This window comes from Zootoca vivipara, chromosome 16 (assembly GCF_963506605.1).
Source record: "Zootoca vivipara chromosome 16, rZooViv1.1, whole genome shotgun sequence".
Classification (NCBI taxonomy): Eukaryota; Metazoa; Chordata; class Lepidosauria; order Squamata; family Lacertidae; genus Zootoca; species Zootoca vivipara.
This window is the reverse complement of record NC_083291.1, coordinates 17,447,996-17,569,891: the sequence shown is the minus strand read 5'-3', so window position 1 is coordinate 17,569,891 and position 121,896 is coordinate 17,447,996. Positions and strand designations below refer to the sequence as shown.

At 44.7% G+C, this 121,896-nt stretch overlaps 2 protein-coding genes across 6 annotated transcripts; one reads left to right on the top strand and one right to left on the bottom strand.

The window, feature by feature from the left end:
• The first annotated feature begins 354 nt into the window (after positions 1–354).
• On the top strand, positions 355–8,965 carry LOC118097764 (protein NipSnap homolog 3B). Of its 2 annotated transcripts, none has more exons than XM_035140977.2 (6): positions 355–519; positions 3,529–3,736; positions 4,368–4,526; positions 5,727–5,876; positions 6,669–6,755; positions 6,875–8,965. In XM_035140977.2, exons 1-6 carry the CDS (start codon positions 457–459, stop codon positions 6,949–6,951), a joined length of 744 nt encoding a protein of 247 aa, XP_034996868.1. In that variant the 5' UTR covers positions 355–456; the 3' UTR covers positions 6,952–8,965. The 2 variants fall into 2 exon arrangements, with proteins under 2 accessions (XP_034996868.1, XP_034996867.1); XM_035140976.2 differs by lacking the exon at positions 355–519 and adding an exon at positions 588–1,060.
• On the bottom strand, positions 8,260–116,232 carry ABCA1 (ATP binding cassette subfamily A member 1). 4 transcript variants are annotated; one of them, XM_035097202.2, is made up of 51 exons: positions 115,913–116,232; positions 114,982–115,216; positions 95,811–95,952; positions 89,655–89,748; positions 88,356–88,497; positions 87,137–87,255; positions 68,607–68,728; positions 68,236–68,427; positions 60,693–60,779; positions 56,062–56,302; positions 55,714–55,853; positions 53,983–54,099; positions 50,287–50,475; positions 49,594–49,799; positions 49,322–49,498; positions 48,310–48,532; positions 46,713–46,934; positions 44,710–44,914; positions 43,116–43,226; positions 42,681–42,852; positions 42,455–42,586; positions 41,633–41,772; positions 40,504–40,641; positions 39,625–39,845; positions 38,611–38,683; positions 37,613–37,815; positions 36,575–36,623; positions 35,559–35,669; positions 34,415–34,563; positions 33,846–33,970; positions 33,540–33,638; positions 32,624–32,813; positions 31,583–31,677; positions 31,210–31,242; positions 29,143–29,248; positions 28,801–28,875; positions 28,341–28,510; positions 27,947–28,124; positions 27,379–27,494; positions 27,145–27,289; positions 25,384–25,507; positions 24,341–24,470; positions 23,713–23,833; positions 22,579–22,641; positions 22,205–22,311; positions 21,046–21,187; positions 19,905–20,039; positions 19,117–19,220; positions 18,137–18,229; positions 14,445–14,688; positions 8,260–12,964 (listed from the first exon to the last, which is right to left on the bottom strand). In XM_035097202.2, exons 3-51 carry the CDS (start codon positions 95,880–95,882, stop codon positions 12,824–12,826), a joined length of 6,783 nt encoding a protein of 2,260 aa, XP_034953093.1. In that variant the 5' UTR covers positions 95,883–95,952; positions 114,982–115,216; positions 115,913–116,232; the 3' UTR covers positions 8,260–12,823. The 4 variants fall into 4 exon arrangements, with proteins under 4 accessions (XP_034953093.1, XP_060124655.1, XP_034953091.1 ...); XM_060268672.1 differs by having other exon boundaries at positions 114,982–115,213; XM_035097200.2 differs by lacking the exon at positions 114,982–115,216.
• Between the last annotated feature and the right edge of the window lie 5,664 nt (positions 116,233–121,896).

The following is a 121,896-nucleotide window of genomic DNA, read 5'->3' as shown; positions in this document are numbered from 1 at the left end:
GGAGTCCTGCCTAATTCCCTCCTCCTTGTTCACAGGACACGTTGCCAAAAACGAAAACCCCTGTGCGTAAAAGGACTCCCCACTCCCCCTGTGCAATACGACGTCCACGTCGCCCTGGCCACCCTCCTCCCTTGCTCACCAGCGGCACCTTTTGTATTGTAATCGTGTGGCGACCCCTCCCACACGCCAGCCGCCCAGCACGCGCCCCCGACATCCCGTGCTTGAGGAAAGAGAGACATGGCGAGGGGCGCGCGCGCAAAGGTCGCCGCTGTAGCCACGCGTCTTTTTGTCGGCGGCCACGAGGGGCGCACCGTCCAATGCTTTCTGCGGGCGGGCCGGGCGAGGGCAGCGGCCGCCGTGCGACCAGGAAGCGCCTCTGGGCGGATTTAAGGACGGCTGGGCTGCATTGTAGTTGCTGCCGCCGCCGCCGCTTCGTCCATCTCCCACGGGGAGACCATGCTGGCTTCCCGCGCGCTCTTCGGGAGAGTCGCCGTAGCGGCGCGAAGGGCCACCGCTGAGGTAAAAGGAGAGCCCAAAAGGGGGTGAAAAGGAGCCCGAAGGAGGGAGGGGCAAAGGGCGCAGGATACCAGGCGAGGAGAGGCACCTTAGGGCGCCCTGGCGTTTAGATGAGCTTGCCCTGCAGGCAGAAACCTAGCTGGCGCCGCCTTCTCCAGGGTAGGGGGTGGGGAGAAGCTGCTCCCCCTTGGTTTCCAGCCTGCTAGAAATTCTAGCAGAACTTAAGCAGCCTTAAGGTAGGAGGGGAAACGAGTGGAAGCAGGAAGAGAAGGAGCAAATGTCAATCCATAGAATAATCCCAGCATTGTAGAGTTGGAAAGGATCATCTCGTCCAAGCCCCTGCAATGCAGGAATCTCGACTAAAGCATCCATGGCAGATGGACATTCAACCTCTGCTTAAAAGCCTCCGAGGAAGGAGAGGCCAGAACCCCAAGGAAGGCGGAGGGATGTGATCCGATCACAAGCCTGGGACTGGGCTATGAAGACCTACGGGCCTGGCAAGAACTTGGGAGGCGCTTCCTCTTGTGCCAGACACGTTTCAGAGGTCAGGGTAGCTGCCAGCCTTTGTTGCACTGCGTCTCATGATCTGGGGTTTTGATAGGTATCAAGGGGGGAGCAGCAATGGCAATCCACCACTGTGTTGCTTTTAGCCCATCTGTGTATATGGTGATGTGCATAGCTGCCAAGTTTTCCCTTTTCTCGCGAGGAAGCCTATTCAGCATAAGGGAAAATCCCTTTAAAAAAGGGATAACTTGGCAGCTATGGTGATGTGCATTCAAAAGAAGTATACTTTGCTTCTGGAAAGTGATGGTCTGCCTATTCTAGGACAGGCTTCAGGCTTGTTGGATTTGCTTGTTTTTTTCTTTTTCTTTTTACTACAACCCAACAAGAGCTGGGTGCGAAAGGCAGCTTGGGGGAGAATTTATGGTTTAAGTATGATAAGGAAAACTGAGTTGCAATTAAAGGAAGAGAAACTAAGAAGACGCAGAATCTTGGTGCAAGTCACAATGTAACAAAGGTCTAATTTGAATGAGGAGTAAAAATAAATAAATTCAGGGCTGCCTGGCTTAAATCCAGTCCTTTAACTATCTGTAGTTCAGCACTGTGACTACTGCACTGCAGGAACTCTCTGAAAAGTTGTGTGAAAAAACTGTGGTTTCTTCACAAAACGATGGCTTGCAAAACTGCAGAAAACAAAACTCTGCTTCAACCAAGGCAGGACCCTGCCACGTTTGCAAAAGTGAAATTTTGAATCTTGCAATGTGTCGGTGATAATATCCTGGAAAGAATAATTCCAGGGCAGCTGGGAGGTTCAGCTGTTCTACTCCAGTGATTTCTCCAACTCTTTCTATATTTAAAGTACAGTGGTCCCTCCAGTTGCGCACGGGATCCGTTCCGGAGCTCCAGTCGGATCCCGAGGTGTCTGTTCTGTGCATGTGTGTGGCGGTGCGGTAGAGCGCTTCTGTGCATGCACGTGCGGTGAAACCCAGAAAATTACTTCCGGGTTTGCCATGTTCGCATCCTGAAGGATACGCAACCAGAGGTGTGCTTATCCAAAGGTACCCCTGTACAGCTAACTGATTTATAGCGCTGTGAACCAAGGGAAATCTATAGAGCCCTCTAGACAGAGAGATGCTGTTTCCAGCAGCTTCTCTGGGGTGGGGTGGGGTGGGGGAAGCTGAGCAACAAAGCAAATTGTTCCCTGGAAACCTTACAGAAGAGTACAGCTGAAATATAACATGTTCGTTTATTTCCCTGGAGGTATTGCTGACACTTGGGGGTAGTCTAAAAACAGCAGAGAAGCAGCAATTAATTTCCCACCTTGGTTCTTGCTGGTAGTTGTGAGCACTTTGCAATAAATGACTGCTAGTGCTGGGTTCAGAGCTTGAACTGAGAAGAAAGGGAAACTGACCTTGTGTGTTTTATTTCATTGGGAAACAAGCCCAGTTTGGTCACGTCTGTGTACAGTAGTGTCCTCTCTGGTGTTTTGTGTAGCACTGACTTCTGTGAGCTTAGGAAGGACCAAAGTACAGTTCTTGAAATGCAGCCTGGGCTGCCGTCTCTCTTGAATGCACTCTGGGAAGTAAGACCTGTAGAACTCAAAAGTGATTGAAGTTGCCTTACAGCAAATCAGACCATTGGTTCGTCTAGCTCAGTATTGACTGACTGGCAGTGACACTCCAGGGCTTCAGAGAGGTTTCTCTTCCAGCTCTACCTGAAGATGCTAGGGATAAAATCTCACACCTTCACCGGCATGTGAAGTAGATGCTCTTCCCCTGAGATATGGCTCAGCTAGAGTGGGCAGCTTGGAACTCCTTCCTCTAGACTCTACACAGTTGTCCCTCTGTACACTTAACAGTAAAGTAGATTCAACTGAAGTCATTGCTTTGCATTTAAACTCTGACTCTGAGAGTATAAAGGCTGCAGTCCTAATCATGTCCACTCAGAAGTAAAGGTGTGGGGGGGCGGGGGCGGGGTTCGGACTGCAGATTTTTCTCGTAGTGCTGCTTTTTTCAGTCGTGGAAAGATCAAATGTTGTTTGAGTGACTTCCAGTACAATCGTACCCTGGAAGTCGAACGGAATCCATTCCAGAAGTCCATTTGACTTCCAAACTGTTTGGAAACCAAAGCACAGCTTCTGATTGGCTGCAAGAAGCTCCTGTAGCCAATCGGAAGCTGTGGAAGCCTGTCAGACGTTCAGTTTCCAAAAATAGTTCGTAAACCGGAACAGTCAGCTCCAGGTTTGCGGTGTTCAGGAGCCAAAGTGTTCAAGAACTAAGCTGTTCAAAAACCAAGGTACGACTACTTTTTTATTCATTGACAGCTAATTAAAATTTTAGCTGAGTGAAGCTCAACTAGAATTAGTTTGTGGTCTTGTCTGCTATTGCCATAAGTAATAACAACCGTTCTCTTTCTCTTTGACCCTGTAAATTCACATTGCATGTGCAAACAAAGGATCCTGCAGGCTGCTTTCTTACGTTTCCCCCCCCCCCTAAATTATTTTCTTTTCAGGTCTCATCGCCTTTTTCCACAGGGCCCAGGCAAGATGATGGCACATTCTACGAATTTCGTACCTATACTGTTAAGCCAGACAAGATGAAAGACTTCTTGGAACTGACCAGCAAAAACATTCACCTTCGTACAGCTCATTCCCAGATGGTTGGATACTGGACCTCAGAATTTGGGGGACTGAATAAAGCTTTCCATATTTGGAAATATGGTATGCAAAGGTTCTCTACATAGTGCCTTGGGGTTGTAACCGAGCAGCTAAGACTGTTGCTCTGGACCTCCCATGGGGTGTGAATCTACTCAGGTTACTTGAGCAACATAGGAAGAAGCTAAAGAGAGCTCCTATGTCATCAGTGTTGTTTAACAACCATGCCGAAGTTCGCAGCTGGGAAGTGGGCCAAGGAGCATCACTTGGAGGGTAGATTTTGTTGAAGTGTCACCAATTGCTGACTCCCTAGTTCAGGCATCCCCAAACTTCGGCCCTCCAGATGTTTTGGACTACAATTCCCATCTTCCCCAACCACTGGACCTGTTAGCTAGGGATCATGGGAGTTGTAGGCCAAAACATCTGGAGGACCGCAATTTGGGGTTGCCTGTCCTAGTTCATTCCAATTGAGTGCATTTTATTTTGGACCAACTTAATTATTCCAAAGTCACAAGCAGTGCTGGCGAGGCTGGGATCGAGGAGCACATGGCTGTTGCGCCCTCTTTGAGCCACCCTCCCCAGATCCAAACTTTGTAAGACCGTACAGGGAGAGTGGTGTGGGGACGTGGCGACTGTGCGCCCTTTGAGCCCAGCCTTGTGCATCCCTCTCTTTGACATCCCTCTCTTTGGATTGTAGAGAGCTTTGCTCAGAGATCTGCTGTCCGGACAGCATTAGCCAAGGACCAAGAATGGCAAGAAAAATACATGTCTCGAATGCTGCCCTTGTTAAACAAACAAGACAACGAAATTGCGTACCTGGTGCCCTGGTGTGAACTTGGCAGCCCTCCCAAGGATGGTAAACTTTGTGTGTGTGTGTGTGTGTGTGTGTGTGTGTGTGTGTGTGTGTCACAGCTTAAAGCTGTTGACTCACTGCTATTAAACGGTTTTCTTTAATGGGGACTTGTAGATATGTTGGCATCTTTGATTATGTAGACTCCCCCCCCCCCCCGAAGTAATGCAATGGGTTGTCAATCTGTGTTCTGTCTCTGCAGCCATAAGGACTAGAAATAGACTCTTAAAAGGCTGGGGTTTCTTAGAAGCTTGTTAATGGTAGATGAGCTAAACTATATTTGTGCACCTCAGAAATGTGCTGCGGGTACAGATTTTGCCAATTACAGAGCAGTCCAGTGGGGAAGGGGGGGGGAATGGCCTTTTCTCATGCCCCGCCAGGGTCACACTGTTTCACTGCTCCAGAGATAGCATGTCTTCTGTTCTGGGAGTATGTTGAAGGAATGGGAGAGCTGTGAATTCAGTGTCTCTCCTGACGCACCCTTGCCGCATCTCTTTGCCCAGCATCACAGAGAAGCTGGCTGAAAACTTTCCCGTGGCCTTGAGGAACATCTCTTTCTCTCTGCCCTTGGAAAGAAAGATCCAACAGACACCTTCGGGACACTCTCGCAGAAGCTATGGGATTGCAGCTTTAGCCTGTATACAGTGGTACCTCTACTTACGAATGTTTCTACTTACGAATGGAGCTCCGTCTGCCATCTTGGATGCGGTTCAGATAGGATTTTTTCTACTTAACGAATTTTTAGATAGGGTTGCTTCAACTTAGGAATTTTTTCTCCCAATGCATTCCTATGGGATTCGACTTGCCAATTTTTTCGACTTACGAATGTGCGTTCGGAACGCATTAAATTCGTAAGTAGAGATACCACTGTATTTTTATTTTGCACGTTTCATTCTATTTTGCTAGCTAAGGGGCACGGCAAGATGTTATGCAGGGCATTGAATCCCCAACCCGTCAATGCTGAAATCCTGCTAAGCGTTTTTTTCCCTTTTGAAGATCTTGTCAGAATTCGCGCCAGTCACGAAATTGTACCTGCTCAGCCACAAAGGACTAGAATTATTATTATTTTTAGAGTTGAAGACTGAGGTACTCCGGAATCTGTGCTTTCTGGTTTTGTTCAGTTGCATAGCCCTGGTTAGGTTCTTTTGGAGGCCTAATACTAATGAATCCATTTGTTCACGATGCTTTGCTTTCTATCCTGTCTAGGAGTCTATGAGTTGGTGACCTTTCAGATGAAACCGGGAGGACCAGCCGTGTGGGGCCAATCCTTTAAAGCAGCAGTTGGTACTCACATAAAGACAGGACACACCGAACTGATTGGTGTCTTCCACACAGAATATGGACTACTTAACAGAGGTACAATACTTGTCCATTTCAAGTACAAACTTGGGCTCTGTCACCTGGTGGTCTTCTGGCAAAGTACTGTATAATAATAATCAAGCAGTTTTCCTTTTGGATTGGAACTGTCGGTAGCTCTTCCCCGTCCTTGAATCCCATAGGGACTAGAAACCTGGACAGGGGCTGCAAAATTATCTCCCTTATTTGAACGGCGACAGATTTTAGCTCTTCATTCCATTCTTTGGAAGTACGTCTCTGTAACTAATAGTGAAGTCCAGAACATTCACTAATGTTTGTTTGTTTGTTTATTGCATTTCTATCCCCCTTTCTTCTCCAAGCAGCTCAAGGTGGTGCATGTAGTTCTCCTCCTCCTCAATTAATCCCCTACAACAACCCTGTGAGGTAGGTTAGGCTGAGAGGCAGTGAGACTTTTAATCTCAGGGTCGTGGGTTCGAATCCCACGTTGGGCGAAAAATTCCTGCATTGCTGGGGGTTGGGCTAGATGACCCCTGTGGTCCTTTCCAGCTCTACAATTCTATGATAATAAATCCATGGCTGGCCCAGGGTCAACCAGTGGCCAAGTGGCCATTTGAACCCTGTTCTCCCAGGTCCTAGTCCCAACGCTCTAATCAGTGCACCACACTAACTGTACTGCATAAGCACGGCTTTCTAAAATAATCCCTTTCAGCAAAACACTTTTGTGAACGCTTTCCTTATCCGGAGCACAGGATTTCTCAAAACAGCAAAACAGAAAGAGATAGGCAGGTATTTAATTCACAACATAATATAGCTGTAGCTTTTTCTTCCTAGTTCATGTGCTTTGGTGGAATGAAAACTCAGACAGTCGCGCGGCTGGAAGACACTCTGCGCATGAGGATCCCAGAGTAGTAGCATCAGGTAAATGAAAGGTTTCTCTTTCTTTTTTTCTTTTACCATCCTTTAAATCAAAACCCCAGTATTGCTTAAGTCCTCCCTCCCTCCTTCTCTTTTTAACTGTCGGTTTAATTTATTTTCAGTTCGGGAAAGTGTTCAGTTCCTGGAATCGCAGCAGAACTGTCTCCTGGTACCTACAGCATTTTCACCCCTGAAATAGTGTTCTATACCTACGAATGGTGGTTTTCTTTTTTCTTTTTCTTTTTTTAAAAAGTACTTTTAAGTGCTGTCCTAATCCAGCCTTATTGCTGCCCGTTTACAAGGCTGGGTGCAAACCCAATCTCCCATCTTTTATTTCTGCTTCTAGCAACACCCCTCTCCCTTTGTTGGAAGTGCAATGAATGATGGTAGAGGCCACGACCCACCCACTAAACGGGAATTCAGAGCTTACTAAACTATATATAAAAATGGGCTCTCATAAATTCTTTGCATGAGGGCTGTGCTGCTAGCGTAGCTATGAGTTGTGAAGACGGGACAAGACGGGACAATGATGTAAAAGCACTCTGGTGTTGGGAATGCAGGTGAAACTCGGAAAATTAGAATATCGTCGAAAAGTGCATTTATTTCAGTAATGCAACTTAAAAGGTGAAACCAATACAGTATGTGAGATAGATGCATGACATGCAAAGCAAGATATGTCAAGCCTTTATTTGTTGTAATTGTAATTATTTGTCATTAGGTGGGTCAGTTATAAATGGAATGTAATTAATGAAATGTAATAGCGATGTTTATTTTTCTATTATTGTAACTACCGGTATTTGTTTTATTACTGTGGAATTTCCAAAAGAAAGCATTTGTAAAAATAAAAAAATAAGTTGCATTACTGAAATAAATGCACTTTTCGATGATATACTAATTTTCCGAGTTTCACCTGTAAATGGGCAGGGAAGTCAGGGAAGAGAGACCGATTTGTAAACCTCGTCAGCCTTGTGCTGGTCAAAGCAGAAGGTGAGGCTGCTATATAATTCCCCCCTGCCTTTTTTCCCCATACATTGGTGCCTCGCAAGACGAATTTAATTCGTTCCGTAAGTCAATTCACTTTGCGAAAAATTCGTCTTGCGAATTGCGGTTTCCCATAGGAATGCATTGAAATTTCTTTTTTTGCCCATAGGAAGGCATTAATTAAATTTCAATGCATTCCTATGGGAAACCGTGATTCGCAAGACGAATTTTTCGCAAAACGAATTCGTCTTGCGAGTCACCATCAGATGAAAAATTCGTCTTGCAGGGCATTCGTCTTGCGAGGTACCACTGTACTCCCAAACTTGTTTCAGTGGGAAGACAAGTTATGCCAACTCTACAGCTAGCAGAGCTTCCTTCCTTCCTATTCTGGGAGTCATGTCTAGGGAACATGGCAGCTTTGCAACCAAAGCTTCCCCCTGCCCATCCCATCATGACTTCGCTTTAACCTGCAGAGATTTCCATTCCAAAGGAGGGATTCCAAAGCGGAGCTCCTTTTCCGTGGGGGGACCCACCTCTCCACCTGCAGTGGGAAGGGGCCCTTGCTATTGTGCCCTAGGAGAGCTAAAAGTGATTTAAGAGATACAACCTTCCCCCCCCCCCCAGTCTACTGTACATGCTTCTTTTAGTCAAACCCCATTTGCAGGCTTTCAAACTATGCACACGGAGCAAAACGGGAAGAATAGCAAACATCATGTGTAGTGATTTCTTTTTTTCCCAGTTCCACAAGCCCTACAGTTTCCACGTCAGCTGTTCTAAAGCTCAACAGCTGCATCAGCCCAGCGGTGAGATCTATTTGCCTATGATGATATAATTTTCCAATGCTGGCCTAAACAATGTAATTTTTAGGTTTCTCATTAACTGCCTGGCTGCAGTTGGGATAAATCTGGGTCAAAGCAACCCTTGCAGTGCAGTTTACATAGTGGTTGAGTGAATAAGAAACCATGAAGATAACTTTCTCCCCTGCACACACACACACACACACACATTTTTAAATGCAACATGGGAACTCATCTGTCAGTTTCTGTTTCGGGTCCAGCCTGGCTTTTATTACCTTTACAGTACATGGAAAAGTTTACCTCATTCATTTCATGAGCATGGAGCTCTCGCTGGCTGGCTAAAATGCTGAAACTCTGAATTAACTTGCTATTTCTGGAAGCGCCTCTGTTCATTCATCTCTCTTGCACATGCTTGCACACCTGGAACAATCATCTCAAATACCTGGGATGTGAATGTGGAAATGTGAACATTAAAAATGACTTTTTGGAGGGATGTTTATACATACTACTGTGGTCTTGATTTTGTTTTCTGGTGCTTCAGATTTTAGACATAGCATCCTTACTGGAGTGGCTATCTTCAGTTAGGTCAGGGTGGTAAAGTTACTTTAAAAACCCAAGGGTGGGTGGGGTGGTTGTTTTTTTTTTTTGCAGATGCAGGAAGAGTTCATTTACAGATTTCACAAGGGAGAATGATGTAGGGGCGTCCATGTGGCTGAGATCCACCGTCTTTAGGAGCTGAGCTACAGTGGTGCCTCGCTTAACGAATGCCCTGCTTAACGAAATTTCCGCTTAACGAAAGGATTTTTTCGAGCGGAGGTTGCCTCGCTAGACGAATTCGTTTTATGAAAAATTCGTCTAGCGAATCGCGGTTTCCCATAGGAATGCATTGAAATTCAATTAATGCGTTCCTATGGGGGGAAAAATTCAATGCATTCCTATGGGATTCGCTAGACGAATTTTTCGTTATAAGAAAAGACCTGTGGAACGAATTAAATTCGTCTAGCGAGGCACCAGGGACCCAGGTGGTGCTGTGGTTAAAACCATTGAGCCTAGGGCTTGCTGATCGGAAGTTCGGCGGTTCGAATCCCTGTGACGGGGTGGGCTCCCGTTGCTTGGTCCCAGCTCCTGCCAACCTAGCAGTTCGAAAGCACATCAAAATGCAAGTAGATAAATAGGAACCGCTCCAGCGGGAAGGTAAACGGTGTTTCCATGTGCTGCTCTGGTTTGCCAGAAGCGGCTTTGTCATGCTGGCCACATGACCTGGAAGCCAATAATGCGAGATGAGCGCGCAACCCCAGAGTCGGTCACGACTAGACATAATGGTCAGGGGTCCCTTTACCTTTACCTAGCGAGGCACCACTGTACTTAATGATGCAGAGATGAATTTTTGGACTGTGCCACTTCAAATGGCAATGGGGTGGCAGATTTTTTTGAATGTTGCTTTTTACCAGTAAACTTGGAAAAGATTTCTAACTTGTCAACAGATTCGTGCAGTAGTCTTAATAATAAATGCACAATTGTAGACCAGCAACACTTTATTTTTATGCTCGATACAAGGCAATTAACAAATGCCTATTAATACTTCACAAATAGTTATTAGCAATACAAATATATATTCGTTTTTCATGAAAATGTCCATTGAAAAGATTAACTTAATTTGTGTGTGAGGAAAAAATGCTCTAGATTTTTTGCAAAGTTGACAAGGGTATTCCAGTGCAAAAACAGATCCCATTACAGCTAGCATAAAGTGCTTGGAATGAAGGACCAATCGTATTAAAGGGAGAGGAGTTGGAAACTGGGTTGGGAAGAAAGGCATGGTAATAGACGCTTACCATTACTTCTATAAGGAAAAAAGTGTTGATAAGAAAAAGCCTCTACAGCAGTACGGATACTGCAGAGGGATGCAACAACTTTGCCGCACACATACTGAAGTGGTAGGTGTTCTTAACACAGTTCCATGATCAGTGGTTTTGTATCACAATGTGTTTCGCACGGAGGATAACCCCACAAAAAGCTTGCGTAACAGGACTGATTTTGAAGCAACTGTACCATATTATACACAGCGCTAAGTGTTCAATATGAGGTCAAAGCTAGTCTGGATCCCCACTCCTGCCAGGAAGCACTGCTAAGAACTCGTTTCTCATGAAAAGAGTTAAGCACGTGTTCTTGCAAACAGTTAAGATTTACAGTGCAGTCCTCTCTACATGTCTCTCGTTTCAAACTCTTGCTGCAACCCTATACCATTTGCATGGGAGCAATTGTCACTGAACTCAAATGAGACAGACTTCAGAGTAGACATGTAGAAGAGCTTGACCTCTGTTTGGACTGGTCCTTGGGCAAAATTGCAAGTATTATCCTAAATAGTACATTAAAAGAGCACTTTGTTTATATTATGCCCGGAGAGGCTGACCATTGTGTACAATCAGTTAAGCACTCTTGTGCGTCAGCATTGCCAAACAGCAGAGTATTAACTATTCATAGTATCCTCTGCGGAAAAAAAAGAGAAGCACCTGGCATTGAGTTGTGTGAGCTGTAGGCATTTTGTGACTAGTGGCTGGGATGGAAAGGGATGTTAAAGGATGATGAGAGGCGTTTGGGCATACTCTAGCAAAAGCTAGTTGTATGGGCACTCAGGACATGGTTTCTAAATAAAGGTGTAGGATCCAGACACCAGTCCTGTTTGCTTTCAAGACCTTTGCTGTAACTAGCCTTTTCTGCTTTGTGCTGTCGTGTTGGAATATGGTCATGGTCATGTTGCATGCATGACGATGTTTGGCAAACTCCAGTTTTTGTTTAAAAAGTCCAGTTACACAAAGAATTGCCCACAGCCATTTCCCCACTCCCCACTCCGCCCAACCTTGCATAAAAGTACCTACTTGATTGACCTTTTTTTCTAAAACAAAACATTCTGATTGCTTCCCAAGTGAGCAACTGTTTTGCAAATCACCTTTAAAAGACCCCTTCATCATATTTTTCAGTTGATTCAGTCTAGTTAACTTTTTGCCTGGGATTGCCACACCTAAACTGGGGTGTTTTCTTTCAATCTCCAGCTCGCAGCAGGAGATTTGTCGACAGGTGTGCCACCCAGCAGGTGAGGGGGATGGGATAGAGGAAGGACTGCAAAGGGAACAAGTGGCAGCAATGTCCACCATGCATCAGAGAAACATGGCTTAACTTCTAATGTGGGAAAACCTATCACAGTACATTGTATGATTACCGAAACTGGGTAAAGAATTGCTAGGCTAGAAAAAGAAATGTGACTGTTTGTACACATGATGGCGACTTAATCTAGGTTCTAGACACTTGGCGTGATATAGACCCAAGACTGAAATTGATTTGATACTTTGGGACAAGGGAGGCACGACAGCATCTCCATACATCCCCAGAAGGTGCCAGGTCACATTTAAATAATACTGTTGCAATGAAAACAGACGTATCGAACGTGATTCTTAATAAAAGCTGAAAACAGCAACGGCTTTATGAAAGCAGAGTGGAAGAACGAGCAATTGGTCACCATACCATTGGGATAGAAATCCTCTCAAATGTTTCCATGGTTGATTGTTAATTCTGCCGCACCCTAATAAGAAACTAAGTGTATTGTTGTCGTTTTATGCATGTTTTGAGGTGGTGTGCTTCACGGCCCGCTGATAAGGCAACGGTGATCCTCCTTCTCGTCCCCATAAACTTGTGTAGCTAACGGGGCCCAACTGCTAATACTTAATTAAGGCCACAGCAATGCATTACGTGGTGACGAATTGGCACTGGTTTCACTGGTACACTCATTGCCAGCAATGGATGTTGCACCACAGCAATTCCACCCGCCCTCTGGAAGGGCAATGCATGCCTTAAAATGGCAAATAAATAATTACTGGCCAAGAATCCTCTGAGCAGTTGTTGCGCTACCCCTGGCCGGGAAACGTACTAAGTAGAAACAAGCAGGAGCATGGCAGAAGACCACATAGCAGGAAGTGGCACTATACCAGAATTTCACAGAGTTATTATAACGAAAGAACAACTAGATTCAAGTCTTTCACTAGAGAACAGTACAACAAGGCAACATCTCCAAGAGGCACTGCCTCCATAATGGAATATTGATTTCTTTGCATTGGGTTGCATTGCATCAAATGGTTACTAGTAAAAAAACAAACACGTTCAGTTTTATTTCCTTCCTCTCTGTTTCTTCTCTTGTCTCTTTGCTCGTGGGACGATCTCCCCACTATGGCACAGAAAGGATGTCTGCCTTCGCCTTTCTGCTCAGAACGGCTGCTGCACCCTTCGCAACAGGGCTGCTGCTCATACATAGCTTTCTTTCACCTTTTCATCTTTCAAAAAGGAAGTCAGAAGTGAGACATCTACAACAGTCTGGTTTTTGTGCAACGACAAGTCCTTTGTGTGGTCATCATCACTTTGGTCCTTGGCGAAGTTTACAAATACCTGAGAGGGAGAAAAGGTAGGAAGACTAGGATGAGTTGTTGACATTTTTATTATTATTGGGATATATCCCTCTAAGCTTTGCCCACTAAAGTTAGTCATGCCCATTAAATTCAATGGGTCCTGTTCTACTTTCGAATCCAGATCAGGTTGCAGCACACATAAAACACAGCACACCATCATAATACACTGTCAGGATGCTGCCAAAGGCTCCCAGCTGGTTGCCCAGGAAAGTATAAAGACAAGGAAAGGTTTCTTATCATCCTTTTTTATTTCAGTATTTACAGAGAGAGGCTATAGAACCCATCCTCTTGGATAATGGCATTGTCCCAAGTGAATCTCCACTCCCCATCCCTCCCACTTCCCCATTCATCATCATCTCTACAGGTGCTGCTACGTGCCCTCTGTCTTTGAGCTCTTTACTCTCCTACTTTTAAGGCTCGCCAGGTTCTGGGTCTGGAATGCTTTCTAATGACAACGTGTCAGCTGGGTGTTGTTGTTCTGGCTCTCCTTTGATTTCCCAACCTTCCCCCTCTGAGCTGTGATCTCCTGCAAACCCCTGTTGTAAATCTATACTGTCTTCCTCTTCCTCCTCCCTGGAAGGGTCAGGATGGGAAGTCAGTCTCCACCATTCCTCCTCCTCTGCCCAGTCCCCAACATACACACACACAAAATTATTGGAACAGTTGCTAAACATTAAAACAAGGAGAAATTTAAACAGAAAAGTACACATTGAAATGAGTACAGAAAAAAGGCCAGTCTTCAGGTTCTGGCGAAAGATACTCTAAGGCAGAGCTTTCCGAACTTCTCACATTGGTGACACACTTTTCAGACATGCATCATTTTGTGGCACAGTAATTCAGTTTTACTCGCAAACCGGAGGTTCAACTAACCCCTTATAAGAGATATGGACACATATTGTTCCCCCACACCTACACACTGCAGCCGACACACTAATGTGTCGTTACACACAGTTTGGAGAGCTCTGCTCTAAGGGGATGTGAACTGGTTCACACATGCAAGTAGGTCATCAAGTGAGCCATACACACGTGGAACTTCACCACATGCTTCTCATGGAACAGTAATTCCCCAGAGTTCCTCCACAGCTAGGCCCTGTGAAAGGGGCTACACGTATCTTCCTTCTGCCAGCTGTGGTTTGGGTGGGCTGTGCCAAACATCATGGAGGAGGGACGTGGTGCTTTGCAACATTTCTGCGATGACGAATGGGCTAGATAACTTTGCATGACCAGGGCTGAAATTGTCCAAGAAGGAGAGGAGCTTTTTTGGGGGGGAGGGGGTGGCATCTCCATGATGATACACCACCGCAGATGCCTGAGGGCCAAATGTGACTCTCCGGACCTATCTGTCTGGCCCTCTGAACTCTCCTGGACTCACAAATCCTACAAAAAGCAACTTAAGCGCCTCTGGGTTTCCACTCAATATGAGCTCTGCTCTTAAGATATGAGAGGCACTGTAAACTTACTTGGTCAAGTGTGGTCTGTGAAACGGAGTAGTCTTCTATGTGGAGTCTCTTTTTGTTCTGGGAGAGGATGCTAAATATCCGAGCCAGAGAAGACTGAGAGGAGGGCAGCTGGTACTGCAGCATGTTGCAATGCTTCTCCTTCAGCACACTGCCCGGGAAGGCGAGCTCAAAGAAGTCTTGAACAGGCTTCAGGTCAGGGTTTGCCCCTGCTATTCGCACTATGATTGTGTAGCCATCTCCAAACCTGGAAAAAAACAAGTGCGGGACTTTCAACAGAGTAGCCTTCAAAAAAAAAGGAGCGTTTCTATTCCTGTAGCTTAAAAACACAGTAGATGTGGACTTCCGGTCTGCCGCCAGCTCCGATCGGCAGGATTTGTCTCGGCTCTGAGACAGCCCGACTCCGCGAGGGGGGGGGAGCCGCGGGGGCGACGCGGCTCCCATAGAACCCCAAATTGGGCTTTTTGGGGGCGAAAGCTCAGCAGTGCTCCGATCGCAGGCCCCTTCACTGCCCGGTAAGCTCGGAAATAGCCCCGGAGAAAGTGGAGATAGGCGCCGCGGGAGCCATTTTGAGTGTCATCTTACCCTCGCGGGGGGAAGCCCTGATACCGACGGAGGAGAGCGGCGGATTCTTCTAAAGTAAGAACCCAATCATTGGATTTATACAAACCTTTGGCATTTAATTGGATCTGAATTGGCAAGACGGGTTAATTTAAAAAGGAAGTCGATTACCCCTCCTCTGAGAGACAGTGAGACAGTAAATCAGCCCTTGGCTGTCATAAAAGTTTAGTTTTAATTTACCAGGAAGTGGACTTAGAAACTCCCCAGCTGCAGGCGCAGGGGAGAGAATTGACGCTAACAGGATTGCCTGCAATTGGGATTAATTTCAAAGAAAGTCCCTCTGAAAGTTGGACCCGGGTCCCTGGACAGGTCAGTGAACGGACCTTGAGAATAATAAAGCAATTAAGAAAATTGGATTATAAATATTTGATCTGGAATTGAGTAACTGATGATATTTAAAAAGTGTCGTTGAAACGTGGATAATGATTTTAAGAAACATTTGATGACAATGGAGTTTTATAAAGAAGATGGAATATACTCAATCCAATAAAAAATGGCGAGGAGAAAGTTGGAATTTGATCCCTGCCTTTACCCGGATGCACAAATAATTAGAGCCACATGAAACTCGAGATGCCTGAGAACGACCCAGCCATAACAACATCACAAGACTTTGTTTGGCAAAAGATTCTCGCTGTGCTTTCGGACATTAAACAGGTGTTAAAGCAAGACAATGAACAACTGCAGGAGCTTAACAAATCATGGAGAGACAGAGACAGCGCAAAAGACTTACAACCACAAATTTTAGAAGAAGAGGAACATGAACAACATAGTGCTCCACAAGTGGGAGATGTGGGGCAAGATATAGATTCTTCACAAGGAGTCCTCAAAAATGAAACAGTGGACACCGCTGAACTCCTAGTGAGAGAAGGAGTTCAGGGCAAAAGCTGGGAACTGGAAGGAAAAAGGAGGGGGGGGGAAGATAGATGTGGAGACTGACAATGTAAATATTTGGCTCCAAGATGTAGAGGGGGAAAAGAACGCAAAGGAAGAGGAGAGGGATTGGGCAACAGGTCTTGATGGGAAGGGGTGGCAGAAGATGGGGAGAGAATACTGGGGGTGGGTCTGGGAAAATGTGGGAATAGGATGAATAAGTGATAAATATTCTTAATGGACTGATATGTATGGCATGATCTGGGTATGATCAATGGAATTCATTGAAATGTCTAAGGGATTTGGTTACAGCAGTAGGGGGGATGTGATAAATTGATTAGTGAGAAGGAAAGAGGCTAGATTTTTATAATCCGAAAAAAAATATTCTTGGTAAAAAATAATAAGTTAAGGGAAGAGTTAAAAGTTTGTAGAATTGAAATAGAGTTGAAATAAGTTTGGATATTGGAAATATAAAATTGAAAGTATAGATTTATAAATATGAGTATTACGTGTAAAGTAAGAAAGTTAATTTTGATTATTATGAAGGGATGAATTATTATTGTTAAAACTGTCCAATTGATAATTAATAAGGGAATCAGAGTGGGGGTAGTCGGGGAAGTCTAGATGGTTATGAAATGATTTAAATTAAGAAGTTTAATTTCTATTTTTGTGTTTTGTTTTGTTTTTCCTCTCTTTTTCGCCTTTTTTTATTTTTTCTTATCTTTTTTGGCCTTGTTTTTTTAGGCTTTTTTTGTTTTTTGTTTTGTCTTTTGGTTCTATGAAGGAAATTGGAATTAGGATGTATTTACAGTGATGTTGTTAATGGAAAATAATAAAAATTATTTGGGGAAAAAAAACACAGTAGATGTTTGGTAAAGATCTTAACAGAAGTAGAATAAACACAAGATTATGCAGGAGAGCTTCAACTGATTTAACTTTTAGGCTAACCAACTAACAGCACGATTGTATACATCAAAGGTCAGCAAACTTTTTCAGGAGGGGGCCGGTCCACTGTCACTCAGACCTTGTGGGGGGCCGGACCCCCCCTTCCCGAAAGCACCCTCACTCCTGAAAGGCCCCCCCCCGCCGATGCCACTCACGCCACAGCTGCCGCCACCTCCTCTTCGGCAGCGTCGGCGTCCTCTGTCTCGGCGGAGTGCAGAGCCCATGCTGCTGGCCTGGGCGGCATAGGCAGCCTCCGTGCCGGTGCCACTTCCTTCCCGCTCAGCCACGTCCACTCGGCCGCCTCAGCGGGAAGGAGGGGGCAGCACCCAGATGTGTCCGTGGCTTTTGATTGGCTGCAGGAGCTTCCTGCAGCCAATCAGAAGCCACGCTGCGTTGTGGAAGTCATCCTCCATGCCGCGCCTTTGTGCGGGGACTGACTGAGTGGGCGGCAGGGTCCACAAGGTTCGCGGGGCGGATTAACGAGCCTGGTGGGCCGTATCCGGCCCGCGGGCCTCAGTTTGCCGACTCTGGTATACATATTTACACTGGTACCTCGGTTTACGAACTTATCTGTTCCGGAAGTCCGTTCTTAAAATGAAGCCGTTCTTAAACCAAGGTGCGCTTTCCTGAATGAAGCCTCCCACCGCCAGTGCCCTTCCACCGTTCAGCTTCTGTTCGTAGACCGAGGTAAAGTTTGCAAACCGGGACACTACTTCCGGTTTTGCAGAGTTCATAAACTGAATAGATCATAAGCAGGGCTGACTAGTTCATAAACAGTGGTAAACCAAGGTACCACTGTACTGAGAAGCAAACCGCTTGAGTTCAAGGGAAGTTCAAAGTGGGCATAGCATGCCTCCCCAAGTTTAAATTGATTATTAATCAACGGGGGCTAATTTTAAATTGGCAGGACAGTGAGGTAAGGGCAACCAGGTTAATTTTTGAGGCTATTTGGTTCTGGTGTGAGATGGGGGGGGACACATTAATGATGACTTTTTCTCTTAACTAAAAACAGTTAAGTACCTAAAGCATCATTGTTTTCAAAAAGGTGCTGATAATGTTTTGATTTTGATTATGCAAATGCAAACAAATGTAATCAATTAATTTATCAGATGGTCCAGAACAGACTTGAAAATAAGTACAGTTACACCTATTTGTTGGCTGCATGCAATCTATTCTGAAGCAGATTCTGGGAATGCTCTCATGAGCTATCTTGGTGCGTCCGACTGTGCAAAGGCAGCAAGCATAAAGCCGTGGCTTACCTGTTCTTCAGGTGCTGTACGCTGCCAAGGCACCTGAACCGCCCATTGACCATGATCGCCATTCGAGTGCACAGGGCCTCACATTCTTCCATGCTGTGGGTAAGAGAACAAGTGAGTTAAATTGCGCAAATAAAGGTTCCGGCAAGTTTGCGAAATCACTTTTGCATGGCAGAGTTTTACAACCTCAAACAAACGGAAGACCTGGATATGCAGGCTTTAGAATCTTTCACGCTAGAAGCTGTGTTCTTTCAAAAAGAGAGAGCAATTGTCCTTCCAACTAGCTCAATATTGCCAAGTCTGGCTGGCAGCAGCTCCGCAAGGTCTAGTTTCAGGTCTTTGGCACCTTCCTAGCTGAGACAGAAATATCTCAGGACAGGAATGTGCTCTACCACTAAGTGACAAGACCTTGATACTTAAGAACAGGCACCCCCAACCTGCGGCCCTCCAGATGTTTTGGCCTACAACTCCCATGATCCCTAGCTAACAGGACTAGTGGTCAGGGATGATGGGGACTGTAGTCCAAAACATCTGGAGGGCCGAAGTTTGGGGATGCCTGCTTAAGAATAATAATTATTATTATAACGTCTGAAACAGCTACCATCAGCTGCTATTTTTCTTCATTTCCTGTACAACTACTAAGCTCTCTTTTTCCCTTGTATGGATATGTTTTGTTACTTGAATTTAAAAAATCAATTTAAAACAGAGTATGAAAAGAAAAAGAATATTCAGTACTGTGTGTGTCCGCCTGGAGTTTTTGTACAATTTACACTAAACCAAGCCAAAACTAAACATGTCTCATTTATTTCGATGAAAGGGATTTTAGCATCCATGCTATGTTCCCAGTGGACTCAAATGGCGTTTTAAACAGCTTATATAGCTAGATGATGACAGCTCCTTTTTTTTTTTGGTCACAATCCACTTGCAACCGAAAACAAAACAGTGACTGAAATGGCAGCTAAGAGCTCCCCCACCCTGCTTACCTGTGAGATGTAAGGACCACAGACCTTCCCTCCTTGATGACGCTCAAGGCGCAGTTCCAAAGGAATCGGCGGGCCTTGGGGTCCATTCCTGTGGTCGGCTCATCCTGCAGTTGAGAAATAATAAATTAGCACTGATCTCGCCAGAGCACCATTTCATGATGATAAGCTCCATCACGCCTTCTTCTCTCCCTCCGCAACCCATCACGGAGCAGGGCTCATTCCATCAGCTTTGCCAAAAGACCAGCTGCATTGGTGCCTCCTTGACCCTGAGCTGTTTCCCGTGGCAGCTGGACATTATAATAACCACTATGTATTTATTAAGTATGGAAGTGAGAGCTGGACCATAAAGAAGGCTGATCGCCGAAGAATTGATGCTTTTGAATTATGGTGCTGGAGGAGACTCTTGAGAGTCCCATGGACTGCAAGAAGATCAAACCTATCCATTCTGAAGGATATCAGCCCTGAGTGCTCACTGGAAGGACAGATCGTGAAGCTGAGGCTCCAATACTTTGGCCACCTCATGAGAAGAGAAGACTCCCTGGAAAAGACCCTGATGTTGGGAAAGATGGAGGGCACAAGGAGAAGGGGACGACAGAGGACGAGATGGTTGGACAGTGTTCTCGGAGCTACCCACATGAGTTTGACCAAACTGCAGGAGGCAGTGGAAGACAGAAGTGCCTGGTGTGCTCTGGTCCATGGGGTCATGAAGAGTCGGACACGACTAAACGACAACTAGAATTGCCTTTTAGCAGAATACACATTGCTGATGTGAGCGCCACCCTACTCACCAGGAACACCACAGGCGGCCCTCCGATTAGGGCCATGGCAGTTGACAGCTTGCGCTTGTTCCCACCACTGTAGGTGCCGGCACATCTTTCTGCATACTTCACAAGGCCCAGTTTGCGAACAGCCCATTCACCGACCTGCCAGATAGGAGGGCAACATGAAGAGAGAAGAACAACCTCCAGGCTCGGTGCAGCTTTAAAAAGCTGCCGTTTGCGACTCCAGAGTCCTACTTAGTTTTATCAGTCTGTTATATATTCCAGGCCACTCAGCACAGCAAACAAGACTGAAGCACCTCCAGGTTCTTTAAGGTTGGAGACTTGACAACAGCTTTGTTTCTAAAGAAAGTTGTAAGTGGCTCAGTTCACTTCCCACGGTGTATTTGCATCTTCCTTTTCACCCACTTCTGCCTCTGTTCAATTGGAAACCATTAAAAGAACACCCTGTGTTGTGTAAGTGGCTTGATGTACATCAGAATAAGTGGGGGTCTCTTTTTCAAGCTGCCTTTGATCCTCTGAAAAACATGACTGTCTATATACAGTCAAAGGGAGCTGATGACACAGCCAGAATGTTATTCACATCAGGCTATTCCACAGCATTGCTGTTCTGCAAACATTCCTATTGTGTGTGCACGGCACCGAAAATTGCGTCTGTGCATGTCCGTGGTGCCGGAAATCGCTTCTGCCCATGCCCAGATGCTGAAAACCACACCTGCGCAGAAGCAATTTTCGGCGTCTGGGCATGCACAGAAGCAATTTTCGGTGCCGCAGACATGCACAGATGCGATTTCCAACATCTGGGCATGCGCAGAAGCGATTTCCAGAGCCACAGAAGAGAGTCCTGGTGCTGCGCTGTGCCGGTTTAGCGCAGCGCGTGGGGACTCCCTGAGTGGGCGGCTCAGTTCGGGGGTGGCTCATGGGCCGGTTAAGTGACCCTCATGGGCCGCTTCTGGCCCATGGGCCTTAGGTTGCTAACCTCTGCTTTAGATCATTGTTGCAAACTGCAACATGCTTCTGGTGAAGCAAGATAGAAATGTTTTAAAGTAAACAGACATAAATGCCCTCCCCCATCACCAACCCTATGGAGTTTGTTGCTGTAAGTAATTAGCATTGGTGGTACCCGTCCTGCCGCCTTGATTTTTTTTACCTTGCAGACTTCTTTCTCAGGGACCCCTCTTAAGAGTGCAAATAATTCCAGGTGTTCTCTCCCCGTCAGCAGCTCATTTATGGCATCAAACTGAGGGCAGTATCCCATATTCTGGTGGACGTCTTGGATGTTAGACAAAATACTGCAACAAGAGAAGATGAAGATCTTGAGTGGTTTGCTAGTGGTTTAGCACAGGGTGGATTGTGGCGCACAGACCAATTGGAAATTATCAGACGTTGGCAGCTAATGCAAATAAAATAAAATACCACTACACGGAATTAAGTTAGAATTTTAAAAGGATGTATTGGAAGTGCTAAACAGACTGTTCAACAAAACTGTGCCGCTGGCAACAACCTTACTAATGTCAATCAAGACTTTTGGAAATGGTGCATTTCGATACGGATTTTATGATCATGGTGTTAAATTCTCTGCCTTTCCTTCTGGCTCATGTTAATGAACAGAGCTGCCAAACATTATGAATTGGGAAATGAAAGCACATTTGCATAACTCTAGTTTTTCTAGCCCCAGGGAGGGGCAAGAGTTGTGCAGAGTACCAAAGCCACAACTGAAAATCTTATTCAGCCACCCTCCAGGCTCCTAAACTTTTAGCACCTACAGTTGCAAGTTATGGACTTGCAAACTTGAAGACCTTGAGGACTAGCCTCATTTTATTCGATGAAATGTAATTTCATTTCATGCAGTGCAAGTCTCTGCTGAAACGAGCCCCACTTTGAATTTTGTGGGATTTGTTCCCAGGGACTACGTCTAGGACAGAAACCATTAAAAAAAGTTAGGCAGCCAATATTATATTCTACACTTTTCCTGCACTCCTTCAGAATCTTGGCATGCACACAGCTGTGGCCTAAGCCGTGTTCTGATCACTGGAGATCCTACTGATCCCTTCTTTTGGCTTCCCAGATTTCACTGGCTGTGACAAGCTGAACTTCTCAGCCTAGAAAATCATGATAAATAGTGTGACCAATACCAAGTTTTTCCCTTGCATGGAATACATATAGTAACCATGAGAATGTCACTGCCCCAACAGTGCAACACAATCTAGCCTTACAGACCAAGCGAGTGGAAATGAAATCACATTTGCTCTGAAAGTGCAACAGACAGAAAGGCTTTCTGCAGAAGGAGCCGCCATTTCTTTCCATACCTGTTGCCCTTAAGGAAAGCATCTCCTCCTGTAACATCGGTGTCTCCTGTCAACATCTTGAAAGTGGAGGATTTGCCAGCACCATTCACACCCAGGAGTCCAAAGCACTGCAAACATTAAAAAAGACCTGATCAGCACATGCATGCCCCATTCATCTCTCACACACCCCTTGCGCTGTTGCAGTTGGTGATGGTGGGAGATTCCGTGGCAGGGAAACGGCCATTTTATTTTTAGCCGAGGGAGCTTGTGCTGGCCAGAGTAGAAGATGTTTGTGTGGCATTTCCAGTCTCCCCAAGAAGAGCCACAGCTCATCTGCCTCCCATCTTGCGCAATGTTCCACTAAATACAAGCAAACGACGACTTGGAAATCTTACCTCTCCGGGTGGAATTCCGATGCAGATCCTATCCACAGCAGGCTTTCGTTTCATTCTGTATACCTGGAATGAAGAACAGAAATTTGCTCATAGCTGGCAACAACTAAGCTTTGCATCCTCTACCAGTGCATTTCTCTTCTTCGGCCAAATCATTAGTAGGGCCTCTGCCTTTAGTTCAGCTTCTCAAAGGACCTCCAGATTTTGTCCTATTTGTTTGCAAATTCAGCAAATCCCAGCAAGTGCATATGGGAAAAAAGCACTTATGTGATCGATGAATGCATGAATGGGGCCATACCAACTAATCCAGGCACCCCCAAACTCAGCCCTCCAGATGTTTTGGGACTACAGCTCCCATCATCCCTAGCTAACAGGATCAGTGGTCAGGGGTGATGGGAATTGTAGTCCCAAAACATCTGGAGGGCCGAGTTTGTCTATGACTGAACTAATCCCTACTAGTGGCAGACTTTGGACTCTCAAATTTCAGCAGCACTCTGTGAGATGATAAAATTTGGTGCACACACCCACCCCACACTCTGTTCTGCATTGTTGTTGTGGCACCTAGTGCAGTTGAACCGGTCACGCTACCCTAAAACCGCCTCTGTCCCTAGCAACACTGATGTCAGGAAGTAGGGCAATCATCTGATGTGCATAGTGTTGGAAGGCAGAGCTAGTTAGCATAGCCCTGCTCATACGTTGAGTCAATGAGTGAGAGGTTCTTTCTGTTTGAAATGCAGACCATTATCAACAGCGGCAATCCCTTTTGATTCTAGGGAATGCATTAAATACAGAGTGAACCCAATGAATTTGGGGTGTTGTGGAATGGTCGCTATCAACACTTGCTCCATAATTTCAGGCATCCGAATTTTAATATATATATATATATATATATATATATATATATATATATATATATATATTTAAAATATTGTCGTGTAGATATTTCTGTAAAGGCTTGGTCCTCATGATAATTGGATATGACTATGAATTTCAGGCATCCATCAGCCTTTTAGCAGAATACTAATTGTACAGAAGCACCATTGGGTGGGTTGCTAGGCCCCATGCATCGGTGGCAATGAAAATGCAGGCTTCCCCCATGCACAGCATGCCCAAAGAACTTCTCGCTCCTCCTCTCACCTTGGTTAGTTCTTTGATTTCTAAGATATCGCTCTGCCCACCGCCACCAATGATCCTCTGCCGTTCTCTGTTCACGTCCTCATCCTCTTCATGCACAGGCGGAAGCTTAGCATTGCCAGTTCTGGGGGGGGGGGGGAATGCATCACTTGGAAGTTAAGTTTGTGCACCGATAATTCAAGATGCATTCATTAACAGGCAGACCAGTCCTCGACTGCTGGATCCCATTCCAAAGGAGGAGTACACAAACTCACTCTTTAGCTAATGGCCAGCTCCCAGCACATCCTGGAAATTAACACACAATTTCGCGAGCCACTTCACGCCTTACATTTTAAGGTGTGGACCTTAACATTTGTAGGCAGCTCGGGGAGCTTATTTTTGACTGAAGAGTGGGATAAAATGCTATGAATGAATGAATGAATGAATGAATGAATGAATGAAGCATGGGTTTCTGATGCTATCCTTGCTCCCTTGTGTTTCCTCTTTTCTGACTTCACTTATTGGGGGAGAGCTGGTAGAGACACTTGTCTTGGACGATCTCCTCCCCCCCAAACCCCAATTATTTGGATCCTCAAAATCTGCATATGCCTTTCCCCAGGATGGGTGTTCATTGTCACAAAGGCCATTTTACCTGGATTTGATAAAGAACCTGTACTGGATAAGCACAGTGATGAGGAAGAAGACGACTCCTTCCACAGCCATGGCGAAAAGATTCCGTCCCACCAGGTCCCAGGAGAGTGGAGAGACAAAGCGGTTCTCGCCTAATGGGGAAGAGCAGAGGCGGTCATTCAACTCTCCTGTCACACCTCTAGGAAGACCCCCTGTTACAACACTGTATGCAACAAGCTCATATGTAAGAGCAACACACACCGGACTGATCTTTATCGTTCATCGCATTACAGAGACACAAACCTAATGGCTCACATCCGAGATGTTCTAATGCTGATCTCAGTAATTTGCAAATTACCAAGGATTTTTTCCACACACTGCACAGGAAACCCCTGAGTTTACCTCTGATCTAAGAGTTGATCCTGGCCCCCCAGTTTGTAAACATGATATATCTGGCTGAAATTGTGAATTTGTTGCCGCTTGTTACCCATACATTAAAACATCTTGAAATGAACACCTAAAAGATTGGTTGCGTGCAAATTGGTTCTCATATTCTGATCTTCCTGATGACAGGAATTCCTATCCCAAATGGTTGCAAAGTTATGCTTGGAACTACGTTGAGTAAAGGCTGCTGAAATATCTGAAGCCCAACAGGTGGCCAATTAAGTTTTCCAATGGATGTGGTGAAGAGCATAATTCTTTTGGCTCTCCTCTACATTATGTAAAATGGTAAGAATTGCAGAATAAATAAGAGTACACAAATGCACTTAATTTGCATACTTCATACAGGTTATAAAATCCAGTTTTCTCAGTGCAAAATGTGGGTTGTTTGATTTCAGAGTACGCTATCCTCCCAACAGTGCCTTACAGCCCAAGTCTCCACAATCTAGGACAGGCATCCCCAAACTTCGGCCCTCCAGATGTTTTGGACTACAATTCCCATCTTCCCTGACTACTGGTCCTGTTAGCTAGGGATCATGGGAGTTGTAGGCTAAAACATCTGGAGGGCCGCAGTTTGGGGATGCCTGATTTAGGACAATGCCACTAGGTCAACAACTCACTTACCAAATCTTTCTAGGGCATCTGCCATAGCTTGATTTTTCACCATGTCAATCAGGCCCCGGCCCAGGCAGAAATGGGGGAAGATGAGGAATACGGACTTCAGGATGTCATTGATGTCGGTCAGCTTCTAAAGACACAAAACCAGTGGCAGTCAGTTGCTTGGAAATTTACAACAACAAACAAGGGACAGATATCAATAGGCAGAGAACTTATCTAGAAAAAGTTAAGCATGCACTCACTGAAATTAAGACTCAAATGATTTCGGAATGAAGGACTTATTTCTTTGGCATAAAAGAATTCAGGTTGGTTTGGGGTTAAACATGTAGCAGATTTAAGGGCAACGTTGCATTATTGTAGCCAAAATTACATGAGCGAACAGGGTGCTAGTGCATGCAGCCGTGAAGCTCTACTTTTCCACTGATACAAGCAACAAGCCATCAAGCCTTGGCTTGCTGTTACATCCAAACCACGGTTGTGCTTTGTTTTTCCTGAACATGCCAGGTCCAAACTTTGGCTTCCTCAACTTCTTATCCAGAAGAAACAAATCACAATCGCAGTTTGGACATAACAACAGGACAAGCTCCATGGCTTATTGCTCTTGTTTGTGCAAGGACAGGGGCAAGGCAGGAACAACTGGGCAGTGTTCACTAGCGTGCTGCTGGGCTCACTGTGACATGGAAATTGGTCCACGGTGCTCAATCCAAACGGACTGGTACCTTATAATGTTGAACTCTGAAACAGAACCTAATCTGGTTCAGATGTCACACAAGAACGAGCCTAGATGCGTGTCAGAGTCCCACGCTTTTCCTTTACTCTAGCATGGCCACAAGAAGTGTGGAATCTTTTGCTTCTTTTTTTGGATAAACTGCAGCTTTTGTTTTGTCTGAAGCCAACAAACTGTGGTTAATATGAACTATGGTTTGTTTGGAGCAAGGCAGCTTCAAACCATGGGTTATATGAAGCTGGCTTGTTCCAACAAACTATAAATTAAGGGAAACTTCAGTTTAGGGTTTGGATGTAATGCTGAACTGTGGTTAGTTGAAGCAAAAACTTTGAATCTCCTCCTCATGGCCATGCCAGAGGGGTGCAGGAGCATGTGAACCTAAGGCTCACCTAGGCTCCTTGTCATCCAGGGACATTGAACAAAAGGAGGGTGGTTGCCCCTATGGGTCCAGCTATATTTTTTCCATACAGTGTCCTTGGGAGGGATGGCATAGCAGCATGTCTCTTCACTCCCAGAGGTATTTGCGACTGCATTTTTAATGTGGTCTTGATAGGTCCTGCCTAGATTTCTAGTCACATGCAAGGGCTATTACCTGTATGCCTTCACATGTGTTTGTGTACAGTGTTGGGCTAGGAGGAGAGGAACAAATTCCTTGAAGCAAAATAGAGGGCAAACAAATTACCTGAGCGAGCATCTATACTAAAGTTTCCCCCTAGTCTCTCTCACCTACTTCACTATTGCTACAGAATGTACATTCATTCCTTTCGCTTATCAACTCAAAGATACATATTTTTAAAGGATTTTGAATTCTGGAAAGAGTTCTCAATTGGAGAAAATCAGGAAATCTAAGCAAAATCACGAAGATGTGACTAATTCACCTTTTAGCAACCATCTAGTATTTCTGTGTTGAAATCCGAAAGACCACAGAGCAGGCTGAATTTATAAAGGCAACTTTTACCAAATCTTTAAAAATGAATAAAATAAAGCACAGCAAACAGCAAAGCAGCGTGCCATGCTGGCTGTGGCCGCCGAGAACTCACATTGCTGGTGAAAAGCTCGAGGACAAAAGTGGCGACACTCCCGTTAATACCGATGAAGAGGTTCACGCTGGTGAGGACCACATATGCTGTGCTGGGGATCTTGAACACAAAGGATGCCGGGTACATGAGAGGCGTTATGGACCACCTGGGAAACAGAAAGGATGTGACATTAAGGAACCCCATTCCTACATCTTGATCGGTTGCCAGTACCTGAGCCGAAAGGGCCTCCCTTACCCATAGAGCAAGAGGAGAAGAGCCAGCACGGGAAGGTTACTTGAGGACACGTAGGATTTCTGCTGGAAGCCGATGAAGATGATGATGACCAAGGTGGCTGGAACTATGTAGTTGCACTGCGAGTTGGAAAGAGAGAAAGGAAAATGCAATCAGAATAGCTCCGGCTTAAAGGATTCAAATGACCCTAATATTAAAAGTTAAGACAGTGTAGGGTTTTCCCACTGTCATAGAAAGCAACCCTAAAGTCAAGCAACGGACAAAACTGAGCTACTCCGGATTGCAGCCACAGTGAGACAACGATGGTGCAGGAAGCAGAATTCTCTCTCCTCCTTTGCACAACACTGTCAGGTAGATTGACAGAAAAGGGAAGGAAGCCTGGTAGAGTTTATGATGCCTATATTACTTTCTTAGCAGGTCAGAGTGTGGGGATAGGCATGCAACACACACTTCAGACGCACTCTCTCTAAAGACAAAAGTTCTCTCTCTAAAGACAAAAGTGTGTGTGTGTGTGTGTGTGTGTGTGTGTGTGTGGTGGGGGATGATACTGCAGAAACATATATAGCCTTACCATATCCCACACAAAATTTGCCAGCCAGTAGGTCACTGGCTTCACGCCACAGATGAACTGCAGGTGTTTGGCCTTAGTGACTCGCTCCTGGATCAAGAAAACCACAAAGCTGGCCGGGACAAAGGACATGGCAAAGATGACGCAGATGGAGACCAAAACATCCACCGACGTCGTCATCCTGAGCAAAGAGAAATTTCAAGAGAGGGTGAGAAACGAGCTTGTAGATTTGAGCAGCTACATCCTTGGTTAGTAGTACCCATGGAAACAGTCCAGTTTCAACCACGCCCTGTAGCTGCAGAAGCAGAAACTGGACCTAACTCTCCTGTTTAATTTTAAGGAGGTCATTTCCCCTCTCCCCTTATCCTCTCCCCATCCACCCGCTTCCGGGACGTACAAGGCAACTTCAGAGAGCTGCTGCTTGGTGAGGTTCAGAGGGTGGTTGAAGGCCGTGATGCCGTAAGCGCTGGGGTCCTCTCCCTCTTGCAGGTTGGCGCGCAGAATAGCATTGTTCATTACGTTGAGAAAGGCGCTGATGGCATGCCAGCCTTTGTTGTTGAACCACACCTGGAAAGGGCGCACAGTGGAATCAACGAAGAGTAACAGAAGCTCTCCACTTTTGAAATCAAACCATAGATGCTCCCCACTGGTTTACTGCAAATTTGGCCTTTTCTCTTACCAGGTTAATTTCAAACATAGTAAGAGGAAAGGCTTCTGGGTGTCTCAGTGAGGTATGCCTTCAATTTTATTTTATTATCAAGTGCTTTAGCTGTTAAACTTTGAGAGAAGCCTCTGTGGACATTCAAGAACAACTTGCAGCTGGGCTACCAGGATACAGAACGAGCAGGTGGAATTACCTTTACATTATCATTTGTGTCCATGCCCTTCATGAAGCTCGACAGGCTGTTAAGGAAACGTTCTCCAGAGCCCCCCTAAAAGGAATAATAACAAAGAACACGAATTGGAATATGTTTGTGTGGGGACAATCCTACACAAGTATACTCAGAAATACCCTCAAGTTCACTGGGGCTTACTCCCAGGTAAGTTGTTATAGAATTGCAATCTTGGGTACCTAAGTTTACACTGTTTAGTTGTTTTAGAATTCCTTCCTGCCCTTTCCCAAAAGACCACCTGCATTTCAAATGAAGTAGCAAGGCCCACACCATTTATTTTCACATAGAAATCTCTGCTCTGTTTACCTTGGCTATTTCCAAGATTTTCTTCACTTGCTTGATTGCTTCGTTAACTTCTTCGCGGCGAGGGAGCACAAGAGAGCTACTGGCTCCCAATGAAAAGCCACCATACCTAGGAACACATTAAAACCAGATTGATTTTCATGGTTCTGTATATGAGTCTTCCCCCTCCATTAAGAGACTTTTGCTTTTCTTGTCAGAAATTTCAGGTTTGCAATTCTGGTCTGCTGCTCAACAAAAAGAAATTAAATTGTTGGGATGCACAGCTCTTGGGAGCCTCACACTGACTGAGATAATAAAATAATATCTATAATCTTGGACATAAAGATGCTTGTTGACGTATATACATACAGTGGAAAGCCTGGTTGCTGGCAGATTTCCACCACATGTGGGCATGGTCAAGGATACATGCATAGGAAGTGCTAAGATTCATTTAAATTTTTAATTGCATCTTAAATGGTGCATACACTTATCCATGTCTAGGCATTTTAGCGCATTCATAATGGCCTGTGACTACAAGCAACAAACATTTATTGGATTGCATACATGTGACCCTTTACAATATCCACTGCACCATTTTTCTTCTTTTAAGTGACATTTGTGTAGGAACACTGCCCTCTATGAAATTCTGCTTAGACATTCACTCCCCCCTCCCAATTATATGTTATTAATTTTCAGCATTTTTAGCATATACAGTGGTACCTCAGTTTTCAAACAGCTTAGTTCCCAAACTACTTGGAACCCAAATGCTGCAAAACCGTAAGTAGATGTTCCGGTTTTTGAACTTTTTTTTGAAGCCAAACATTGCTCCATTTTGAGTCCCCCTGTGTATCCTGTTGCGCTGCTAATTTGCATCCCCCCATTGTAATTCAAGCCTTCCGTTTCCGATTGCATTGTTCTGAGGTGATAGTTGGAGCTCATAGTTGGTGCTTTTTCTTTTTGCTATTTGTTTTGCGTTTTTTTCTTTTGAGGCTTTTCCAGTTAATTTGTTTTTGTGACTGTGTGACTGTGTAACTGTGACTGTGTGGATCCCAGTTCAGCGATTGATTGATTGATTGATTGATTGATTGTGTGACTACGGAAATGGATAAAAGCCCCCCATTCAAACAATGACTATCATCAATGCAGGTATGAAAAAAAGTTAATTTTAATTTTCATCATCTACAATACTGTTTTATTTATTTTATAGTACAGTACATTGTTTATTGCTTTCATTTTATGGCTCAATGGTCTCGTAAGATAGTAAAATTCATGTTAAATTGTTGTTTAAGGGTTGTTTTTAAAAGTCGGGAATGGATTAATCAGTTTTGCATTACTTTCTATGGGAAAGCGCGCCTTGGTTTTGGAACGCTTTGGTTTTGGAACAGACTTCCGGAACGTATTAAGTTTGAGAACAAAGATACCACTGTACAGTCAAAGCACAATTTTGTCTTTTCTCTTACTTTTATCTACTTCCCATCCTTCCCCCACAGAGTTGTAGTTTCCCCCTTCTGCTCCTGCACCCTGTCCTGCTTAGACATTCCCTATTGCAGATAGCACTGTTATGCTCATTTCCTGCTTGTGGGCTTCACATAGGCTTCTCCTGTGAAAACAGGATGCTGAACTAGATAGGCCTGTGGTCTGATCCAGCAGAGCTCTTCCTGTGCCCTTATCCCTTCCATGAATGGCTCCCACTATCACCAATATGGGATACCCAACAAAACAGGACACCACCATCGTTTTTGTGGTATGCAAGGTATCCATAATGACTTATGCTAGTAACAGTTTCACACATTTCAGGTTTGTATGAATATCATCAATGTTGGGTGAGAATGGACTCGAACTCCCAATATTATCTGAACAATATTGCCACTTGCATGTCCACATGCAAAATTAGCATTTCGTACTTGCCTGTGAGTCACATTATCTCCCTGTGGTCAGATACACTGAGTAAATAATTACTGGGTAAAAAGAACGATCTAATACTGCAAATGTATTTCAGGAGTTCCTATCGTTCTGAAACTAGAGGCAGGAGCAGGGCATTTGAGGATGAACAAGCTTCACCAAAAAAGACAAAGAGAAAGGTGTATTTACCTGAATTCATTCACCCAAAACTTGTTGTTCAAACTGTGCATGCAAAAAGAAGAGAAAGAGGGTTTGTTACGTCAGACACAATGAAGTAAAGCAGGGATAAACATAGGAACCTCCAGATCAGGCACCCCCAAACTTCGGCCCTCCAGATGTTTTGGACTACAATTCCCATCTTCCCCAACCACTGGTCCTGTTAGCTAGGGATCATGGGAGTTGTAGGCCAAAACATCTGGAGGGCCGCAGTTTGGGGGTGCCTGCTCCAAATGTTCTCAGACTACAACTTCCATCTTCCCTGACAGGCTGTGGTAATTGGATATGGAGTCCCAAAACAACTAGGAGGACATAATGTTGTTAAAGCATACTGTACATTAGGTACCTTTTCCCGATGATCTGTGCATAGGTCTTCACCAGGTAATCAGAAATGTTGCGACCTGTCAGGTTTTGCAGGATATCTGTAGTGTTCAGTACTCTCTGTGGCCAATGCGGGGGAAAGAAGAAACCCAAAAGATAAATCAAGGGTTTTATCGGCTATGAAATACCTCAAATGCTGTATGTCATTCATTTGGTCTACCTGAAATCTAATGCTATGAAGAAACATAGAGCTTTTGTGTGGAAACCTGATGGAATTTAATCAGCTCATGGCTGGTAAAACAAGATATAGCCATAATGAGAGGGTTGGACAAGGGCACAATGGCATATCTAAAAACACATTTTAGGTGCCCAAGGAAGGTTCAGATCTTGCTGCACTTACAGAGGCTGACCATTACTCTGGAATCATACAGGATCCGGTGAGAGTGCTTTGACTAGTTATTGTGCATAGCTCAAAAGCCTCTTTTATTCAGACTATAAAACGTTACGCTTATATATATATATATATATATATATATATATATATATATATATGTTATACTTCATTATTATCATGATTGGATGTTTTGAGTTGCCTGGTGTGCTTCGTTAAGTGTTGACAGAAAGTGTTTATTTTATTAAAGGTAAAGGTACCCCTGACCATTAGGTCCAGTCGCGGACGACTCTGGAGTTGCGCGCTTATCTCGCTCTATAGGCAGAGGGAGCTGGCGTTTGTTCGGAGACCATTTTTCCAGGTCATGTGGCCAGCATGACTAAGCCGCTTCTGGTGAAACCAGAGCAGCGCACGGAAACGCCATTTACCTTCCCGCCGGAGCGGTACCTATTTATCTACTTGCATTTTGACATGCTTTCGAACTGCTAGGTGGGCAGGAGTTTATTTTATTATTTGTTTATAAAAAATATCTATATGCTGCTAATTTATTTATTTATTTATTTTATAAACCAGGGCAGCTTACAATTGTACATAAAAAGCATATGTAACCTCACACACAAAAAACCCTGTACCTAGCCTTTTCTACATGACAAAGTGACCAAAGTATTTTTTTACCTGGGGAGGAGGCAGGCCACCAGCTGCTGCGGGGCATACCGGGAGCATCTTCTTCACCTTCTCATTGCTACAGACACAAGATGGAGAGGGGTTCTCCATAGTCCAATTGCCATTCTGGAAGATTTCCATCAGTTCCTCAGGCACAGGATCAGTGGTCCAGCCCTCTTCGCCTACTGAACAAGGGGTATCCCTGCACAAAAAAGGCAGAAGGGCAGAGTCACAACAACATCAAAGTGTTTCAGAAATCAGACCATCCTGATTGCCAGGGTTAAGGACCACTGTTGTCTTTGTCACCTGCTATGCACTAGCAGCTGTTGTGGTCAGTTCATCTGTCCCAGTTCTAAGTTGCACTTTAAGTAGGTTACGGTTGAGCAACGGTATCATGCTTCAAGTGATAGTTACAATGCTGTGATGTGATGAGTGTCCAGAAGGGATAGGGCACTGAAGCCCCACTTTAAAATACTGGAAACCTAGGCTGGATCTATATTGATCTTCTAAACATTGTTAACAGAACGTTCTATAACTCTTAATTGCAGTTTTCCATTGCTGGTGGCTTGCTGCTCTGAAGCGCCCTCTGGTGTCACATTTTAATGACGCATTTTTAATGTCGTAAATAACGAGTGTAGATCCGACCCTATTTAGCGACTTCTCTGGGCTGCTAAGATTTTATCAGGATTTCCCCATAGCATGCACTTCCCAACATATTGTAACCGATAGGCTAAAGTCGCAAACAGAGATCTTTTATATAAGCTGCATTCTGCAGTCAACGCCACCTTCGACAGCTCCCACAGAATCAAGATATACACACACGCAGCCTTGACAATAACTTCGAAGAGAAGCATTAAGGAAAGAGAGCTGACTTCACCTCCACCTGTAACCCCCTTTCCACAAGGGTCTTTGCAAAGGTTCCACTTACGGAATGGCGTATCCTTCCATGCAGCGGGTACCGAAACCAGGTTTGTTGAGGAGAGCATCCAAAAGCTTCTGGGTTCCTGTGTCTTCTGGAGCATCATTGCTATGGGATCAAAGACACCATCAGGGGCATGAACTACGGTGCAGGCAGAGAAAGCAACCAACACAGGATTAAGTTTGAGAACCAAGGATTAAGATTGAGAACCAAGGTACCAGTGCAGTAACAAAAAAACAGCTGGCGTTCTCATCGCACATGTCACATTTTACTTCTATCCTCCCTCCCACCTCTATTGCAGAGTTAGATACATACCTGATAAACGTGTACTGCTTATCATACATCCACGGTTGCAACTCCAAGCTGGGATATTTACCAAAGGGAGGCACAATCAAACTGAATATAAGAGCAATACAGACAAAGACGGCTGGGAGAACAATCTGAAAATTATAAGTGGGGAGAGGGAAGAGTCGTTCGCATCAAATGTCCTGAGAAATAAGAATGCCCCCTCACGCTCACACTGGCATTCAGTTCTTCCCACTTCTAAAACCTTGACACCAACAGCTGAGTCAACTTGATCACTGAATTGCAGACTTATTTAACCACGCTGCCCTCTGGCGGCGATGACGACAAACGAAACTCACTATCAAAATTAGCCTGCTTAGGTTGGATAAACGGGTGTTCGTGTCAGTTCTGCTGTTTCAAGTCTGCTAGCTGCTATTGAATGTCAGCTAACCAGATTCTATCAAATTCCAAAAAACAACCTGGGTGAAAACAGTATCTGTCTCAAGTGGTGCATTCATGAAACAGAGGAAAATGTTTTTGAGAAACCAATAAAATACCACCCGCCCACCCCGTTTTGTAGCAGGCAGAGCCCATCTCACCTGGGCAAAGAAACCTTTCCTGCTGCGTTTGGCAATAAGCAGCCTCTTCCAGAGGAGAGCTACGAACTGCTGCTGCATCAACTTCCAGCCCTTTATCTGGCTAGATCCTTTGCCATCCATCCCACTCAGCAGGTCGGTCTCTCGGGATTCTGCAGGCAAACAATTGCAGGGCATGAAACACTCACCCCTCTCAATCTCCCCTAGGCAAGATGTGTTCTCTCATTTAACATATTCATCAAAGGCAAGAAGCAGTATGAATATTTAAGCAGGGGGGGAGAAATGTATTACATCATCCAAATGTTCTTACAGCTTTTTGAGGTTGAAGGCATGCCAGCTCCTCTTGCCTTTGATGTGTAGCTGAAGGGAAATGCTGGCAGGCACACAACAGAGAAACCCTCGCTGATATAGCTAACAGACTTGTATGTGGATCCATAATGCAGTTTGGCTGGCCTACATTTATGGTATGCTGAACTTGCAGTTATAAACCTCCAGAGATAAGGCGCTGGGGACTGCTCTTCTCTGTCCATTGTCATCCTTGGCTAGCGGTTTTATGGGGCGCTGTTGGCTGGCTTGGGCTGTATTGGGACTAAGAGCTGGCTCACACATGCATGGAAAACACTTGACTACTCATCACTTGATGGTTCAGTCTGACAGCCTGTCAAGCCATGCAAGTCTTCACCTGAAACATGGCCACCAGGCAATTAACACATAGGGTGTACATCATAGCTTAGCCCAGGGATGTCCAACTTCCAAGAGACTGTGATCTACTCCCACTATAAATAAACTGGCAGTGATCAACCCATTGGACTGACCAAAGTTGTTGAGCTTTTTTTAGGGGGGGTGTTGTCAATCGCTGGAGATCACGCGATTGACCAGGATCGACCAGGGACAGCCTACAGGCCTGCCTTACCCTATCGGCAACTGTGTTTCATCCTTTAAATGCAGTATAACATATTATACTTCAGTAAAGAGAGACCAGTGGTGGGCTCTCCCTTCCTGGAGTTTTCAAGCAGAGGCTGGAGAGCCATCTGCTGGGGGACGGATTGTCCCTCTAGCTCTGGATTTCCTCCTACACACTCTTGGTTGAAGTAGCCCCCATCCGCCTGGCTCCATGAAACACACAGGGACCCTTTTCATCTTTTACCTGGGTCCACGTCGGAATCATTGGGGTCAAAAGTATCATCTTCTGTGAATGGACGGAGGCAGCTTTGCCTGTCTCCAAAGACGCGGTTTCTTCTGGCTGGTAAAGTGCCATCTGAAAGGGAAAGCTCAAGAGTTAGCTTATTGAGGTTCGCCAGAAATGTTCAGCTTCTACTGTAACTAGACGGTGGGCTTCTATTTCATTTCATTTTCTCAGAAGCAATAACCCCAGATGCAATGCAGCTTCAAGGAAGCAGCATGTGTGTTCTTCAAGTTGCAAGGGAATGCAGGTTTGGTTCAAAACTGAGAGTTGAAATAGAGGGAGAGAGACACACCTCTCCACGCCAGGGGAACCTATGCCTCCCTTCCCTCCCTGAAGGTTGCGTCACTACAACTTCCATCACCCCTGGCCATTGGCCATGTGGCCTGAGGCTGGTGGGAGCTGGAGTCCAACAACATCACACTGGTTCCCCATCCAAACCCCTGGGAGTTGTCAGGGCTGGCCCAAGACATTTTGCTGCCTGAAGTAGAGCAGCAAATGCCCCCCTCCCTACAAACTAGGGTGCACAGTCAAAGCAGGTCAATTCCCGAGGCAGAAAATCCCACAAGTACCTTTCCCTCCCCTAGCAGTTCACACACAACAAAAATCAAGCAAACAAACAACAATTTGCTGCCTTCTCATGACACTCAAAAGCAGCCGCCTGAGTTGACTGCCCCACTCTGCCTAACAGCACAGTGGATTTTTTTGTTTGTTCTTACAATATGCAGAAATTATGGGAAAATTTGAAAGAACCATGGAAGGGGAAGGAAGGAAATCGATGAACTATATGACTACAATGGTGGATATTTAATGATGGAAATGCATATCTGAAAATTTTCCAATAAAAACCATTTTTTTAAAAAGGATTGCAAACAGGATGGACACAAATGAAGTGCTGCCATGCAGATCTTTTTTTTTGGTAGCCCCCACATTGGGGACCATAATGTCTGAATATTCAGATCCGCCATCATCATATTTACCTGAGGTCTCTGCGTCCACACCATGTTCCTCTGCCACTTTGAGAAATATCTGCAAGGGAGAAATGTTGAAATATCTGCACTCACCTTTGTTAGCCACACAATGGGACCTACTTTCCCCCAAAGATCTCTGTAATTCCCTCTCTCCCACTTCAGAGCATGCTGCCAATAGAATATGCAGTGGGTGAGCCATCTGAACCACAATAAACTGCTTTCAGTTTAGGGCAGGTTTATACAACTGGGAGAACTGCATGGCAAAGTTTCTCCTGGATTATATAACCATCTTAAATGCTGTAACGAAATAGTATGATCCTGGGGAGTTGTGATGGGTGTGTGTGTGTGTGTGTGTGTGTGTGTCTGTCTGTCTGTCTGTCTGTCTGTCTGTCTGTCTGTAATTGTGTTTTTATTTTGTTTTTTATGGGATGGCATTCAATTTCGTTGTACTATGTACAATGACAAAGTATTCTATTCTATTCTATTCTAATAATTTCAGGCAGCAGGTGAGGGAATCAGACTTTTTGATGGGGTTTGCCTGAATATGCAGAGAAAGCACATGCCTCCAGAATTGCTGCTATTCCTCAGGCTTGGTGGAAATACAAATTCACCCACACATTCTAGACAAAGGGTCTTCGATATTATTTCCAGAATTGTTAAGCAACCTCTCTCGCCAATTCCAGCTTTAGCCCTGCTCTCATTTAAACCTAGATTCTGATCTTACTATTCTACATAAAGATCTAACTTTTCCTTCTACTGACAGCTACACGTTTGGTGATGGTGTACTTTTGGAAATTCCAGACTTGAGCTTCCCCTTAACGCAGGGTTCAACAATATCTGGGAAGTGGCTATTTCAGTGCGAATAACTGGGCTTAGAAAGGTAGCAAAAGGTGTTATAAAGAGAGACACCTTTGATGAAACCTGGTCCCCCTTCTTTTCATACGTAAGAGAACTAGATAGCAAATTGTTCCCCCATGACCCCTAAAAGAGAGTGGGGGGGGGAGAATGGCTGGTATTTCTTCATTAGGAACTGCATGGCTCACATACCTCTTCCAGAGTCGTCTCAGAGATGCCATAGCTGGAAATGCCAAGGTCAGAGAGGCGGTCATCAATCTCATGAAACAACTCCACAAAAGCTCCCTCTTTAGCAGCTTCGTAGGGCAGGACGTAAGTTATCTCGTGGCCAATATCTTCCACTAGCCTGGCTTCAGGGACATGCTTCATAATGAGATTAGAAATTGCGGAAACATCTGGAAGAACCAAGATATCATCAAATTCCTCCACTGTTGACAGTTTGCTCACCATCACACAACCATCACACAACCAGATTTCTTTTAAAAAAAAATATTTGAGGATTTTTTATCCATTTCTCTCGGCAACATCCCTGCATGTAGGCTTACAAGAATACACTCATAAGGAACCCATCTTTTAGCACAGCAGAACCCACCCTCTGAAACTCCCTGCGCATTGAAATTCGGCAGGCAACTTCACTGTACTGTTTTAGGCACGTGGTAAAAACTTTGTCAAGCCTGCCCAGATATGTAAAGTTGACATGCATTGAAATAGGTGGTTTTATCTTTAAAATGTGTATTTTTAAACTGCTCCTTTTCATTTTATTTTTTTTTGTTAAGTGGGTTTTTAACTCTGACTTCTATTGATAATTTGAATGTATATTTTATGTAAGGCACTTGGAGGTTTTGTGATTAAGAAGTATGCAAATGCCATTACGAAAATAAAGTAAAATAAATAATGGAAGATATAAGGTAAATGAAGAAGAGAGGGGAGGAGGAGGAGGAGGAGGAGGAGGAGGAGGAGGAGGGGCAATAAATCCAAGGCAATAAATAAAAATTGCTGGGAAAGCAACAGAAAAGTGACAGGGTGAAAACTTTTTTTAAAACAAGGCACAGAGGAAGCCAGGCAGATGAGATAATATTGACTAATCTCAATAATAATTTAAAAAATAACACCACCACCACTCTGGTGCCTTAAAATGATAAAAGGCAGAGACACGAAACAACTTTTTGTTATCTTTTAAAATCCCTTACCTATTGTCAGAGTGTCACTTTCATGGTCACTGCCAAGTCCAGCATCTGAACTGCTCTGAGACACACTGTCATCCTAATGAGAAAAGAAAAGACAATCCAATTATCTCTTATCTGAACAAAGTCAGGGTTTTTTTTTAAAAGAGAGAAAGAGAGAAAATACAATTCTCAACCAACAAAAAGGACACTGATATTATGTCTCGAAGGAGCCTGTGTGGTGCAGTGGTTAGAGTGTCAGTCTAGGACCTGGGAGACCAGAGTTGAAATCTACACACTATGATCAAACTGCATTATTGTACATACTATAGGAGGGAACAGGTGGCGCTCTGGTCTAAACCACTGAGCCTCTTGGGCTTGCCAATCAGAAGGTTGGCGGTTTGAATCCCCATGACGGGGTGAGCTCCCGTTGCTCTGCCCCAGCTCCTGCCAACCTAGCAGTTTGAAAGCATGTCAAAAAGTACAAGTAGATAAAAAGGTATCGCTGTGGTGGGAAGGTAAATGGCGTTTCCGTGCGCTCTGGTTTCTGTCACGGTGTTCCGTTGTGCCAGAAGTGGTTTAGTCATGCTGGCCACATGACCCGGAAGCAAGACGAGTGCCACAACTTTGACTGGACTTAACCGTCCAGGGGTCCTTTACCTTTTTACTTTTACCTTTTTTATTCGAAACATAATTTTTTTAAAAAAATCCAGTAGCACCTTAGAGACCAACTAAGTTTGTTCTGGGTATTAAGCTTTCATGTGCATGCACACTTCTTCAGATACACACTCGAAAGCTTATACCCAGAACAAACTTAAGTTGGTCTCTAAGGTGCTACTGGACAATTTTTTTTTATATGTTCTGCGTCAGACCAACAAGGCTACCTGAATCTAGAACCTTTTTTATTGTACAAAATATTTCTGGTTATGGGCTAAAGGAATAGGATATGTGACTTGAGGGGCCCCAAAATCTCTCCATTGTTTCTAGAAGAAATCATCAAGCTGCCCCCCCTCCCATTGACAGCACTTCTGAAAGCAGTACCTTTTTCAGGTAAGACACGGTGCTGCTACTGTTCCTGTAGGAGCTCAGTGACGAATCCACGTCCTTCTTGACCAAGGTCAGATAATATCCAGTGCCCAACTGGTTCTTTAGGAACAGCGAAGAACCAACGCAGCAGAGTTTGCCGTGAGAAATGATAGCAATTCGGTCTCCGAGGATGTCCGCCTCATCCATATGGTGCGTGGAGAGAATGATGGTGCGACCTGGCAACCAGGAAGAGAAGGAGCCAAATACACCAGACTGGTTTAGGGACTGTGCATCCATACTGTATATTGTTCCTAACAAATGGCAGCGTAGGGAAAGCTGGTTTACATTAAGGAATCAGCATAGCCCTACACAGCATCATAGCCCCAATCCAACTATGGGAGGGTGGAGGGGCTGAAGCTGCTTTAGGAGACACTTATAGAAATGAGGGATCTGATTGCAGATCTCCACTCATTTGTCTAGCTTGGACTCAAGTCTTTAAGAACAACAACCCATGATTGAGCTCTCTGTTCATACTAACTTTAATTAATTAATTTTTAATTAAATTCTCAAAAATGAGAAGAACCCATCTAACCAGGATTTTTTATAGGACAGGGGTCTTTTTAATACTGGTACACAGATAAAGAAAAGGACAGTCCTCTCCAACCGTTTGCCCATCTTCCTTATTCAGTTCAATTTGTGGATCCGTTTTCAAATTGCACGTTAGCTTACATATATAGGAGGAGGAGAAAGGCGGGGTCTAAAATCTCTAAAGGCCAGCAATACCAGAAGGGAGTCATCAAAGAGACACCAAGGGAACATGGCTGCAATGCAGAACCACCACACCATACGGATGCAACTTTTCAATGGGTCGCAAGAGGAAAAGGCAAGTGGTACCTTGGCGATATTTCACAAGCAGCTCCCAGATCCCTCTGCGAGAATAAGGGTCGACGCCAGCCGTCGGCTCATCCAGAATGACCACCTTAGAGCCGCCTACAAAGGCCAAAGCTACTGAAAGCTTTCTCTGCATGCCACCTACGAAGCAAAACCAGACAAGATCCAGTCTAATTTAATCTAGGGTTCAGTTCCGCTTTACCTGGGGTGGTCTGTGGAACTGCTGCCATGCACTTATGTGAATGCATGCGTGGTAGAAGAGAAGTATTTAGGTATAAGACAACATCCCCCAGCCTACTGCCTTCCAGGTATTTTAGACTCCCATCAGCTCCAGACAGAATAGTCAATGATCAGGGTGTATGGGCAATCTATCTGGAATATATTTGTATTTCGAGGAGTTAAGTGATCTGACTCAGTTGCCCTCTTCCTGCCTCCTCTTCCTTCCCCCTCCCTATGTCTTGTTAAGCTCTTTGATGGCGGAGAACAATCTTTAATGTCCTAATCTGTTGGAAGGAAGTGATTGTGCTGGGTACCTTCTTTGATGGTGGACATTGTTTGGAGAAAGTGAGGCATTGGGAGAGGGTGGCTAATGAATCATCTGCACACAGCTAGGTAATGTATGACTGCACATAGCCAGTCAGGCAAGCCACAAGGGCTAGCTATCTAGCTATCAATAAATTGGATGGTTTTGGGCAGGGTTTTGGAGAAGCCTGGTTTTGGGCAGGGTTTTGGAGAAGGTCGTGCATGGACTGATTGGCCGCAGGAGCCATGCAACCCGAGGCTACCTGGGGGAGCAACTTGGCCACTTCTTGAGGGCTTCCAAGTGGCAGATTGAAGTTCATGCTTGGTATGTATATATTGCTTGCTGTTTAGAATAAAATCTTTAATCTTCCCACTCACTTGTGTTTTGTATTGCTTCTGAATCTCATTTTAAAAGAACCACCTCACAGGGATGGTGGGAGTTACAGTCCCAAAACATCCACAGGGATTTGGCTGCCAATTATTGGAAGCCAACGAACAAATTAGATGCGTCTCAGCCTGATCCAGAAGAGCTCTTGTTATTTTTTTTCACGCATGGGTATACAGGGCAAGGCAAACAATAGTTGCATTCGACTGAATAAATGAAACTTACCAGAGAGTTTGCTTGTCTTCGATTTGAGTTTATGAGGCAAACCAACATCTATGGCCATCTGCTTCATTTCCTTTTTCACCAGCTTTTCCGACAGTCCCTTCAGGCGCGCATAAAACCAGATGTGTTCCTCCACTGTCAACCTAGGTGTGGGGGGAGAACGGCCACATTTTGGTAAGAAAAAACACACATATTGTCTGTTCCTTGTCATCCAGTTTTAAAGTGCTAATGCAGGCATCCCCAAACTTCGGCCCTCCAGATGTTTGGGACTACAATTCCCATCTTCCCTGACCACTGGTTCTGTTAGCTAGGGATCATGGGAGTTGTAGGCCAAAACATCTGGAGGGCCGCAGTTTGGGGATGCCTGTGCTAACGTGATAAGAAAAATACATACAGTCATACCTTGGATCCCAAACGCCTTGGTACTTGGATGTTTTGGCTCCCAAATGCTGCAAACCCGGAAGCGAGTGTTCCGGTATGTGAAAGTTCTTTGGAACCCGAATGTCCGACGGGGCTTCTGATTGACTGCAGGAGCTTCCTGCAGCCAATCAGAAGCCACGCTTTGGTTTCCAAACGTTTTGGAAGTCGAACGGATTTCCAGAACGGATTCCGTTCGACTTCTGAGGTATGATTGTATTCAGAGGCAGGATCCCAAATTAGGCATCATAGGAAACTGCCTTATTCCAGGTTGGATAACTGATATTGTCTTTACTGATTATCTCTTTCTAAACCCACCCCCCCCCCGGCATCACAATCTTGGGAATTTTGCTAGTTAAGAAACAAATTAAAAGTTCCAAGGGAATGGTGATTCATAGCGTGACTCACTCATCAAACAGGACATTGTGCTGGGGGCAGACACCCAGATTCTTCCGGATGGTGCTGAGCTCAGAACGGATGTCTTTGCCAAGGATGAAGGCTGTGCCTGAAGTTGGGGGGAATAACCCAGTCAGGATGGACCTAAATATAACAAAAGGGAAGTTGAGTGCAAACAAGCAAAGTGAAGCGTGACTTTGGAAGGTGTTTTCCCACCGTACCAATTTTGCCCTCTTACATTGTGGTAGTTTTCCCAGCTCCGTTGTGTCCCAGGAAGGAGGTAATCTGCCCTTCGTAGAAATTCAGAGTAAGGCCGTCGACAGCCAGTTTCTTGCCATCACGGTAAACCTTCACCAGGCTTTGAATTGATACCCCAAGGTGAAGATGACGTGGGTCTTCTTCCATGCAGACTGTTGCAATAGGAAAGTAAATCTACTTAGGGAGGCACAGCATGTTTATAATACCTGCAAGCTACTTCAGTATTGGGTTGGACAGCAGGGGGCAGAGGGAGAACTGGGGTGTGACAAAAAAAAAGGGTTTCCCGAATCCAAGGGGGTGCAGGTCTTAAGAAATCAAACTGAGAACAGCAGGGAGCCTTATCCATTGGAAAGGATTCCATCAGAGAAGCCTGGTTTGCCACAGAATAAAATGTAGGAGAACACCAGTTGCTTACTTTCAGATGAATTTTTCACAAGAGAAGGGGTCTGTTGCTCTCCAGATTCCTCACCACACCAGTAGGACTTTGTAAAGGGAAAGTACCAGGGTCTGGGGATGCCGTATTGACCTAAACAAAAAGGGACAAAATGACCTGGGTGAGACTTGGGGGGAAATCATTCAGATGTGCAGAAGATAATATGATTCTCCAAGTACTGAATTTTATAAAGATTGGAGCCCGATCTGTCCATATTATCTAGTCACTTTACCAAACACTCTTCCCACACCTTTAGGTGGCTAAAGGTAGTTCGTATGGAGTAGCTTCAACCCGCCTGAAACAATCCAGCCAAGGAAGTGAATGTGCTTGGACTAACCACAGGCCTGGGGAAAGGAGGGATTGCGAACGGCTGCTGGAAACACTCTGCCCTCGATCTTTGGAGGAAGCAGCCTCATAACAGTGATGTAAGAGGACCAAAGGCATTTCACTGCCTCAGGTGAAGGACAAGACAACACCACTGTCCCATTCCATGCACAAAGGCAGGTTGGGTTAGCACTGGAAACCTACTAAAACGCTGGCACCTGAACAGCATCCTTCATTGCAGGATGAGGAGATACAGGGCAAGCCACATGCAGCTTTGTCCTCCCCTATAACCTCTGCTGCCTTAGGTGACCAGCTCACTTTGCCCAACAGCACAGTCAGCCCTGTCGAATGCATAACCTTTGTATTACCATTTAAAGATTTTACAAGTTCTTTTAAACAACAAATCTCTCATGTCCGCCGACTTCCCATCCACCCTTCCGCAGTGTTCTAAAGCTACTATGTTACTTATATTTTACCCATTATACACATCAGGGGTGGCCAACTCCCAAGACACTGGCAGTAATCTACCCCCTTTTGGGGGGTTCAGGTCAAAGTTGTTGAGCTTCTTTTAGGAAGGAGGGAAGACCCATTTGGGGGGGGGGGGTAAAGGGCCAAAATGTTGAGTTTTTTTTAGGGGAGCCAAAGTTGTTCAGCTTCTTTGGGGGGAGCCACTGATCTACCAGTGACCTACCACAGACGTCCCAGTGAGCTACCGGTAGATCACAATCTACCTGTTGGACATGCCTGATATACATCAATTCTGACTTATTAAACTACCAGTTCTCATCTGTTGCTATCCTGAATATGTTTTAACATAACCATGGTCCTTTTTCTTCCAAATATTCCACAAATTATTTCCACTCTCCCCCCCAAAAAAATCCCCCTCCTTTAATTCTAACAGCTGGTCTAGCCATCTGAACATATTCCACCATCTTCATAAGCCAATCTTCTTTCAGTGGGACTTCTTCTTCCCATTTTTTGCACAAGGATTATTCTTGCCGTCGTTGTAGCATGCATAAGCAAATCAAACAATTCCTTCAGAGCACAGTCAAGGCTCTCGCACCTGCTATCTTTGATGGATCTGCAAGAATCTGTCACCGCTCCTCCTCCTGTGAGACTGCTGTTTCTGGGATCTCCCATGGCTGGATAATAATATGGAAACAGCAGCACCCCTGACTTCCAAAGGGAGGGAAGTGGGGTAATGGGAAGTAATGAGCTAAGACGGAGAGAGATTTGATGTGCTATTCCTCACCTGGAAAGACAGCCTCGATGTACCAAGTCAGAATCCCATATAGCAGACTATCGAACAGCATCATGCACACAGAAGTTGTCAGGTTGTAGCTGTCTCCTTCCAAGGGGCTCATGAAGACGTTGTCCCATTGCAACCCAACACCCTGCTCTTCAAACAGGGAAAGGTACTCACTGCCAAACCCAAAGGCTACCGGGGAAAGCAGGCTCTGCAGAGGAGAAACACCAGTTAACATCCTGGATGCAATCACTCACTCACTCACTCACTCACGTTTTCAGTGCAAGGAAAGATTAACCTTGCCATAATGACAACAGGGAACAAAAGCGAAAGCTGACTCAGCTGTGACCAAATGGGTACATGATCTACTTTCACAAGGATGGGGCAAAGGATGCAGTTATCATCTGTTTAGTACAGAGGCTGGCAATCAGGTGGTGAGGAACTATACCACTGGGCCCTGCTCATGTAATCTCGAAACCAAATATTCCTGGAGCAGATTTGGAAGAAGTTGTGGGGAAGAGTTTCCAGTACCACTATGGGAAACATACACACACATCCCAGGAATTCCTGAGAAGGACAGAGTTTGTGGCTGCAACTCTGCGTCAATAGAAGATACAACTCATGTGCTCATTGAATACCGTTTTTATAATAATGTTAGAAACAATCACAATTACCCATTGTTTAGATCACAGAAGGGAAGCTCACCCCTAGCAAAGAGTTGTTTTTTGCTGTCCTATGTAAAGATGCATACAGTGGTGCCTCGCAAGACGAAATTAATTCATTCCGCTAGTTACTTCGTCTTGTGATAATTTCATCTTGCGAAGCGCAGTTTGCCGTGGCAAAAAAAACACACACAAAAAATTTGTCTCGCGAAGTGCGGCCATAGAAAACATCATCTTGTGAGTCACCAAAAACATCACAAAACGCTTTCGTCTTGCGAGTTTTTCATTGCGCGAGGCGTTCGTCTTGCGAGGTACCACTGTATATACTTCAGAATATCTAATTTTTTTGCTAAAGCTCTACAAATTGCTAAGGCTCTACAAATCCGTGCTAAAAGGTAAAGGGGCCCCTGACCATCAGGTCCAGTCGTGTCCGACTCTGGGGTTGCGCCGCTCATCTCGCTCTATAGGCTGAGGGAGCCGGTGTTTGTCCGCAGACAGCTTCCGGGTCATGTGGCCAGCATGACAAAGCTGTTTCTGGCAAACCAGAGCAGTGCACGGAAATGCCGTTTACCTTCCCGCCAGAGTGGTCCCTATTTATCTACTTGCACTTTGATGTGCTTTCGAACTGCTAGGTGGGAGGAGCTGGGACCAAACAACGGGAGCTCACCCCGTTGCAGGGATTCGAACCGCTGACCTTCTGATCAGCAAGCCCTAGACTCTGTGGTTTAACCCACAGCGCCACCTGGGTCCAAATCCGTGCTATTAAACTTAAATGGAAAATGAACTATCTTTTAAAGGTTAAGGAGCAAAAATGTAAATCTATTATTATTATTATTATTATTATTATTATTATTATTATTATGGCTGCCTGCTAAAACACAATGAACTGACTTGATCCCAGCTTTCCCCAAAGTGCTAAAGGGTGTGGCTGGCACACATATTATTTTCATAACAACCCTGGGAGGTAGATTAGGCTGAGAGTTGGTAACTGGCTCAACAGTGCACAGTGAGTTTCATGGCCATGTGGGGATTTGAACTCTGGTCTCCCAGGTCCTAATTCAACACTCTAACAACTACACTGGTGTAGTGAAACCGAAATAGTTCTGTTTGCATTCAAAGGCCAGCAAACCCAAGCAATGTGCGGATGAAAGCCACATTAACTTGGCTGGTTTGAAAAGTTCGATTAAAAGTTGAAAGATTTAAGGAATGGGGAAAGGGGATGTGCAGGAACCCCCCCAAAAAATTAGTCCCAGAAGGTCTGCCCAGACCAGATAAAGAAGATCTGCCCTCACTCGCGGGGCCACCCTACCTCACCACCACCCCCTCCTCCCCCTTGCATTTACTCACCGCAAACGTTTTGAGAGAGAAGGTCATGTAATCCTGCCAGGCAAAATTCAACGTGCAAGGCAAGTAGAGAGTAAAGTAGATGATCCCCGCACAAGCTGCCGCCAAGTTGGCCCTTGAGAAAAAGGTGCTGATGAGGAAGCACTGCGTTATGGTCACGATGCCAAAGATAGACAGGAAGACAAACACCACGCTGGGGTCACTGTAAGGCAGCAGGTTTCCTTTCTGGATAAAGAGAGGACCAGTTATACAGCCATGAAATTATTTGACAATTCACATTTCATCATTGCCTTATTATTATTGCAACTTATTACCATTATTTGTATTACTAATAAAAAAAAATTCCTTCCAGTAGCACCTTAAATAAAAATTTAAAAAATTCCTTCCCGTAGCACCTTAGAGACCAACTAAGTTTGTCATTTGTATGAGCTTTTGTGTGCATGCACATTTCTTCAGATCTGAAGAAGTCTGCATGCACATGAAAGCTCATACCAATGACAAACTTAGTTGGTCTCTAAGGTGCTACTGGAAGGATTTTTTGTTTTGTTTTTTTGTTTCAACTACGTCAGACCAACACGGCTACCTACATGTAACTAGTACTAGTATTACTGTTACTATTTGTACACACCCGCGGTGGTTTACATTAACAAGTGGGGGCAAACATGTGTTTGCAGTAAGCACATGGATGTGTCAGACACACAGAGACAGTCCTATGGTTCCTGGCAGGGTAGGATATAGCTCCCTGGCCAATGTGCTTAACTATCAAACCCGCGTTTGCTACTGTGGAATATGTGAAAAGGTGCTTAGCCATCCCATTTTGCAAAAAAAGAATGGTCACCCCTGAGCTCATATATTCTTTCTGAAGACTTTATTATTATTATTATTATTATTATTATTATTATTATTATTATTATTATTATCTGCCCATCTGACTGGGTTGCCCCAGCAACCCCAGCCACTCTGGGCAGCTTCCAACATATACAAAAAAATTCCTGATACAGGGCTGCCTTCAGATGTCTTCTAAAGACAGATGTGTTATATAGTTACTTATCTGCTTGGCATTTGAAGGGAGGGCATTCCACAGGGTGGGCTCCACTGCTGAGAAGCCCCCTGTCACCTGACTTCTCTCAATGAGGGAATCGACCAGAAGGCCCTTGGAGCTGGACCTCAGTGTCCGGGCTGAATGATGGGGTGGGGTGGGGGTGGAAATGCTCTTTCAGGTATACAAGGTCGAGGCCGTTTAGGGCTTTAAAGATCAGCACCAACATTGTGCTTGGAAATGTACTGAAAGCCAATGTTTCAGAACTGGTGTTCATTGATTACGATGCTCTGCTATTATTTTTACGTTCTTGTTCATCCTTAAGGGAGTGCAGGCAAGCATTTTATACCACAGGGTGCATTCTTCTACCCTCTTACCTGGGAGTAAGTCCCAAGGAACCCAGTGAGACTTACTCCAGAACATAAGAAGAGGCCCGTAGCTAAGGTGAGAATTGAACAGCGGGGCATCCTCCTATTGCATGGTAAGCCACTACAGTAGATCAACAGTTGTGGATTAAACATCCTGTTAACCAAAGGAGTGAGAACGTGGAGCCAGGCTAACCTTGAGGATCAGCGTTAGGAGCCCAGCGCTCATGAGAAGGGGGATGAGGCTGCTAATGAACCAGCTGAGCCAGAGGGTGCCGTTGTTTAGGCCCATAATCCTCATGGTCTCTTTCAGGCGGGCCTCCTTTTCATACACAATGCCCTTGACGATCACGGCCACAGAGTAGATCCAAGCCAGAGTCATGAAGAGGGGCATGGAGCGGCTCATGACACGCAAGAATCTGCAGCGGGGAAACCAGAGGAAGGCGAAGACTTGGGGTTATTATGAATTGGGAACAGGTTTAAGGCAGACCAAAAGAAATACTTCCTCATGCAGTGTGTAATTCCCCTCTCATGATTCGATGGTGGCTAGCTGCCTGCTTACAAAGCTTTTCTAAAGAATGAGAATTTGTCTATGAGTGGCTATCAATAATAGCTAAACAGAAAGTCGAAGTTCTGAATACTGGGAAAAACAAGAGGAAGACCATTTCTGCTTGGTTTCAGAGCCATCTGATCAGCCACTGCTGGAAACAGAATCTAGATCAGGCACCCCCAAACTTCGGCCCTCCAGATGTTTTGGACTACAGTTCCCATCTTCCCCAACCACTGGTCCTGTTAGCTAGGGATCATGGGAGTGGTAGGCCAAAACATCTGGAGGGCTGCCGTTTGGGGATGCCTACTCTAGATTGCCCTCTCCTTCCCTTCCAGTGCTATCTTGGACCCCAGAAGTATGAGCTGCTCCAGGAGACTAACCTGCCACCATTTTGAAAGCTCCCTCAAAGATGGCCCATGGAGGCCTTATAGAGAAGCTTTCCCTTCCCCAGGGAGTGGCATCTTTTGAGAAAATGTCACTGCTTGAAGAAGAGGGCTCCAAAGCCCCATCATGGAGGTTCTTTCCTTTCACTGCCTCTGCAGTCAGGTGAAGAACCAGCTCACATTTCTCCCAAATCTGCCACCCTAAAACTCAGGTCCACTCTGACTTAAGCAGAGCCAGCCACGCCAAGGGACCAGTCACTCGGACTGTCACTTACACATCATCCACATAACAGGGGTAGGGCATCTGCTGAACGTAGACTCCAGTTTTCTTCTCTGAGCCGGTCACAGCACGGATGATCGCCTGCTCTATCACATCTTGCAAGTAAGCAAAGCCTCCCCAGACGTAGCGCATGTCCTCAAAAGGATCAGCTCGAGGACCTGGATCCCAGTACCTATAACACCAAAGCAAAAGAATTGTTGGTTCAGAAATCTCACGCCTGTTCATGTTAATCGCGAATCTACCAAGGCCTCTTTGAGGACTGCTCACCCGTCCTTAATTTTGTTTGTTCTCTCCACGCTATCGATGTCCATCCTTATCTTGTACTTGACATGTTGTGGCAACTTCACGCTGCTAGGAGCGATTTCCGGGAAAACGATGCCTGCCCAAAACCTCCTCTGATCTAGCAGCTCCAGGGACTTGTCGATAAGCCTCACTTCACTAGGCATGGCTTCCAGCTTGTCCAGATTGACACACTGCAACCATGATGGACAGAATGAATCAGAACCTGGGCTGAAGTTTGAGAAGCAAATATTTGCGCAAACACTGAAATAAGAAGCATGCCTCATTTTTGTCCGATTTAATGTTACAGTGCCAGGGTGGTGTAGCAGTCATAGTGTTAAGACTAAGATCAAGTTGGTGGAGTTGACTTTGACTTACACCATCAAGTCGAAATGTAGCCCCCCCCCCAAAAAAGACGTGGTCTTAGCAGACAGGGAACTCTTAGGGACACCTAAGCTCTACTCCATTTGGCCAGCTAAAGAGGCCCACTGATGGCATCTTGTCTGAGAGTGCTCTCCCCCCACCCACACCCACCCAAATCCTGAAAATGGCCTTGTGCATCTCTTAGGACCAGTTTCTGTTCTGCTGAATCAACTTGGAGAGAGAAAAGGAACAGCCCCAATAATAATGAACAAGATCAAAACACTAGCAAACATGTCTACTCAATAATAAGAGACTCACTTCCATGAAGCGGGAAATAGTCAGAACAGCATGGTCAGTTTCATTGAAAGCTTCCCTCCAGGTGCGGGTTGAGCCATTCACCGGATGAACATCCTCCGGGTTCTTTGCCAAGAAGAGGGACAGGTCTTCTACAGTCCAGCTTGAACCCATTAAGTGGTGTTTCCAAAGGAACTTGTTCTTCAGTAACGTCTGGTGTTAGCAACATAGCGAAGAAACTTAGTGAAATTCACCATGAAGTAAGAGCAAAGAGCATAAATAGCATTTCACAGATATATTCCCTGTGTTTGCACAGAACAGCAGGATAAACAAACCAAGCAGCTTTGGCTTCCCATTACACCCAAACCATGGATGGTGGCTTTTTGCTCCCTAACAAACCGTAATCAATGGCCAGCCTGAAGCCATCAGTTTGGGGTTAACTTACTAAGGAAGCAACACACCATAGTCCTGGGTTTAGATGGAATGGGAAGCCAAAACTACTTGATTTGTTTGTCACACCTGTACCAGGGGAGGAGTAAGTGATCAGGCAACCGGCACAAGTGTGCTGCTCATCCAAAGTAAACCACGACAAGCCAAGAAGTCTCTATTGCCATTGTGAGTCTTCTTACTTGCAGCTCAATCTCAGGCTTACTGCTACTTTTTCCAACACCTACACTAGAATTCACATTAGGTGGGAAAGGCTGCTCATTATTTAACTGTGTATTCCACTATTCTGGACATGCCCAAACTGCCTGTAGCCTCTCAGTTGCCTGGTTATGAGCAATTGGGTGGAAAATTGCCTGCATAAATTTGCAGGCAGTATTTCTGTCCAGTTGCTCACTATGATCACTGAACGAGGGGCCTGGAAGACCCCTGATAGGCCAGGCCCCCCCAGGCTTCCTTGTGACAGTGGTCCTGAGTAGGGCTATAGTGATACTACCGCTACATAGGGCAGAAACTGAACTGGGCGAGCTGAACATTCACATGATAGCTCAGTTAGCTAGAGCATGGTGCTGATAATGCCAAGGTTGCAGGTTCATTGCCTGCATGGGACAGCTGCATATTCCTGCATTGCAAGGGGTTGGACTAGATGATTCTTAGGGTCCCTTCCTACTCAGCAATTCTATGATTCTATGATGGTCCTGTTCTGCTCAGTGTCAGATCTGAGTCTTCCCTTTTCACTATTTCTATTTTTGGCTCACTAGGCGGCAGCCTTGCACAACATCTCAGCCGGGGAGCGACAGCCGTTGCTGAAAGCAAACAAACAAGGCCCCCGTTGAAAACTGGAGAGGGGCAATGGAAGAAATTTGTTTCAGCTGCTTGGCGATTGTTAAAAGCACTACCAGAACTGTCTAGAGAGAGCACAGGCAAAGAGGCAACGAAGCATAAATGGAATATTAACGTCATAACACAGGGTTCCTCCGATGCCATGAAGCCAGAGGGAGCCTCTTGCAGGGCTCTTCAAATGCTTCAAATTCAAATGAGTTAGGAATAAATCAGCAACTGGGCATATCAGATTCCCCCCTCCCCTTTTAAAGTGCATGTTCCATATTTATACTGTGTCAAAGAGTTCAGTTAACAAGTTGAGGTGCCATGGTAACCAAACTCTGGCCACGTTTGCAGGGCCAGCCATTATGCCGTGGGAGGTGCCCCCGTTGGCCAATTTGGGAAGGTATCATCATAAACCAGCAAAATGTCTATTATCCAGCTCATGCTAAGCTCCATGAAGGACAGCCATGGGAGTGGCACAAAAATTTGGGGTCGTCTATGTCATATTAGTATGTTTATAGTTCGACCACAGAGAAGAACTTAATGAGGATGGTTTTGGCTCTGTGTTACACATTATGCTTCCCTCTTAGCAGCGAAGGGGGAAGACCCATTCCAAACAGCAGGCCAGGACAACAGGACACACACACACACGAGGAGAGGGGATTTCTGAAAATGTGGGTGAAACGGAAGGTATGCAGGAAAACATTTGAAATTCGCAAATGGAAAGTGAGTAAAACATAGCAAACTCAACAACCGCACATGAAGACTGTCCTAACGCTTCCATAGAACTCTGGCAGGATTAAGGTTGCCAGGATTATTAGTGTTGCCATATTTCAGGAAAGTGAAAATCCAGACAGAAAAGTTGTTTGAGCCCTCCGCTGCTGTACAGCACCAAAGGTTCTGGTCCCTAACGCTCTGATACAGTCCACATGCACACACCCTGTTAAAACATCGAAACAAGCCACAACATCATGTTGCAACACTCACATGTTGCAACACCCACAAACCAAAGACCAGCATCCGGCTGGAGGGAAAGGTCATTTGCCAGAGAACCCGGCTTGCATCCTCTCCGGGACATCGCAGGACACACTTTGTGTTCTTGTGAACTCTAAACAAAAAGTCTGTCTTTAGAGAATGCTACCACCTGAACATCTCTCCCACGGTCACAACTGACCATATGTGCTGCCGCCAAATGCATCTGCTGAGGGAGCTGGCCAGACACTTGTTGTATTCTGGCAGCAGGTGCACAGGCAGCAATGAGATGTTCTCCTCACACGTGACGGTCTCTACAGTTTCTCTGTTTTCTCCTAGAAGTTGTGGGTGAGTCAGCTCCATAAGAAAGCAGCAGATTTAACAAAAGAGCTATGTGGATCTGAACAGGTTATTAGGCTTTCAGGTTGAGTATCTTTGATTAATGGAGCATCCTGAGTTTTAGGTCACTGGCAGGACAGTTTTTCCCCCTCTCTCTTCCCAAGTAAGCTTCATGGCCTGAGAAGGAATTTCAACCCACCAGCAATGCAAACTACATCACACTGGCTCTCCAATAGCAAATAGCACACTTTGTATTGGAATTTTTAAAAGTCAATACAGTGGTACCTCTACTTATTAATTTAATGTGTTCCGAACGCACATTCGTAAGTCGAAAAAAATTGTAAGTCGAATCCCGTAGGAATGCATTGGGAGAAAAAAATCGTAAGTTGAAGCAACCCTATCTAAAAATTCGTAAGTAGAAAAAAAATCCTATCTAAACCACATCCAAGATGGCGGACGGAGTTCCATTCGTAAGTAGAAACATTCGTAAGTAGAGTTATTCGTAAGTAGAGGTACCACTGTATTACAATACTATAAAGGTTGAAATGAATTATTGTTCTTCCAAATAGTTATTTAAATACAATGCTTGTTTTCCACACATCTGGATAGCGCCAGTATGACCTGCGTCTGTTTCCTCTGTTAAAACGGGTGAGGTAATATTTAATCACATTCGCCTCTAGTTCAGAGCCCCATGTAATGTGATTATAGCAGCACTCAACATAACAGAATGTGAAGCCTGCCTGTACTTGAATAGCCCCTCATTTCACATTCATTATGGGCCATGTCCTTGGCAGGTGAACACACACAGCAGCCTGATTTATATGCTGGCCAGAATCTGCCTGAGTTGTGCACAACAAATCATCCTACCTGGCCCTTGGGGAAGTCACAGAGGGGAGAGCTATTGTCTAGCAGAAAGCACCTTCCTGCTGCATCTCAGGTTGGAGTCACATTGCACAGACAAGGAGGCCCTGCCCAAGCAAGCTTGTCAGAAGAAATGAGGTACTACACAGACATGCAGGAACTCGCTCGAGGCCAAAGTGCCAATCACAATACCAAACAGATTTAAATCACTTCTTGTAAACCAGTCTCCCAAGAAATATCCAATGTTATCTGAGGAGCGAGAAGTTATGGCATACTGACCCGAACTAGATCCATTTCCTGGCTTTCCTCCATGAACACTCTTATCTTTGGTCTTATCTCCTCCCACATCCCTCCGAGATCACGGAAGACACTCAGCTCCTGGAACGTCTTGTTTACCTGCCAGGATAGTGAAAGGGTCAAAGGTGACATCGAAAAGGGGAAAACCAGGGACAGAAATTCGCCCCCCCCCCAAAAAATGATTAAGTTGTTTATATATGCAACAGCAGCGGCTAGGGTTCTCTATGCACAAAAATGGAAAAAGTAGTTCCCACCAAAGAAGAATGGTGATGGACTAGGCTGAATTGGCAAACTTAACAGCCAAAATAAGAGAACCTTAACAGTGATTGCTTTGGGAAAAATAATACTGATGTTATGGTATAAGAGTTTGAAGGCAGTGTGCAGCAGAGGGGAAGAAATAAAAACACCATGGGAAATGGGGTGGAAAGTCAGAAAAAATATAAATTTACTATTTGTGTTAAATTTTTGATTATTTTTTTTAAGGTGACAACTTGCAGAACAGGCTAAAAAGAGTGGCTCTCCCTGACTTCTTCCCTAAGAAGAAGCAGTATTGGTTTTATCTTTCAGTATCAACGACCCTTTTTTCAATTCTGGACATTGGAACCCAAAGGGCCAGTTGCAACACCTCTCCCACCCTAGCCCCACCACTCAACCAGTTTATTATGTCTTCCTCCACTCTTCTGCTCATGCAGCTTTGCAACATCAAAACATCAAGCGCTGCAGTGCTTGAACGTAAAACCTAGCTGTTCTTGAGCATCTGCCTGGGTCAGCAAATGTAGCATGTGAGTGAGGACCTTACGAATGTTAAAACAGAATTGCATAAGTGAGCAGAATGTTCCAGTACAGCATATCAGCACAGAATCTGCCAGAATTACAATGGCATAGGATTCAGCCAGGCCTTCGGCAATGTCTTCTTATGGACAAGAAGTGCTGGGCAAACCACGTTTCCCGAAAAGGGAGAAAAAATGCCCAAGAATATAATGTACAGTATACACTTAAAAAGTTTAGCTGAACACATGACCCTACCTTATACTGAGCCAAGTTATTGCTTGATTTAACCCAGTATTGCCACTGGAAGTTCTTTAAGGCTAAGCAAAAAATGCCATCTTCTAAATTTGCCATTCCACTTGCAGTCAATTTGAAGGGGTATTTGAGTGTTTTGGGAGAAGGATTTAAAGTCTTCAAAATGTTAGCAAATACAATGGCAGAGGTTTCTTTTCTGTTTTTCTTTTTAAAAGAAGTCTCTCTCTCTCTCTCTCTCTCTCTCTGCAGTCCAGCTGCAGGAGCAGAGGTCTCTGCAATGGTTGCTTGGCTTCCCGGCCATCTCACAGATCCACCCACCCCAACAGTCACAAGGACAGAGAGCAAGGCAGGAGCTTCAGGGAAACCAGCAAACTGGTGAGCCACACATGTGTCTATTCAGAAGAACCAGGAAGCGGACACAGCCTCTAGTTCCTATATAAGCTGCCAGTAAGAATTGAATCCTTGTTGGAAGGAAAACCTCCTTGGTGCTCCACGCTGCAGAATACAGCCTCCTCCAGACTGGGAAAATGCAACAAAGTGCAAACTATGCAGCAGGCATCAAGTCCGCTTTGACCCCCTACTCAATACTATTAGTTCCCTCTTGTGCATTTGCTGCAGGAGCCCCGACAGCAACAGTACAAAGCAAGCCCCCCGCCCTTTCCTTTGAACGATGTGGAATTGGGATCTTACCTCAGACATGACTGCCCTCGTTGCTGGCGTGTCAGGGGTGTACAAGACCTTCCCCATAAGCAAAGGTTTCAGAGCTCTCCATATGATTCTGGAAAGCGGGCTGGACTCCAGCTTCTTCATTAGGTCATTGCAGTAGGGTGCTTTAAAAGAGTTTAAAAGAAAAATCTATGGGAGATGAGCTTAAGTGCACAGTATCATTCTCAGCTCAATCCTAGACAGCACACCAGGTATAGACAAGTGCTATCCACCCATCACCCTACTGTAGCTTCCTGAATATCTGAAAATAAAAAGGACTGTAATCCAAATGATCTTCCCAAAATTTATAAGCATGCACCAGGTGGCACTTACTTGTGTAGTTGTCATAGAAATTGGCAGCATCTTCGTCCGTGCTGTTGCCTCCAAACAAAGCTTTGTAGTTATTGTCTTCATACCAGTTGAGAGACTTGATCTGCAATCCCCCTCCCTCAGGATGTCCACAAACTATTCGGGATACCGCCTGGTAAATTTCGGTAGAAGAACTTGTGCTGTTCACACTGGTCAGGAACACCACCTCCTGCCTCATGTCACTCCAGCTTTTCATGCTCCCGAGCTGTAGTTCAAAAGGGGAGGGGGGAAATAGGAGTTCACCTACAGGTCAAAGCTCGATCCATTTCCCTATAAAACTGGTAACAAATATTACACCAAAGATCAATTGGTTCAAAAGCATCCCGGACAAACCTTAGATTTCCTGTTGTGCCCAAGGAACAGAAACTGCTTGCCTACCAGTTTCTATTTGTGCAAGCTGCTTGCGTTCCATTGCATTCCCCGCCATTCCATGGAAGGCATGGAATGTATTCTTCTTAGGGAGCAAAATCCATTCATTCTCTCACCCAAGAAGAGTCAGCTTCCTTTCAGGTGGAGTGTATGAAGACAGGATATCAACAGGCCAAACTAATGAGCAAAAGCCCTTCTCTCCAATTTCTAAGGACTATTTTTTTTGGTGGTACGTCTGTCTATAATTTGGACCAAACTTTAGTTAAAGGCCACTTGAGATATCCCAGTTTGATTTCACCAACAAACAGGTGTGTGAGCCTGAACTAGCTCCTTTTTTTTTTTGCAAGCAATGGTGTTTTTGGAATCACAGTCAATACAGCAGAAGATGAACTTCTACTGAACAATAAAAAAGAGAGGTGCTTCTACATTGTGCCGTGCATGTCCAAAAATCTGGAAAGGAATTTGCAACTCATGTGATGTTAGGAGAGCATTTTATGAGTACAGTCACGCTTCCAGGGGGAAAAGAATAATTGGAGCCACTGGGTAGTATTCAACTAATTTTTAATCATCGTAGTCCCGTTGACTAAGTTAGGCCCATTAATTTTAATGGGTCCACTCTGACCCATTGGCAGGGAAATAAATCCTGTGAAATTAGATCTTTAAGTATTGCAGCAGCCAAATGTAACCCACAACTCCCTTTGTTTTATTTGTATCCTACTCTCTTCCTCCAGGAAACTCTTGGCTAATGCATTTTATCCTCATGACATTCCTATGAGATGGCTCAGATTGAGAAAGAAGGCTCCTATTGCCACTGCCATTCTAAGAGGGAGGCGTTCACGATGAGTTCTGGCACCTCTTTTTCCAGAAAAATAGCACTGGCTCTATGACACCATAGTTAGGCTTTCCGTGTCCTAAACTCTGCTTCGTTCCTCTTCCCTTTTAGGCTTATACGGCACTGCTCAAAAATCACATGGGCATGACATGAAGTCGAAGAACATTCAGGCGTTCTGATAGCTCTGGCATCCCAATTGTCGTGATCTGCCACTTACATTTAAAAGGAAGAGAAATAGCCAAGAGAACTGACATAAGAGTGATTGTACAAGACGTGACAAGAACATTCTAGAGAAAAGTGTGCGAAGTTCTTGCATTGCTTGACAACACTCAAGGTAGTGGGTTTATAATGGCATGGTTCAAAAACAGGAGAAGGGAGGGGGAAATAAACTCACACACTAGTTCTTAGGTAGATCTTTCTTATGGCAACAAGTCACACATGCTGAAATTCCCATTTTTGCACAACTACTAAAGGCGAAGGCGCCCTTGTCCTTTTTTATTGAGCCAGTTTACCGGGGGAGGGGGGGGAGAGAAAAAGAGTGGATATGAACAACAGTGTGCAGCAGCATATTAGGAAGCTGAAGGGGAGTTCCCTGTGATCGTTTGCAGCTATCCATTCCAACTGCTACAGTCACCCAGAGCCTTCTGAACAGAGGAAGTCCAGTTCACAGGCTGCTGTGCAAGCTAGATTTAAGAGCCGCACCAATGGCACAAAACGCAACCGTTTCTAAACATCAGCGTTTCCCGAAGAAGGAATTTCTGAACAACTTTTACTGCAATAAAAGCCACATGAGATATGTTCGGAACAAGCCGCCTGTTCCCAGCTGCCCAGTTTTACATCCAGTCCAATTTCATATGGACTTGTCTGGTTATGGCTGCCACCTGTCCATGTTTGTTTGTTTTTTTATATATAGCTAAGCTGCAACCATTCAAACTACAGCGGTTAAAATTTGCATACATTTAAATAGATTAGTAAATGCGTATTAGTGGCGTCTGGAAACTTTGTTGCCCCTCCCTCCCCTCCCCAGACAGATGGCAGCTGCACTAACAAAACACTAACCTTGGGAGAGAAAAAATACCGGACTTAATGTCTCTATTCCTATACATATTTGTCAGAGGGGATTTAGCAAGCCATGACATTAAAAAGCAAATTTTGGTCATGCAGTTAAGAGTGGTTTTCATGCAAAGCTTCCAAGCTGCCTTTGTTTTGAAGCTGAATAGGACAGCAGGAAAAGGTACTGAGTGCTGTTTGGGATGACTGCCAAAGAAAAGTCACATTCCTCAGCAAGCCGGCCACATCAGCAAAGAGAATGTCACATGGTTTTGATTTTTGATTTTTTAAAAAACTCCAGACCAAAAGAAAAGAGAGAAAAAGAGGAAGAATGAAACATCACCGATGCTCAAATGATGTAGCAGGAAACAGCTGTAACCAGAAACACATAGGCAAACTTTTAGGATAATTACAACTAGCTGCAGTTTTATATTGATTCCAACCAGATTTTTCTGCTAATTTCCATTAGCCAGCCAAAAAGAACACAGCAGGTTCTATAACTCAACAGAGGGCAACCTACTCATAGGAAATAAAGTGGCCGAAGCAACTTTAACAGGGAAAAGGGGGGTGGGATATCCAGTTCTTAACAACCTCGAGTGACCTCACCACAACTCCGCAGAGAGGTTATTATAGTTCAGGGAGTAAAGCCTTCACCAGCGAACAGTATAAGAGAGAAAGAACAATAGGTGTAGCTGAATCTCCGCCCCTCGTTACTTGTTTGAAATGACAACTTTCAAACTTGAGGAGGAAATGTTTTGAGAATGGCAAAAAGCAACAACAACAACAACAACAACAACAACAACAACAACAACAACAACAACAACAACAACAAAAAGCACTTTGCATAAAAAGGTTAGCCGGAAGAAAAGAGGCAGCTCGTTTGCCCAGGAAAGAACACACAGCATGACTTCATTTATTCAAAGGGCTTGGAAAGCTAGCTCCAAACTCCCAAGCCAAAACAATGAACCTGAATTTCCAAAGAAACCATCCACTATCAAAAGCAATTTCGACAAGAAAGTTCAGATCTGCTGTCTCTTTGGCTGGGTGCACACAAAAATACTAATATACATCTGGGTTGCACAGATCTGATTCTTCCATGTACACTTTTGTGCACATTCAATTGACCTCAGTATTTCCTGCCCACATGAATGGACAGGCTTGGTAGGATGAATTCACACTGTGTATTGTTATCTCCTCACATCAGGTAGTATTTTCCCATCCTCTCAGAGTTCTGGAAACTTGAGGCCCATTTTGGGCATGTGCACACATACTTGTTCACCTATGTGCACAGGCAATTTTGAATTTCATTCTCAAGCTACAAGTTTTCCAATATACCAGCTGGTTACAAACAACAACAACATGCATGTGTGTGTATCAGAACCAGCCCCACTAGCAGCCCACTTTACATCGTTTCCCCCCTTTTATAACATTATCTGCAGATCAGGAAGATCCAAATTAATGGGGGAGGGAGGTAAAGGGTAAAGGACTCCTGGACGGTTAAGTCCAGTCAAAGGCGACTATGGGGTTGCGGCGCTCGTCTCGCTTTCAGACCGAGGGAGCCGACGTTTGTCCACAGACAGCTTTCCGGGTCATGTGGCCAGCATGACTAAACTGCTTCTGGAGCAACGGAACACTGTGATGGAAACCAGAGTGCACGGAAACACCGTTTACCTTCCCACCACAGCGGTACCTATTTATCTACTCGCACTGGTGTGCTTTCGAACTGCTAGGTTGGCAGGAGCTGGGACAGAGCAACAGGACCACACTCTGTCGCGAGGATTCGAACTGCCAACCTTTCGATCGGAAAGCCCAAGAGGGTCCGTGGTTTAGACCACAGCGCCACTCGCATGTGGCATGCCACTTAGATGAGGGCAATGCAATGTGGACAAGGTGGCAAACATGCATACCTAGGATGCATCAAAACCACTTTAAGCTGCTGTGTGTGAGTTAAACTGAACTTCCAGTGTTTCTGTGCCCAAAATGCATGCATATCAGAATGCTTCCATGTGGCCACAACAGGGTGGGGGGAGTTAAATTGCTTCTTCTTCTAATGGCTCTTCCTGGGCTCCCTCCACCACAAGGAAGGGCAGCCTGCACCTGGCCCTGGCCGATGTAGCGTGTGTGGCGCAAATTGGACATGGGAAGCAATCTTTGGTTAAAGAGCCAAGTTAATGGCTTGATGCACTGGTGATGCCCAGTGCAGCAGAAACCTCTGCCCAGAGGCACCAGGAATGCACTCACAGGCTTCAATGAGCTGCTCAGGATTCAGAATAATTTGGATACCTCAACTGGGAACATCACTGTATCCGTGATCCTAGGCGAGAGACAAAAAGGCGCAGCCTACCTCTCTAAGGAGCTTCCCGAGGCTCTCCATGAAAGTCTCTGTGGTTTCCTTGAGATCCTGAAGAGTGGAGTTGGAGGCGATTCCTTTCTGGAATGACAAATGGGGATTTAGTTTTAGAAGAATCTTAATTGCAATACAGCAGATAGGAATCAACATGATCATTTGAATTTAGTACTCAAAGGAGGAAGAAGAGTGGCATTTTGTATCAGCAAGGGCATCTCTCATCTCCGTAGTTCAAGGGTCACAAGTGAAGCCACCACACACTCAAAAAAGGATGCCATTTGGCAAGAGAAGGGAGGCACCCCCCCTCCTCCTCTCTTGTGCATTTCTGAAAATTCCTCATGAGAACCAGAATCTCTGGCCACCTCACTTCCCATTATTACTGCGCTAAATAATTGCATTAAATGGGCCTGTGCATTAGCTAAGCATGCAGAAAGCACAAATCCATTTGTTTCAAGAAACTCTGGCTGCTTACACTGCATTGAAAGCACTGCCGCAATTACTGTGGGATATAAAAAATAAATTAATCACATCAAATGTTTGCAAGATACACTTGACTCTGTGTGTGTGTGTGTGTGTGTGTGTGTGCGTGCATGTATGCATTTTGGCAATGTGCCTCAGATTGGGCCTTTGCACCTTAATCGTTAATCAATTCCATCAAGGACATATGAAATGGAACCCCCGGGATATGACAGTCAGCCAAAGTTACTTCACCCTTGGGACATCATGTTATTGTGCGGGCTTGTCCACATTTGTGAAAAGTCCTGTGCCTGGAAAGCACAGATTTGAGAGGTTTTCCACTTGCCCTGTGCTTCCTAGGCAGGGGTCCAAGTGGTTTTCTATTTGCCCTGCCACTTTCTCTGGGGAAAACCCACTCTTTAGCACTAAATTGGAGCTCCTGTCAATCCATGGAAAACCCATTTGACATTTGCTCTGATTCAATGGTAAAAAGCAGGTTTTCCAGGGGTCAGGTTGTGGGGCAAGCAAAACTGTAGACAAGCCCTGTGTCTAGTGTTCTCATTTTGGAAAAGAAAGAAAGAAAGAAAGAAAGAAAGAAAGAAAGAAAGAAAGAAAGAAAGAAAGAAAGAAAGAAAGAAAGAAAGAAGAAAGAACACCATATTTAATGGCTTGATTCAGGTTATACAGCATGAGTTAACAGACTGGATTTTGGCACATATTTTTTCCATTTGCTCAGCTACAAGGACAAAGACGCCTATGTATACTATAGCATGTGAGTTACGATATAGATGATACCTAGGAACTTCAGAGCTAGCTGCCTGCCCTGTTGCCTTCTTGACCCCCTAGCTCTACCTGGATATGCCTGCAGATTGAAGCAGTGACCATCTGCATGTGTTGGGCGTTCAACATTCATTCCAGCTGGTATTGTTCAGTGTTTCTTTCATGCTACGGGAACACTAAAATGTCACCCAAATTATTTAGAAAACATGCAGACAACACAAGGGCTTTCAGAGCTGTTCCAAGTTCCCTTGTGGCCTCTGAATGAAGCATGAATCACAACCATTGCCGTAATCTGAAACAGCCGCCCACACAATATAATAAAAGACTGGGTCAAGATTATTCATGAGAAATATCCCTCCAACCTTTTTTAATCATTCATAGGTCATCACACCCTAACAGCCTACCCTACTGGTTTATGACCACACGATTATTATTATCATCATACGTTTAGTTGGAGATGACAGCTTTCCTTCCGTTCCAGAGCTGGCCTGAATCATTTTTGTGACTGTACAAAAGCTAATCAGGTTGGGAGTTCGATCTTATTTCAACACTGCTGATCAGACAGTACCCTCCAATGCATTGGAAGGTACCAGGATAGATTAAGAATGGAGGGCAGGCCATGTAGCACAACATAGCAATATCTGCTCTCCAGTCTTTTTACATCTACCACCTGAGGCAGTAGTCCCACTTAAGCTTTCGCTAGAGGAGGAAAGGCATCACCAAAAGTGGAGGATCAAGAAACGGACACAGATTTGCGCAACATTTCCGTATGGGAACACAAATTCGTAGAAGCAAATGCAGACAAAATTGCTAAAATTTAAATAGAAATACAGTGGTACCTCGACTTACGAAGGCAATCCGTTCCACGGCGCTCTTCATAAGTCGAAACCTTCGGTTGTCGAAGCGTCCATTTTGCGCATGCGTGAAGCGCGATTTTGCGCTTCTGCACAGGCGCAGAACGCGCGTGCAGCAAAAAGACTTCCGGGTAAGTCAAAACCTTCAGAAGTCGAGGAATTTGGATGCCGAGGTACCACTGTACAGTGATACCTTGGGTTACAAACGCTTCAGGTTACAAACACTTCGGGTTACAAACTCTGCTAACTCAGAAGTAGTACCTTGGGTTAAGAACTTTACCTTAGGAGAGAAAAGAAATCGCATGCCGGCAGCGCCCTGGCAGCGGGAAGCCCCATTAGCTAAAGTGGTACCTCAGGTTAAGAATGGTTTCAGGTTAAGAACGGTCCTCTGGAACGAATTAAGTTCGTAACCCGAGGTACAACTGTACAATACATCTCACCATCATATGGAAGGCTGTGACCAGGTGACATGTTTGCATGCCCAGTTTGCTGTTGGAATAGCAAGTGTTGAAGGGCAACATCCGAGGCCCCTGCTCTCCCTTCTTAGGGTCCAGCCCCTTTAAACCATACTTGGACCTGACAGCCCTTCAAATAGGGCCTTCAAACAGAGGACTGACCTCTCTAAAGTAAGACACATGGCCACTGCCTCACTCTACATAACGGATACGCCTGGCTTGTTCTTCATAATTTTAGAGATCTCCTCGTGCCCTGTTCATGTATCTAAATATGCAGTATCTAGAGGTGAGGGGCAGGTGAATATTATATTTTTTTTTTTTTTAAACATACTTTTTATTAATTTTACAAAATACAAAAAAACAAAAAAACGGTACATACTTAAACCCCTTTTCCACCTCCTTCCTACCCACCCACATGGGTCCTCCCCTGCCACAGAAGTATCCCATGTTTGTGAACAGTCAGAAATGGTCCATTTTATGCTTGGATTTCTGTCCTCCTCCCCCTCCCCTGACCCCAAAGCCCCCCCCTGCCACCAGGGAGCTCCAGCAAACCAGGGCAGTACGCAGGAGGACATCCATCCAACCATCTATTGTTATACCAAAAAAAGAGAAAAATAGAAATAGGAAAAAAAGGGGAAAAAGAAAGGGCGAAGAAAAAAAAGAAAAAGAAAAAAACAATACAAAACAGAAAAATTTTTCTTGCATTCATAGTTGAAAAACCATATTTTATGGGCTTCCCCTCCCCCCCTTCCCCGGTTTTCATCCCTTTTTTATCATCTGCAACAGTTTCTTACTTTATAAAAATACACCTTTGTATCTTATACAACTTATAAATCAATTGTTAACATTTTCATCTAATATTCAAATCACTGAAAATTCAAACTCCCATTTTCTCTTCCCGTGCCTAATTTTTTTTCTCCCTCTATAAGCCTCCATATTTTCACATTTTCCAAAATCCATTCACTTTTAAAACTATAACTATTCTCAATTTAACCTTACATCCCCGATTACCGGCTCCACCCCCCCCAATCCAGCAAATTCCAAAATCAGCAGACCAGTTATAAACCTGTTAATCCATCCTTATAATCACAACATCACTTTCCCTTCACCCCACCCCCTGTTTACAGTCTCTTGCCATCCAGGTCACCATACAGGACCCCTGAATTTCTTCTCTTCTCTGCATATTTTTTCCTTCTTCCCTGTGGGCGTTCTGGAGTTCCAATAATACCAATCGTGCCCCCCTCAAAGACAGGGCACTCCATCCAACTTTTTGTAGAGTAGAGTCATCATTTTTTTCATGGTGTGTTTCATTTTGTGTTGAATCATCACAGTCCTCATCTTCATCTTTTCCTTCCCCATCATTGTCATTCTCACATTGCTCTTTTTCAGTGTCAAAAGCTTCATCTCCTAGAAAATCATATTCCGCCATCACCTCCTGAAATTTCTGCTGTAACTCCTGTCGTCGTGTCTCCTCTTGACATAACTCTATTCTTGTTTCCCACATTAAGGTCAAAACAGACCGCTGGAACTCAGGGGAACACTTTTTTGTTGACATATTTCAGTCCTGCCAAGGTCAAAACTTATCACGTGGGGTGGAATATGATCACAGTTTATTTTCTCGACTCCATTTTAACAAGCTGGCTGCATTCTTCAAGTCTTGTTAACAATAAAGTTCGAACTCACATTTCACAAGCACTTAAGCCAAAAAAGAAATTCCACAAAGTCCAGAAATACAAAGTGAAGTAAAAATTGACTTATAAATCCTGATCAACTCACTGAATTGCCTAGGCTGCCGGCTCCCGAGGGAAAGAAAGGTTTTTCTTAGGCTTTACCTCATTGCTGCAGGGCAGTCATAAACCACAGTCTCTCTCCCCTTTTCACCCTGCATCAAAGGGGATATTCTCTTTGATGCCTTTGAGGGATCCTTTTGAATTACAAATCTTCTGTTTATGGCTTCGGGTTTCTATTTACTGTCTCTTTGTTGCCGTGGGGGGGGGTGGCTTCCTTTTTTCTCCCCTCTCTCCCAGACCAAATTGTTTTATAATCCAAATCGTGAGGTTACTTACAGTCTTTTCCAATCGTTTTATTTTCGGAAGAATCCAGCGCTCTCTGCCTTCGGCTTGAAGCTTCTCCCTGCTAGAATAACGTTGCCGCTCAAAATGGCCCCCGCGACTTCTACCCTCCTCGCTCCGGAGCTCTTATTAGAGCTAACCGAAGAGTTGGGGAGTCCGGATTGGGTCTGTGCCGAGCAAATTGGAGGGGCAGGTGAATATTATATACTTTAAATAGCAGAACTGGTGAGAAGGCTTGGAATATCATTGGGGGAGTTATTTGTTTTGTTGGTTGCTATGTTATGTATTTTTGTGGTTTTTATATTGTAAATCGCCCTGTGGTTCTTGGATGAAGAGCAGTATAGAAACAACAACAACATCATCATCATCATCATCATCATCATCATCATCATCATCATCATCATCATTGTTCACTGTCCCTGTTACTTAGAACAAGCCGAGAGCCAAATAGGTTTGGGTAGGAAAGCTTGACCCATGGGACACAAATATCTGGGTCTGGCTTGGCAACGCATGATGGATTTTAATTGTAGCGATTTTGGGAGTCAACCTTAGCTGAAAAGAAGGGAATAAATGAATTAATAAGCAAAAGCTCATATACATCACTACCACCATCTATTCCTAAACCCATACTCCCACCAGCATTTGTACTGGTCCTGGCAATAAAGTAATGGGAAGTGACTGCTAACATCTCATGACTGAGGGTAGTTTTCCACTGATGTGTTTGGTAAAGCGTAGCTCATGACGGACAGTGGGCCATTGCTCTGACTCATCAAAGCTGTTCTTCCTATGTCTCCTTCCCCCTCCCTTTTATTCTAGGTTCCTGAACCATAATTTTATTTATTTACAATGCTTATAATCCTACATTTCCTTAGAAAGTACAGAGAGGTTTAAGTGGGACTCCCCAAGGTCTCCCACTCAAACCTTCTTCGCTTCAACAGTGTCAGGCATGAGACAAACACACAGGCGTCCTTCACATTTCCCACGGCACTGGTTTCCCAATAAATAATATTGCTGACTTGCAGCATCACGAGATTTCCCTAAGTTTTCCCTAAGATAAGAAAGTAGCTTTTCATTTAGCTGCAAATGGAAGCTCAACTTGTTTAATTTCTGGCTTCCAGCTCTGGTCCTAATTTGCACTATGGTTTATAGAAGAGGGTTTATATTCATCACATTAAACCCAAGCCTTTCATTCGGAAAGCAAAGCAAGTTACAATACATATATCGAAAACATTTCCAAGCACTGCAATGTAACAAACAACTACTTAATTCAATTAAGCACTATTATCGCCATACAGAAAAAAACCCCAAGAAAATGTTCAGTCCCTTAAGTACGGCTAGTGCAATGAGATTCCTGCACAATCCTGTCAAGCATTAACATTTTTCCTCAGATGTCCTTCTGAAGCCAGGCAGGCACCACAACAAAAAAGACCCTGCCTTTGGAAATCTCTCCCTAGAAGCAACATTTCTTTCTGGTGCACGGACCTTAGGAGTCTAAAATTTAGGCCGATTGGTTTTCAATGAGCAGGAATTTTATTACTTTTGGTCATTTGCTGTTTGGCTTGCTGCCTTCTAATACTACAGCTGCTCCCAGTAACCCTTAGGCTGGAGAACAGGAGATAGGCTTTCAAGCAAGCAAACAAACAAGCAAATGACAAGGAAAAATATAAGAGTCCAGGCAGTTTAGTGAAAAACAATAACAGTTTAAAAAGAGCTGACCATTACATTCCAGACAGAGCAGAAATATGACTCCAGTGTCAGATATCCTATGCTTTTGGCTAGGTGAATAGCCAAACAACTGAGGCGTAATTCTGTATCCCCCAAGATATATCAAAACTAAAAAGAGCTTTTGCTTTGCACTTAGCCAGGCATTCACGTGCTGGTCCACAAGAGTGTTGGTTTCTATTGCTTCCATCATTTCTGAACAGCTCGCTCCCACTTTAGCTTTTTAACATAGCTTTATAGCTAAGGAAAGTAACAGCTCCTGCGGGAAGCAAGTTGCCCCTTTGACATGCAGCTCTATTTGAATAGGCGGTGAAAAAAATCTGATGGGCAGAGTCGTGCCATTTCATAGGCTGCTTAAGAAAAGTTAAGTCTGTCGGTCCTTTGGGAGCAGGGATTAGTCTGTTTTGCTTATGTTACCATATATAATGCACCGTACATTGATGACACTGAATAAATAAATAGCAATACAATCTTATTATGCTAAATTGGGAACTGGTGCAAATGTAACCCTGGCTCCCCCCAAACCATAGTTTACAGATCTGAAGCTAGTCTCGGAGATCTGAAATCTATACCCCTCCCTCTTCCATTTTCTGAAGCGAATAACTCCTCCATTCTTCTGTGAGTATTAACTAAGGTTTAGAGTTACAGCTGGACATATGCTAACCAGGTTCCCTCATAAATATGATTTGCAAACACACTTCGAATGAAGTTTTCAAACTCTAGTTATGATGGGGCCATGGTTACTATAAAACTGGCTAACATCAAAACACATGTAATTCTAATCTAAACCATGGCAAATGCCAATAAAGGAAGGAAGGAGGGGAAAGGGATATGTATCCCAAGACTGGCTCCTGGTTTTCAAACCATGGGTTACTGTTACAGGGATGCCTAGACCAGACCTAAATATTTAGCTTTAGATATTAAGACCACAGAAGTAGTAAATTTTGACCTTTGGACTCTCTCCCTTCTTTTTGCAGACGTAAGGAATCACACAGTGATTTGAAATAACCAGCCAAATCTTTGGCCACAGGTCTCCTGCAATCCAGGTGTAATGATAAATGTAATGTGGAAAGGGTTTGTTTGCCTTTTGTTTTTGTAACAGGGTACGCTATATTATGTGAACCACGATATTCTGCTGATTTAAAAACTTGCACTATACCTTGGTGAATACAGTTCAAAATACTCAAGCCAACACACTCACCATAAATGGCTTCATGACATCTAGATTGTCCTGAAACACTCTCTCTGCAGCAGAAAGCTTTTCCTTAGGAATGGAGCAAATCAAGGCATTGCTGAGAACATCTACCACTGGGTTTTGGATGTTGACAAACTTTGACAGCTTGGTTGAATTGCAAAGGTCTTTCACACTTATCCGGTAGCCAGATGTAATGACCTGGAAACATGTACCAGAGGTTGTAAATCTATAAATCGCTCCTGGGACTCAAGCGAAATCATCTTTTCCACATCACATTCACAATTCATGACATTCAAATTGAGAACTGTAGAGTTTTTTCCCAAGTGCTGTTCATTGACAGTATACGTTCTATATTACACATGAGAATGTTTTCTTACCTGTTGGATGTTGACCTCGGCATTCAGGATTTCTTCTATAACAAACTTTGGTAGGGAAGCATTGTGATGTAGAAAGTCAGAGAAGGTCTCATTGTCAACCAGGAAATCTCGGACTTTCACACCTGCCAGGTAACAAGAAAACCGTTTTGTTTTTCCAAAATTCAACACAAATTGAAACTCAGAGAGGGTATGTCAATATTACAGCATCAAACCTGTCATGCACTTTCCCCTTCGAAGGCTATAATTTGGATGGAATTGGGGGAGTGAGAGGCTAAGAATTGTCCAACAGAAAATTATGTATCATTCTCCTTACCAAACTACTGCTAGGGCTGTTTAGGGGGGGAAACTGTAACAGTTAAAACTGGAATAAAGATCATACCACTTTGTAACAGAGACGTTCCCATTAGCCAGAACCCGCTCCCCTGCTCTGCTGCATAAGTAGAAAATATTTATTCACAATCATGGGAAGAGAGAGGTGACATTTCTTTCCAGCTACAGCCCCTCACATCTCATAGATATACTTCTCAGGCTTCCCAGGTTGGTTAGCCAGTTCACACTGTCACGTTTTATTTGTATAATTTATGCGCAGAAAACATTTCTACACCACTTTTTGGATTTGCAGACTGCAACAATAAAAATGGCATGTGAGCCTGGGCTTCCCTTTCACACTGAATAATATACATTGAGGATAAATCCTGTAACTATGGAGTGTGTAGTGTTTGGTGGTACACTGCATGGGATGCTTCCCCTCTAAGCTTTGCAACGAGCCCCTTTAGCTACTGTTTTGGAGGCTCCAGGGAGGCATGATTTGATGCCATACCTCTTCTGAGGACCTCCCATTGCTTCCTTATCTATATCTCTCCACTATGCTCCTCTAAGGCAGGGACAACCAATGTGTTGCCCTCCATATGTTGAGGACCATTGGCCATGCCAGCTGGGGAGCTGTAGGCCACAACATCTGGAAAGTGCCAAATTTGCTTCCCCAGCTCTAAGGCCATGTATCTTGTCCCCAGCTCTGCATTGCTTTGTTCACCCATGTTCCACCCATGTTCGGTGCTTAGATATCAACAGGGATAATCAAGAGAGGTACAGTCCTCCCATAGGGTTTCCAGGCTGAAAAATGGTGTCCAGATGGATTTTTGGCAAATTGGGGAAGATGTCCAAAAAGGAGTGTTATAATTTTAAAAAAATATTTATAAATTGAACAAACCAAACCAAACTCAACAACTTTGACCTTAAAAAAACCTCAGCAGCTTTATGATGTACCCCTCCAGCTGCTGTTTTTATTTTGTTCCTATTTATTTGTTTCATATAAATAATACCAGTAATAATTATACCCCACCCATCTGGCTGGGTTTCCCCAGCCACTCTGGGTGACTCTCAATCGAACATTAAAAACACAATACAATATAAAAACTTCTCTCCTTCCCTTCCAGTGTCTAGGAAGCTTACAGCCATTTAAAGTCACAGTATCGTTTACATAAAACAATGCATTCAACTAAATTACAGTTTTTAAAAAAAGATAACAGAAGTAGGAACTACAGATACAACACAACCTTGAAGTAAAACAACACTTTTTACAAGACTATGAATTGGGGGGGGGGGAATCTGCCTAAAATTTGGAGGAGTCAGTGATTGGACTTGTGGGTATTATTCAGGGCTGCCTCTGCTTCTCCCCTCCCATAATCCACACACGGTGTTTGTGGCAGGAAAGATGTCCAGTGGTACCTCGCAAGACGAATGCCCTGCAAGACGAATTTTTCGCAAGACGAATGCGTCTTGCGCTCTGATGGTGACTCGCAAGACGAATTCGTTTTGTGAAAAATCCGTCTTGCAAATCGCGGTTTCCCATAGGAACGCATTGAAATTTAATCAATGTGTTCCTGTGGGCAAAAAAAGAAATTTCAATGCATTCCTATGGGACCCCGCGATTTGCAAGACGATTTTTTTGCAAAACGAAATGACTCGTGGAACGAATTAAATTCGTCTTGCGAGGCACCACTGTATTTCGGGGAACTTCATCCACCAGTTGTTGCTGTCATCCATCTGTCTCGAGAGTCAATGGAGTGCGCCTCCAGGGGTGAAGTCAAACTACTGCGTTAGCAGCACAGAAGTGACTTCCCCTAGGGCACAAGCCTGGGCAGTGTGTATGGAGGTCCTGGGCTGCCCAGATGACAAGACCCCCCCCTCCCAACTCGGTCTCGCTGATGTGGTCCAAAGGAAAGCAGAGTAAGACGTATGGCGCCAGTACTGATCAACATATTGAAGAATCCCTGGCACTCTGAAACAAACTCATCTAAATCATACACTCTGGGTGGGCACAATTGCATTATGGAAGGCACCCCCACCCTTTCCCTCAAACAGCGAATATTATGAGGAGACCTGTGTAGCTCGAAAGCTTTAACCCTGTTCTTTAACATGTTATAAAGGCACATTCTCAGTATGTATGTTTTTCAGCCGCGGAAAACGACGTGGCTGCAAAGGCTTCAGGAGCTCAGGTGCAAAGCGCAGAACACCTTCTGGGGTAAAAGAGGCAGCAATGCAATGCCAGCGCAGCCTTTGGAAGCTCACATTCCAGATCCCGAGGGGGCAGCCGATGCTGGTCTGCGAGGCTGCCTGATACTTTAAAAAAATGTTTATTAGCTGGCTCGCTTACAAGAGACATTCGGCATGCCAAGAGGGATGGAAGGAGAACTCCTCAAATCTCCGCCACAATGGAATGGCGGGTGGAAGACGAGAGAGGAAGGCGGAGGCACTGTATTTTCTGAATTTTGTGGTTTGCAGCCTCCCTCCTCCCGCACCCTTCCCCTGCCTTTATGCCGCTCAGCATTATGATTCTATTACTCAGACCCTGATTTGGCAGGACACCAGTCTGGTTGGAGAAGAAAAGTTATGAAGAAAGAAACACTTCCTATTTTTCTCCCGAATACCCGTGCTCAGGGGTTACTGTCGGTCAACGCTCTCTATCCCAGTTCTCCGGTTACATGTTCCCTGAAGCTTTTTTGTTCTACAAGCAAAATAATCGCTGTCACCAGAGGGCTTGAGGCAAAAGCTGGGTTACTTGAGGATGAAATCTTTTCAGGGCTGTTTAACAACATGCTCTTAGATTGGGGTGGGGAGAGAAGAACAGGCTTGGGGAGAAAGAAACAAATTTATTCTTTGATGCCACACCCAGGAACTTCAAAGTTAAAAAACTGATCTAGACCTATAACCACGGAGAGAATGATTTACTCCCAAGGGCAACCTTCTTTCAATATTCTGATTGATGGCATGGGAGGTGCAAGCCGTATTGTTGAAGGCTATCCAGTGGTTTCTCTCCATGCCAGCACCCCTGGGTAATCCTGACACAAGAATCATAGACTTTTAGAGTTGGAAGAGACCGCAAGGCTCATCTAGTCCAACCCCCTGCATTGCAGGAATCTTTTTGCCCAACGTGGGGCTCGAACCCACAACCCTGAGATTAAGAGCCTCACTGAGCTATCCGAGATAAGAAGGCACCATAGCATGGTGGAGGGTTAACTTAGCTCAGGGAGGAGGAGTGGTCTAGCACTGAACTGGCAATGGAAGAAAAGAATCGGTAAGAGCAACAGAAATGATAAACTGGATTTTTAATTATAATGCAACTTTTTTAAAACAACAATAAAGACTGTGGTTCCCCTTTCTGCCAGTTTAGTTGCAAAACTTCTGTGTGGAAAAGAGCATTCCGTATTATTGTCTAAGTGTGCCTCACAAATATGTTCTGGGAACAATGCTCACTCAGAAAAGAGCTGCTTGTGTAATGCAGTGAGAGCAACTTGACCCAGAAAACTGGCTCATTCCTGCTTTTCCAGGCTTGCCAAAGTATTCCCGCAGTAAATATAAAAAGCACACTACTAAAAAAGAAGAAGAAGAAAAGTTGGAAAATACAACAATGGCTAGTGTGGTTGTAACTAATTTACTAATGCTTTCTGGTACAGTCTGTAAGTAATGGAAAGGGACACTTAGATATCAGATCAGACACACTCCTGTCTTGGCTTCAGACTGCCATCTTTATCATGGAATCATCATACACAAAGGCTTGTTTTGAGATGTCATGAGACTGTCCAAGGAATTGGTGGCAATGGCCTCATTCTGATTGGGTAGAAAGGCTTACGAAAGGAATTGCTCTTATCAATAGGGATACTGGAAGCTATTGGTGCATCTAATTCAATACTATCTGTCTGGCTGAGAGCATTTCTCGAGGGTTTTCAGATAGGAGGAAGAGGCTGAACCTGGGATTGTGCCGCAGAACCACAACTCTTCCTGATAGCAATTATAAAGCGCTTTCCCACTGCCTTCTGCAATGACAGAATAATTTGGAACCATGCTCGAGTGACCCATAATTTTAGCAACCTGAGAGCAAAGACAATTGTACTGGCCTACTAGTAGAGCAGCTTTCTCCATAAAGACAGGCTCAGCCAGCCTATAATCTTGAAGATGCCCTGAATTCCACGGAACAATTGGTATGAAAGAACTCTGCATGTAAGATCTAGAAAGTTTAAAATGGAAAAACCATTATCACTACAAACAGCACTGGAGAAACAGTGGCTTGAATTTAAACATATCAGTTCTCATTGTTTTGAGGGCAGCCAGATAATAAACTACCCCATTTGAATAACTTCAAAAGCTTTTAAAGACAAAGTAATCCCAGATACAGTAAATCCAGGCTAGTGATAAGATTCAGTTGGAATACTTGCCCCTAAACAGGTAAGCTAGGAAAGCAAATGGACTGCCTTACTGTCATCCAGCCACAATGATTTCATTTGGCCACGGTATCTAGAATAGTTGGGAAGCGAGGTTATTCCATCCCATTGGCTCCCTTTTGCTCTCATTGTCAGGGAGAGATGAGAAGCAGGGACACACACACACACCCCAAGCCTGTGATAAATCAGCTCCATTTGTCTCCCCCACTCCAGCAACTGTTTCCCCAGCTGCTCATTGCACAAACTTTGCCACATCAATAAAACTTGGGGCAACAACTTTTCTTCCCTCCTCCTCTCTTTTTCATTTGTGTCATGACTTTTAGATGGATCTGTTTCACGTCTTGTTGTGAATTACTTCCGGTAAACCAAGAGAGAAAAGAAACCTTTCCTTTTTTTATTCTTTTGAGTTCATCATTCCCAAAGACCCTCTCAAGTTCAGGTTCTCTTATAAGGCCTAATTATCAGCCAGGCTAACATGGGAAGGAAGGAAGGAACAGGGGAGATTCACTTGCTTTAAAGGTGAAGGTAAAGGACCCTTGACAGTTAAGTCCAGTCGTGAACGACTCTGGGGTGGCGGTGCTCATCTCACTTTCATGGCTGAGGGAGCTGACGTTTGTCCGCAGACAGTTTTTCCAGGTCATGTGGCCAGCATGACTAAGCCACTTCTGGTGAAACCAGAGCAGTGCACAGAAACGCCGTTTACCTCCCTACCTATTTATCTACTTGCACTTTGATGTGCTTTTGAACTGCTATGGTAGGTTGGCAGGAGCGGGGACTGAGCAATGGGATTTGAACCGCCAACCTTCCAATCGGCAAGCCCTAGGCTCAGTGGTTTAGACCACAGTGCCACCCGCATCCCTTGCTTTAAACACCTTGGATCACTCCTTCATAAATTCACCCCAGTTGAGGAATAGGGATCGTACAGAGTGTTTCAAACCAGAGCTTTCTGGCTGCCAGGCTTAGGGCATGCCCAAACATATACAGTATCCCTGATTATTCTGCTTCCTTCTGCATGTTCTAAAACTGTGCAGAAGCCAAAAGTCTTTAGGCATGTTTGCCAATACTGGGTAGTATTTGAAACAAAGATCACTCTGATATAGTAGTTCTACAAGAAACCAATGTGCCCACAGTGATCACCAAAAGCCTGCCGCATTAACCATAGATTTTACTGTATGCCGTAAATGATCACCTCCATTTATCAAACAATATGTGAGCATTTGAAGAACAGTAACTTGGAATTGTAAAGTCTGGTCAATAACCAGCAGAGCAATCCAAGCTTCCATTACTCTTAAGCTGGGAATGGGAGGGTTGGATGAGGTGGAATTGTCCCTCTGCCCAGCTCTCCCAGCTAAGCTGCCTTCCTGCCAGCCACCAAATGTGCAGACGACGAGGAGGCCCACTGGTGGAATCCATGCCAGCAGAAGCGGGGTGCTCTGAGGGCAGGGAGGGGCTCAGCCAACCAGCAAGGGATCTGCTGAATCTCAAGCTGGTCTCACAGCTGATGTGCAGTGACACCCAACCTGATCTGGGCATGTGCTAGCCTGAAGTTGGCGTGGGAATTGGGTCCAGAATCCATCCACATTGCTCTGGCCCCTACTTCTGCTGCAGCTCTTGTGAGTGGCAACCCGGGAACCAACGTCCCCACTGTGGAAGGACGTGTGGGTCCAGAATTGGCCTCCACGGTCACTTACGGACTCATTGTTAAAACTGTGTTTATGGAAGACAATCTTACTCGGCTACGAGTGATAGAAGAAGAAGAAGAAGAAGAAGAAGAAGAAGAAGAAGAAGAAGAAGAAGAAGAAGAAGAAGAGGAGGAGGAGGAGGAGGAGGAGGAAGAAGAAGACGTGGTCCTGCCACTCAGCAACGCTGAGAAGATAATTAGGATTGTGCCTGAAATGATCAACAAGCTGTATCAGATCCCTATAGAGACTATTATATTTGGGGTGCGGGTTAGGTATGAAGATTCATAGCTATGGATAAAGGTCTAAAATCATTAGATCACTGTGCGGAATATGCTACAAAGTGCACATGAAGTTGCACAGGTGAAAGACTGTATTCATCACAATTAAAAACAACAATCTGTTCAAGACGAAGTATGGTTTAAAAGACAATATTTCAAACACACTTCAGATGACTAAAGCAAAGCCTGCAAACCCCCTCCCCCTGCCACATCTCTCCCTAAAATAACCTGACATCAGGGCTGATAAATGTTCAACTTCCCCATAAGTAATCACGAGGAAAATAAGACAGTGCCTTTGAGTTGCTGCACCGCCTCTTCCTCCAGGAACAACACTTGTCATGTTCAGCAAAATCCATCTCTGAAACACGCAAACCAACCAGGCATGCAGCCAGTCTGGACGTTGGCAGCCCAGCCAATCCGCCTATGGCGTAAGCAAAGGAAGTGCCGAGAGATGCTGAGCCATCCTCTCTGTCCGACACAACAGCCTTGGTTCAAAGGAGCACGACCGTGTACGATGTGGCATGCTGCACAATCTTCACGACACACATTTTTTTTGCATCAAATTCCTCAGGTTGGCCCACGGCAGGGCTCACCTCTACCCTCCTGGAGTGGAATGGCAAAGAAACAACACAATGCCTTGCCATGTGCACCCTGTTACTTTAGCTGGATAAATTCTAAAACTTCGTTCACTCTCTGTGAATAGAATGAGAGAGAGAAAGGGGGGAGGGGAAGAGAGGGAGGGGAGGGATACACTGTCCCTAATTAATTATAACTTACGTAATAGCTAAACTCAACTGCTTACAGTGGAACTTCTACTCACAACCACAATCCGTTCCGGAGGCCCGTCCGGAAGTCAAAACGGGTTGCTGGGAGAGGCGCCGTTGTGCGCAGGTGGCGATTGCCCACATCTGTGCATGTGCGAACGGCGATTGCCGCTTCTGCGCATACAAGAATGGTGATCGCTGAGCAAGCGGATGCGTGAACGGTGGCAAACCCGCTGGTTACTTCCGGGTTTGCCACAGACGTCGGGTGAAATGGACGCGAGCGGAGGCAGACGTAAGAAGAGGTTAGACTGTATTTAAAAAGTTACTGGGTCAACTTTTTAAATTTATTCTGCATATAAAAGGACTGATGCTTCAAAGTTGTAGGCACCTTTGTATTATCCCCTTTGGTGAGAATTATTTTTAAAAAAAGAGGGGAGCCTAAATCTACCAGTTTCCGTACCCAACATAGCGACCTTCAGATGCTTTTGGATGACAACTCCCATAATCTCTGACCACAGATCACATTGGCAGAGGCTGATGGGAGCTGGAGTCAAGGAACACCTCCAAGGCACTACACGGGCAATCCCCGCTCTACAGCATAATTGAATTTGCTGCCAGTTTTGTTCTTTGATGTCAGACCAGTGTTCCACTTCCAGACAACACAGGGCTGCATATGCAGTGCACAGAGCCAAGATTTGAGATGGATCTTCCCTTGAGAGAGTATGGCATCGATCAAACTCAATGAGATGCCTCTAATGATAGCACCATCATTCACCAGCATTGTTCATCCCACTAATCAATACTAAATTAAAGTGGCAAAGTTTTAGCAGCCAAAAACCCCACATTTCATTAAGCTTTGTAGCTGTGCTGTTTGTCTCTGTTAGAAATTTGATCACCATGATGTCATAGCAATTTAAAGCTATTTTGACATTTGCTGAGCACTGTGGCTTCTTCTTGGTACTAGCCATACTCCTCAATGGAGGCCTCCTGCAGACAACCAGTTTGTTCCGCAATCATCCTGATTTGTTTACACAAAGCATTCAATGGTGGTTTGACTATGTCCGGCCTTTATTGAACATTCCTTTTGATTTATCTGCAGCACGGGTATCTGACAATAAGCATTCATCCTACATTCACCCTGATTTGTTTGCAGGGTATTCACAGAGTGGCTGGGGCAACCCAGTCAGATGAGTATGGTATAATTTACTACTACTACTACTACTACACTTGCTTCTGCTAGTCATTTGTACACACACACACTTTTCAATGTACAGCCGTACCTTAGTTTTCGAACAGCTTCGTTCTCAAACGTTTTGGCTCCCAAATGCCACAAACCCAGAAGTGAATGTTCCGGTTTGTGAACTATTTTTGGGAGTCGAATGTCTGATGGGACTTCCACAGCTTCCGGTTGGCTGCAGGAGCTTGCTGCAGCCAATCAGAAGCCGCGCTTTGGTTTCTGAACGTTTGGGTGGACTTCCGGAATGGATTCCGTTCGACTCCCAAGGTATGACTGTATATCCATGTCATTTTCCAGACCACCAAAAGTTCATTTCCAGACCACCAAAAGTTCATTAAAAAAACCAAAAGATTACTTTTGTTACACTAGGGCAACAGAGCAGTTTAATCCAACTTAAATGTACAAACCTACAGGACTGGTATGCACTTCAGTTCTGCCCGCAAAATGCAAACAGTCTGGATGTACCCTAATTTCTTAAGCTGCGATTCTATCTATCAGCTGCATTTCACAGAAAACATGGCTGCTTTTATGTACTTCTTATACCTCCATTCAGACAATGACTATTGCCTGAATATCTCTGCGAAGACTCTTCTCCATCGACAGCAATAGCAATGACCCTGCAGGGTGTGCTAGGAGCAAAGCTGCACCCAAACCTGCCTAACATCCTTACCTTCCATGTCCCGGACTGCAGAATCCGGGAACGGCAGCCGTGTGACACCGGAAGTTGCGTCGACGTAACTTCCGGTGTCGCTTTGCCCTTCTATGGGCACCAAAAATGGCCGCCGCCGGCTTCGAAAGTCGCTTGTACGCATGTCAGGAAGTGCATCAACGCAACTTCCAGTGTCGCTCCGCCCATCTATGGGCACCAAAAATGGCTGCCGCCGACACCGGAAGTCGCGTCTATGCACTTCCGGACATGCGTAGATGTGACTTTTGAAGCCGGCAGCGGCCATTTTTGGTGCCCATAGAAGGGCAAATCGGAAAGGGCAAAAAAGGCCACCAGCAGGAGAATATAAGGGAGAATAACGGGAGACAAAGTGATACGGGGGACCACCGGGAAAAGGTAAGTAAAAACGGGGGGTTTCCCAGGGAAAACGGGGTACTTGGCAGCTATGCTAACACCAAGTCAGATCATTGCTTCATCTGGTATTATTTACATACTAACTCACAGTAGCTCTCCTGGAGAAGAATTAACTCCACCATTCAGCAATTGTCGAGCTAATATACTGACCAAGAGTGACCGTCTTACTCCCCCAAAAAAACACCTTAAGAATGTTTAATCTCACAATGGATCTGAGTGTTTGTTTTTAAAATAGTAATTGTATGGAGCTAAGCAGTTGGTGGAGGAGTGTGGAAAAATGAAATCACCTATTGACCAGCGTTTTGTGTTTAGGCAACCAGGACAGAATCAGTTTAGCCACATCCTAGCACATGATTAAACCAGTGCTCAGATTACTAGAGGAGGGGATCTGGCCTCTTTACCTTTTTGTAGAAATCTCTTCACTGCTTTTCTAAGAAGGCTACCAGTGTCTCATCGTTTGGTTAAAACTGGAAGGACTCAGTGGGTGGTGTTTGTTATTTGTGGGTTTTTAAAATGGTCTCCTACTCCCTCCCTCGTAATTTATTATTTAAAAAGCAAAAAAAAGGGGCAGGGGGTTCTGGACAAAAAGGTATACTGTAGGAACATAATTGACATATGACATGTCCTATGATACCCCTTAACAGGTCACAATGAGTCTCACCAGCTGCGGCAGGTAAAATAGCATGCAAATCGTGCCTCCGAAACCACCATAGGCAAAAGATTGAATTGGTTCCCCTTTCTATGCTGTTTACAGTGCCGTCTTAAGCGCCCCTGGCGCCGTGGTGCACTGGATCCTTCCGGTGCCCTCCTCCCCCGTTTCCCAACGCGGCGGGCGGGCAGGCGCAGCGCGGCTGCCATGGGCGCAGCTGCATGGCAGACCGGCTGGCCAGCGGGTGGGCGCAGCTCGCGGCACCCTCCTGGCGGGCCGGCGACGTGGTGCCCTGCGCCACCCAGCCTGCACGTAGGGCCAGCCCTGGCTGTTTACACATTATCAGCTGCTTATGCCCTTGTTTTGTGTTTCTTCGAATCTAAACTGTCAGGTGCAGAGCCCCTAACTTGCAAAGTTACTCAGTGTGTGTTCTCAGCATGATAATCTTTAAGAACTGGAGATAAAGGTACATCATTGATAAGAAGTACATTTCCCGTACTTGGCTCTCCATAAAAAATGTGGCTGAGTCAATGAATGTGCACGCTCCGATAGCAGAGTTCTGAAGAAAGCTACAAGGTCAGTGAGAACGTAGGTTCTTTTGTGCAGAGATTTTCAGCTGGAGGCAGATTACTGTTAAGAGCGGACTGAAGGAGCTATCCTGGTTCAGGATATTCACCTCTTTGCATAGCTGTTTTTAAAACCTGAAAAAGAGGACAAGAGCAGGGCAAGAGCACACTATGGGAACCAATGCTTCACTTGGTTCCATCTTTAAAAATGACTCTCTCTAATCTAAGCTTGCTATGGGTGCAACTAACTGAAGGAAGAACCTACTTAGGCAATACCTCTTGTGTTGAAGGATATTATGGTAGGAGAAATTGCTCCCGAGGAAGAGAACGTGGCTACAATATATATGCTGTGTTCTAATATACTGTTCCACAGCGCATCAGAACACATTGTATCTTGAGGCCTGTTCCTTGGTTTGGTTTTCATCAATCCAGTGAAACCCTGTTACTGGGGATTTAAATTCCAATAGGAAGACAAAGAATTAGATTTGAATATTGCTTGAGTCTCAGAGCCTCGTTGCGGGAGAGGCCTCTTGTGCTTTCTAGTTCTAACTACACCCACTTGCATGGTTAACAAGTACGGCAAGAAGTCCAGCAAGTCTCAACATCATGGCCCAAGATTCCCATTCCAAGCCCCTGAGACCCTAACAGAAATGTCAAAAACTCATCTGTGCAGACTGACATGTTAGTGACAGCATGGCTAAAAGTCAGCATGGGTACTTCAGCTGCAAGGAGCTCAGTAGGGCAGTGTGTACTAGCCTCAAGTTTGAGGAAGGGTAAGGCTCAGTGCAGGGACGTGGGTGGCGCTGTGATCTAAACCACTCAGCATGTTGGGCTTGCCGATCAGAAGGTCGGCGGTTCGAATCCCTGCGACGGGGTGAGCTCCCGTTGCTCAGTTCCAGCTCCTGCCAACCTAGCAGTTCGAAAGCACGCAAAAAAATGCAAGTAGATAAATAGTGGTGGGAAGGTAAATGGCATTTCCGTACGCTGCTCTAGTTTCACCAGAAGCAGCTCAGTCATGCTGCTGCCCACATGACCCAGAAAAACTGTCTGCGGACAAATGCCAGCTCCCTTGGCCAGTAAAGCGAGAAGAGCGCCGCAACCCCAGAGTCGTCTGCGACAGAACTTTACTGTCAGGGGTCCTTTACCTTTTTTTTTAAGGCTCAGTGCAGAGGCAAGAAATTCCTGCTGGAAAAGCAAATTACAAAATTTCAAGAAACTGATGCGAGTTCTACGTCTTTCAGCAATTAAGAAACACAACCTGCCAAATGACTGACGGGGCGCAGGTTGGAAGCATGATGTCTGAGCGGCAGCCTTTATGTCCTGGTGTGAGACTAGCTTGCGTGTGCCATGATATCAACGCTTTGACTAAGCCGCACCTTTTGGATACAGGCAGTTAATAGCATAACAACTGCACCCACTCTTGAGATTTATTTCTGGCTCTTACCCAAATGGAGACACAATATACAGTCACAGATAACAAATGCTTGGCTCCTAGTCCTTGTAAGAAATGGCTAGACTAAATGTGGAATCACTGCCCTGAGATTATCAATCAAAACAAAGCCACTGAGTCATGCCACAGAAGCAAACTGAATCTGGCACAAGTTTGGAACAGAGTGTTCAACAATGGTGTAGAAATAATACTTTCATTTCTTGGAGTGCCATGTTCCAGGAGCAATTCAATCTGCATATTTTAACCATTTTATGTGTGGAATAGTTTTTAAATGTTTGTGTGTGTGTTTTTTACATATGGAGAGGTTTTTACACTTGTTTTATAGTTGCACCTGTTTAATTTGCTTCACAATTGTATATTATATGGCTGTAACCAGACTTGGGACCTGTGTGAAGTGGCGAATAAGAAATCTAATACAATAAATAGATGGTGGGGTGGGGTGTTTCTCACCTGCAAAGCTCCCCTTGATTTTAAAGGTTGCTTCCTTAACCTATTATCACATTGTTATCTCGGGGGGGGGGGGAAGAATAATCACGAGCATCGGCTCAAGAAGCCATTTTTACGATAGCCCAAATGAAGAAGCCACATATGTAGTCCCCTTTCCCCAAAAAAAGCTTTACCCAAGGGATTAGTCATGCTGTCAAAATGTTCCCCCAAGCATTAAAATGCATCAGAAACTGATGACAATAATCATAATGCAATTGCTTGAGGAAAAAATGATATTATTTCAAAAACAAACCACCCCGTCCAATAAATAATAATAATAATAATAATAATAATAATAATAATAATAATAATAATTTTTATTTATACTCCACCCATCTGGCTGGGTCTCCCCAGCCACTCTGGGCGGCTTCCAAAAGAAAAATGAAATAAAATAATATATTAAACATTAAAAGCCTCCCTAAACAGGGCTGCCTTCAGATGTCTTCTAAAAATCTGGTAGCTGTTTTTCTCTTTGACATCTGATGGGAGGGCGTTCCACAGGGCGGGCACCACCACCAAGAAGGCCCTCTGCCTGGTTCCTTGCAACTTGGCTTCTCGCAACAAGGGAACCGCCAGAAGGCCCTTGGTACTGGACCTCAGTGTCCGGGCAGAACGATGGGGGTGGAGACACTCCTTCCTTTACACCATGCTGATGTTTTATGGGAAAGGAAGAAAGACTCTCCTAGCTGGTGGTGGTTTCTTCCTGACTTCTTCAGGCAAATAATCTCCAATTACGAATCAACCCTAATACTGTATCTCTTAAACAATCAATTAAGTTCCATTTGAGCACTGTTCTGGTTCTTATTGCCCATGGCTCTTGCCAAACATTTATTCCATTACTCTGATGTTCCAGTTTATAACAATCTCCAAAATATATGGTTTTGTACTTAACGACTACATTGTAGCCCAAGTCAAAAGGTTCATTTCTCATGGCCCTTCCTTCACTTTTATTCTGCAAAGGTGCAATCCTGTCCTTGTATATCCACATTTCAGTCCAGCTGACTTAAGCACATGTGCAAGGGTTGCTTCCCATTGTATTTGCAGAGCACAGCCCTATCTTCTCTCAACTTCCTTTTCCCTAGGCTCAAGAGGCAAAGGTCTTTTAACCTCTTCTCAGTAGTAAAGGATCAGGAGAGCACACAAATAAATGCCTCAAGGCCCTGAATATCTGCAGTCAACGATAATTGTAACGACCTAGGCCACTGAAGGTCACACTAGTTGTGATATTTAAAGTGTCCTTTTATTTGACCAGTTACAGGTAGGTAACCGTGTTGGTCTGACACAATACCTTCTTCAGACGTGTGCAAGCACACAAAAGCTCATACTAATTACAAACTTAGTTGGTCTCTAAGGTGCTACTGGAAGGATTTTTTTTCTTGTATTTGAGCATCATGGTTTTTTTTTTTAAAAAAGAATATCATCCACGTGTTGGTGGGGGGGGGGGGGAGGCATCAGGATCAGAAAGGCAGAAGGAATCGAACTTTCCCCTCCTCTGCTCCTCTGGCACCACTATTTGCCTTCGGGGGGAGGGGGGGGAGGCTGCAGTTGGTGCCAGCGAGGGATTTCTTCCCATGGGAAATACCAGTCCTGATTTTTCAAAGAAGTAACATTCCTAGTCCATTTGGGAATTCTCTCCTTGCTTGAAACACTGAAGGAATTCTGAAAGGGGACGTGGTCTTCAGAGCTTCGGCCCGAAACACAGTTTTGCCGAAAAGCAAAAACAAATGTGGGGAGTTCTGCTTTGGCAAGACATCCTGCAGGGGGTTGGAGTAGATGTATCTTGGGGTCCCTTCCAACTCTACGATTCTATGATCCTCGGAATTCCGGAGGAATCCAAAATAGTTTTGGTAAGACTAACAAAACATAGCTGGAGGTGGGGGTGAGCAGGCGAGGAGTTGCGACACTGTGCTGGCAGCTGCAGAACAGCTGGAAAGTGGCAGTGGGAGGGCATAGTTTGGAAGGGTGAAAGGGTCCTGCTACTCTCCTCCCAGTTGTACCATCCCTGTTACTTCTCATCTGTTTTGTCTCACTGTGGGCCAGATGAATCAATGCCCTCCCCCCCCCCCAAAAAAAATCCGGCATGCAATTACGGTGTTCTTATGGAACATACTGTTCTTACATGGAAAGTGAAGACAAAGCCTGCTGCCCAGATGTTTGCGCTGCCTGATAGCTGCAGGAGAGAAAGCTTAATATGGCTTCATGGTTCCTGGTGATACCTCAAAGCCAATGGAGTCTGGATCATATCCCACCTGCCAGTGTGGGGGATAAAGGAAATATTTTTGCCATTCAAATCTAGGCAAAGAAAAATGACTGAGGTTTGCAGCCCTGGGTCTGCTGTTGCTTTTGGTGGGCCAACACTGATTCAAGGTTCGTAATTGCCCATCGTAAATAAACAGTAAGTACTGTCTCATCACGAGGAAAGTTGCTCTGTAAAAAGGTGGCCCTCAGATTTCCTACTACTCGGGGAAACTGAAAACCTGAAGTATCATGCAAGTTTTCAAGGCCTCCTCTCCGCTCTTTAGAAATAATGCTCATCTAATCCTGAAAGGTGCTTTTCATTTCTGTGCGTGGTCTTCCTTTTCCATTTGCTAGCAATGGAAGCCTGAAGCTATAGGTCATTGCTACAACAGCTTCTGACTAATTTTCCCGGAGACTGTGTGAGTGTAACATAAAGGACAAGCGCCCCTTTGTCCACCACAGCTCGCACCAACAATATGGTGTCTGTCATACAAACATTCTAAATTGCAGTGCACAATGTTCTTATTTTTTAAAAAATGTACACACATTCGACTGCACATTCTCAAGTTGCCTTATAAAACAAACATGTGCTTGCCCCAGGCCTTGTTTATCCAATCAATTTGCCAGCTTTTGTTTTATTAGCATTAACACCATACATTTCATTTTTGAGAGAGAAGCTGCTGCTGCTGCCATTCTTTTCTCCAGCACCAGGATATTGGTTAAGAAGGGTGTGGGCTGCAAAATGCTGACAAGTTCATAGTTTGCATCGGCCATGCGCTCACTATGAGGCCTTAGCAAAGTCACTGTTTTCTCAGCCTCAGCTCATCCCCTGCCCAGCCGTCAATCTGCAATATCGATGGAACAGCAATGGCCTGTCACCAGGATTACTGAGATCGCTTTTATGAAGTGCCTTGTACACTTGAAATGCAAAGTGCTGTTTATTAATATTTTGCTCAACTCTTGTCAATGTTTTCCATCTGTCGCAAACTTTCAGGAAATGTCAGCTCTATTGCAGAACAAGAGGAGGCATATGCTTGTTCTCTGAAGTGCAACATCTTTTGTTGTACGCACGCACACACAAAATACTTTTACGCACATGTGTTAAATTACAATGCTGCATTGTTGTAATTTTTAAATTGTTTTTATATATGTCACTGCTTTATATAGATAATTACAAATAGAGTTAATAATAAAATTTAAGCTCAGAGATACTCATTACTCATTTAATCCTGCAACAAGTAATTACCTCAGGTCTTCTCGCTCCCTTTAATCAAACTTATAAGCTTTTATGGCGTTAGCTGCCGAAAATCACTAGGTGTTTTCTGCCAACCTACAGGATTTGCACTTTGACTGGATACCCTACTCACTTCTTTACAGCCATCATCAACATGAGCTAGCAGATTACAAGCACCGTCCTCATAAAACCTGAACCTACCAAGCACGGGCAAACTATTCAAAAAATGCACACAATGGCTACAGCCCAGGGATATTCTTCAATGGATTTCCCTTACAGCTTTTCAAGGAGTGTGGTTTTGCATTACAAAGAAATCATACTTCCTTTAAAGTCTGAATAAAAACTACAGTGGTGCCCCGCTGGACGAATGTCCTGTAAGACGAATTTTTCGCTTAACGAAGAGATTTTTTGAGCGGAGGTTGCCTTGTGAAAAATTCATCTAGCGAGTCGCGGTTTCCCATAGGAATGCATTGAAATTCAATTAATGCGTTCCTATGTGCAAATAATAATAATAATAATAATAATAATAATAATAATAATAATAATTCAATGCATTCCTATGGGATTTGCTGGACGAATTTTTCGCAAAACAAATTGACTCACAGAACAAATTAAATTTGTCTAGCGAGGCACCACTGTACAAGAAATGCTAAAGAACTCTTGCACTGGAGAAGATGAGAGGGTTGGGTGGAGAAATGGAACATCAGGGCAGGGAAGAAACATAGCAAGGGCAGACATATTTATTGTTCAGGTCTTTTCCCCATTCATATATAAAGCACGGGGGTTGAGGGTGATGGTTTAACAACAACAATAGGGAACCTCCTCTTCCACCTTGATTACATATGACAGTAGCCGCTATTTCTCCCAGCCCAGTTCCTTTACCAAGAAGGTAAAAGAGAGTGGGCCTAATGCATGATTCAAGCCTATCTTCTTAGATGGGTCAAAAGAATGGTCCTGGGGCTGAAAGTTTATTTTGCCACATATATATGATCCCTTCATAGCATGCCACACCCTATGCCTGATATATAAGCAGTCAATAAATAAAAAAGAATACGCATATTTCATAGAAGCCAAGTTCCAGATTGAAAGATCCGGGGTCAGCAGCGCCGCGGCACCAGAAGTCGCTTCTATGCACTTCCGGACATGCGTAGAAGTGACTTCTGATACTGCTGTGACCATTTCCAAAATGTCCACAGCGCCAGAACTCGCTTCTACGCATGTCCGGAAGTGCGTAGAAGCAACTTCCGGTGCTGGCGCGGCACCAGAAGAACATGGCAGGAGCTCCGTAATCCGGGGGGAATCTGGGGTATTTTGCCATTCGGGACACCTGCGGGGAACGGTAAGAAAATACGGGGGTTTCCCGGGGAAAACAGGGTACTTGGTAGCTATGATATATGCATGTAAAAGGTAAAGGTACCCCCCTGACCGTTAGGTCCAGTCGCGGGTGACTCTGGGGTTGCACACTCATCTCTCTCTATCACCCCATCGCGGGGATTCGAACCGCCGACCTTCTGATTGGCAAGCCCTAGGCTCTGTAGTTTAGACAACCCGTGTCTGATATATATGTATGTATGTATATGTATAATAATAATAATAATAATAATAATAATAATAAAAATAAAAATAAAAATAAAAATAACAACAAAGTCATTGCCATCTCGGGGTAAAGGCTCCACAAACACATAAACCACAGAGTGCTGAGGATGGGGGAAAGTACCAAAATAGAGGTGCTGACCCACAAGAAATCAAGCACATTTGGGGAGGATGAAGGAGCTCTCTGAAAGAAAGAATGGCATATTTCACATTAGGATGCAAGCTTTAAACATACTTTCTCTGAAACAAATCTTTTATCGATTTTGATGGGCTGATTTTCAACTAAGGAAGCACAGTATTGCAGCTATATTTTAAATTCCAGCTTCTGATTCAGTTATATTTTTTTTACCTGAAAAGTGCCTTTACTTTTCAGGTAAACACAGGGGTCCAGCCATGGGGTAGGGACAGATGGGGGTGAACTACTTGTTGTGGTATGATTGGGGGCCCCCTCACAAAGTTAGCCAGTGCAAATTTAAGCATCAGTGAGCCTTTTCCATCTTCTGCATTACTGACGCAACACCAAACGTACAGCACATCCTTTGTTCATTTACCTGAAATAGTCTTCCCAACTTTCTGCAGTTTCCCTGCGACTTTCTGTGCATCCTTAATGCTGGTGTCTTTGTGGCTATACAGTAGCAATCGTTTGGCATCAGAGAACAGGCGGGAAACACTAAGGAAGATAGGATAATATAAGAGGGGGAAAGAAGGATAGATCGCTTGACCCCAAATTCTGTTCTTTGTACAGTATAGCACATTCCCATTTACAATTGAAAGTGGGGAGATAAGACTCATCGATCTGTCTTGCAAGTCCCACTAAACGAATGAGGTTTGGGGAAGAATGTTTTGTGAGCGCTCATTCCAACAGAATTGTCTCCCGTGTGAATTAGTGGCTGGACGTGCCATTTGCATTTTCTCCCTTCGCCAATGAAATTTTGGCATTTTTTTGACCATCTGCTCATATAAATGCTTTATTCTTTTATATCAAAAACTCCAGGTGTGGCAACATGCTTCCCATTTCCTCTTGGGATCAGGGCCTCAAAGGGTATTGCAACTTTGACACGTGATTAGAGAGGTTGATCACAATTCCAGAGCAAAGGGCACCTGGCCATTCGTTCCTCAGATGCAACAAGCATACTAAGACAGAGAAGAGTTATCTGATCCCAAAAGGATCAAGCGAGAAACAGGACCATCCTCATTTGTACTAGTCAAAAATACTTGTATAACTTGGGATTGCCACAAAGGCCTTCATTGGTGCCCCCACACAAGGACCCCAGACTCTCAGCTTTCATTTTTAAAATGTACATCTCTAGCTATCGTAGAAAGAAAGTTATGAAGCAAACTGTGCAGATACCCTTCCAAGTGATTTCTGCATGCTGAGCAAGCCTAACTGCTCCTCCATGTCGGTGCGACTGCGACTGACAAGTGAATTATAGGAACCGCTAAGGTCCTAAAGAGCTTCAGTTTCCCCTTCCCCTTTAATACACTTTTCCTACTGCTTCCTACCTGCAGAGTTTTGCCCTGGGTGAAACTTTTCCCGATTCGCTGCCCTGTATGTTCTGCCCCAACATTCGCCCTGCCAAGTACAGCCACTATCTCAGAACCAAGTGTACTTTTCTACAAAGGCTTCCTGCAGGGGTGCCAAAAAAGAACAGCTAGCACCTTTTATAATGCAGACCAGTGCAAAGCCGTTTTGCCTCCGTTCTGTTCTTCTTTCTTGTCCCTTCATTACTCCCTGGGCCAGAGATTCATAAAGGAAGATATGGTACTCACATAGACTTGTTAAAATTTCCAACAATGCCTGGTGACTCTCCAGGAGTTGGGTAGCGGAAGCAGGGATTGTTGGCATTGCAGATAATCCCTTGGACCCATGGCAACGTTCCAGCTGAAGGCATTGCCTTGTTTGGAAAATGACCTGAAAGGCAAGGACAATACTTAGGAATGTACATATTAGGCCATCAAGTTGCTTTCTCTCCTTTTGAAAAACCTTTGTCCTAAGTCTGTCTCCACCCCTAAAAAAATTTTTTTTCCATGCCCACCATGAGAGAGCATGCATCTCACTATCACAGTGGTTTCTAATGTATGCAAAGAGTTTACAGCTAGCAAACAACAATGGGGAAATACCCACAAAACTTTCAAAAGCCTTCAGAATTTTTTGAACAGCGATTACAGTGGACACACAAAATGTGCTTGTATACCTTGGGGAATGATCTCTTTCAGTTTTCCTTAAAACTACTCACTCCCAGATAGGTGTGTCTAGAATCGATGCCTGAAAAAATTCCCATTGTTGAATCACTTCAAAAATCATTAAACGAGCCATATTTAAAATATCCAGTAGTTTAAGAAGCTACACACCTACAGCTCGGCTGCTGTTGCAATATTATGTGGTAAGCTATCCAAAGCTCATGTTGAAAAAAACACACCAAAGAACGTTGGAACGTTAGATAACAGTTCTGTCCCTTAAATTCATAAGCAGACCTAATGAGGTCACAGTCACCTGCAATCAAGGTTTCTCTGAACAGCCCCAGATCTTGGTATAGGGGGAGGAAGGTACACCTGTGTGTGTTCATGACCTGGCAAAATGTTTGATGAAACTGAACTGCACTTAATGCATAAAGTGAAGAGTATCTTCTTTTCTCAGAAGGCAAATAGTAATATCAAAATTGTTAAAACATCTGGTATTTGCTGGCTCATTGGCACAGGAAAAAACATGGGGGGTTGTTAATCACGTGGAAAGCCACTGTTATATGGCAGTTTAGTTGCATTTATCCTTGGTGTCTTTCTACCAATATGAACGGGTATCCTCTGCAAGTTATCAAGCATAGCTTTGTACTACCTTTTTTGTTTGCTTGTTTTTGCCATAATGCACAGCAAAGGTGCTTCCCTTCCACTTAGGTCCTTCTTTGCTAGAGATGCCAAACATGCAAGCAGGAGAAGGGAGAGGATGAAGGCAATCCTCTCCCTTCTCCTTCCTTCCTTCCTTCCTTCCTTCCTTCCTTCCTTCCTTCCTTCCTTCCTTCCTTCTCATCATTACCAAATATAAAGCAAAGCATATGCATGTTCCATACTTACATTCATGTTGTTCATAGGGTGGAAACGACAGCCGCACAGATATCAATATAAAGAAGATAAACAAAGGCCAAATGATTTCAATCAGCAACTGGAACTAGAAGAGAGAAGAGGAAAGAAGAAACAAAATATTAATCATCCACATTTGGTATCAATAGGAAACTGAGGACAAAGTGGTTAAGTCCATCACAAGCAGTATTAGAGTTATAACACCACTTCTGGAGAAGATACTGCATTTCAGTGTTTCATGAAAACTTGTCAATGGGCCACTGATGCACAGGCTGCTTTTTGGAATTCATGTATCTCAAGGAAACACAGGATAAAAATTATGCAGTGTTTTCTCTGATCATATCCACAAGCTTCTCAACCCACCACAGCTCATGTGGTTATTTTCTCACAAAAAATACAGTTGCCCCAGAAAAAAATTAATAAATCCATAAACCTCCAGGGAAATACTTTATAGTGTTGTGGGATTGGTGGCTTGGACAAGGGAAGTTTCATGGAAGTATCAGTTAGTTCTGGAAGCCGACTTAATAATCAAGGGAAAGTTGTCAAAAAACAAACAAACACCAAAACTCCTTTGCTGGGGAAACTGCAGGTAAATGGGCCAACAATGGCTAGGAAATTGTTGGGGACCAAGGATGGTGTAATCTGTGAAGCAAATGATGGGGTAAACCTGACGCAGGAGCAGAGGGCTTTGTGTGCCTGTTGGAGAATTGAAGGTGTGACTCCTCCTTTGCTAAATGTGTTTATTTGTAAATAGGCACAGAAATCACGAAATTCTAAGAAGCCTCCAATGAACCAAACCTGAGTAAGGGCACTGCAGTCCTGGAACTTCGCACCACTCGGAAAAGAGTCGGGAGAGTGTAACAATATACTTATCCACACAGTTATTGCCAACTGTCATGTATATAATGTTTTACATGTCAGTGCAGGAGGTGCTGTTTAGAGCATTTGTAGTGGCATCAACATGTATCTAAAATTAGGCAACTGACATTTAACATGGGGCCAAGGCATGAAGGAGGACTGGGGGTGTTACTGTAACTCAGCTAAATCTAAACTGTAAATAAATCCCACACCTTCCCCCAAACACAGTAGGACTAACGGAGCAATTTCCACAGCATGGCCTGAAGTCACAGGGTGCAGAAGATTTTGCTGAAGCTAAGCAAGTCTGGTCTGGCCAGCATTTGGATGGGAGGCTCTATAGCGGGAGGGAGGGCGGCGGCAAAAGGCAGAGCTCAGGCGCCTTTAATAGATGTGTCATGTCATGGCAAGCTAGACCTCTCTTTCTGTTGCAGTCAAACCTCAGCTCCCGAACTCCTCCATTTGGGAATGTTTCGGCTCCCAAACTCTGAAAATCTGAAATGGTTTTCGGAAGCCGAACATCCGATGTGGCTTACGTTCGAGTGCAGGAAGCTCCTGAAACCAATCAGAAGCTATGCCTCAATTGTAGAACATTTTGGAAGCCGAATGGGCTTCTGGAACAGATTGCATTCGACAACCAAGGTTTGACTATATTTTACTTCTGGGGATCTTTTTTTCCTTTTCCAAACCTTTTCTTATCTGAAAATCAGATAACCAAATACTCAGTGGGATCTATCTATCTATCTATCTATCTATCTATCTATCTATCTATCTATATCTATCGAACCTAGCAATTCTTACACCTAGGTCTCCATAGGAAAACGGGGAGATATAATGATAACAAATGCATAAATAATAAAATGACTTTAATGTGGTAGCATTCCTTGCTCCCACAGCAGTGAAACTTAGTGTGCTTAAATATAGTGCAGATTCATGCTGTCTGTTAAAAAAAAATCATAGCAAAAACTAATGGTGGATGGACCTATCTTGGTCCAATACAAAATTAGTCTGGAAAAGCTGGACTAATGGCTCAGATGCCTGGTGGATGTTCAGAGGTTAATCCATATGCTTCCCAGATTAAAACTGTAGGGTTGGGACATTCGTGTGGCTGATGTTGGGTCCTCCTCACTACCACCCTCATAGAATCACCCAGGTAGTCAGTCAGGGAAACAGGGATGATTCAAGTGGTTGGGGAGAGGGCCAACCTGCACTAGGAGGGGTGTGTTCAAGCTGGGAGGCGGCAGCAGCAACAACAACATTTGCAAACCACTTAATATTTCTTTATATATCTAAGCAGTGTATAACATCATAATAAAAAACAGTATCATTAAAACAAAAACACAACATAAAACAAGTAGACCGGTAAGACAAAAGCATATAAAAACTGAAGGCTGGGGAATTCAAATTCGATATTCTTTTGGAGCATTTTAGGTGGCCCCAAATGGGCACATCTCCCCCAAATCTGGAATCCGAACCTGGAGAGTCTGTCACTTGCAGACAACCTTTTCCACTGAGTGTGCCACAAGGCAAGTTGAAGGAAATGCATTTTTCCAATTTACAGTGGTACCTTGGTTCCTGAATATAACCCATTCCGGGAGTCCGTTCGACTCCCGGAACGTTTCGAAAACCAGGGCGCAGCTTCCGATTGGCTGCAGGAGCTTCCTGCACTCAATCAGAAGCTGCAGAAGTCGCGTCGGACGTTCAGTTTCCAAAAAACGTTCACAAACTGGAACACTCACTCCCAGGTCTGCAACGTTCGGGAGCCAATTTGTTTGACAACTAAGGCGTTTGACAAGCAAGGTACCACTGTACTCTAAATCTAGTGCCATCCAATTGCTGGTGTGGGAAGTGGTATACACACAACAATAGCCACAAATGTATATCAATCCTGTTGTTCCTTATGAAATACTCTGTTTTGCTGCAATCCCCCATCCCGCAAAACCAGATTCTATCGGAACTGAGAAAAAGAATTGTTTATTGCTTTTCCTTTCAGAAAATTGGTTTGTCTTTATAAAAGGGGATTGGAAACACCTAGCCAGGCTCGGTATCTGCTGTGAAGGTGTAGTTCAATGGCTCAGAGAGTGCATGCCATCTCAGTAAGTAATCTTGAGCAATCATCTTTTATTTCAGCTCCTCATACTACTCGTATTTACATTAAGGAGGCAATAATGCTGGCCTCCCTTACAAGGATTCTACAAACATTAATTCATATTTGCCATATATTTAAATCAATATTTTCTATATCAATGCTAAAATTCTGATTCTTCTGCAACTAACGATGTTGCAATTTGGGATAGCTCACTTCATACACACCTAGATAGATGTGTGTGTGCTTCAGTCTTACAGGGGGAGTGGGTGGGTTTCTTTTCCTTTTTTTGTGAAAGATTCTTTTCCCACAAGAGCTCGTCCCGTAAATAGCTTGGGCTGCATTTCCCTTCTCCGCCAGTTTTCCAAGCAGCAGCAGCAACACCAGCTGAACTAAGCATTGCGAAAGCCGGGTACAAAGCTCAGCTCGACGTGTGCAGAGCAAGAGTTACATTTGTGCTGCTGGAAGGCAGCCAGGACAAAGTATATACTGGCTGAACCCTGTGGGAGGAAAAAGCAACTTCAGGGGCGAGCGCTGAGCAAATACACAGGCACTCGCCTCCTTGTTCAGCATCTCTTCCTGTTCATTTATGCATTTATGCCAGCTATCTACGAAGCTGATGCAAACCGTGCTAGATGTAGCAAGGGGCAGGATATTGACTGCAATCCACCAGGGGACTGCTGATATAGGCTGCATCCCGTCACTTACACGGGGGGTTACGTTCTGGGCCCTGCACACATAAGCAAAAACTGTTAAGTGGAGAGCACCCTCTAAACACTCTTTAAACGCCCTCTCTGCTGCTCTCTCTCCAATCCAGACCAAAAAAACACTGCATCCAAAAATATCCACAACTAGAGTTGAGGCTCTGGGGCCGGCTGGAGGCTGAAGGATGTGCAGAAAAGCAGCTCCGGCTGCTGCGCTACCACGCACACCAGCTGTTAGACGGGGAGGCTGAGCAGCCTAAACAAAGCCCCACTGTGTCTTCAGTCCCTTCAAAGCTTTTCCCGCCGTGAAGTCCTATTTGGGTTCCGGGGAGGGTCTCCTCGTGAGCCATGAGGACCCACTAGCTCTCTCCTGCCATTTCAAGGTTCGAACCAAATTACATAGCTGCCAAGTTCTCCCTTTTTTAAAGGGAAATTCCCTCATGCTGAATAGGCTTCCTCGCGAGAAAAGGGAAAACTTGGCAGCTATGTAATTATTTATTTCCCGGTGCTTCACGCGCGAGTCAGTTGTGCATAAGTTAGGGCTGCCATATGTCCAGAATTTCCCAGACATAGCCGGGATTCGATCCCCTGCTAAATTTGCCCGTTTGCCCTCTGACGAAGAAATGACTAGTCCATAATTTTAATGGTAGGTTGATTGTAGCTGTGAGAGACAGAATAACAACAGGAACCCCCCCCCCCCAGAAACCCAGAAGACAAAAGTCAGAGATTGATGTGCATTATAATGAGTGAAATAAGTATTTGATCCCTTTGCAAAATATGACTTAGTACTTGTTGACAAAGCCCTTGTTGGCAATTACAGAGGTCAGACGTTTCTTGTAGGTGGCCACCAGGTTTGCACACATCTCAGGAGGTATTTTGTCAGGAGGTATTGGCAAACTCTTTGCAGATTCTCTCCAAGTCAGTAAGATTTCGAGGCTGATGTGTAGCTACTCGAACCTTCAGCTCCCTCCACAGATTTTCAATGGGATTAACGTCTGCAGACTGGCTAGGTCACTCCAGGACCTTAATGTGCTTCTTCTTGAGCCACTCCTTTGTTGCCTTGGCCGTGTATTTTGGGTCATTGTCATGCTGGAATACCCATCCTCGACCCATTTTCAATGCCCTGGCTGAGGGAAGGAGGTGCTCACCCAAGATTTGACGATACATGGTCCCGTCCATCGTCCCTTGGATGTGGTGAAGGTGTCCTGTTCCCTTAGCAAAAAAACACCCCCAAAGCATAATATGTCCCCCTCCATGTTTGACGGTGGGGATTGTGTTCTTGGGGTCATAGGCAGCATTCCTTCTCCTCCAAACACGGCAAGTTGAGTTGATGCCAAAGAGCTCAATTTTGGTCTCATCTGACCACAACACTTTCACCCAGTTCTCCTCTGGGTCATTCAAATGTGCATTGGCAAACTGCAGATGGGCCTGTACATGTCCTGCCTTGAGCAAGGGGACCTTGCGGGCTCTGCAAGATCTCAGTCTTTCACAGCATAGTGTGTTACCAACTGTTTTCATGGTGACTATGGTCTCAGTTGCCCTGCGTTCATTGACAAGTTCCCCCCCGTGTCGTTCTGGGCTGCTTCATCACTGTTCTCCTGATCATTTCAAATCCACAAGATGAGATCTTGCATGGAGCCCCAGACCGAAGGAGGTTGACAGTTATTTTGTGTTTCTTCCATTTGTGAATTATTGCACCAACTGTTGTCACCTTCTCACCAAGCTGTTTGGCAATAGTCTTGTAGCCCAGTCCAGCCTTGTGCAGGTCTACAATCTTGTCCCTGGCATCATTGGACAACTCTTTGGTCTTGGTCATGGTGGCTACTTTGGAAACTGCTGGATTGATTGCTTCTGTCGTACAGGTAAGACCTCTCCCTTACAGCAGCTTGTTACATACATTGAAGATACTAAACCAGGTAGCCTGACACCTGGCTGGTTGATAGGGGATCAAATACTTATTTCACTCATTATAATGCACATCATTCTCTAGACTTTTGTCTTCTGGGTTTCTGGGGTTTCTCCTGTTGTTATTCTGTCTCTCACAGCTACAATAAACCTACCATTAAAATTATGGACTGGTCATTTCTCTGTCAGAGGGTATATGGGCAAATTTAGCAGGGGATCAAATACTTTTTTCCCTCACTGTAGCTATAGGGAGGAAGGATCATGAAACATTACCTGCCACTTCTTCCGTTAACGAGAACCTACAAGAGATCAAAAAGCCTTTCCACGACTTCTTCAGGGCATCGTAAGTTATCCAACTAACCTATTACTTATCTTCAGATCAATAGAACATCAAAGCCACTATACAAATCCTGTAGCTATTTGTATATATATATAAAAACTACTCAGAGATCAATGGGAGATTTGCACATGTGAGTAACCACCCTGTGTTTACTGTTTAGCACAAAATAAATAAATAATGATGTTATAAGTAGTCCCTGTATTGGGAACCAAGCAACCAGTACCTACTTTGTGAAAAACCAAGCAATAGTGTGATCTTACCGTTTGCCTTCTTCTATAGGTGAAATTTTTCCATAGCAGCAAACCCAGCTGTGTCCAGAACACCATCTTCATCCCTCCGTTTACACTGGCACCACCACAGATGGCAACAGCACACAGCAGAGATACTGTGGCTGGTCATCAACTAGAAACAACAAAAGGAATGGATTAGCAAGCTTTGTTAATTCTTAAAGCAAAACAAACCACTTCCTTCTTTATGTTGCTTTGTTCTTACCCAATATAGGGCTGTGTAGCCCAGTAACACCCACACAGCCACAGCAGCAATATTAAGGAAGATGAAGCAGGGGATTGATTACAGAGCTTAAACCGGATCTTGAATTCTAAGCCACCAAGTGTTTCCAAACTTTACTTCTTGTCAATCGCAAGTACATTCCCCCACAAACCCTGGTCATCCACCACACACCGTATCGCAGAGGCACCTGTAATTCTGTATTTATAATTTCCATTCAAACTGCACACCAAAAGCCAAACAAGGTGTGACGCAGGAGATTCATAAATAGAATAGATCCTGCTGTTTTTGGAAAATAGCAGAGGTGTTAAAAATGGTGACGGGGAGATTCATTTGATGGGCAGGATGGGATCACTTTCTTCTGCACTTGTTTCCACAACTGAAACACACACAGAGAGAGTACTACTCTTTGCCTCTGGAGCAAAACATGTGGTTACCATGTAGGCACAGAGGTCTTAATATAATAAATGTATAAACCACATGTCTGAAACACCACAGAAAAAGGTCCTGAATCCATTTTGTCTCTCCCAAATGACCTCAATCATTTCTCTGCAAGGTCAAAAGAAATGGGGAGCCTCCCCATTGTCTCTTTGCTCACAAATCCTGCCTCAAGGGCACATTTAAGATATGAGTAGGGTGGGCCTGTGACCTGGATTCAGGAATTGAGTAGTTATAACAAACGAGTGGCCAGGATGCCCAGGTAATCCAATCAGGTAACCTGGCAGCCATATATATTGGAGCCATATATATTGGAGCCATATAACCTGGCTCCAATACTTTTGCCACCTCATGAGAAGAGAAGAATCCTTGGAAAAGACCCTGATGTTGGGAAAGATTGAGGGCACTAGGAGAAGGGGACGACAGAGGACGAGATGGTTGGACAGTGTTCTCGAAGCTACGAACATGAGTCTGACCAAACTGCGGGAGGCAGTGCAAGACAGGACTGCCTGGCGTGCTATGGTCCATGGGGGCACGAAGAGTCGGACACGACTAAATGACTAAACAACAACAACAACAAACCTGGCAGACAGGATAAAAACAACGCACTCATATTTCTATTGTAGTCCACCCCTTCTCTGATGTACGTATGATGTGTTGCGGGGTGGTCTTGAGCTACACCCCTTCTGTGATGTATGTATGATGTATGGGCTCCGGGGGGGGCAGTTCAAAAGTCTATTTAAGGGCTTGCACACCTTTGTCCTGGGTGCCTCCTGTGTGTGGCAGTGAGCACCCTGTTGCAACAGTTAATAAAGATCAGGCTTACAGCCGCTTTGCTTTTGTATATCCTGGTCTGGTCTCTGTTCATTTCCTGACCAGTTTGAGCCTTAAAAGGTATGCTCTCTCCGAAGGTCCAGTCTTCCTCAAGAAGCTGAACCTCTTGAAGGGACCCCTCGATTTTCTTGTTTCACACATGTATGTTCTGCTCTGCAGGGCAAATACCAGCTTGAAGTGGGTAGGGCAATTCACAGTGTAGGAGAAAGGATAGACCTTCTGTGCTCCAAAGCAATAATCCCAATCTGATTCAGGGGCCCATGGCTTCTTTTACCTTGGGAGAGGAGGGAGGCAGGAAATCGGATGATGGATTTCCCTGTGTCACATCAAATTTGTCCCTAAACCCACAGCAGCAGCAGGATTGCTGCTACGGAACCATGTTTGTTAAAACTACTGCAGTCTCTGCAGACCATTCGTGGTCTGCAATGCACTCCCTGCAACATGATGCCATTACTGTATACCCATTTGTATCCCCTTTTTGATGAAGGGTGGTTTAGAAATTTAATAGATAAATATATAATATAAGAAAATGCGGAGAGCTCTTTCCAGAGCAAAACAGTGACTAATGCAAGATTAGAACTCAGCTCTCTATCACCCTCCCCCCAACCCCCAGACTGGATTACTGAAAAATGCCTCAGCAGCATGGAAGAGACACCAGCCTATAAGCCCCTCCCTGCTACGTGACAATGCCTCCTGTTTATCCTCCCGCCCCCCATTTTCAATACAGCTGCATCAAAGGGCAGAAGAGGTGGAGTTTTGATCCACGAACCTTTCAAGCAACTTCCCATGTGGCAATTCTCAGGGAGGAAAGTGTGACAAAGTGATACACAGATTCTCGGGAAGGAACTGCTTTTAATCCACGAAGCAGAAAGTGCAAAATTCTAAGCACAAATTTGCCTTTGCTTTAGGAAGGCTGGCATGGCCAGATGTCATTTCTGAGCACTCCAAAGGTAGCCCAGGACAGTATGCTTGTGCAGCTCCAACCCCCCCCCAAAAGTCTTCCTTTTCGGCCTCCTATTGTTTGCATCAGTCTCGACAATGTGCCTCTGGGAGCGAAGTCAAACCTCTGTGTTAGCAGCACCAAAGTGACCTCCCCGGGGTGCAAGCCTGGGCAGTGTGTATGGAGGTCCTGGGCTGCCCAGATGACAAAACCCTCTCTCTCAGCCTAGCTTGGTCCAAAGGAAAGCAGAACAATACGTTTGGCACCAGTTTGGCTGCGGGAGTTTCCGGAAGAAGGCGTACAAGGCGCCATCCAATTGCCTTAGGGACTCCACTCCGGATTTGTGTAGGATTTACTCCTTAGCCTTTTCTTCTCCTGGAGATATCCCACAAGGCAGTGGAGGTTTAGTACCAGTCTTTTCCTTCTCCTAAATGGGCTACCTTCCCAGGTGGATGAGCCTTATCTGCCCCTTACTTCCCTCTACAGCAGACATAGGGCTAGGCAACCTTGGCTTTCCAGATGTTTTGGAACTACAACTCCCATGATCCCTGACCACTGGCCCTGTTAGCTAGGGATCATGGGAGTTGTAGTTCCAAAACATCTGGAGAGCCAAGGTTGCCTATGCCTGCGCTACACCATGTGCAGAAGCTGCCTTCTTGACTGATGGACCCACTATTGCTCTCATCCGCTCAATCTCCCGGAGCCTGTCTTTGCATGAAAGGCGAGTCCCATTGGCTACCTTCACCTGGTTTAGCCAGCCAATCAAAGCCATTCCTGGGGTGTGGCCGCTGTTGCATGCTGACAACTTCTAGGAGTCATGAGATGAGTGCAGGGTGGGGACCAAAGGTGGACAAACTACCCCAGAAGGAGCACAACAATGTCCCCCACCAGAGGTACTCCTCCTCCTCTAACACCCCATACAATAACCTAAAATCAGTCTCCATACCTTGGCAGAGTCCACCCATTACCCATGACCATATTTTTACAGCTTTAAAGTTTAAGGTGTGTTGGAAATTAAAACTGTGCAGTTGCATTTCATTCTCAACTCATCCTTCACCACAGCTGTACTGAACAAACATTAAACAGCCTTAGGGAAGAGGGAAGCTTTGGCAAACAATACAGTTGTTTGCTCTCTGACTAGGAGAAAAAAATGGTATGGCCGGGGTGGGGGGGTGGGGGAGAACCTTTCCCCTAAAAAGTAACTATTTAGTCAGTGACTAGGCAATGTTATAAAACCGGAGAGCAGACGGTGAAGGCTCATGGAGGTAGGCTTAACTATTCTAGGAAACAAACCCACTCTCTTCATTTTATTATTATTATTTATTCATTAAATTTATATCCTGCCCTTCTTCCTGGAGGCGCCCAGGACAATACAAACATAGACAATTCAAAAACAAAACAGTTAAAACATTCTAAAACCAATTGCAATTAAAAACACCCCAAAAGCAGTTTCAATTAAAAACACACTTGTGAATTATGTTTTAAAAAAACAAAGAAATAATTCTGAGAAACCAGGCTCTATTTTTTATTATTATTATTTAAAAAAATGAACGGAAGGATCTAGCTCTCATGGCTCCTGAGACTCCCAATTTGCTATATCTGTGTAATAAGACCTCTACCAGTTTCAACACTGGTGTGTTTTTCTGGCAGGTTTGCGATCTAGCTAACATGGTTTGGAGGTGCTTATAGCATGACCCAGGAACTCCCAATAGAACTGCACAAATTTCTGCAGCAGCATAGAATCAAAGAATTGTAGAGTTGGAAGCAGGTGACCAGGAGGGGCAACCAGTCCAACCCCCTGCAATGCAGGAATCTTTTGCCCAACGTTGGGCTCGAACCCATGACCCTGAAGTCAAGAGTTTCATGCTCTACCAACTGAGCTACTCCACAATTCCATGGATCAACACTACACAGAGTTAGTGCCCCCAGATGGCAAACACCTCTACATAATCACAGCATACCACAGTTACACCACCACCAGTAGACCAGCATCCCTCACCCCAGGGGACGGCATAAATGAGGGGTTGGATTGGATAATTACCAGCCATTATGACCAGGGATGGTAGCAGTCATAATCCAATGACAACTGCAGGACCGCTTTTTATCTATCCCTGGTATAGGCATTGTTGAATGTATGAACTTCAGGTATTGCAGTCCAGTATGAAGCAAATATTAAGAATGAGAATCTCACAGTCGTGGGTTCGAGCCCCACGTTGGGCAAAAGATTCCTGTGTTGCAAGGGTTTGGACTATGTGACCCTCGGTGTCCCTTCAAATTCTATGATTCTATGAAATAATCCACCATGAAGTACATAGAGTTTTCTATTTCATCTCTGGCATACTTGTGTTGAGCAGGGATGGAGAATGAGTGGCCCTTTAGATGTTTCCAGTCTACAGTTACCATCAACCCAAACAGTTGTCCATGCTATATCGCAGGCCACACATCTCTCACCTCTGCATTAAAGGCATCTCTCACTTCCCACCCTTCTCTAAGTCAAGGAACAAAGGGCTAGAGAGACTGAGCTGTTCTTCCATCTCCCAAATGCAGAGCCCGCAGGGCAGCTGCAAACAATCTTGGCATGCTAACACCAGCTTGCCCTGCTGTTTCTGATGTGCTGTCCTTGCTCCGAGAACAGATAAAACTATTTGAGCCTGGGGGGGGGGAATCAGTCCAGGCTCTTTCATAATAAAGATCAAAGGTTGGATCCAACCAACTCCTATTGCAAGCAGTGTTTGACTTTTAAATATAATGTAAGTTTAAACTCTCAAAGGTGAGTTCTTCTTGGCCATTCCAACTCACCAAATTACAACAGCCACTTGCAATAATGCAATAGGCCAGCTGCCCAAACAGTGCTTCCACCATTCTTGTTTTTCACCCATCACCCATTATGGTTGGAGACGGCATCAGATAATTATCCATTTCTATACACATTGCCCTTTTCAGATTGGGGGGACAGCACCTGCACCCCAATATTGATCCAACTGGAACTCCATGACCACCTAAAGGTCTGGCACTTAGTGCTGGTTCACACCTGCATTGCTTTATATTAGGCATCCCCAAACTTCGGCCCTCCAGATGTATTGGACTACAATTCCCATCTTCTCTGACCACCGGTCCTGTTAGCTAGGGATCATGGGAGTTGTAGGCCAAAACATCTGGAGGGCCGCAGTTTGGGGATGTCTGCTTTATATCTACAGTTTCAGGTGGTGGAAGCCATCCAGTTCAATCACCAGGATTTTGATATCACACCAGTGCACAACGCTCTTCCATGGAGTGAGTCCATAGAATCAACCACAACTCATCAAACCATTTATGTTCAAGCAATGAGAAATCAAGTGATGTGCATGCATGTGTGATTCAGCCTTTACATGAGCTGCCTTCAAGAATGTTATATTTTTGGACAACCAGGTTGGCTTTTGCTGCCTTCAATAAAATGTATCAGGTCTTGGTTATATACATATCCTGAATTCTTCTCTGTGTGCTGCATTTCTAAGTTATGTCTCTTCAGAAGAAAATCTAATTAAGTCCCTAGGGACTCACTCCCTAGTAAGTGTGCTTAGGAGTGGAACCAAACAATATGCTCCCATGCTTGTTTATTCAGAAGTAAGCTCACCTGTGGCCCATAAGACTTACCCTTACTTAGAGATATGTGTGCATACCATTTTCAGCCTTAAGGTAGAATCCTATACACACTTATCTAGGAGTACGTCCCACTTAACTCAGTGAGACTTACTTCTGAGTAGGCATACATAGGATTGTGCTGTTAATGCACCTTTCCCCTTCCTCTCCCCTCTTTCCCCTTCCTCTCCTCTCTTCCCTCTGTTAAGATCTGTTTTAATTGGACTTTTAAATGCTTTAGTCCAGTGTTGTACCAACAAAAATTCCCTTCTTTCAAATTTGCACAGTTATGATCCTTAGAATCTGGTAAGTGATTAAACAACACAGCCTACCACCATTTTCCTAACTAAAAGGCTACCAAAAAATAAACCAGTAGTAATCTGGGCATGAAATCTTGTGTTTCAGGCACATGAATCAACTTCCCCAGTCTTCAACTGGATCGCTTTAGTAAGTGTTATAATTCTAGCTGTTCTAACCTGCTGGTCAGTGACTCTTCTCTCCATGCTCTATATTCTGGCTTGTTTTTTTATTGTATCTTGCTTTTATAATTTTGTATTTTAGCTATTTTAAAAATGCTGGTCTATGACCGTAAGAAACTGATTGATTGATTGACTAAAAGGTTGAGGCCCAGCTCACCAGCCAGGATCCACACCATATGGCCATCAGATTCCAAACTAATTTGAGCAAAGTTTCTTTCAAAAAAAATCATGTAATGAAGTACATTTTACAGTTAAAAACAACAATAATAAAATAGTGTTGAACTGGTGTGTGTGTGAGAGAGAGAGAGAGAGAGAGAGAGAGAGAGAGAGAGAGAAAGAAAGAAAGAAAGAAAGAAAGAAAGAAAGAAAGAAAGAGAATACCTATATACTGTTCACAGTGAACCATCATTGTGATGCTGGTGGGGCTAATGGACACTGTTTCAGACTGAAGTCCTAAAATGGTGTCACAAAACATGGGCTCAACAGCTCATAGAAACCAAAATCAGGAAGGGAATACAATGGATTTTTTTAATTAAAAAAACATATACAGAAGGATTATCCCAAGTGCCCCCACCCCACCCTAAAGTTTGGATGTGGTCAAGGAGAACCTTAAACAGCATTTTTCCATGATGGCCCGACAAACAAACAAAAAGGCCTCTGAAGAAGAAAAATCATTTTTTAAAATGGGTTGGGCATTAACAAACTTGATAACCCTTTTGAAGGGGACTTGGAGAACTTTTCAACAACTTGTGATAAACTTGGTTACATCAGCTATCCAACCAGACCCCCCACCTTGCATCTTTCAACCTGGGACAAGATCGCTTCAATATTGTAAAAGTGGATTTCTGTTTTATGATTTGCTCATATTTTGAGTTAATTTAATTGCGTGGTATTATATTCGAAGTGGATTATTGAATATTACTTTATTTGATACTGTATAAGTTGTTTACTTTAAGTCATATTTTTATGAGGACTTATTTGCATTGGATCAGACTCTTATATGGGATGTGTGATCTTTGTGGCATATTTGGTTGTTTCTTCTGCTTATGAAGTGCCTTGTGTATATGGAAAGGTGGTACACAAATTAAAAGTGAAATGAAAATGAAATGAAATATTCAATGTTCAAATGTTCAAATATTCAAACGAAATGAAATATTCAATATTTATATAGGCTATGTAGATGAAACATTAGTCCTAAACCGGATAGGCAACTGAATGCACATACACACAAACATTATATGCATGGTTTTCCTACACTGTTCAATGGCTGCTATTGTGACTGCGGAACCCTTTCAAAAGAATTTCAAAGTCCTGATGGTCAGTTTTTGGAGTTGAGCAGAGATCTGAATTCAGCCACCATCAACCCACACCCTACAGCTCCCAAAGAGCTGATCAGCAGGATTTTAGGTTTTTCAAATACGAAGCCCTGGCTGCCCTATGCAGACAGTGTTAAGATGAGAAACGTTAAAACCACCATAAAAACGAAAGTGAAGTACCATTCAAACTAACTAACCATTCAAACCTTTTGAAACAAGTAATAACTTTTACATAAAAAGGACACCACCAGCTATTTTTCTTGTTGGTTTTCCAAAAGGAAGGCAGAGTAGTTCTACAAAATAACGAACACCAAACGACAGTAGCATTGCACCATTTCTCAAAAGGATTCCTTTTGGAAGGACCTCCCCACCACCCAAAATAAAATAAAAAAATAGCTAGGGTAGTCGATTACCTCTTTATGTTGCACAGAAGGTACAAACTGGTTGGATTGCACAGCAACTGTAAGGAATGTCATCGATGAAATTACCTACAGCTGTAATTTAAGCAGGCAGTTACACTAAAAATCTTACAAAACTGAAAGACTTACCTGAATCTACTCAGCAAATCTAGATTTCCAACTAGTAATACCTCCAAGAGACCCAGCTTATTGCTATCTAAGTTCTATGAAGCACTGTAGTCCACGCCAAGTGCTGTCTCGGTCACAAATGTCAGCAGTGGCTGTGAGCTTTGAACCTCAAACCTTGGGGCCGAGCCATTATCAGATGAATGGAGCCGATACGGCCATTTGTGCTTTCTGGAATCCCAAAAGCAATGCTTTCTGATAACTAGATTTTAAAGTTTCCCTACATTTTCTAGCTAGATTTCAAAGCAACTCCACAATCATTCGCCTCAGCCTTGAGATATTGAAATGTATCTGAACAATATGAATCCCACTGTTGACGTTTAAGCATTTTCAATGGCAGCTTTCATTCTTAAAAACCGCAAGCGCATTGCAAAACTGTAGACAGATGCAATTTTCTACACATTGCATCAGATAAAACAGAGCAATATATATGGTTGGCCATGCTGTGGCCATTACACATCTTTCCATGCCTTGCTGTTACTGGAATAATGTTCAGTTTGTGTTAACTTTATCAGTAACTTGGCATCCCTGCCTTATTTTACATTGTTAGGCAGAAGGCCTGGCAGTGTTGGATTTCAAAACACCTCCATACCTGGCGGTAACAGTGTCAGGTCCAGGTGCTGTCCCGGTGGGTCAGGGCAGAAGAGGCAGCAGCAACACTTAGGCAAGAATGCTAGGCAAATCATAAAATAAATTACAGCAGCTTGAAAGTATAATGGTTAAGAATGGCTGTGTGCCAATCTGCCGCCAGACTGTAAACGTCTCAGGTTTACCTCTCTTGATAAGAGCTTCTAAACATTCACAGCTTGATATGCTTTGACTAAATGACAAGCATGCGGTTTTAAGAAACACAGGCCAGGGTGCCTAAGAACTTTCACCTGCAAAAAAATAGAAACCTTTGGGGAAAGCTCTAGATCAGTGTTTCCCAACCTTGTGCCTCCAGCTGTTTTCGGACTACAATTCCCATCATTCCTGACCACTGGTCTTGCTAGCTAGGGATGATGGGAATTGTAGTCTCAAAACATCTGGAGGCACAAGGTTGGGAAACACTGCTCTAGGTTATGTGACTCTGAAGTCCTGTTTAGCTCCACAAATTTAGATAGTGCTGGTCTAAATATCATGGGAGGGTAGCCAAATGGGAGAGGTTTTTTTGCAGCTACCCTGTGCTTTGCTGCAGGAGAGAAACTGCGAGCAACATTGTGGGAGGGTTTATTTTTTTTATAACGATCAAGGTGAAACTGTTACACTCCCTTGTTATTTTTGCTATTGCCCAGAGGTGTCGTATTGTTAATATAATCTTGTTACATTTATAGTACTGAAATGTTGCTTTTCGTAAGTTGCTCCATTTGCTATTGTGTTGCTAATTTATTATGTTACATTTTTGTAACTGTTTTTGCACTGTTTGGGTTGTGATATACATCACTGCTTCGGCCATGTTTCTTCTTTTTTGTGGAAAAGCAACATGCGGATGAAATCATCAATGGACGAACTCTAGATAAGTCAAGAAATGCAATGAAGGAAGGAAAAAGGACAAATCTCTTTGGTATGCGAAGCATTATGATAGAAATCCAAGCAGTGCCTATCCTGTAATCTCCTTTCCAAGTACACTGATATACTTCATCAGCTTATCCATCCCATGTTCCCATCAAGATCAAGGTGGCAGGCCTAGTGTCAGCACCCAGCATCTGGGAACCAGTACTGAATGAACTGAGTTGGAGCCAGAATGGAAGATAGGTTTTACCACATGACCACCCATCCTGGGCTTGTTATTCTTAGCAGCTCCTGGTGGTAGGGTCTGGACCACAGGGTATGGAGAAGGGAGAGAGTCTGCCATCTCCTGCTAAAATCTCTCCTCCAGGCTCCAGCTGGTATTTGGCCCAAAGCTGTCTTTTACTGGAATGGTATTTCTGGGGATGCATCGTAGCTGAGAGGAAGGGGCAACTTTTTGGTAGAAAAATGCCATGGGGGGTGGAAGCCAGACCCCACACCCCTATGTACCATAGTCCCAGTCCGGACCATGCCATTCCACCACTTTCTAATTATCATTCATTTATACCCCACCCATCTGGCTGGGTTTCCCCAGCCACTCTGGGCAGCTTCCAACAGAAATATTAAAATACAATAATTTATTAAACATTAAAAGCTTCCCTAAACAGGGCTGCCTTCAGATGTCCTCTAAAAGTCTGGTGGTTGTTTTTCTCTTTGACATCTGGTGGGAGGGCGTTCCACAGGGTGGGTGCCACTACCGAGAAGGCCCTCTGCCTGGTTCCCTGTAACTTGGCTTCTTTCAGCGAGGGAACCGCCAGAAGGCCCTCGGCACTGGACCTCAGCATCCAGGCAGAACGATGGAGGTGGAGACGCTCCTTCCATAGCTGCCAAGTTATCCCTTTTTTAAAGGGATTTTCCATTATGCTGAATAGGCTTCCTTGCGAGAAAAGGGAAAACTTGGCAGCTATGGCTCCTTCAGGTATACTGGACCAAGGCCGTTTTAATGCTTTGAAAACAACCATCCAAGGATGTACAATCACACAGCAAACACGCTGCCTTTTCCAGGTCTTTTTCTTAGCAGGAAAAAGGATTCTATGCCTCAAAGCCTCAAACATCTTCCTCTTTCTCCTGTGCTCCCACAGAATGGCATCCATGCAGCCCAGAGGCCCCCAACCGGAATGCCAGATTGAAATTTCAATCACATTTTGGAGCTCTGCCCCTGAAGAAAGGAACAGTTCCTTCTTTGAAATGATGAAATGAGGCCATATATAAAGGGCACGAATTATGTTAGGGCATCTAACAATTTCAGGCTGAAAACTTCACAGTGCTTCTCCAATCGATGAGCTCATATAGCACTGAAGATGGGGCTGACTGGCAGGCCGACTCGACTGGCTTATGACCTCACCGTAAATTCAAGAGCTTCCTATAAGTCAAGTGATATTTTTTACTGACATTATGTTTTATCCACATAAAACCACAAAACACCCAGATGTAATTTTACGAGACAGCGCCACATAAAACGTTGGAAGTCCCAAACATTGCCAGTGAAAACAAGAGCTGAATATCAATCCATAAGAAGATCGTTTACATTCTGAAAGTGGAGGATATTTCACTCTCAAAAATCAGTAAAATTCTGGCCAGAGAGGACAGCAGTGTTTAGAGAACCTCATCTCTGAAAGAGATATGAGAGATTACTGGCAATGCATTACAGAGAAAAGGGGTAGTATTTACCAATCAATGCAGAACAGAATACCGTAAGCTATGATGCGGACTGCAAAAGCCATTATTAATGGCATCCATAATAAAATATGCTCTCTTGTTATAATGAGATTTCCAATATACCTCCACCCAACCTTGCAAACTTCCAAGTGAAGCCAATAGTTCTTGGTGTTGGGGACTAATCAAAATTCTGGACTAAGTCAAATAAAATACAATGAAATGTTCAATTAATCATGTCTAGTCTTCTTTTTATTGCCAATAAACAAGCCCATGAATGAGATCAGAAAAATTCAAGACAAACTACAGTATCTCCAAAGCCAGAGTCCCAGATGACGAGATTATTTTTCAGGTTTAACATTGATCCCATATACTGTATATGGAATTACAGCCATGGCAATTGGTTTATTTGAATGACACTAAAAAACAATTGTTTCTTGGTGGCAAGGGTAGCCAACATGGTACCCGCCAGAAGTTTTGGACTATCCGTCATCCCTGACCATCAAGCGCAAATTCTTACCTGAATAACAGCAGCTTGTATATACTGTACTGAATTCTTGCATTGCGAAAAACGAAGATTATGGTGAAAAGTGAAAAACATGAATTGCAAAAAAAACTAGAGCTTACAGAACAAAACCGACTTCAGATATGAAATCAGCATTGAAAGAACATATAAGAACAGTTGTAAAATCTCATGCAACAGAAAATGGAAAAAAAAATTGTTCCCCGGTCGCTCATATTAGTTCAAAGTCTTATTACTGTAGCGTCCAAGCATGCAACGGTACCGTACAACCTTATTTCTTGTTTATCTTTCTACAGAAATTGTCCTTTGGGTATAAATACCTTCATGTGTTTGTATGCCGGTAAATACTCTGCCCTCTGGTGTCAAGCTCTCAGAACTACTTTAAAAATCTACGTCTAAAGAACTGGACTCCCCGAACTTTACAGTCTTCAGAAAGTGCTGGGCTGTCATTCTTCAAATGGCAACTACACACGGATTCTCTGGATTGTGTGGTCCGTTCCTATGTCAGCACCAGGAGACACAATGGGAGTACGCCAGTGTCCTAGCATGGGCCAGGAACTAACCATACAATCAGATTGTACACCTGGTTGCCACTCAAAGTGGAGCACCAAAGATAGAAGAAGTACGAACAAGCCCACTATAGGCAAAACAGGGATTTGAGACTGGCTCAAGGGACTCAAATCCCCATTTCAGAGATGCTGAATTGGTGTATTGCAGGCATCCCCAAATTGCAGCCCTCCAGATGTTTTGGCCTACAGCTCCCATGATCCCTAGCTAACAGGACCAGTGGTCGGGGAAGATGGGAATTGTAGTCCAAAACATCTGGAGGGCCGAAGTTTGGGGACGCCTGGTGTATTGCATTGCCCATGTGAGCCCAACACTGAAAGGCACACACAGTTTTACAATAGTGCAAGATCAAGGATGCTTGTTGGGTTGTGTGTTAAAAAGACGGACTGTTAAAGGATTTTTAGTTAATACTTCAGTTTTTCAATGATTGATTTGACTTACTTTTAAAAATTAACACTCTACTCAACAGTGGGGCCTTTTGATATACCTTTTGATATATGCTGAATAATTTATAGCCTAATAAACAAAAGCTAGCACTGAGGGTTAAGATTATAATTTGCCACCTGATTCAAAGTGCCACCCCTAATTAATCAGCAAAGTTTTAGCTGATTAGTCTACCTATTGATCTAACAACACAATCTAATGCATGTTTACTCAGAAGTAAACCTCACTGAGTTCAAATGGACTTACTCCCAGGTAAGCAGGTACAGAATTGCAACCTAAGCCTATTAAAGGAGGAGGGGAAACCCCATTGATTTCATGCAGACCATCAAGTCAGCTTGGTATGTAATTTTGATTTCTTATTCCTGCAGCACCCCTCAGGTTGCCTGTTAGAAGTGGGAGCCAGAGTATATTTTGATGGAAAACTATCATCCCAGCTGCTTTTCCAAAAAAAAGATGGCGCCTCCAGTCCAGACTAGCTCAAACTCATAATGTCTAAAAAAGCACTCTCTTTCTCACCTAACACACTAACTGCTTCCTAATGGAGTTAACATGATGTGAAGAAAGTGTTTCTTTATTGGATTAACCTAAGAGCTATTTAGAAGCAGAGCTAGGGGGATAAAATGTCCAATTCAATGTAGTCATTCATGTTAAAGAAGAAGCAAGAGCCTGATATTGACGCTTACACCTCTGCGAAGCATTTATCCCAAACCCAAGTCAAGAATTTATTAGAAGGAACGAAGGAGCAATTAAAACTTGTCATTTAAACTGATAGAGCTAGTTTGTAAGTGGTCTCTCTCTGAATCACCCCCCCTTTGAACTTCTTATTTGCTCACAGAATTAAGCGGCATTGTCTGGGAGGAGAAAACACAGTGTCAACAGTTTTCCATCCTATCCGACTGCCTGCCTTGTCTTTCTGACACAGTACTTGACACAGGATCACATGTTTTCGTCTAGTGACCAAGGCTGAAAAGTGCAAAGGGAGCAGACTTTTCCCCTTCGTGAATCATACATAACACAAAACAGAAAAAGGAACGCTACTGTTAAAAGTGGCAGCCAAGTCTCCCAAGCATTTAACACAAACGCCATCAAAATGGGACTGCAATCCCACAGGTTCATAGCTCCATAAAGGTAATGGCATGGAATAAGAAAAGTGTTCAGTGCCATTTATACGGAGACCAAAAATGGGGTTCCTAGGGTACAGAGAGGAAGTGAAACCCACGTTGGAGATCTGTGTCACATTTCATAATGCAACTTCCTTTGTTCCCTTGATTTCCAGCCAATATTCTGCATCAGGCGTAGCTCAGTAAAAGTTTCCTTTCTGGCTCCCATTTTGCAGATCTCTTTACAGCCCAACTGCTATAAAAGTGTGATTTTGCTGGCTGCAGACAATTTTGTACCATGGAAGTCAACGGAAACCACTGAGAATGAAGCTCAATTTCTTTGGCCCATCCAGTGTTTCCTATCCCCTGGTTACCCAAGAATGCGACAAACAGAAAGAACAATGGAACTGTATCATATATATATGTATATGTATATGTATATGTATATGTATATGTATATGTATATGTATATGTATGAATGAGATGATGGAGTCTTTCTATGAATACTAGAAAAGTGAAGATAAATATCCTCAGCGATTGCAGTGAAGACATTTTAGTTCAGAAGTGATCACAAGGTGAACCTTGAGCAATGAATTAAGGCCCAACACATTTTCAATTGTCAGGCTCTTCTTCAAACAAAAATATGCGAACCACTTTATAAAAAACCACACAATCAATTTGCTGCCTGCAGTAACACCCATGTGGTATTCAATCAAAAGCCAAATCTAAGCTGATAGAACATAACACAGGAAGACCAGTAGAAGATATTCATGCTAAGGGCATTGATAAAATCACTGCCTTGGAAGCAGATGCAGGAGGAGACAAGCTGAATGATATAATAACAGCATGTGTTCAAGCTCCCATCAACACAATGGACTCCAGTAGATCAGAGGGAGCAGTTACATCTGCCATGTCAACAATATGGTGCCCCAGGAGACCCCAATGCTATGTATTTAGTGCAAATCTGCAGAATGTCTCACAGAAGCCCAGAATGCTCCATCTGTCCTGGGAAGGGACTGTGATTGCACACAGAGACATAGAGAGAGAGACATATTTTCATCCAGAGATAATGGAATCGTTGCACACAAAGGAGTATCGAATGGGAACACAAGAATGCTTGCATTTGATTTCCACGTGAATTTCCATGTCGCTATCATACTTATAGAAAATTCAAGAGTCTTGAATCAAGACCATAAAAACATAAAAGTCTGTTGGTTCTGCCACCTGCAAAAGTTCATTAAAAGATATTTATCACAGCAGATAAGAGGTAAAGTTAAAAAGAAAGCTGCAGCAGGAAACATTAATCTTTTGTTATAATTGTAGTCATCAGCATAATTGCTTTCTACATGCTGGAATTATCTTATTGACTTACATAATTCATTACTGGTAGTTTTTTTGCCTTGCAAAAATTACAAAAAGGATGCAATCTTTTATAAACAGAACGAGTTCTGCAATCCAAAACATTGATTTGACTATCTATCATTATTATTACTTGGTGTAGTGGTTAAGAATGTTGGACTAGGACTAGGACTAGTAAGACCTAGGTTCAAAATCCCCAGTCTGCCATGAAACTCATGCAGTGACTTTGGGTCACTTAATATATCTCAGCCTAGCCTACCTAACAGGTTTGTTGGTAGAATAAAATGCCAGTGGGAAGAGTACCAATCACATTGCTATGCTGCCTTGGAAGAAAAGTAGGATATACCCGGTAAATGAAATGATTATTCTATTTGCAAGAAGTTGTCTACGGTACCAACTCTAGGCAGACTTCACTGGAAGAAGTCCTGGAATGGGAAACTTGCTACAGAGACATTTTTTGTTAGACGAAAGATTCCTGCGTTGCAAGGGGCTAGACTAGATGTCTATCCAACCAGATATGAAAAAAATGAAACTGACTTTCACAGAGAGCAATTCCACTGACCCTTAGGAATCAGGTCGTTGGTCATTTACTTTGCTGTAATCCCAGCACTGAGAGCCTCTTGAAGAATCTTTCTTTTGATGAAAGTAGGGGTTCTAGGTCCTGACCAGGTCATGGCACCTACATCTTTAAAAATGACCCCAGGAGTAGCTGCAGATGTTAAGCTTCTAGCCACCTTCCTCCACGGGGATGGAGGAAAGGGACAAGCAAGTCGTGATTTTAGTTACCCTCCCTCTTAACTTCACTGAATGTTCCTTGGCAGGATGGAATAGGAAGATGTGAGGCTTCTTTTCATTTGCTCAGTAACATCCACTCCTGTCTTTTCTGCCTTTAGGGACCCTTTCCCCTGCTGCAGCCAAGCAGGCAGTTCTAGGACACATTGCAAGATGTACATTCGGTCCACGTGGAGGACCAGCCAGGACTGCTGGCCCTCGCTGTGACCTTGGATGAACCAAGAGCGCTTCTTTAGAACAAAAACAGCTGGAGTTTCACAAGGCCACAGGATAGAAAAGCAGAAAAGTGGGGAAGGCTTACACAGCAGAGAAGAAGTGGGAGGATGGCTTGGATAAGGGACATTCCAGGATGTGGGGAAACTCTACACTATAAGGAGGCAAAACTAACTTTGCACAGACAAAATAATTGTGTCTTTCCTGCAGTCGGAGAACTTTGGGGAGAGGGTTCAGCTAAAATGTCTCTCCCTAGTTTACTACAGTAGTACCTCTGGTTAAGAACTTAATTCGTTCCAGAGGTCCGTTCTTAACCTGAATCTGTTCTTAACCTGAGGCACTTTAGCTAATGGGGCCTCCTGCTGCTGCCACGCCGCCAGAGCACGATTTCTGTTCTCATCCTGAAGCAAAGTTCTTAACCTGAGGTACTATTTCTGGGTTAGCAGAGTTGTAACCTGAAGCATTTGTAACCTGAGGTACCACTGTAGTTTCATGTATATGAAGAAGATGTGCAGCAACATCATAAAGGCACTCTGCAGAATTTCACAATTGGTGAGCAGTCTGTGGCCCTGCAGACATTGTTGGACTCTAGCTCCCATCAGACTGACTAATGGGCAGGGATGATGAAAGTCCTAGTTCAACAATGCCTTGAGGGCCAACGCATTGCCCGCCAAGGTCCTAGAAAAAAATCTCCATACACAGAAAGAACGTTTGGAATCATTATTTAGATCTCATTTAAAACTTGCAATGATGGTATCGGCGGATGGTATAATAGACAACTGTGTGCCAGTCATACAAGTCAGGGGTTTTGACCCTGGGGAACCGCAATTGGTCTACACAGTATGTGCAGGCAACTAAAGACCCGCATGTAGGATCTACAGTGATGCTTCATGAAAATGATTTCTAAGCACACTTTTTTAAAATAAAAAAACAAACAAACCTTAAATTGCAGCAAGCTCACTGGGTAGAAACTAACTTATTAAATTTAAAGTTGAAAACATGATTTGCTTTTTTTTTAAGAGAGCCAGTGTTGTGAAGTGGTTAGAGTGTTGGAACTGAGAGACCAGGGTTTGAATCTCTACTCGGCCACGAAGATTATTGGGTGACCTTGGACCAGTCGCTGCCTCTCGGCCTGATATTGCAGCATTGTTGTGGGGATTAAATGTGGGGGGGGGGGGAGAACCATGTATGCTGCCTTCAAGTCTGTGGAGGAAAAGGTGCATCAAACAAATAAACTCCTGTTATCCATCTCAAATGGAACGCGGGTGGCGCTGTGGTCTAAACCACTGAGCCTAGGGCAGGCATCCCCAAACTGCGGCCCTCCTGATGTTTTGGCCTACAACTCCCATGATCCCTAGCTAACAGGACCAGTGGTCAGGGATGGTGGGAATTGTAGTCCAAAACATCTGGAGGGCCGAAGTTTGGGGGTGCCTGGCCTAGGGCTTGCCAATCAGAAGGTCGGCAGTTCGAATCCCCGTGACAGGGTGAGCACCCAGCTCCTGCCCACCTATCAGTTCAAAAGCACGTCAAGTGCAAATAGATAAATAGGTACCCCTCTGGCGGGAAGGTAAACACCATTTCCATGTGCTGCTCTGGTTCGCCAGAAACGGCTTAGTCATGCTGGCCACATGACCCAGAAGCTGTCTGCAGACAAACGCCGGCTCCCTTGGCCTATAGAGCGAGATGAGCGCCGCAACCCCAGAGTCGTCCGCAACAGGACCTAACGGCCAGGGGTACCTTTACCCATCTCGAACTTTTTTTATTCTTGTTTATTTGCCACATTTGTCTCTCAACTTTCCTCCAAAGAACTGAAGTGTGGTTTGATTCATGGTTTTCCTCCCCCCCCCACCACCACAACAACCCAGTGAGAGAAAGTGGGTCTTCAGCTCACCTAACAAGCTTCATGGCTGAGGGGGGGGGGATTCTTACCCAGACTGTTAACCTAATCCACAAACACAACCATATGCATACAATACCAGACTCCCATTTATCACCAATATGCCCCCCCCCCAACACAACTATGGCTATTTTTTCCACATATTTACAATGCTCCCAGACCAATGGATCAGAAGGATCGCACTGTATATCAGCTTGGGCAGGAAAATAATCATTGCTAGTCCCTGTTCCCTAGGGCTTCCTTTTTTCTATCCCACCCCTTGCAAAACAAAACTCCCAGTTCCTGTTGGGTCCTGACTCACAAAGAATGGAATCTGTTTCCACAACAGTGGGCCAAAAGACCAGAAGCATGTTTTAAAACTTATTACTACTATTCTTATAAATATATTGTTATTGCTATATGTTGCTTCTCCTAGCAAAAACAAAACAAAAAAACAAAAAACTTTTCCTGTGTCCAGAATGCATTCTTACCAGGGCTGAGGTGCAAAATCCATCAAATGAGATGGATTTGCACCATTATTATTATTATTATTATGATTCCATTTGCCAGGCTGATGGCTTTCATTAAGCTGCCATATGTACCCCGGGGTTACTCTCGGTCATTTCTAGCTACTTACCGTAGAGCTCCTCATGTCTGTCTATCTCTCCTCACAGCCCTATTTTTTCCGGGTCTTGCCTCAACAGCCCCAACTGGAGGCATCTTCTGATAAAGCAGCCGTCGAAAGAGAGAGAAAGAGAAAAACAGACTCCCCCTCTCAGGCTCGGCTCCAAGGGAACCCTCCAGATGCCGCCAGGAACCTTATTTGTCTCTTTCCAAGGTGCCCCAAAGTCTTGTGCAGAGAGCCTTTTCTGCTGAGGGGGGAAAATAATAAATTTGCACGCTGCCTCCATTCAACTCCTCAACTAAACCCTGAAGAGCTAAATGTGTTGTTTTGACACAGGGGAAAACAAAGAGAGGCAGGGAAGAAGGGAAGAAAACGAATTGAAAAATATATCCGGCGGTGGGGTTAGGCAGGGGTACCTCAAGCAACCGGAGGAGCTGCTTTTTGTCTAGCTAGATCCCCAAACATTTAAATGCCTCGCCAAGCCAGGCTCGCCTCGCCTCTTTTGTCCTCTCCAAAACGAGTCCCTCTTCCCGGCCGCAGCTGCACCCAACAGGCACCGAAACGAAACGAACAACAACCAAAAAATAAGGGTGCTGGGGCGCTCAGGCATGCTCGGAACGTGCGGGGGAGGAAGGTGTGCATGGGAAACAAAACGCGCTCTGCACATGCTCGGAGGTCTGCTTCCCCAGCCCCACGCAAAGCATGAAAAAGAAAAGAAAAAAACAGCGAGGTCCCCCCCCCCCAAAGTGAGTTGTTTTCGGCGCCAGCGCTGAGGCTCTTTGTGTCGATTTTACATAGGCGCAAATGAAGCTTTCTATGGGGGGCGGCGGCGTGAGGTGGGTGGAAGTAGGGGAAGCCCCACAAGTTCATCTTAACAACCCCCTTGAACCCCAAACCATTTTCCCAGCCTCAACCCCCCCAAAAAACCCCCATCTCATCTTACCTGCTCGCCAGTTTGATCCGAGGGTGTCTTTCTGTCCCCTTCGATGGGGAATGGAAAAGAGAAAACTCCTCGCCACGAAGCCTGATGATAGTCCCCCTAGACCTGGGCGAAGGGGTTGTGGTTGTTGTTGTGTGGTGGTTGTTATTTGCAGGCGGGGCGAGTAAGGCGGCGGGGAGAGCTGCTTCTGCCCCTTGCCAGCTGCCCCACGGACGGAGACCAGGAGATCTGTTGAACCCGGAGCTCCTTATATAGATTCCGCCGGCGCTGCACGGAGGAGGTTATTATCGGTCAACCGCGGCTTCCTTCTGCTCTTGCTGCTGCTGCTGCTCTACCTCTGTTTATGTATTTCAGTCACTCACCGCCAGCACGTGGAGGACAAGCACGCCTCTTAAAAGGGCGACGTGGGATGCCCATGCATTTCCCCAATGGAAACAGGGACGTCCAAGCAGTGGTGGCCAAACTCGCCCCTCCAGCTGTTTTGGGACTACAACTCCCATCATCCCTAGCTAACAGGGCCGGTGGTCAGGGGTGATGGGAATTGTAGTCCCAAAAACAGCTGGAGGGCCAAGTTTGGCCATCACTGCAAGGGAAAGCGGGGCATCCCTGGATCAAATCAGAAACCAGGATGGCTACTGTAAACTGGAAAAATAGGGACACTTGGAGGGTCTGGGATCACCTACCCTGGGAGGCCCCGTCGCCTCTGCCCTCACTTCAGGCAGGCTGAATTATCTTTACAACAACAACCCTGTGGGGTAGGGTAGGCTTAGAGGCAGTGTCTGCCTGGCCAAAGGTCACCCATTGAGTTTCATGGCTGAGCATGGATTTGAGTGCTGGTCTCCCATGTCCTATAACTGCCACATCACTAAGCCCTCTGTTATGCATATTGCGCTTAAGTTTGCACTCCACAGTATACCTGACTGTGGCATTTTCCCTTCCTCGATAAGGATGAGTGGCAGCCATTCACACACAGGTAGGAAGTAAATGGTAGTGCCATTGAGGAGAGAGTAAAACCTGTTCTCTGCTGCTGATCTTCCCTACCGGACTGCTTTGACACAGCTTGGGTTCAGTTTCTTTGTCAGACTGTGCCGGAATCTCGGACAACCAGACAGAATCAGACAAATGCAGAGAGACCTGCCACATGGATGTGGCACAGCCAGCGGGCATTTATGGCGCACAGGAATAGGCAGATGAAGTCTGGGGGGTTTTTTTGGTTTGTTTTTCTTAGTCATGGCTCACTTTCACCTACTCTTTCCCTCTCCCAGTCAGCACAACTTCTTGCTGAGATGCTGAGATTTGAAATCTAACATTATTTGCCTTGGGCAACTGCCTTGCTCTGCCTAAAAGTAGGGCTGGCCCTGGTGTGGGAATAATGCAGCCACATCCTAAAGCCATGAAATGGTGCTTCTGCGCTCCACTCTCCAAGTGGTATGCAGGCACCATGGCAAGATCGGCTAGGCATAACGAGCCGGATGTAGAGTCTGTACTTCTCCCCATACCACAAGATAGATGGTCCTAGGAAGCCAAGCCAGCCATGAGGAACATCTCACATACATCACAAGTTATCCATTCCTCAGGTCATGCCAGTCCTGGGAACGTTTTCATCCATCTTTAATTATTCATTCCCCAGGAGCTCAAACTTCCCATGGGAAACATGCATACTATGGAGAACAATAGGGTCTGAGCATATATGGGCATAAGAGTGTTCTGCTGATATTATTGGCTATTGCTATATAGGTGTATTGTAATGATTGGTTTATGGCTATTGCATATGCATTTACTATACCTAATAAATATGTGGTCACGAGAGAGCTCGGGGCTCTCGTCCCACGGTTGGTTGATTCTATCAGTTGTCTGTCTTCCTTCACGAGAGCCCACCACTTGTAATAAGCCTCGGTGCTATACCCTTTGCTGCTACATCTGGCTGTTAGCAGCTGGCTGTTACTTTGTAACAAGCCTTGCTGCTACCGTCCAAGCCACTCCAAGCTGCTAGGACCCCTGGCTGTTACATCTGGTGACCCCGACGTGATCTGCGGATACGTCCTTGGGCCTCCCCTGCTCATCGCCTGGAACAGGCTCGGTGCACCCGATCTCGCTGCTGGCAGCCGTGATCTTCTCGTGAGTATGGGGGGTGGTTTCTCACAGCTCCAACAGCGCCATTTATATGAGCTGTGTGAATTAACCAAGCACAACCTCTATTTATTTCATTCTAATGGCAAGTTTCTTCATAACTCCATCTCTAAATCTGAACTTGCCTCATTGCTAAAATACGTGTGGGATAATTGCCCCGCGTACCCAGAGGGTGGCTCTTTAAAACTTGAAATGTGGCGGAAGGTTGGTAACTTTCTTCATACCTCCCCACGCGCGCCGCCCAAGATTCTTAGTGCATGGAAACTGGTCTTTGAATGCCTTTTAGCCCATGACCAGTCCCTCATGAAACCCCTCTTAGATCCCCCACCGTACAATTCTTCTGTCTGGGTGGTTTCTCCCTCTGACACTTTTGCTTTAGATATTGTCTCTCCACCCCCCTCTGCTCCGCTGCAGGTTCCCCTTACCACCAATCAATCCCCAACGCCTAGTGCCCCCTTACAGGTCCCACTGCCGATGCCCCTGACCCCGGAACCGGTCTCTGTGCAGGATTCAGCCCTGGCCACTCCGGCCGGTACTACATGCACCACACGGGCTGAGGGACCGCAGCAAATCAGTCACATCCGCCACGCTCTTCTCCAGGGTGCCCAGAGCGGCGCCCTAACCCCTGAAAACCTCTCCCAACTTGCCGCGTTCCCCCTCGCATATGCCACTGATCCAGTTACCGGAGACGCTACTGCCAGTTGGATAGCCATACCCCTAGACCTTGTTAAGGAAGCTAAGTCCACCTGCACAAAGTACGGCGTCACAAGCCCGTATACGCAGGGACTTTTTAATACCCTGGCCCACTCCTACTTCCTCATCCCGCAAGACTGGAAAGATCTGGCACGTATGTGCCTCACACCCACTCAATATTTCTTACCTGGGACATAAAGTCCTTGTATCAGCGGCTATCCCTTCTTTTTTCCCTGCTTCTCTTTCGGACCCACCATCACCCTTGTTCGCCTCCAACAGTATCTGGGCTCTGTTAATTGGGTTCGTCCTTTCCTCGGATTGTCCACATCAGCCTTAACTCCCCTTTTCGAGGCTTTGCGTGGCGGCCTTAAACCCTCTGATCCAATCACGCTCACCTCGGCCCAATGGCAGGTTATTCACCTGATCGAAGAGGCCCTGCAGACCAGGTGGGTGGACCGGGCCGTACCTAACGTCTCTCTCTCTCTGGTGCTCTCTCTGGTGCTCCTTGCCCACGGCCGCCCTTATTCAATCTCCCCCCTCTGATTCAGTGCGGATCCTGGAATGGTTGCACCTCCCCCATACCCCCCGCGCTACCATCAATCCCAAACCCTCTCAATTTGCCCAACTTTGCGCCAGAGGCCGCCTCCGTGCAAAAGCTCTCATTGGTTGCGAACCTGAAACCCTTTTTGTGCCTTGCTCTCTGACCATTTGGGACACATTTTTTTATTAATTGTGAGGCCCTGCAGGCCGCTCTTGCCGATTGGCCTGGCAGGGTGAGTTGCCATCCTCCCTCTGATCCCCGGTTCCAACTTCTACGCAATGTTCCTGAGACGAAAGTCCTCTCACTTTCAGTCTTATAACTCTGACCTCTCAATTATTAAAAGCATTAACAGGGATTTCTGAGGTAAATCAAACCTCCCACTTATCCCTCTAGCCTTTTTTTAAACCCTCTAGCACTTGTGGGTTTTCAAAAATAAAAGAGAGTCCTCTTCCAGCCTAAACGTGGCCAGGTACCTATATAGACATGGAGCTATAAATAAGACTGTTCCTATATGTATTCAGATAAGGGTTTTCACTTCATTAGAAACTCCCTTACTGTAAAGCTAGCCTCCTTCCTGAGGTAACTTTATTATCGCTCAGAACCTGTCTCCTCCTTTAGCCCCCCTCCTTTTCTTGGTGCACTCTCAGACACAATTAACCTTCCTCCTCTAAAAGGCAGTTTTGACAGTTTAAAAGAGTTCCCCACCAACTGGGTTCCAACTCCTTGCCTTCCAGCGGTTCCCAAAGCAACCCATCAATCTTATCTTGGATAGTTTGTATGTTACTCAGATCCTGCTTACCATCTATGCTGCCTACCTTTCCCCCTCAATTGAGCCTGATCTTCTGTCCCTCTTCATTGCCCTCCAACAGGCTATAATGAGCCGTCCTGTTCCCTTTTTTGCTGCGCATATCAGAAGCCATCAGCCCTTTCTGGGCCCACTGCAGGAGGGCAATGACCGCGCAGATCATGCTGCAGCTCAGGGCCCTTCCCTGTTCCCACTGCATGCCATGACTCCGTGGAAAAGCCATTCCTTCTATCATCAGAATAAAAAGGCCCTCATGAAGGAGTTTGCCATCACAGGGGCAGAGGCAGCGACTATTATTCAACAGTGCCCCACTTGCAGCCGCCAAGCTGCCTCTGTCCCCATTGGGGTGAACCCAAATGGCACATCCGCCTGTCAAATTTGGCAGATGGATGTTACCCAGTACCCACCCTTTTCCCCTTGGAAATTTCTCCATGTCTCAGCTGATACCTTCTCTGGTTTTATTGTTGCCTCCCCCCAGCGAGGAGAGGCTGTGAAACATGTTATCAATCATTGCATTCGCTCTTTTTCGGTCCTCGGCCGCCCAAAAGAACTGAAGACCAATAATGGCCCTGCTTATGCTAGCTTGGCCTTTGCACAATTTTGTCATCAATGGAACATAATCCATAAATTTGGCATTCCATACAATTCTCAAGGCCAGGCCGTTGTGGAACGTGCAAATCACACCCTTAAAACGGCCCTCGATCGCCTTGAGCCCCATAAGGGCGCCCCTACCCTGCCAGAATTCCAAAATCGCCTCAACCTGTGTCTGTTCACTTTGAATTTTTTGAATCTCACGGGTTCGCCACCGACCTCTGCGGCCACCCGTCATTTCTCTACTTCCCCAGCAGCCCGCCCTGTCAAACCGTTGGTTCTCTTCCGTCATCTACCGGATCCAACGTGGAAAGGTCCTGGGGAACTCATCACGCACGCCAGAGGTTATGCCGCCGTCCAGTTCCAAGATGAAGTCATCTGGGTTCCTGCTCGGGCCGTCCGGCCCTATCACCCCCCACCTTCCCCTTCTCCTCCTCCTCCTTCTACCCCTCCCCCCCTCTTGATTCCTCTGCAGGTGCCGATGATTGTCATCAGTGCATCACTAAGGCACGGAAAGGGGGAGCAGTCACCTCAACGCTGGTCTACCATACTCAGCAACCCCGCGCTTGTCGCCCCCTACATCGCACCTGTCTGCATAATTCCACCATAAGTACCTGTGTGTCGCTAATTCACAGTGGCAATATGGCTCCCCCGAGGCCTGGCTCCCTTGTGCTGGCTCCACCCGCTGCAGCGGCTGGCAGTGTTTTTGCGATTATACGGGGGGTGGCTACACTGGCTGCCCCTATGTTACTTCCTTTCGCCGGGACCGCGCCAATATTGTCTCCCTGACTTTCAGTCGCAACCATCCTGCAGTTGCCAACTATGGGTTCGGCATCGACGGCCCCGGCTCCGACCCCATCACATACATCACTGTCACAATCTCCGAACTGTTCGAAGGCTCCCAGCACTCATCTCACTGGTCCGTTTATGACTCTGTGGAACAATTGTCCTCCAACCCATTGCAGCTTAGCCAAAAGGCTACTAATTTGTTTTTGGAACTGGCGGAGGACATTGCAAAAGAACTCAGCATTAAAAGTTGTTTTGTATGTGGGGGGACCAACATGGGTGAGCAGTGGCCATGGGAGGCTCTTGAAGCCTCCCCAGAGACCTTCAACAATATGTCCATAGCGGGTAACATTACGGCCCGCACATCCAATCAGGACTTGATTTGGTCCCTCACAACAAATCTGGTCGGCCATAATTGCTTCACCCGCAATGGCTCAACCC

Excerpts from the sequence above, each read along its gene's own strand:
- ABCA1 (XM_035097202.2), bottom strand. The coding sequence starts at position 95,882 with ATGAAGATGGTGTTCTGGACACAGCTGGGTTTGCTGCTATGGAAAAAT. Across the intron at positions 88,498-89,654 it reads ACCCTATGAACAACATGAAT|GTCATTTTCCAAACAAGGCA; the intron begins GTAAGTATGGAA and ends CTTGCCTTTCAG. Across the intron at positions 46,935-48,309 it reads TCCTAACGCTGATCCTCAAG|AAAGGAAACCTGCTGCCTTA; the intron begins GTTAGCCTGGCT and ends CTCTTTATCCAG.
- LOC118097764 (XM_035140976.2), top strand. The coding sequence starts at position 995 with ATGAAGACCTACGGGCCTGGCAAGAACTTGGGAGGCGCTTCCTCTTGT. Across the intron at positions 5,877-6,668 it reads ATATGGACTACTTAACAGAG|TTCATGTGCTTTGGTGGAAT; the intron begins GTACAATACTTG and ends TTTTCTTCCTAG. Across the intron at positions 6,756-6,874 it reads TCCCAGAGTAGTAGCATCAG|TTCGGGAAAGTGTTCAGTTC; the intron begins GTAAATGAAAGG and ends ATTTATTTTCAG.